Source organism: Podarcis vaucheri (genome assembly GCF_965113315.1).
Source record: "Podarcis vaucheri genome assembly, chromosome: 7".
Taxonomy (NCBI): domain Eukaryota; kingdom Metazoa; phylum Chordata; class Lepidosauria; order Squamata; family Lacertidae; genus Podarcis; species Podarcis vaucheri.
The window spans coordinates 26,195,427-26,310,294 of record NC_138765.1 but is presented as its reverse complement, the minus strand read 5'-3'; the positions used below and the strand labels follow the sequence as shown (position 1 = coordinate 26,310,294).

The window sequence follows — 114,868 nt, the reverse complement described above, 5'->3', positions numbered from 1 at the left end:
GGCAAGATCCACAGGTGCTGAGATGCTCCAGGTTTCATTAGCTATAGATATAATTTGAGCCACAATTGCATTAAACGGCTGCACTTGGCTTGAAGCCTGTTCACTGGGATCGGCTTCAATTGGGCTAAAATGAATCAGTTTGCAGGTCTTTCTGCTTTTTCCACAGAAATAAGCAATCCAAGCAGTCCGGGGATCTTCTCTGTGGCACCGTACCCCCTCGTCCTTTTCCTAAACCAATTTTAGTTATAATTTTACTTAGGTGGCATTGATATTTTGATATATTGTTAGTCACATGCACACACACCTGCCCAATCATCCCTTCATTAAGCAAATTGCTGGTTAGAAGCCCAACCTAACTGGGTGATGTTCTGTCATTGAAGGCCAATGGTATGAGATGTCTACTGATGACTGGGGAAATTTGTGTTTTTGACTGAGTTGCCAAGCAGGATTTGGGAAAGGTGACAACCTTCAGGTTGAGGAGAAGGGCAGGTAGGGTGTGTATTTGTGAAAAGTCACAGTTGGTAGTTAAAGAGATTTGAGTTGGCTGAAGGTGAAGACTCCTTCAGGGTCTCTCATTGGATCTGCTGACTTGAAGGGGTGTCTCTGTTAACCAAATTGAGTGGTTAATGTGCATAACCACCAGTCATTGTGCACATTCACCAGGCTTCATAGAGAATGTGTGCATGATCTATCATTGAGGAGGTGATTATGCACATTTCCCAGTCAATGTACATAATCTCCAATAGGACTATGGGAATGTGCATTTCTCAGTTGTGTTTTGTATATTCTCTGACCATTTCTGCTTTATGCCTGGTGGCCAGCTGTTCTGCACATTAACTGCTCATCTTACCCCCAACATCTCTTTGCTACCACTTGTGTTCTGCTTGCGTATTATCAATAAACATACATTACAGAAAGCTGTATATAGCTGCGCAGCCTGCATTCGCTCCATAAGACTCTGTGTCTTGGTTTTTGGGAAGAAAGAAAACAATGGCATGAAAACAGAAGAAAACAATGGCATGGCCCTCCTTCCTTATATCAAGGGCACTACAGACAAAATCAGCAAAATCCTCCATAAACACAATATCAAAACAGCCTTCTGCACCAACCAAAAAAATAGCCAATATCCTCCGAAACCCAAAAGACAAAATCCAGCTGGAAAACCAAGGGGTCTATGAAATACCCTGCAAAGTCTGCCCAGCCACTTACATTGGACAAACAAACAGACGAATAAATGCACGTATCGCAGAACACAAGAATGCCGTCAAAAAAGAAGAAAAAACTTCCTCTCTTTTCCAACACATGAAAGAAACAGGACACGAAATTAATTTTGCAGATTCCAAATTGCTCTTTAACATGGAACATCACCACAAGAGAATAATCATGGAAGCCATCGAGATAGAGAAACACCCTCACAACATGAACAAGCGTGACGACACGTCCCGCCTGCCAGACATCTAGAAATTAGCCCTCCCCACAAAAACCGACACCAGAACCAGAGGCACACAGAACGCCGTCACCAATCAACCACACCAGACCCAAACCCAGACCCTCTCCACAGACATATTACAGACTCCATCCAGTAGCCAAACTATAGTGGCACCTCCGGATGCTGCACCCCCCTGCAATCCCTACACAGATCTGGCTGGCACAAAGCACAAAACCACAGCTCGCCCCTATACACGAAGCCAAGCCAGAGCACAACTAAATGCAGCACAGCCATCTTCTCAGAAAAACTCTTCACAAGCTCAAGAGGTCAAGACACGAAAGCTTTAGCAACTAATCTACACTTAATGACCCACCCAGTGGTATTCAGAATATCACTCATGAAATCACTCAAGATATCCCTCAAGTAATTAAGGAACAAAAGAAGAAAAGGCACACTAATCTAGGAACTTCCTCTCTGCCCAGAACGTTGGAGGCTATACACCACACCCCTCAACAGTATTTATAGGAACTCAAACACCAGATTCTGCTCTGTTCCAGTAACAAGAAGCCGAAAGCACCAGCCTGAAGATGACGAGTGAGACCTCGTCGAAACGTCGCACAGACACCCCGACTCTTACACGGGAAGACACCCGAAGACACCAAAACCTGCATTCCTGTACCCGTGAAAATCTACGAAAGCAAATATATATATATATATATATATATATATATATATATATATATATATATATATATGGGGACCACATGGTTATTACAAAAAAGCGCCCCCACACGTAATATTACAAATCAGGAATTAAGTGCCACCCTCACTCCTCCGACAATTACACTCCCCTTGCTTCCATCACATAGTATCATCCACTCAATTCTCACTTTGGCAAAACACTCAAAACATTCCACAACCCATCATCATGTCCAAATCCAGCAGTTGCAAAGACAAAAAACCAACATCTCTCACTTGGGATAACACAAACACCTTTCCCCCATCTCTTATCAAGGGAGATTAAACCCTTCCCCACCAAGAGACCCTCACCCTGGGGGGTGGGGTTCAGGCCCAGCCACCAACGCCCTTGAGTCTTGACCCTCACAGAACAATAATGGCGGAAGAAGAATAAACTGAAAAGGACAAATCTGAGCAGGGATAGGAATGGCTAGCACCTTCTGAGATAGCAGTTACAGTGGATGCACCACTGAGTTGGATGGCTTTAAAAGAGGACTGGACAAATTCATGGAGGAGAAGGTCACAGGGGCCACTAGCCAGGATGCCTCTGCTCTGCCTCCATGGCTGGAAGCAGAAATGCTTCTGAGTGCCAGTTGCTGGAAACAGGAAGGGACAGTGCTCTTGCGCTCAGGTCCTGTGGTGAAGGTTTCTCACAGACTGGCCACTAGGAGAACGGGATGCTGGACTGAACCAGGCTCTTCTTGTGTCCTTAACTTGCTCTTTGACTTCTTTTGCTGACTTTCACCATGGCTATCACCAGTGCTTTTTTTCTGGGGGGATGCCAGGGCACGCATATCCCTAAACATTTTGTGAATCTAAGTTTGGCCTCATTGAGCGGCAGTTTTTCAATATGAGTGGGAAAATGAGAGTACCCCTGTAGTGGTTGGGAGTTACTCGTGCGTAATCCTGCTCCGTTTGAGCATTAGTTTGCCTGGTTAAACCCTCCGGACTGTACAGCCCATCTCAGCGTGGCTGCCCTTAGTCACTCGTAGAATCTGTCTGTGGGCGTTTCTTAAAGCGCTGCCAACATAAGAGTTGTTTGACGCCCAATCGTCTCTGCCTCTCACTGCGTGGGAGTCTCCTGCGCAGGGTGGGCGTGGGCAGCGGGGTGCCTGGGCTCTCCTCACTAACATCCAACAAAGAGTCGTGGAGCCCCTGCACCTCCCTGTCCCGTTGCTCTCCTGGATCCCTGGTGTTACACTTATTCCCTTCCCCTTCTTCCCAGCTGAGTCTCCCCCTAGCGCTGGGACCTTCTCCTGCAGAATCAGAGACCCTCTCCTTCTCCCGTGCCTCTGATGTCAGTTCCCTGACAACCCCTAAACATTTTTTTTAAAGAAAAAAAGCACTGGTTGCCATGGGCAAAAAGGACAATGGGAAAGCTACCTATTGCCACATTCTGAGCTGATTGACATGTGTTCTGGTATTGTTGGGGGGGGGACTGCTTGCCTCAGTGGTGGTCTGCTGGCTGAGCCCCTTTGGCTAACACCTCTGTGCAAGCAGGTATCAGGTAATAAGTACCTGAAGGGTGGGAAGAGCAGAAACATCCCAGATGTTTACTATCCAGCTCTACCCCACCAACCCCAGTTCCTTCCCACTCCCCACAGTTACCAATACCAGGAGGGGGAAATGTACAAAATGGTAATCACTTAGCAAATAAGCTATGTTTACAATTTAATTGATATGATTTCTACTGATTGCAGGATTCAGTCTTTTCTCCAGGGCAGAATTCATGCAGCCTTGCTGAGAAATCTTCCTTGTCAACAGTTTGGATGCTTTTCTCTCTCATGTTTTTCTCCAGGGACATCTGCTTTAGAGATGGCCTTGGGCCGCCTAATCTTCCTGGCTGTGCTAGCTCTAGTTCATCGCCCCCTGATGGTCAGTGACCACACAGACTCGGCCACACTGGACCGGCTCCAGGAGCATGAGAAGCTGATGAAAACAGAAATGGGACGCCTGCAGACAGAATTTGACTGGAACTGGGACCCAAGGCAGAGCCGGGAGGATTGGGTGACAACCAATCCGGCAGCAGAGGATGGAACCTGGGATGGGTGGCACTACGTAGGGCTGGTCATTCTCATCCTGTTTGGGTGCTGCGGACACGCCATAGAGAAGGAACCCAGTTATGACTCCAGCACAGACAGCTCCAGCACCACCACCAGTGAAGAAGACTATGACGACACTGACACGGAATCCGAAGACGACGAATCCAAGCAAAAAATGCTGGAGACCTTCTATGACCAGCACATTGACCTGGAAGCCAGTGATCTGACCAACATGTGTGACTTTGTGGAGACCTTTGTGAATGACTTGCTGGAGGCTTGTCGCGGAGCCCTTCCCTACCAGAACACCCTCCCTGTGCTGGAGAACTGCATCGGGGTGGACAGTGCCTTTGAAGGATGGCACACACAGAAGCCTTCCAAAGCTTTCCGCGTTCTCGTGCCCATACAACCACCCAAGGGGCACTCTTTCCACATTGAAACTAGTAAATCTGAGGGTGCCCCAAGCACACATGGACACATCTTGGTGGAGACAGAATGTGTGTGCAAGAGAGAGAGGTTCCTGGGGGATGTGGTGTGTTTCCTTCACCATCCAGAGAAAGAACTGAGCAGTGACAAGCAAGGAATCTTCCTTATCCACGTTTTGTGCACCAGCTTCCACTTGGATGTGGAGAAAACAATCCACTGGTTCCAAGGCCTGGTGGGCAATGCCTGGCCCAGTATCCAGCCCAAGTACGACCTTGACCTTGTGCCTCAGCCTTCTAGTTCAACATGTCGACTGAAACTGGCATTCTGGTCAGGCAAGTCGATCTCTGTTGACATCATACTCGGGGTGCAGCAAGGAGACTCCTTGGTCTTCCTGGCCACCCAACCTGCCATGATGGATCGTTTGACTGGCACCGTCTGGCAGAAGTCCTTTGCTGTCCAGGAGCTGCTCTTTTTTGAGTGGGTGAGCCAGCGAGTCCCAGAGAAGAGCTGCCACCTGAAATGTCTCCAGATCATAATCTATTTCAAAGAGTCCAGCCCATCAGAGGGGAAGAACATGGTGCTCACCAACTATCACTACAAGACTTGCCTGATGCATCTCTTGCTCTTTCAGCCCCCGTTGGACTGGGGCCCTGAGAGCTCTGCACGAAGACTTCAGGACATCCTCTTGTATATGCACACCGCCCTGCAGGAGATATATCTTCAGCATTTCCTTATTGGTAACATCTCCTTGCCTATCCGGATCCCTATGCCCAGGGTCCTCCGGTGTGCAACACCCGTAAATCTTTTCAGGCACTTGGCAGAGGACCCAAACCTTCATGCCAAGGCAATGAAGGAGTTTGCAGAGGTTGTACAACCAGTGAGGGCTCTGTTGACAGGGTACCGACAGTAGCAAAAGTCAGCTCTCTTAGAAAGACCAGCCTTTTGTGGCTCTTCATAGACCCACATACCCTAACAGGGTTGGAAAGGCAGAGGGCGGTGGCCAGCAATGAAACAAAGCTGGCTTAGATGTGTAGGAGCATCTCTGATCCTGGGATGGTGCCATGTGGGTATCTTTATATGCTCCAGTTCCAAAAGAATTTGCTATATTAAACTTGAAATAAAGGTTCCAGCAAACTGTGTTCTTAAATGCCTGCCAGGCCTCCAATGAAGCCACTGTGTTTCACTGCTTCTCTAGGTCTACCTTTAGAAAACCCATAAACTAACCACAGGCATCCGATGGCCACAGGGCTGCATTTGCAACTTCCCCAGCTGTTTTTTCAATGGAACATGAGATGGAAGGAGGGGTCACTAATCTATCTTGGTCTGAAAACAAAAGAAGTGTGTCAATCCCTAACTATGGCAGCACTGTCACACTGTGTGCAGGGGCCGTACCCAACACTCGTGGTGCCTATGGCAGAAAATCCAAAGAAATTAATTAACATGGGGCACAGCAAGCTGTTGGAACAGGGGTGGGTCGCTTCTGACCATCCATATACTGTTGGGCTCCCATCAGCCCCAACCAGCATGGCCAAGAGCTGATGGGAGTTGTAGTCCAGCAACACCTGGGGGACCACAGTCTTCCTACCACTGAGTTGGAAAGCTGTCCTGCACATGCCTCATTCAAATGAATGGGAACCACCAGAGCAGTTTTTATTCTCTTCAAAATAAGAACTGCACAATGTATCCCTGCAAAGGTTTCTGAGGACAGCAGTCTACCATGGATTCAAGGCTGGTTATGCATGCAATTTTTGAACAGCAGCCACACAATGCCCTCTTCAGAATGCCATCCTATATTATTTTCCCTTTTAGTTTCTGTGGAAAATCTAGCAAGTTAAAAAACAAAGAGCTGTGGAAATGGTAGATGTGGATATGGGGTGTGGTGGATACGAGGTGGCATTTGGATGAGGATGTGTAAAAGCTTGCATGCATGGAGAGCAGGGATTCCTAAATAAACTGTGCAGGAGCATCCAGGCACTTGTCCAGGCTTCATGTTTCCTTCAGAATGAGGCACAGGGGACGCAGGGATATGCATACCCCCAAACATTTTGTGAAGCTAAGAATGGCCTCATTGCGGGGCAGCATTTCAATATGAGTAGGTAAATGAGAGTACCAAAAAAAATATATAGAAAAAAACCACTGGGCCCAGCAAAGGCTGAGGTGTCTTTAGGATTTATGGTTTATTTACAAATATATACCACCTAAACCTACAACGGAGGAGTTCACAGCATTAGCACTCCAAGAGACCTTGCTTCTCCCATAGTTGCAATCTTCAAACAGAAATCAAGCATCGCTCTGTCTCTTTGGCTTCCCAGCCTGCCCCTTCCACTTCCAGCTTCTACCTCACATCACTCCACTCCACTCTCTGCTCTTGTCTTTGCCTTTCTAAGTACCAGCGAGTTTGAGGGAGGCCAAACCCATTTTCTGTCTAATCCACTTCCTTTGTTCCTTTGTACTTGTAGAGTGTGGAGTACCGTATTTTTCGCCCTATAGGACGCACCAGCCCATAGGACGCACCTAGCTTTTTTTTGGGGGGGGGGGGGAAATCAAGGAAAAAAAAATTATTTCCCCCCCAGGTTTGCGCAGCCATCCCCAAGCTAGAAGAGGGAGACCGAGCGCTCCGTCTCCCTCTTCTGCCTTCAGGGACAGCCTCTCTAGCCTCCGTGGGGCAGCGGCTTGCCCCACTGTCCCCCGAGCTTATGGGACTGGCGATGGGGAGAAGCAAGCTTGCTTCTCCCCCGCGGCAGCCTCCAGATCAGGTCGGGGAATAGCGGGGTGACGGCGCTCCGCCTCCCCACTACCCCCCGAGCTTGTGGGGCTGGCGATGGGGAGAAGCAAGCTTGCTTCTCCCTCCCCCCCCCCGCCAGCCTCCAGATCAGGTCGGTGAATAGCATGGTGGCGGTGCTCCGCCTCCCCACTATCCCCCGAGGTTGTGGGCTGCAGGCTGCTGCCCACAAGCTTTGCGAGCCAGCGGGACCTCCCGCCGGGCTTGCAAGGCTTGCGGATAGCTTCCTGAAGCCTGGAGAGCGAGAGGGGTCGGTGCGCACCGACCCCTCTCGCTCTCCAGGCTTCAGGGAAAGCCTGCATTCGCCCCATTGGACGCGCCCAGATTTCCCCTTCATTTTTGGAGGAGAAAAAGTGCGTCCTATAGGGCGAAAAATACGGTAAATTTGTAGTTTTTTAAAAAAAACACAATTTAAACAGTTAAAATCATTGGCAGCATTATAATGACATTTGTAATGTGAAATTGATTGTGATAAATTAGGAGTACATAATAGTTGGGAAAAGTGTAAGATGCAAAAAATTAATTTTTAAAATTTAAGAACCCATGGGAGGGAGGGAAGTCGGAAGGTTCAGAGAACCTTGTTATTGGATATATGTGTGAGAGATAAGATGTATAAAATTGGAAACTAATAAAAAAATCATTAAAAAAATATATGTGTTGGTGCTGACCTTGAAAGCCCTAAACGGCCTCCGCCCAGTATGCGTGAAGGAGCATCTCCACCCACATCATTGAGCCCGGACACTGAGGTCCAGCTCCGAGGGCCTCCTGGTGGTTCCCTCACTGCAAGAAACGAAGTTATAGGGAACAAGGCTGAGGGCCTTCTTGGTAGTGGCACCCGCCCTGTGGAAACAAGTGACTATCTGACTTTTAGAAGGTACTGAAAGCAGCCCTGTTTAGGGAAGTTTTAAACGTCTGATGTTTTATTGTAATTTTAATTACACTCATTAATACTCAGTGGATTTTCCACGGTCAACATTTGGTTTGGAATCCATTATTATTGGAAATTGGACTTGGTTGCCAGTAGTTCCTCATTCATATTAAAGTGGGGGTTTTTTTGCGGGGTGTGTTGTATGTTCACTAGGCATTCAGACACCTCTTTATTGTCAACAAATTTTCCATGGTGGTTTCTGACTAGGCAGAAACCAGATCCCTTTTGGGTTCCCCTTGGCAAGGCCTGCATCATACGAGGGCAGTGTAACATGGAGCCCTAGTTAGAAACCAGATCCCTTTTGGGTTCCCCTTGGCAAGGCCTGCATCATACGAGGGCAGTGTAACATGGAGCAGGGACTTCTGGGTGGCTGCCCCTGTTCTGTTCTGCGTTGCTAGGGGTTGGCCTTGTATGATGCAGGACTTGCCAAGGGAACCCGAAAGGGATCTGGTTTCTGCCTAGTCAGAAACCACCATGGAAAGTTTGCCAATATCTAAAGGTGTCCAAAAGCTTAGTGAACATCTTGACTTTAAGAAAGCCGACTTCATCAAACTTAGGGAAGTGCTGGGTGAGATCCCATGGACAGTAATACTAAAAGGAAAGGGAGTTCATGATGGCTAGGAGTTTGTTAAGAGGGAGATAGTAAAAGCACAACGTCAGGCAATACCAATGAGACGGAAACATGGAAGGTGCCTAAAGAAGCCAGGGTGGCTATCTAAAGAACTTTTAACTGAGTTAAGATTAAAAAAGGATGTGTACAAAAAATGAAAAAGGGGGAAACCACCAAAGAGGAATTCAAACAAATAGCCAGCACGTGTAGACACAAAGTCAGAAAAGCTAAAGCACAAAATGAACTCAGGCTTGCTAGAGAGGTTAAAAGCAACAAAAAAGGCTTTTATGGGTATGTCCGTAGCAAAAGGAAGAACAAAGAAACAGTGGGGTCACTCAGAGGAGAAGATGGTGAAATGCAAACAGGGGACACAGAAAGGGCTGAACTCCTCAATGCCTTCTTTGCCTCAGTCTTCTCCGATAAAGAAAACAATGCCCGACCTGAAGAATTTGGAGCAAATGATTCAGCAAAGGAAACACAGCCCAGAATAACTAAGGAGATAGTACAAGAATAGATGATACAAATATTACAGACGTAAGCTCCGAGATTCAAAGAGCAAAGAGACAGTCAACAAATACCTGAACTTGTTTCTGAGGTGTTTGCTTCTCATCTACCCTGCTGGTCACTGCCTGAACCCTTGTGGACTGGCACTGCACCAATTCAGGCAAGACGAGGGGCTGGGACTGAGTCTTGGCCTCCAAGTCCAGTTTCCAATAATAATAGATTGCAAACACCAAATGCGGACTATGGAAAATCCACTGAGTATTCATGAGAGTGAAATTCCATTATTACCCCCCTCTCTGCTGTGTGTTTGTGTGCCTCCACCTCAAATTTATAAAATCCCTTCTCCTTTTAGAACTAGCTCCTAGGCTAGATGAACAAGTAGCCTGCACTGGCAGAAATAAGCTTCCTGTGTTTCTATAGGCAGCTAAATCTCAAAGCAGATTTATGGAGGATGCTGTAAACTTATATTTGAAATATAAAAGGAGACAAAAAATTGCATCAGGAAACATAGGCAGACAGAAATATATTTTCCTTCCAGAGGAAGGGTCATGGGAGGAGCAAAGCCCTTAGAACAAATTCCAGGATTCTGTTCATAGCTACAGCAAAGGACTAATGCGAAACAGCAAGTTGCATGTGTTTATTAACAATCATGTGGCGTGTTTTTCAGATTTGTTGATGAAATGAGCACTGCACAACAGCATCCCTAGCCCCAAGAAAATCCCGCCAAATGTTGGATGAAACCCAGTCAATTGCCCATATCCTAACAACATAAATAAAGCTAAAAATCAACCTATGCAGCCCTATTTTGAGGGGAAAGAGTCTACAGGCAGAAAAAATATGCTGTAGAAAGGACATGTCTAAGTCTGAACAAGGCTTGTTGACTCCAACAGCCCCCTTGCTCTTGGAAGACTGACCTGCCAGTCCCACCCGAGAGATGCTGGGTCAAATCACAATCACCCTAAGGCATTCCAGTTGTAAAGTTGCTTATGTCTCCTGCCCAGACAAATTGCAGGGAACTAGTAAGTGCTCACCCAAATGCTACGACATGGGTCCAAGCACTTTTCACCCACAGAAAGATTGCTGAGCAACAATATGAAATGTCCCCCTTGGTCTGTATTCACCTAATACCTAGAGATACAACAGCCAGCAGTTTGGCTAATCCCAAGAGAGGGGAGACAGAAGGTTTGACAGAAGGTTTGGTCATGAGCCAATTGCCCAGGGCTATAAAGGAGACGTCTGACCAAGTTTCAGCTGGTCTGCTTCTTGCTGTGTAGGTCTCCAAGCTGTTCGCAAAAGAGATTCTCCTACTGCTCCTCCAAATCACTCATCCAGGGCGCAGTGTCCCAGCTGTGTCTCAGGAGGAGGAAGCTACAATGGCCAGTCCCACCTTGTGGCAGGGTTCAGCTAATTCCCTGCCCCTCTTAAAGGCTTCAAACCAACAGCTATGGGACATGTCCCACTGGCCCCTTCCCAGAAAGGGTTTCCCAGGTAAGCATTAGCAAACAGCACAGGCATCCAGACGAGTCCCTCAGCGCTTCACCCGCCGCTTCTCCAGCTCCTCCTGCACCTGCTGCCTCAGGGCCTCGTGCATAGCTGGTTCCAGCTGGTTCTGAGCACTGACCTTCTCAGCTACCTCATCAGGGTCATTGTCCCATGGGAAAGAAGGAAAGGCCCCATTAAAATGGCAGGTTCAAAACATCTACATTACCATGCTCAGGGAATGGGAAACAACTAGGGAGATTTCCGAAAGCAAAACCCTTTGCACTCCACCCCGTGGCTGAAAAGCCTGTAAGCTACGGCTGCCGTATGTCCGGATTTTGCTGGACATTACCAGGATTTCAAAGGCGGAATTGATGTCTGGGGGGCGTTTCTGAAAGGTGGCACTTTGTCCTGGATCTTAAGCAAGTCAATCGAAAAATTGTGTTTTTTGGCATTTTAGGGTTTTCCTTAAAAAAAGGTCAGTAATTTTGGTGGTTTCACAAAAAGAAGCCCAACAATTTTGGGCTGTCCTGGTTTTATGTAAGCCAGCCAGCTTCCTAAGTACTGTTGATTTTGTAAGCTTTCCTAGGCGGCTAAATAGGTTTCTGCCATATACATCCACTTTCTATGGTTCTGAAACTTCTCTTCCGTTGTTGGTTTTAACTGCTTTGGAACTATTTTTACCTGTTTTTATTATATTTCATAAATCACCTTTGGATATATGTGGCAGGTTATTAATACATAATAACTACAGGCATGCCTCCATTTACACAACTTGTGCACAACCGCACAGACACACAGTGCTGGGAAAGAAATAGAATCATACCAGAAAATGACAGAAGAGAGCTGGAGAGTCCTCATGACTCATGAGGAAACCCTCCTCAGACCTGAAGAAGACACTGTGGTGGAAGAAGCCCCAAACAGGCCTGGGGTGCAGAGGGGCTTTATTTAGGCTGCTCGGCTTCCCTGCCTAACAGCTGATGTGTGGGGTAGTGCAGCTGCTGCTTCTGCAGTTTTCCCACACATCCTTCAGCAAGCTCCAGAGCTTCAACTCTAGATATTTTTGTCTGGATTAGAGAGAACAGGGGAGAGGGAGGTGGAGAGCAGGGGAAAACAGGCATTTAAAGTCTTTATGGAGGGTTCTCCCTATGTTGTGCGATTTCACCTACATGCACGGGACCCGGAATGTAGCCCCATGTAAAAGGAGGGATGCCTGTACTCTTCAGTGGAATGGATGCATTTCCTGGGTGATTTGCAAACTTCTGTTTGAAGTGCACTATTTTGGCCTAACCTAGGGCTAAGCTTCTGCATGACAATCTATTTTTAGTAACTTGTAACTGTAGTTTATTTTTCATAAATGGAATTAACATATTTACTGAACTTAATCACCAATAATCTCGGGCGCCCCTCCAGCAGAGCGCCATCGCCGCCCCTCCCCCAGCCCAAAATGCACAGGGTCGGGCTGCATGCCTCCTGCCCTCCCTCCCGAGCAAAAGCTCCACCCAATTTCCTTCGGAGCTGATTAATAGGCGCAGCACGCTCTCCCCTATTCACTCACGAGGAGGCGGCGCCACTTTATCTGCATATTCATGAGCTTATTTATTATTCATGAGCTTTCGCGGGCTCCCCCAATGTTTTTTATAAGTCGGCGCCCCTGACCCGAGGTACCACTGTACGGACATTTTCAGTCCCTCCAAACTGACCCCTTCTTGACCTCCATTTTTTTGTCTCCCCCTGCAGAGCATTTCCTCTCAGAAGGCGGACAAGTGCCACCAATGCGACACAGCACACTGTCCTGAGAAAACCCCTTCATCCCAATTTTATTTTGTTTTATTCTTTGGTAGATTTACAAAAAGAAAAAACACACACCAATAAATCAACAAATTTTAGCAAGGGGCAAGATTAGATGCAGGAGCACAAAGCAATGTGGGGTTTTTTTTGTTATTTAAAAAAATCAAAACTCCTTGTGCTCTTTTTCATTCCCCCTCCCTTCCCACCCTGGGCGGCCCTGACTTCTGCCTGCCCCTCGGAGCCGATATGTCTCATGGGGCTGGGCCTTGGCGACCACAGCTTCTCCTGCTCCTCACCCAGTCTCCAGCAGCTGCTAGGAGCTGCCCAAGGGAGGAGGCTGGCAGCAGCAGCCATGGGGAGAGGCAACGGGGTGCTCCTTCATTTCCACCACTTGGGGAAAATGCTGGCTCAATCCTCCTCACCGAGCTCAGCTGCAGTTGTATAAGCAGGGAAATGGGGAAATTCCAGGATCAAATCAGAAACTGGGCGGCTTTCATAATTATGGGACCATCCCTGGAAAATAGGGATGCAACCTGTGTCCCCTCCAGATGTTGCCGCACCAGAGCTTCCATGCTAACTAGAGCTGATGGCAGTTGAGAAGTCACAGGAACATTAAAAAAGCCCTTCTGAAAGGCCAAAGACCCACTGAGTCTAACACTCTGCAGTCACTATGGCCAACCAGATGACAATGGGAAGCCCAAAAGCAGGACATGAGCGCAACAGCAGCTGCAACATCTGGGGGCTGCAGGATCCCCAGCAGGTGGCGCCGGCGGGACTTGCAGTCCACAGTTCTGAGCAAGGCATGGGAAATCATTTGTCTGAAGAGCGGGTGGCATGTGACTCGCTTTTATTGAGAGGAGACCCACTGGAATAGACAAACATGACTAAGGTCCATTCGTTTCAATGGCACAACAAATGCCCTTTAAAAACTAGCAAGCCCGGGGCTATTTACAGTTTGGAAAGTTACAGGGGAAATTCATTGAAAATTTACAGGGTGACCGCTCAGTAAACAGGTGGTTTGGAGGAGCCCCAAAGGCAATGGTAGCCCCATTGACCCAAAAGGGGGGGGGATCCAAACTCCACAATAGGGCCAATGGTTTTCTTAGGACTAACAAAAAGAAGCACAAAGTATGAGCTTTCAGGTTCACCAGAATTCTTCCTTGGGCTGAATGTTAAGCAGAGGGGAGATAGAGAGATGGATGGATGGATGGATGGATGGATGGAAAGAAAGAGAAAGAGAGAGAGAGAGAGAGAGAGAGAGAGAGAGAGAGAGAGAAGATTTCCTTGATACTAAAGGGTAGCAAATAGGTTTGTGTGTTTTTTAAAAACCGAAAGCTCTGGCTATTTCTGAGTATTGCAATTACAATCTACAGCTTCTTTCTATGTCACTGTGAAAATAATTATCTCTAAATACTTTAATAAGTCTTGGGAACTGACCCAGGTACTAAAATCCCAAGATACTAGAAGATTGGTAGGGTGGAGCGAAACTCGTACACGTTTCCTAGGATAGCGAGATGGTTATTAATTTACACAAATAGTTTCCATCCCATTAATTTCTAGATCAAAATGAGGCTTGCTTTGGGAATAAGGAATATTTCTGATGTCTGGACCTGTGCACTCCAAATCTCTCCACTAGGGACAACCCAAGTGAGTTCAGCTAAACATTTTAGGGTATTATTTATTTATATATTATATTTATTTACTTGATTTCTATACTGCCCATCAACCATGGATCACAGGGTGGCTTACAATAGAAAAACACAAATATATATATATATATATATATATATATATATATATATATATATATATGCAGGTTTTGGTGTCTTCGGGTGTCTTCCCGTGTAAGAGTCGGGGTGTCTGTGCGACGTTTCGACGAGGTCTCACTCGTCATCTTCAGGCTGGTGCTTTCGGCTTCTTGTTACTGGAACAGAGCAGAGTCTGGTGTTTGAGTTCCTATAAATACTGTTGAGGGGTGTGGTGTATAGCCTCCAACGTTCTGGGCAGAGAGGAAGTTCCTAGATTAGTGTGCCTTTTCTTCTTTTGTTCCTTAATTACTTGAGGGATATCTTGGGTGATTTCATGAGTGATATTCTGAATACCACTGGGTGGGTCATTAAGTCTGCCCAGCCACGTACATTGGACAAACAAACAGACGAATAAATGCACGTATCGCAGAACACAAGAATGCCGTCAAAAAAGAAGAAAAAACTTCCTCTCTTTTCCAACACATGAAAGAAACAGGACACGAAATTAATTTTGCAGATTCCAAATTGCTCTTTAACATGGAACATCACCACAAGAGAATAATCATGGAAGCCATCGAGATAGAGAAACACCCTCACAACATGAACAAGCGTGACGACACGTCCCGCCTGCCAGACATCTGGAAATTAGCCCTCCCCACAAAAACCGACACCAGAACCAGAGGCACACAGAACGCCGTCACCAATCAACCACACCAGACCCAAACCCAGACCCTCTCCACAGACATATTACAGACTCCATCCAGTAGCCAAACTATAGTGGCACCTCCGGATGCTGCACCCCCCTGCAATCCCTACACAGATCTGGCTGGCACAAGGCACAAAACCACAGCTCGCCCCTATACACGAAGCCAAGCCAGAGCACAACTAAATGCAGCACAGCCATCTTCTCAGAAAAACTCTTCACAAGCTCAAGAGGTCAAGACACGAAAGCTTTAGCAACTAATCTACACTTAATGACCCACCCAGTGGTATTCAGAATATCACTCATGAAATCACCCAAGATATCCCTCAAGTAATTAAGGAACAAAAGAAGAAAAGGCACACTAATCTAGGAACTTCCTCTCTGCCCAGAACGTTGGAGGCTATACACCACACCCCTCAACAGTATTTATAGGAACTCAAACACCAGACTCTGCTCTGTTCCAGTAACAAGAAGCCGAAAGCACCAGCCTGAAGATGACGAGTGAGACCTCGTCGAAACGTCGCACAGACACCCCGACTCTTACACGGGAAGACACCCGAAGACACCAAAACCTGCATTCCTGTACCCGTGAAAATCTACGAAAGCAAATATATATATGAAGCCTTGACAGCCATTCAAAACAAATACAACCCCCCCAAATACATCCTGGACCTGACCAACCACTGCCTAACCAACACGTACTTCATCCACAATGGACAAAGATACAAACAGATAGAAGGAGCACCTATGGGATCACCCCTCTCACCGGTCATCGCAAATTTGTACATGGAACACTTTGAAACCAATGCTTTAGACAAGTCAGAACACAAACCCAAACTTTGGCTCAGATATGTTGACGACACCTTTGTAATTTGGCCACACGGGAAAGAAAAACTAGATAGCTTCCTCACACATCTCAACAGCCTACACCCCAAAATACAATTCACTATGGAAATAGAAGACAACAACCAACTGCCCTTTCTTGACGTCCTAATCTACAAAAAACCTGATGGCTCCCTAGGACACACTATCTACCGGAAAAAAACACACACCAACCGCTACTTACATGCACAATCACACCACCACCCTGCACAAATAAACTCCGTAGCCAAGACTCTCATCTCCAGAACCAAATGCCTGGCTGACAAAGACCACTTGACAACTGAGTTACAGAATCTCTCAAATGTGTTAATCGCCAATGGATACCAGAAAAACAGGGTTACGAAGCTAATCCAAAAAGAAACACCCCCCAAAAACCAAGACACAGAAGAAAACAATGGCATGGCCCTCCTTCCTTATATCAAGGGCACTACAGACAAAATCAGCAAAATCCTCCATAAACACAATATCAAAACAGCCTTCTGCACCAACCAAAAAATAGCCAATATCCTCAGAAACCCAAAAGACAAAATCCAGCTGGAAAACCAAGGGGTCTATGAAATACCCTGCAAAGTCTGCCCAGCCACGTACATTGGACAAACAAATAGACGAATAAATGCACGTATCGCAGAACACAAGAATGCCGTCAAAAAAGAAGAAAAAACTTCCTCTCTTTTCCAACACATGAAAGAAACAGGACACGAAATTAATTTTGCAGATTCCAAATTGCTCTTTAACATGGAACATCACCACAAGAGAATAATCATGGAAGCCATCGAGATAGAGAAACACCCTCACAACATGAACAAGCGTGACGACACGTCCCGCCTGCCAGACATCTGGAAATTAGCCCTCCCCACAAAAACCGACACCAGAACCAGAGGCACACAGAACGCCGTCACCAATCAACCACACCAGACCCAAACCCAGACCCTCTCCACAGACATATTACAGACTCCATCCAGTAGCCAAACTATAGTGGCACCTCCGGATGCTGCACCCCCCTGCAATCCCTACACAGATCTGGCTGGCACAAGGCACAAAACCACAGCTCGCCCCTATACACGAAGCCAAGCCAGAGCACAACTAAATGCAGCACAGCCATCTTCTCAGAAAAACTCTTCACAAGCTCAAGAGGTCAAGACACAAAAGCTTTAGCAACTAATCTACACTTAATGACCCACCCAATGATATTCAGAATATCACTCATGAAATCACCCAAGATATCCCTCAAGTAATTAAGGAACAAAAGAAGAAAAGGCACACTAATCTAGGAACTTCCTCTCTGCCCAGAACGTTGGAGGCTATACACCACACCCCTCAACAGTATTTATAGGAACTCAAACACCAGATTCTGCTCTGTTCCAGTAACAAGAAGCCGAAAGCACCAGCCTGAAGATGACGAGTGAGACCTCGTCGAAACGTCGCACAGACACCCCGACTCTTACACGGGAAGACACCCGAAGACACCAAAACCTGCATATATATACACTGTATATATATATAATAAATAACAAACAAAAACAATACCACCACACACACAGTTTAAAAGGCCACAGATTAATTAGCCAAAGGCCTGAGAGAAGAGGGATGTTTTTGCCTGGCTTCTAACGATATGTAATGAAAGCACCAGGAGAGCTTATCTGGGGAGAGCATCCCCTAAATGGGGAGCCACCACAGAAAAGGCCCGTTCTCGTGTTGCCACCCTCCAAACCTCTCATGGAGGAAGCCCATAGAAAGCAAAGCAGAGGTCTAAGGATTTGCAGCAACTCTGGCAAACATACTGTTGCAAACCACACCAACCTCCAACGGTGCAAGATTCCAGGGGTTCAAGGTGTTTTCCCAGATAAGGTGTTTCCTTTTGGGAATGAGGCACAACAGAGACTGTGGTGTCTTTAGGATATATGGTTTATTCACACACACACACACACACACACACAATCTGAGCCTACGATGGAGGGGTTCACGAGCTGGGGGGTCTTGTTTCTCCCATAGTCACAGCCTTGGATTCAGGTAGAAATTGAACATTGTGCTCTGACTCTCTGGCTTTTCCATCCTGCAGCTTTTCTTGTAGGTGACATTACAGCCAACTCTCAGCTTTAAAACTCCGACTTGTGTCCCTCTGTCTATGGAGGAGGGAGCCCACCCATTTGCCATCTGGCACAGAGCCTCCTCTCCATTGCTTTCTTAATGCCTCCTCACATTTCCTTTGTTCTCTTAATGGCTCGTCACCCAGGCAATCATCTGAACACAGGAAGCTCGCCTGGCTTGATAAACTTTTAACACTTGCCAAGTCCAGGAGTTAAGTGTCTGGCACCCACTTAAACACCCCGAGCCTTGATTAAATTCTAACACTTACCAGATCCATGAATTTGGGTGGGCCTGACACCCACAAACTCATAAAGCAATGAATCCATGCAAACCTAGAAACTCCTTCTCCAGATACGGAAGATGCATACCAATCACACACTTGAAGCAAACGTCTCCAAGAATCCTGGGAATGATAGTTTGTTCAGGGTGCTGGGAATTGTAGCTCTGCAAGGGTTAACTACAGTTCCCAAGATTCTTTTGGGAAAGCCATGTGCTGTACTTTAAATCAACAGTGCAGATGTGTACTTCTTCCTCCCATTTGTGAGTGTGCTTGTGAAAATGTCAAAACGGAGAACAGTTGTAGGATTGCCCCACTGCCAGATCAGATTGGGTTTAAGTGATGTCCCTTGTTACTGCTGGCAGGAGACAGCCTCCTATTGTCCGCCCCTGCCCCCACCCCCACCCCGCTTTGTGCTTTTCTGGCTTGAGGTCTGAACCAGCGGCTTATGCCGATTATATAAGGTTAACTTTATTAGTGACTCGCTACCCGGAAACAGCCATCCGCAAGAAGACGAGAGAAAGTCCATGGGATTCTATTCTGCAAATTAGAAATCCCCAGAGTGGGGAGGGGTGGAATCTTGACTGGCAGCTGATGGCAGATGGCAGATGGCAATCGGTGGTGGGCAGAGTCATGTGGAATGGAGGAAAAGAGAGGAGGAGGTGGAAGAAGAAGAGGAAGGAGGAGGAGGAGGGACACCTACAGCTCAGCTGGTAGCCGCAGCCTGACTTATTCGTCATGAGCATACTTGGGTCCAGAAGGCTGCTTTCACACAAACATAAGCAACACGTGAGCAGGATTGCTAAGAACCATAAGCGCATTAGGAGAGTCCAACTGGGCCAGGTCACGGGCCTATTTAGTCCAGCATTCTGCTCTCACAGCGGCCAACCAAACTCCCCCAAGCAAGACCCAAGAGCATGGGTAGGCAAACTAAGGCCCAATCGCCTTCTAAATCTGGCCTGTGGAAGGTCCAGGAATCAGCGTGTTTTTACATGCGTAGAATGTGTGCTTTTATTTAAAATGCATCTCTGGGTTATTTGTGGGGCATAGGAATTCATTCATATTTTTTTTCCAAAATATAGTCGGGCCCTCCACAAGGTGTGAGGGACAGTGGACCGGCCCCCTGCTGAAAAAGTTTGCTGACCCCTGCCCAAGAGCAAGTGCAGCTCCCTCCTACTTAGTCATTATTATTATTTATTAGATTGATATACACTGTACCTCCCTGCATCAAAAGATCTCGGGCAGTTCACAATATACTGGTGGTTCCCAGCAACTGGGATTCAGAGGTAGTGGAGGCAGAACATAGCTGTTGCGGCTAATAGCCATCGGTAGCCTTAGCCTTCATGAGTTTACTATTCATTTATTGTTATACCGCCTCTACACTGCTTACTAGGTACCCTAAATAAAAACTGAGGCAAATTGCTTCCTCTGACGCACTTCCCCACTCGACACCTCTCAATAAACTTATGTTGCGTACTGCACTGAAATCTACGGATAATAATAATAATAATAATAATAATAATAATAATAATAATAATAAATTTTTATTTATATCCCGCCCTCCCCAGCCGAAGCCGGGCTCAGGGCGGCTAACAACACTAAAAAAGTGCAACAATATAAAAACATCATAAGAATTAATTAAAATCAAAATTAATGGCAACCATAAACTAAAGTATTGTAAAGATTGCTGAAGGAGGGAGTCAGGCTGTGCCCTAACCAAAGGCCTGGTGGAACAGCTCTGTCTTGCAGGCCCTGCGGAAAGATGTCAAGTCCTGCAGGGCCCTTGTCTCTTGTGACAGAGCGTTCCACCAGGTTGGAGCCGCAGCCGAAAAAGCCCTGGCTCTAGTTGAGGCCAGCCTAACCTCTCTGTGGCCTGGGACCTTCAAGATGTTTTTATTAGAGGACCGTAAGTTCCTCTGTGGGGCATACCAGGAGAGGCGGTCCCGTAGATACGAGGGTCCTAGGCCGTATAGGGCTTTAAAGGTTAAAACCAGCACCTTAAACCTGATCCTGTACTCCACTGGGAGCCAGTGCAGCTGGTATAGCACCGGATGAATGTGATCCCGCAGCGAAGACCCCGTAAGGAGTCTCGCTGCGGCATTCTGCACCCGCTGGAGTTTCTGGGTCAGTCTCAAGGGCAGCCCCACGTAGAGCGAGTTACAATAATCCAGTCTGGAGGTGACCGTCGCGTGGATCACAGTGGCTAGGTCAGGGCGAGAGAGGTAAGGGGCCAACTGCTTAGCTTGGCGGAGATGAAAAAATGCCGCCTTTGTTATAGCTGCAATCTGCGCCTCCATAGAGAGGGAGGTATCGAAGATTACACCCAAACTCTTAACGGACGGTGCTGGCAACTCCCATCTCTTGCACCCCCGCAAGAGATGGGAGTTGCCCCCTCAATCCCATATCGTCCCGTCCCAGCCAGAGGACCTCTGTCTTCGAAGGATTTAACTTCAACCGGCTCCCACGTAACCATCCAGCCACAGCTTCCAAGCATCTGATCAGTGTGTCTGGGGCCGAGTCAGGATGGCCATCCATCAACAGATAGAGTTGGGTGTCATCAGCATACTGATGGCAGCCCAGCCCAAAACTCCGGACAAGCTGGGCAAGGGGGCGCATAAAGATGTTAAAAAGCATCGGGGTGGTATGCAAATTTAATATATAAGAATAATAGCCTCCTGGCTCTCACCCTGGGTGCAAACAAACTCACAGATCACACCACAAAATTTGACCCCAAATAGGGAACCTGCTGCCATTGCCCTAGTCTCTCGCTCTGTGAACAGGAGTTGGTTGCTCAACTGCCCTGGGAATTATAACTCTGGCAAGGAGAATGGGGACACACTGCCAAATGACTCTCTGCATCCATGACAAACTACAGCTCCCAGAATTCTTTGGGGGAAAGCCATGACTGTTTAAAGTGGTGTCATCATGCTTCCCATGTATGGCAGGAGTGTGGCCTGATTTGTCCCCATCTTTGTCCCTGCTGGTGGCGTGCGGCAAAATTTTTCGTAGGGGTACAGTTAGGGCCAGAGGCACCAGCTTGCAAGGGCATTTGGGCGTGGGCAATGTTGCACATTGCGATGCCCCAACATTGCACACATGAGTATTGCATTTCCCTCCCTAAGCTGGGCAGAAGTTTGCTGGGCTTTGGGAAGAAGGTGCCAGGTCTCTGATGGGATGCTGGAGCCCTTCTGCGTCCATCCCAAATCTTGGGGGCTTTGGGCAGGTAGTGGGAGGGCTCTTGGACCAGTAGGAGCATCACACATCCCTCCCTAAACTGGACAGAAGCTTCATGGGCTTCGGGAAGGAGGCACCAGGGGAGTGTTTAGGGGACTAGCGTGGACCCCCTAGTCCACTGACTACACACCTCTGGTCTCTGCTGAGCCAGAGACAACTCCAAGGCTAAGGAAGAAGAAGAAGACAGCACCACCTCCCTGGACTGGATGTAAGTAAGAAGGCAGGTGGGGATTGCGGGGCAAACTGAGGATGGTGATCCAGTGCGCTACTCACCTGAGTAGACCAGCATCCACTGTCAGGCTGCAATATAGGGTTTTTCATGCTGGCTGGAAGTCCACCTCCCCACAACTCATTTTGAAAGCTCCTGAGCTAGGAATTGGGAGGATTCCAGGCTGTACAGTTTGGATTTTTGCTCTTTGTTTGGCGGTGGCCATTATTTGGGAAGATAAAATACCTCCCCCAAGATAACCGCGGAAAGTGTGCAAAAGATACATTATTAATAAGAGGCATAATTGAGTCATGCATTTCTCTCTAGGCAGCATAAAGCATTTCATTCTTATTTGGCTTTGGACCATTCCATTATTTATTTGTAGATAAATTTTTATGCTACGGCCAACAAGAGAGAAAGAAAGAGGGGGGTTGGGAGGGACTCCAAATGTCATCCAAATATCTGTGCCTTCCAAGGATGAGATTAAAATGATTTGCTCTTACAAGCTCCTTTTTTTCCTCCCCCCCCCCTTTTTGCAAGGCTGTTAATTTTCGGCTCCTCTCAATGCACCCAAGCATTTTCCCACACGGGCTTTCCAGGTGCAGACAGAAATATTCAGGTGGTCTCAGTACACCTGCACCCACCCCACCCCAGAGGGCACTCCTTCCACCCAGTGAGATCATAAAATTGTAGAGTTGAAAGGGACCCTGGGGGGTCATCTAGTCCAACCCCCTGCCTTGCAGGAAAATGCAGCTGTCCCATGTGGGGATCAAACCTGCAACCTTGGCATTATCAGCACCATGCTCTAACCAACGGAGCTACCTGGGTAGATGTTTAAAAAGACTGCAGCCTCAGGAGCCACCTCACTCTGCCTAATGGTAGAGTCAGGCCTGCTCTATAAAAACATAAGCAGGCCTTGCAGGATGAGGCCAGTGACCCAGCATCCTATCCTCACAGGGGCACCAACCAGATGCCATTTGAAAAGCCCCTAAGCAGGATCTGAGCACAAAATCACTCTTCCCTCCTAAGGCTTCCAGAGTTATACAATTTTAAGGTGTACACACATAATGGGCCGCACTCCACAGAAAACCAATCCTTCACCCTTCAGAATTAGGAAATATTTCCCTGATAAATAGACACTTTAGCACACAGGACCACACCAAAGCCATATTGCCTCTCCTAACGACCCCAGATATTTCCTCTGCAGAAGGAAATGGTTTCTTGGGGAAACCTTTCTCAATAGTTCTTTCCCTTACAAATCCCTCAAATCCTGTCTTAAGGACATATTTTGTGTTTGAATAGGGTAGGCCTGTGATCAGGAGTCTAGTACTAAGGTATTTACCATCTCAAAAGACTGGCCCAGCCTGGCCAGGTAATGCAATCAGTTAAACATTGCTACAGACAGGAGACAAGCCATACTCTCAAATTTCCATTGTAGACTGCCTCTTTCTGTGACACATGCCTTATGCTTTTGGGGTGGTCTTTGGCTGGGCAATTCCAAGTCTTTCAAAGTTCTTGCACACCTTTGTTCTGTGCCCTCAGCTCCTAGCAAAGAGGACAGGGGGACCTTCTGTTGCAGCAGGAAAATAAAGAGCTGCCTTGCTCTCACTGGATCCTGCCTCCATCCATCCTTCTCTGACCCATCATGGACTTAGAAGACATAGAATCCCTTGATGGAGAGTTGGCCTGTAAAAGCCAACCCCAATTGCTATAACACCAGCAATGGGAATTCAGAAGCACAGTGCCTCTGATCAGGTGTAGTCTAAAACATCTGGGGGCACCAGGTTGGGGGAAGCCAGGGTAGCTAAAGCAGAAGCAGGCATCTGTCACAGGGGCTTTCTCCTGCTTCTCTCTCCCCGGGATGCTGAGGCACTCAACAGTGCCTCATCCTTGCTCGAGGCTGCTCCACAGCCTTCTCTGAGACATCTGGGTCCTTGGTGCTGGGTGTCTTTGGCGGAGACAAATGAAGAGGCTGCTTATGATGACATCTCCATGATTCCAGTCCAAGGGGAGGCGAAAACATGAGCAAAGTGTTCTTAGCTAGCATTCACGCCTGTCACAAGACCTGGCGTGGCCACTTGACGAAGCTTACCCATAAGAAAAAGGAGCAAAAGTTCACTCTAATAGGGAACAGATGTCAGCAGTTGTTTGCGGTGCTAGAGAGCGATTTCTCTGAACGGCAGCCTTTCCCAGCCTTGTGCTCTTGGGAATACAACTCCCATCCTGTGGCCAGCCTTTGCCTGCTTTCTGACCCCAGCCCCTGCTGCAGGTCAATCTGCGTATTGGTTGGAATGACCCTGCTCCCATCAGCCCCAGCTAGTGCAGTCTCATGGTGGCTGGCGTGATGGGATTTGTAGTCCAAAACAGCAGAAGCCAGGCATGGAGTTGAAGAAGGCTGGCTTAGAGCCAGAGGGCATAAGCAGCAAGCAGATGGCCTTGGGGGAAGCTAAGATTCAGCAGGCCTCACCTCTGAGTAAACAGGTTGAGGGTTGCATTTACAGTTCAAACCTAGGCATGTTTACTCAGAATTAAGTCCCGCTATCACCAATGGGTCTTACTCTCAGATAAGTATAGAATCATAGAATTAGAGCAGGCATTCCCAAACTGTTTTGGGACAACAATTCCCATCATCCATAGCTAACAGGACCAGTGGTCAGGGTTGGTGGGAATTGTAGTCCCAAAACATCTGGAGGGCTGAGTTTGGGGATGCCTGAATTAGAGAGTTGGAAGGGACCCCAAGAGTCATCTAGATTGACCATCTGCAAAGCAGAAATGGATGGCAGATGGCCATCCAATATTCACTGATAAACCTCCAGTGAGGGGAAGAACGTAACCTTCCAAGGGAAGGTGTTTAGGATTATCATGTTCAGGATTGCAGCACTCCTTTAATTACAAAAAAAGTAGTCATGCCGGTCAACACCCACAGCAATGCTGTGGCTTCCTTAGGGCCAACTAAAATGCTGCTCACATTGGGCATCACATAACTTCATACCCTGAAACATCTCTCTCTGATGGAAATAGGGACGTCCTAAGGAAAAGCAAGGATGCGGGTGGCGCTGTGGTCTAAACACTGAGCCTCTTGGGCTTGCCAATCAGAAGGTTGGCAGTTCGAATCCCCGCAACGGGGTGAGCTCCTGTTGTTCGGTCCCAGCTCCTGCCAACCTAGCAGTTCGAAAGCACTCCAAAAATAGGGACCGCTCCGGCGGGAAGGTAAATGGCGCTTCCATGCACTGCTCTGGTTTTGCCAGAAGCAGCTTAGTCATGCTGGCTACATGACCCGGACAAACGCCGGCTCCCTCAGCCTGTAAAGCGAGATGAGTGTTGCAACCCCAGAGTCGTCTGCAACTGGACTTAACTGTCAGGGGTCCTTTACCTTTAAGGAAAAGCAGGATGTTCCAGGATCAAATTAGAAACTGGGATGGCTTCTGTAAATATGGGAACATCCCTGGGGCACTTGGAGGGTCTGCAATTAGAGATGGCAGGAATTGAACCAGGGGCATGCTTTATCACTGAGCTAATGCTCCCTCCCCAATTCTAGTAAGGTAAAGGTAAAGGGACCCCTGACCATTAGGTCCAGTTTGTGACCGACTCTGGGGTTGCGGCGCTCATCTCACTTTATTGGCCGAGGGAGCCGGCGTACAGCTGTGGCCAGCATGTGGCCAGCATAACTAAGCCACTTCTGGCGAACCAGAGCAGCGCACGGAAACGCCGTTTACCTTCCCGCTGGAGTGGTACCTATTTGTCTACTTGCACTTTGACGTGCTTTCAAACTGCTAGGTTGGCAGGAGCTGGGACCCAGCAACAGGAGCTCACCCCGTCCTGGGGATTCGAACCACCAACCTTCTGATCGGCAAGTCCTAGGCTCTGTGGTTTAACCCACAGCGCCACCCACGTCCCATTTCTAATAGCAGAGCCCAGATACCTCCTCCGCTACCACCAGGACAGCTTATGGCCGGAGGGGATTCCTGGCTTGATCGCTGCTGCTCTGCAGAAGCCTTGCTGTGTATATGGCCAGCAGAGCTCCTGCAGATTTCAAGCCCACCAGGATCTGAGAAGCCGGTAGAGCCCCAGCAGGGTGGACTCCCCTCACCCCACAAAAATAGTATTTCAAAAGATACAATTTATACACTTTATAAAACACAACGTTAGAGATCCCCTTGATTCTTATTCCCATCTGGCCATATGTAACTCCTGCTTCTGACTTGGCATCGTAATCGGAGTAGTTTGTTGCTCAATCTAAGCTGATGGAGGGAACGTCCGCCCACCCATTCCCCTCGATACTCGCAGAGTTATCAGTGTAGTATGTGCACCATCAACAGGGAAATGCCTTAACAAGGGGGAGCGCAGTCCTGGATGCAGGAAGGATGCCCAGGGGGCATGTCACATCACATCAGTGGCCCATGGCTTCTCAAGTGATATCTTGGGCTCCGCCGAGCAGAGACGGGTAAGTTGTCCAGAGTCGATTGCTTAAACTCAAGGTGCAGATTCTTAGCAAACGCTGCTGGTCCCCAAACATGCATCCTGCAACCAGAAAGCTCAAACCAGGGGTCAGCAAACTTTTTCAACAGGAGGTCAGTCCACTGTCCCTCAGACCTTATGGGGTGCCGGACTATATGGGGGGGGGGAGAAATGAATGAATTCCTATGCCCCACAAATAACCCAGAGATGCATTTTAAATAAAAGCACACATTCTATTCATGTAAAAACAGGCTGATTCACAGACCTTCCGCGGGCTGGATTTAGAAGGCGATTGGGCCGGATCCGGCCCCTGGGCCTTAGTTTGCCTACCCATGGCTTAAATGGTTCAATTAGCTAGCATAGTTTTAAGGAAACAGAATTTACTTCTTGTCACTGAGTAATTTGGGAGAGGGAGACAGATGCCTCTGGGGTGCAGCAAGACAAATGCTGGGGTACAGGAGGAAAGGAGCTGAGAAGCACCAGATGGGATGGGGAAAGGTGTGTCAGGAGCCTCACTCCCAGATTACTTCAATGGAATGCATAAATTGTGGAGATGACTCCAGATTACCACCCAAGATGGTGGCAACGTTGTTAGTTTCCTGTGAAATGGCTGTTGCTTGTGGCTTCTGGTAGCCCCTCTCAGCTGCTGTGTTTCTTGATGAAAAAAGCATTGTATACATTATTTGGCTAGATAATTGCATCGCAAAATTCAGAAAAGTCCAAATTTGGAAGGATGGCTGTGTTTCAGTTTGTGTATTGTGTTGGAAAGGGTGAATTAGGTAGGTCCACTTTTATGTGTGAATGGAATTGAGATTGTCACCCATCCCTACTACCCATTCTGAGTATGTGGTTCTATTGTCAAACTGCTCTTACCATCAATAAGTGTCTCCTAATGTCAGATCAAAAACTACCTTTCTGTCACCAAGCCCATTAAGCCCTGAGTCCTTTAGAAAGTTTACGCTCCAATAAATATGTTTGCCTTTAAGGTGCATATTGCCCTTCTCTCTCTCTCTCTCTCTCTCTCTCTCTCTCTCTCTCTCTCTCTCTCCTTATTAAAGTGGGTTGTTCTCCATGCTACGCAATTTCACTTATGTGCATAGGGACCGAAAATGTAAAGGGAGGGAACTGTAGTTTTAACCCCCCTTTTCCCCCCTGATAATTTTATTGTTTCATTTTTTGAGGTTTCATGACAATCAAGTAACATATAAATCTTGTGAAAAAATTAAATAAATATTTTTATTTAAGCATTCCTTTGTTTTGGCTTGTATATTCAGAAGTTCTGACATACTGAAAAGCCTTCTTTAACACAGGCCCTCGTCCGAAGGCGGCAAACCGAGAGGCGCTTCCTAGAGAGCAATTCCTGCTGAAATCAGTGCGACTTACTTCCGAGTGTGTAGCACCGTGCTTTTAAAAACCACGGTCAATTTCTCGGCCCTTTTGCTAGGTTAGGGGATTGATTCCGTTCGCTCCCCTTCTCCCATCTTAGCAGCGTGGCCTAGGGCATGCCGTTGTGTGACAGAGCAGATTCCTTCTCTGTGTTACTTCTGCTCAAATACATTTGTCGGGGCTTAAGCTGTCACTTCAGATTGGGAGAAGTCGAAGATGTGTGGAAGCAACCTCTGCTTCTGCCAGTTAATTAATTAAGCAGAAGGCACTCGCTTAAAGCAGAAACGCAGATCGCTGTGTCCACAGCAGCGCATGGCCGTCATGTCTCGCGGACAGAGCCTGAGTCAACGCTTTGGAAAATGAGCTGTGGGTCTGAGATGGCTTCAGCGCTAACATCAGAGGAGGCAGAACCCTGAGCAAGCCAGCCAGGGTGGGGTATCTTATTACATAACCAAAGGGGGCACCATTTCCCTTATAGGGTTTTGCAATAGGACTGGAAAGAGGATCTTACGTCTCTGGGCACTATTGCCACGTGTGCTGAGTTAGCAAGGCCACAAGTAGCAAAGCAGGGTTGGGAAACCTTTATCATTTTGAGCCCACATGCTCTCATGGACAATCTTCTGGGGGTGTGCATACCACTGGGGTACGTGGCAAAAGTAGCTGTGAGCGGACCCACACTGCTCTCCATCCCAGACAAGCGAGAGTTCAGTGACTCATTACAGCCTGGTGAAATCAAGAGGAGAGGGGCCACTGAGGGGTGTGATACAAGCAGGATCCTAAGGTCTGGATAGAGATGTGTGAGGGGCCACATTCAACCCTGTGTCTGAATGGTTCCTAGGTACTCAGACCCTCCAAGTGCCCCTATTTTCCCAGGACAGTCCTGGATTTACAGAAGATGTCCAGTTTCTGATTTCATCTCGGAATGCCCCAGTTTTCCTTAGAAGGTTCCTAATTTCATTGGAGAAATACTGAAGGGTATAGAGTTATCTGACACCCCCCCCCCCGAGCATCTGAAGGCAGTCCTGTATAGGGAAGTTTTTTAATGTTTGATGTTTTATTATGTTTTTATATGTATTGCAAGCAACCTGGGGCAACCCAGTCAGATGAACGGGATATCATCATCATCATTGAATAAGGTAAAGGTAAAGGGACCCCTAACCATTAGGTCCAGTTCGTGACCGACTCTGGGGTTGCGGCGCTCATCTCACTTTATTGGCTGAGGGAGCCAGCGTACAGCTTCCGGGTCATGTGGCCAGCATGACTAAGCCACTTCTGGCGAACCAGAGCAGCACACGGAAACACCATTTACCTTCCCGCCGGAGCGGTACCTATTTATCTACTTGCACTTTGACATGCTTTCAAACTGCTAGGTTGGCAGGAGCAGGGACCGAGCAACGGGAGCTCACCCCATCGTGGGGATTCGAACCGCTGACCTTCATGATCACCAAGTCCTAGGCTCTGTGCTTTAACCCACAGTGCCACCCGCGTCCCTTCATCATTGAATAGGATGTGCCTAATTTCATTGGAGAAATGTTGGAGGGTACGGGTACTGGGGTGACTCCACCCACTCATGGGTTCTCCTCAACATGAAAGGCTTTCGGACTGATCTGAGCCAGACAGATTCAATGTAAGCCACCTTCCTATGCACTGGTGTTCACGCAGAGCTATGAAGTGAGCTGCATCACATTTCACCCTTGCAGTTCTCCTTCCTCAGTCGTTGAAAGGGGCTCAGCCGGGGTGTGTGTGTGTGGCAAATGCATTTGCCTGTGTGCTTACCAAACCACCCCTGCCCATTCCTGCAGTCTACATCATGGAAAATGCTTCCAGGCTCCAGCAGAGCCTATTGGCTCGTCTCCACTACACACAGCAGATTCCATGATGCTCATGCCAGAGGGAGGCTGAGAACTGAACAGAGCGTTCCCTCTGCCCTTTCCTGCTCCACTGCTGGCCAGCAAGCCTCCTGGTCCCTCCCTTTTCTGGCTGATTCTTGACCCCTTTAAAGATGTTTGGGCATGCCCAGAAACTCCTGGAGACAATGGCCTGCTTCCCAGCATCAGGAGCCATGTGTTGTAAAAGCACCAGGGTACCAGGAAGAGAGAGAGAGAGAGAGAGAGAGAGAGAGAGAGAGAGAGAGAGAGAGATGCTAGAGTCTACAGAGGAATCTGTATGGTTCAGGGCTGCCTGGGGGCTTATTAATTCTGACACCAAACGCAGGCTGGAACTCAATCTTTAGCTTGATGTCTGTCATGCGTACACACGTTTTGTGCTTTCCATTCTTGTTTTGTTTCATATTGTTAGTAGGGTTGGGGGAGAAATTTGATTCAGTTCACATTTAAAGGTGGAAGTACCTAATTGGCGATTTCTGAAACAATACGCTTAGGGCTGCCGTGTTTCAAAAAGTGAAAATCCGGATACAAAAGCTGTTGAGCTTTTTAAGGAAAATTGCCAAAAATGAGAGTGTCAACGTGGCTTGCCATACATCCAAATTTTTGGACAATTTCTGCCTGGACACTGCTTCTGACTACAGTATTCCGGGCATGTCTGGTAAATTCCGTACGTATGGCGATCCTACAACATGCAAACCAAAACATAGCTATCCTTCGAAAGCAACCCACCCTGTCATGAACTGGCAGGACAACGGGGAGGAGGAAGAGAAACCTGGCAAGGGATGTAGCCTGGATGGGGACACACTGGGGCAAGCAGGGGATAGGGAAGGAGAGGTTGGTGTAGGAAGTACTCACGGGGTGAAAGAGGATGGCAAGGGGAGGGAGTCAGTGCAGAGGAACCAGAGCAGAGGACCCATCACCAGAGCCAGAGGGGGCCCTGTTTCCACAAACACAGCGGGCTCTGAGGCATAAGGAGCAGCAGGCAGGATGCTCTAGGAGGCTGAGGCAGGCAAGGGTCCACAGCCCAGCTCCCTAGCTGGCCAGGTGGGGCTCGCTAGCTCTGGGAAGAAAGATGTGATTCCTCAGATGGAGCAGGCTTAGAACAGGTGAGGGTCACCTGCCTCGTCAAGCCCAGATGCTGCAATCAGCATGCAAAGAACCAAAGGGAAGCAGAGCTGAGGTGCTGTGTCTGCTCAACTGCCCATGTTGATGGACCTCGGCTTGGTTGCTCCAGGATTTTTGCAGGGCTTTGAACACTCGGATTGACCCTGGACTGGGGAGTTGACATACTGACTTGCCACCAGGTAAACCAGGGGTTCAGGATTCAGTCAGATGGTCGGGGTATAAATAATGCAATTATTGTTATTATAAGCTGCTCCTCTTTGCAATGCAGTTCCTTAGCCAAGCGATGTGTGTTTTATGGGGGGGGGGGAGGTAGTAGGGTAGGGCAATGTGTGCACAAAATGTACATACTGATGAAAATAACATTTAAAAACACTTTCTATCAGGGGAAATTGCTTTGCAAAAATGTGTTTTTAAGGCAACATTGCATATAAACTCATGCATATTATGAGAAATTCATAATGAATTTTTAATATAAAAACCCCCAAGAAAGTGTTGTGGAAATGCAGAGAACCGAACTTAAGACTGGAAAACTGTGAGAAACTGGCAGATTCACCCATTCCTAATTGTTAAGGCTGGCGCAGGGCCAGTGAGGGGTCTTGTGGCATTGGGAGAGCTTTGAGGGCCAGTTAGAAAGCCCTGGAGGGCCACATTCACTCTGTCCCCCAGGCTGAGGTTCCCCAGCTCTGCTCTAACCTGTATGCATTTGACAACACTGCCCACTTTAAACACTATGAATTGCTGCTTGCTGAAGTCCGGCTCTTCATTCAATCCCAGGCCTCTGTTTTGAAAATTCCCTGCAGGATGCCAACAGCCTTTCACCCTGATGGCTAGCTGACAGCATCCAAACTTGTTTGGCTGGATTTAATCCACTTAGCAACAACCCTAAATTGATTGATTTCCTTCCTCAAGGGCCAGCCATGTAGCTGTAATTTTGCGCTGCCATATAACTGCAGAATTCAACAGCAGTAAACGTTTGGGTACTTCCACTCAAGCAGGACATTGTTAAATAAAATCAGGGTTTAAAAGTCCATGCAGTTCATTTTTTTATTCTGCGGAAATTGATTTATGTGGAAATTGTTGCATTTTGTTTTGTATTTTTAAATTCTTCATTTATTGCTTATGCGTACTTTTGTTATGAGTAATTTTTTATGTTCATTTTTTGATAATAATTTTTATTAATTTTCAATTGCAATCCAATAATAGCCTCATTATAAGGATACCAAATTATAATACAATTACTAATACCAATCATTCAAATACCGAATTGTATAATTTAGGTGGTCCTTCGTATGCTAGATTTGATGGTTGATTTTCTTTATTTCTGCATTCCAAAATCTTATTAATTTCAGTTACATTCTGGTCAAAATAATGATCCCTTATACAACAGCTGCAATATTAACATAACATTTTTTTTTCATGTTGTAAGCAGCCTTGGAGGATGGTTTGAACTGTGTGTATATATGTATGTATGATCCAGTAGGGCTTTGAATATGTTCTTAATGGATGGAGAAGATAAGGGGATTTGTGATTATGTACAGACTAACTAGGACGCAGGTGGCACTGTGGTCTAAACCACAGAGCCTAGGGCTTGCCGATCAGAAGGTCGGCAGTTCGAATCCCTGCGACGGGGTGAGCTCCCATTGCTCGGTCCCTACTCTTGCCAACCTAGCAGTTCAAAAGCAAATCAAAGTGCAAGTAAATAAATAGGTACCGCTCTGGCAGGAAGATAAATGGTGTTTCCGTGCACTGCTCGGGTTCGCCAGAAGCGGCTTAGTCATGCTGGCCACATGACCAGGAAGCTGTACGCTGGCTCGCTCGGCCAGTAAAGGAAGATGAGCGCCGCAAGCCCAGAGTCGGCCATGACTGGACCTAATGGTCAGGGGTCCCTTTACAGGCTAACTCAGCAGGTTGGACAGGCTAAGAACTGAAGTCTGAAACCCCATATGCAATGGCGATATGGTTCCATTTTACATCTTACAAATAGGAGCTGCAATGCAGTGTTAATGTGAAGTCTATCTTGCCTAGTGTACTCCAAGATAGTCCATTCTTTTCCTGGTCTCACACATTTTCCATAGGATTGCAGAGCAAATGGATAACTCTTTAATGCAAAAGGTGCTTTTTCATTGTGATGCAGCTGTTATTCCATTTTACCCTAATTCTGGAGGGAAGAAACCAGGCTGTGGTGAAGAGGGAGACAGAGACCCACACCTCCCTGAGCACATGTATGTTTTACTGGCTACCCCCCACTTGGATAAGTCTCCTGCCTGTTTCAGGCAAGGCAATCTCCTTGGGATAAATGGTCCCATATGGCAGCAATTATGGGTTGTTTGCACAGTCTGAAACTGCCTTTTATCATGCCCAGCACCTTGGGCAGCCAGTGGTTTATTTTATGGATAATGAGCTGCACATGCGGGAGTTAATGAATGGCTTTACAAATCCAAGTTGCCCACCACCTTGTTTTGCAGATTGCGTGCTGATGTCCTCCTTTCAAAATCACTGGGTTGTTTTTTTTATGGCGTTCTTGGAGTTTGCCATGAATAAAGTCATGCAAACAGAGGAACGAGGCGCTTCAACAACTGATCTCTCCAGATGGCTACTGAGTCATCTGGATCCATAGCAGAGCCAAAATGATCCAGTCTCCTTCAACTGAGCTATCCAAGAGGGCTTTCCCCCCCTTCTGTATTGACATTGGGTTGTCTCCAACATGAATCTTGCTCAGAGCAGACCCTCTGAAGTTAATAGACGTGATAAATTTGAGTCCATTAGTTTAAGTGGGTCTAGTAATGCTAGAGAAAACCCACTTTCTCTTGGCATGTCTGCCCGGTGATGGCACCATTGTCCGGTGATTTGTGGTTCTGGGTTCAACCCTGGCATCTCCAGTTAAAAGGATAAGGGAGCTGCTGGTGGGGCAACCCCTCTGCCTGTGATCTCCGATAAGCTGCTGCCAGTCAGAGTAGACCGCACTGGGGTAAATGGACACATGGTCTGACCTGGTATAAAAGGTAGCTTTGGACGAGGGATCATAACGATCTCTGCAAGAGAAGCCAATCAAACAGCTTATCTGGCCTCTGGACCTCTGTTGCTCTGTATTGATCAGAATATTGACCCATGGAAACAGACCGGTTTCAAGCACATTCTAGTCCTGTAAGCGATAAAGGAAGTGCAGGCACTACTTACACAAACGGTGCTGGATTTCAGCTGAGGCTGGGCAGCCGAAAGAGGGCAAGTTGCCAATATCCCAACAAAAGAAAGATGACGAGGGGGAATTTGGCAAACTAGGGCAAAACTAGGTTGACTCACTAAGTGAGTTGCAAAGAATATCACATGAGACAAAACAATAATGACAGCAGTGGTCTGGTCCTTTGCAGTGTTTTTACATAGTCATTTGGCCACTAACATGAGGATAGGTTGACAAGTGTTTGGTGTTGCCTATTTCTGTGGGTCAGTAGATGTTGCATGCAGAGGGGACCCAGGTTCAGTCTCTGACATTTCCAGGTATCTGGTGGTTGGTGATGGGGAAGACCCTGAGAAAGACCTTTGGGCCAGAGACCCCAGAGAGCTGCTGCCAGTTTGGGTAGACAATACTAGGCTAGATGGAAGGATGAACCTGTCAATTGGCATGAAAATTCATACATGTTCTCATGTGCATTTTCCCCTAAGATTTTTGTAAGCAAGTTTGCCCTATGTAGGCATTTCGGGAAGCAATTCTCTCCAATATCATACATATTTGCGTCTTATTTTCACGGAGTGTTTTTATACGTACTTTGCCATGATAAAGATGTTTTGGGTGGAGAGCTGCATCACAAAATGCAAAGAAGTGTGCATTTCGAAGGACAGCTGTGTTTCAGCTCATTGTATTGTTTTGGGAAGTAAGAACTGAAATGCAGACTAAATTACAACCACCCTGCAATCCCTGGCTTGTTGATGGAGAGTACAAGCATTTTCATACTTGGTCCTGGCCAGTTCAGAGAAGTATTCTGCCCTTTGCCAAGATCATGAGTCGTTTTAAACTCTCCAGAGCTTCAGGCAAGTTACTGCAACTCTGCCAGTTTGCGTCAACTTTGAACCTGGTGAGCCATAAATTTTGGAAAGGCTGGGAAATATGATTTTATCACTAACCAGTGCTCTCAGTTCTGGCTTGTGAAAACCAGAGACCTGGACAGCATACACATTGCACTGTCTGTATCTACTCCCAGGTTCAACCACGTTTAATTATATGCAAGTCACTCCTTTGCATATTTGTTAAATTTAAGTAGCAGTTGGTGGGGAGCAAGCAAGATTGGACCATAGGAAAGTCATGTTAACGCTTACCTTCACCACAATCTCCCCAAGCCAGGCACGGCCAAACTCAGCCCTCCACATGTTTTGGGACTACAACTCTCATCATCCCTAGCTAACAGGGACGATGGGAATTGTAGTCCCAAAACATCTGGAGGACCGAGTTTGGCCATGCCTGCCCCAAGCTGTTGTTAGTTCCAGGAGGGAAGCTGCTGCTGACACCAATGGGAGCATCACCTGGCCTAGGGGAACCTGCAGGTGTCCAGATGTTCTTTGAGTGGAACAGTGGGTCAGTGCATCTGGCTGATAACCAGAAGGTTAGTTGTTTGAGCCCACAGAGGGACAGAATTCCTGCATTGCGGGGGGGTTGGACTAGATGACCCTGGGGGTCCCTTCCAACTCTACAATTCTATGATTGTAAGACTCCAGATCCTACCAGCCCCAGGCTAACCCGGCACATGGCCAAGCTATTCATCTTTTATGGAACTCAGATGAATTTGGTGCCGGGGTGTGTAAGCTTTGTTGGGCACAATGGGGTCCACTGAAAGATCGCTTTCAGTAGTGTCAGCAAAGGGAAGGGCTGGGAAACTCTTGCCGGGGAACCATTTGACCAGACCTACTTGGATGTTTTCGAGAGGGAAGCAGATCTTGCTTTCCCTGGCGTGCTTTCAATTATATTATGACTTAGAGGAAAAAAGAGAAAAGAAAATAACATAATGTAATTATGTGTCAGCGTTGTGAAGCTATGGAAAATACAATAATGGGATTGTTTGCTCTGCATTCTTATGCAGAATATTTTATAACAAATGCAAATGGCTGGCCTGGGCCAGTCCAGCCCACGGCTGTATTTTACCTATCTGATGCTTCTGTGGTTTTTCTAAGTAATTTTGTATTAAAACAACCAGTCTTGCTGGGAATAAGGCTTTCGGCGTGATAAAGACCAAATGCCCCCCAGTCCATTGAGGAAGATCATCATGTGAAGGCAAACTTCCAGTCATGCATCATTTGCTAAATCGGGAACTGTGAGCATAAATGGAATGCATTAGTATCCATGCCTTTGTATGCACGTCTTACGGGACACAGTGCAGAGAAACCTGCATTCACATGCACATTTGAATTTGTTTCTGACTTGTACCCATCATTCTTGGTTTTTCTTGTGGAATCTCCTTCTGTGTGTTGTATGACTGACGTTGATGCAGCTGTGTGGGACAGTGGGTTTATGTAGCAAGGAAGTTCTCTGCAGTTGCCTATGAAGTCACTTGCGATGCTGAAGAGGCAGGCCATATTTTGCAGTGAAATCTGGCTCATCTCTTCAGCAGTGCAATGGAAATGTCAATGAAACCTCCAGCCAGTCTTGACTACCAAGATAACATTCAGCAACGGGTAACGTTGGGCGGTTTTCATGCGCGGTTGATTTCACACAAACATCTTACTGTGTGAAATTCAAGCAGTGGTCACCAGATGAGGGCTTTATCATACCAGAAATGAACGTGGGGATTTGCTTTGTGGGATAAGTGGAGTTAAGACTCTATCCAGTGTGGTGTAGTGGTTAAGAGCGGTAGACTCGTAATCTGGTGAACTGGGTTCGCGTCTCCGCTCCTCCACATGCAGCTGCTGGGTGACCTTGGGCCAGTCACACTTCTTTGAAGCCTCTCAGCCCCACTCACCTCACAGAGTGTTTGTTGTGGGGGAGGAAGGGAAAGGAGAATGTTAGCTGCATTGAGACTCCTGAAGGGGAGTGATAAAGCGGGATATCAAATCCAAACTCTTCATCCTGTATCATAATTTTGTGTCACAGTAATAAATGCAGGGTATATGGGATGCTTATGCATACTTCAGTGTAATATTTCTTCATAGTAATGGGCAGAGGTGATGTTCTCTTTACTGTCTAGGTCTCTTAGAATGATGCCATTTTCAAATGGTAGCCCAAGAAAGTCAGCATTTTGGGTTTCCAAGTGCCCCTTAGAGGACCAGGCAATCCTACAGTGCAATCCTATTAGTGTTTAGTTAGAATGCAGTCTCAATGTGTCCAAAGGGGGATTACTCCTAGGCGGTGAGTAACAGGATTGCTGCCTTAGACAACTAGTATTAATTGACCAGCACTATTTAGCAACTTCGTGTTTTTTGAGGATACCAGTATAATGCTCAAGAAGAACATCCCTTGAAACACAGGTCAGCCATATAGCCATGCATATTTCCTGGCTCGGGGCTGTGTTGAAAGCTTTAATTAAATTGAGGACAAAAAAATGAGAGATATATGAGAAACAGGCACTGCAAAGTTGAAAGAATGCTTGTGTTTTCTTTGAGTTTAGCATTCCAAGCTTGGGTAAGAGAGGATTCATAGAGCTGGCCTTACTGCCTTAGAAGGCCTGACACCAACCCTAGCCCCGTTCCCAGCTACCTTGATTTGTCAAGGAGATGGACTGATTTTTTAATATGCGGTTGGACTTCTAAATTGCTAGGAGAGACCTAAAAGAGGATGCCTCTCTCTTATACCATGCTTCAGCAAAGGATGCTGTGGTCCAGCCACCTGAGGGGCAATGGCAGAGCTTCATGCTCCGGCACTGGGGGCGGGGGGGGGGCGGAGAGCAGGTGGGGCGGGGCTGGCATGCGTCCTGGGGGCATGGTGTGCTGCCTGCACTCCTCTTCCTCCGCCAGTGCTGAGAGATATGGCCATCAGACAAAAAGAGAGGGAGAGAAAAGAGAGAGACCTGAGTTTGGCTTACATGGATAAGTAACTTAGGGTGCTGCTGACTAGAGAGATTCTGCTACGGAAGGAGTGGCGCTCTATCTGAGTGTGTACACTTGTCGTGTGAACCTGTGGCCCTTCAGATGTTTCCGGACTCCAGTTCCCATCATCCCCAGATAACATGACCAGTGGTCAGGGATGATGTGAATTGTAGTCCAGCAACTTCTGGAGGGCCATAGCTTCCCCAACTCTGTTTTAAGCCACACCTTCATCTATCCTCAACCATAACACAGAAATATTGCAAAAAGACAACAAGACTTCAGTAGCCTCCTTCCAAGGGGAACCAAACCTGGCATCCTCCTCACCACTTGGAGAAGTGGAGTGAATACAACAATATTTTTGCTTTCTATGCCGTCCTGTTGCACTACAGCACCCATCATCCGTGACCATTGGCCATGTTGGTTGTGGATGATGGGTGTTGATGTCCAGTAATATTGAGAAGGCCATCGGCTCCCCATCCCTGGTCAAGATGGGACCCAAAACCAGCTTACATAGCCACTATGAACCAGAGAGAGAGAGTTGCAGTACTCCCCATCCTCACTTTCCTAACCTCACTTTCTATCTCTTCAGCAAAGAAAGTAGATGTGTTGTTTATTTAATGAGAAATGAAATACCGGTATGTAAAGGCTGGTAATTAGCAATTTGTTCTATAACTAAGGTTTCACAAGCCATAAAAAGATAGAAGAAGCAGAACTTCTATTGAAACTTCCTTTGAGATAATAACACCGATGCAGTATTAAAATAAAATTAAAAGGGGGGGAAACAGCACCCAAGTCTGATTTCTTCTCCCTGCGCAAGCTATATAATGGTCTCATCTAAATTTTATATGGGAAATATAAAATCCCCTGTGTATAAAAATAATGTCTCACTATTAATCAGATAATGTCAAACTTTGCTTTCAGTTTGATCCCAAGCCAAGATGCTTTGCTTATTGGAAATGTAAATTAGCCTGCTAGCTAACACTGGTTCATGGGGAATTTACAGGCCTTTCCTTTTCGTTTTCAAACAGATCTCTTTTTAAAAACAAAAAACAAAAAACCTTCCATTGCCATCTTGCTCAATAAGCAAAAAGCTAGTAATTGGCAAACATTGACTCCCTCTCCCCCAGCCAGAGGAGCCACCTTGGAAAAAAATATTGGGGAACACTAGGTAAGCCCCACCCTGCATAGTCAATCACAAGACACTGCAGGCACACCATTTGAGTGACAATGTCCATTGACTTCAGGAGGGGACAGCCCCCTCCAATATTTTATTGGGGGGGGGGGCAAAAGAACCTTGAGCCCTAGAAGTAGGTTCCTATGCCCCCAGCCCTTAGTGGTACCATTTGCTAGGCTGGTGCGATGTTCCGAAATGCTTGCAGACCCCGTGGTCAGGGCAAACTCGTTTGTGGTAGAATATTGGCAAACAGAACCACTTCAGTGAGGGGAAAGGGTGAGATAATCAGCTTGGATAGGGACAATTTGACATGTCCTGGGAGCAATAAGTGCTGTGTACGGTTGTGGCTCAATTCTTTGGGATCAGTGGAGAAGAAGGCAGGGAGCCCAACAGTAGTTGGAGCTAGAGCCAGAACCAATGAGAAGCAAAGCCATCTGATTCTAGTTTTGTCCCCATTCTTCCACCGTATCAAGTTCTGTCGTGGCAACACCAAGACAGAAGGCAGGCTGTCCTACTTGACCTAATGGACCACCAGCCACCACTGGTGTGCTGGGCCCGGGGGTAACCCATGAAATGTGGTCCAGGACCAGTCCAGAATCCGAAGGTTCCACTAGGAGTCAGTCCAACAGGGCCAAGGCAGGACACGAGGCAGGATACCAGGCAAGGAGAGGTACAGGAACTCTGGCATACATCAATGTTGCTCCCGCAACCTGGGGCGGGGTCCGACAACCTTTTATCTTTGTCAGGGTAGCGGCCGGTCCTGATCCCCCGGCGACTCACCTCCCTGTTTCTCCCGAAGGCGAGCACTCCTCCTGCGAGTACTCAGGTCTCTCCTTCTCTCAGACCTTAGTCTTTGCAGCTTGGGAGACGTTGGTGGGTTACTAGACCCAGGGGCCACCTCAGCCACCCCTGACCCAACCGGTAGTGGAGCAGCTGTAAGTGATGGCCCAGCTGAAGGCAACGAGGTAATCCCCGCATCTGGAGCCAGGGCAGGCTCAGGCCCCTGACTTGGCCCAGCTGGTGTTTGTTGCAGGGGAACCTGTGCAGACTGGGACTCTTCAGGATCAGGCCCCAGACTTGGTTCAGATGATGCCTGAGGCAAAGGATCCGGTGCAGACTAAGACTCCTCTGGTTCCGAGTCCGAGCCCGAGTCCCAGGCCATCACAACTGGTGTACTAAAAAAAACAAAAAAGGTGACTGGCTTGCCAAAGTCTGTGTTAACTGAAATAATGGCATATTTGCATAGAATTGTAAGTTGGAAGCAACCCTGAGGGTCATCTAGTCAAACCCCCTGCAATACAGGAATTTCAGCTAAAACATCCATGACAGATGGCCATCTAACCTCTGCTTTAAAAACTCAGAGAGAGAGTCCATCACCTTTCCATGGCCAAACAGCTCTTACTGTCAGAAAGTTCTTCCTGATGTTTAGTCAGAATCTCCTTTCTTGTAACTTTGAAGCCATTGGTTCGGGTAAGAGCAGAAGAAAACAAGCTTGCTCCCTCTTCCCTGCATCTGCTTTTAGATTAAAAGCCTAATGGGGCAGAGAAACCTGTCAAACTTGTCAAACACCAAGTACATTGTAATGAATATAGGGGTTGCTCGTGCGTATGTTGCCGCCACTCCTGGCTATGTTGCCTTGTTAAACCTTTTCTGTCTGGACAGCCCTTCACTTCGTGGCTGCCTCAGTCGCTAGCAGAATCCGTCAGTGGGCGTTTCTTAAACCTTTTCCAGCATAAAAGCTGTTTGACGTCTCCTCCTACTCTCCCTGCACGGAAGTCTTCTGCGCAGGGAGGGCGTGGGTAGCGGAGGACCCGTGCTCTCCCCGCTGGTGTCTGGTGAAGAGTCCTGGAGCCCTCTCGCCGATTCCCCCATCTGCCCCCCTTTATCCCTGGTGTTGCGCTGATTTCCTTCCCCAGCTAACGAGCTGCCTCTCTCTCTGCTGGGTCCCTCTCCGGCATCACTTGGGAGCCTTCCCTCTGCCTCGGGCTCCGATGTCAGTTCCCTGACATACATATTAAAGTATGTAAAAGAGGTACGTGTCCACTGTTCTTTGGACTATAATCCCATATATTAAGCACACTGTGTTACAAAGAGCGAGTGTGGTGTAGTGGTTAGAGTGTTGGACTAAGACCTGGGAGACCAGGGTTCAAATCCCCACTGGGCCATGAAGCCCACTGAGTGATCTTGGGCCAGTTGCCACCTCTCAGCCGAAATTACCTCACAGGGTGGCTGCTGGGGATTAAATGATATGGGGGACAACCATGCAGGAGTGCCAGCTTAGTCTCACGATGGTGGGTGCCCGAGGCTGCAGGTGCCATGCAGCGGGCATGGCCGTGGCACTGAAATTTGTGGGTGCCCGGCCCCTTCATGGGGAATTTTGTGGGTGCTTGGGCACCCAGGGCCCCAGCACCTATGCAGCCATGTGTGCCACCTTGCACACTTTGAGGACTGGTACTATGTAAATGCGATAGATAGATGGCAGTCCAGAACTGAGATAGAAGGAGAAAGGAAAAGACCTGAAGAAAAGACCATGAGAACAAGTTGAAACGAGACCAAAACTTTAGAAGCCATGCTTGGTGTTTTGTCACAGAGACAATAATTGCCTTACTGAGGTTGTGAAGTGAAAATCACTTCAAAGTAAGCTCAAATGGTATCAGTGGGATTGAGTACATATATCCAGGGGTGGGATCCACCTTGCATTTTTATCCTGTTCTGTTTCCAAGGTGGTGCCATAGCCTGTTAATCAAAGATTATTTCGACAGTCTGGGGCTTCTTTCAATTCTGTAATACAGTGGTACCTCGGTTTAAAAACAGCCCTGTTTACAAACTATTCTGTTTACGAACTTCGCAAAACCGGAAGTAGTGTCCTGGCTTGCGAACTTTACCTTGGTTTAAGAACAGAATCCGAACAGTGGAAGGGCACCGGAGGCGGGAGACCTCATTAGGGGAAGCGCACCGGTTTAAGAACGGTTTCGGTTTCAGAACAGACTTCCGGAACGGATTAAGTTCGTAAACTGAGGTACCACTGTACAAGGTTTTTCCCTTGCTGGACTTTGCCCCAGGCAGTACATACAGACTGTCTCTTTACATAGAAGACAAAAGCCATTGTTGGCAGTTTGGAATTGGGCATGCTAAAAATTGATTCACAAAGAAATCGAAGCCCCCCCCCAGTCAGTTATAATCAGAACAAAATTAGAAACACCCACAGATTGAGCATATTTCAGTGAACTCTTAACCGAGAACTCCCACATGAGTTATCAAGGATGCAATGTCTAGACATATTTTTTTGGCGGGGGGTGGAATTGCTCCATTTTGGATAAAAGCCTAGCTTGCTGCAGGCCCAGCTCATAAAAGCCTATGGATGCAGATCATCTTTCAGAAAATAAGTTATGCTGCACACACTTTGCACTTTGGTGATGTCTCAGTATTTTATTTGTTCCAGAGTAGTGTAGATTTGATGCTGGGAGAATATGTGGGTCAGGAAAGGAAATGATAATCATAATCAACAACAACAAAAGAGAAACAAAACCACGCGACATATTTTTTTTTTGAAAGCTTTTTAGGGGTGTATTTTCACCATTTGGAAATGACATCCACCAGCTAGACTGCTGACTGGGAGTGGCCGCCGAGACCATAGAACACCAGTTCTGAAAGAGCTACGTTGGCTCCCAGTATGTTTCCGAGCATAATTCAAAGTGTTGGTGCTGACCCTTAAAGCCCCAAACGGCCTCGGCCCAGTATACCTGAAGGAGCGTCTCCACCCCTTACCACCTCTTTTTCTATCTTGGACTGCAGTTCCCTCCTTGCATTGTTTATTCTGTTAGTTGAGCCCACACCTGCAGAGGGCAGGTACAATAGGAAAAAATAGGAAGATACCCTCTTGTGGTACTGATCGGAAACAACTTAAAGAAACCAGAGGGCTATTTACAGTGGATGAGGTTCTGAAATATATATATATCCTAAAACAGGCATGTCCAAAGCCCGTTTTGGGGGCCTAATCCAGCCCGCTGCTCAGTTTAATCTGGCCCCTGTGGTAGCTCAAGAACTTCAATCCTAAAAAAAGCCCAACAACTCTGGGGTAAAATTGTAAAAAAAGCTGTGGTCGGCTCTTCGGTCGGCCCTCACACATGTTCACTTCATCAAATCTGGCCCTCTTTGAAAAACGTTTGGACACCCCTGTCCTAATATATACTTTTTTGCCTAATAGAAATATGTTTTTGCAAGCTATTTCCCCTAACATAATGCTGTTTTGCAATCTGGATCCAGACCTGATCTGGAAATCTGAATTTTTGACACACAAGCACTGGGAAGCCAAAACAGCTGTAACTTTGTTTTTTCACCCATGTGTATGACATTTGGAAACATGGTAACCTCTCAAGAGGGGATTAGCCTTGACAACTTTCAGATAGCTCCGGGGATTATTGTGCTAGCCACTTATAAAGTTTGGTTTAAAGTACAGAGGGGGTGGAGGTGGGGAAAGAGAGAAAAATAGGGGGGAGATGCAAAGGCAGAGAGGGAGAGAGGGGGGGGGGAGAGAAAGAAAGACAGAAAGACAGAAAGACAGAAAGAGAACAACTGCACTATTTGGTTCATGAACCTGAGGTTCCCCATAACCGTAACTGCTCTTGGTAAACAGAGTCATTTGGTGTGCCTTTGGTGTGCATGTGTGTTCCCTTTTAAATATTTACTTTGAGCTCCCCCTCCCTACCGTATTTCAAAATTAAAGATCTAAAATTTCTGGATACATCTTAATTGCAGGTGTAAAGGGACCCCTGACCATTAGGTCCAGTCATGACCGACTCTGGGGTTGCGGCGCTCATTTTGCTTTATTGGCCGAGGGAGCCGGTGTTTGTCAGCTTCTGGGTCATGTGGCCAGCATGACTAAGCCGTTTCTGACGAACCAGAGCTGCGCACGGAAACGCAGTTTACCTTCCCGCCGGAGTGGTACCTATTTATCTACTTGCACTTTGACGTGCTTTCGAACTGCTAGGTTGGCAGGAGCAGGGACCAAGCAATGGGAGCTCACCCCATCGCAGGGATTCGAACCGCCAACCTTCTGATCATCAAGTCCTAGGCTCTGTGGTTTAACCCACAGCACCACTCGCGTCCTTAATTGCACACATGGACACTAACAGGCCGTGCAGCGCACGGCCTGTAATTTCACACCCTGCTGTTGTAGAGGCGTAGTTGGAACCTTTGAATGTGTGTTGTTTGGTGACAGTCTAGTTCTAGAGAACCACAATGTTGCTTCTCAGGGTCAGGCTCCAGGGTTTGGGCAGCAGTGCAGAGGGGGGTGGGATGCTCAGCAAGATGCCCCTAGTGAGCTATCCCACTCCACAAGCCTGTCAAATCTTCACTGCTTCCACCAGATCACTGCTGCTACTCACTGCTTGGTGGCCTGAGAAGGTTGTGAGCAAGAGTTGGCAGGTGAGCAGTGATGCATGGTGCTAGTGAGTTGCAACTAAATTTTGGGGCCTCAGGAGCTACCTGGGGATACTGGCCCCCAGGGCTGGCCCTGCTTCTTGCATTTCCACTAGTACAAGGAGTGTAGATAATACTGATGCAGATAAGTGATGTCAGGTCACTCAAAATGTGACCCAGACCTGGAAAGAGAGACCAGAGAAGCCCATGGAACAAGTCCAAGTCAGAACAGGCATTTTGAATCAATGTGTTTTATTCACATCTTCAGAGCAATGCACAGATGAGGGGGAAATAGCAAACATTTCAAGGCCTTAAAAAAAGGAAAGATTTAAAATAGTGAAATAATTCTGAACACTGAAAATCAAAATTCCACCAAGAGCTTCCCTGCTTTTGCATGCATGTCTAATTCAAGTAATAGACTGTTTCAAAAATAAACTTGCTCATCATCACATGATGGAGAGAATGTCAAAAACTTTAAAGCTTTCTCTGGCATAAATCCCTTACCAAGGCATGGAAGCGGCACGCAAGAAGTCTCACAGCCAAACTCGCTTATCCCCTGGGCTGAATATTTTTCTTCCTTGCTTGTAACGTTTCGGCTATCACTGTCACTGAGCGCTTCTGTGCGGCTTCTGGTATGATTCATTACCCTGAGCTGAAATCTACTACTGTCGGATTATGAGGATGATAGTTTGTGATGGCATGGAAATTTTTTAGCTACAATTTCCTGCTGAGAGGGGAAAAGGGTGGTGGTGATAAAGGAAGAAACCAAGTTTGGTTTTCTAAAACAAAACTAGAATGGCAGAACATGACACATCAGTTACATAAATATTTAGAATTGAGACCTTCTGTCCTTGCTTTGCCAGTTCATGAAGAGCAATCCTTAAACCGTGTCACTTACGGAGTGACAGGTATCATAGTGAATGCATAGGGATTAATAAAAATCGCTGTTCTGTAAGACAAAGATCCAGTCTGACTGAAATGAAAACCTTTGAAACAAGAAGCAGCAGCAGCTTTTATCAAAAAGCTCTTTCAGGTCTCCCGACTTCTTCAAATGAGTTTTAAAAGTAGAGACATGCAATCTAAATATACACTTCCAGAGTACTTTCTTGCTGACAAGAAACCACCTTAGCATTTATATAGGATTAATAGCATGTAGGGAACGAAACCTTAATTCAAATGGTTGACAAAAAGAAAAAGATAAAAAGGAGAGGGAACCCTGGCTGATATGAGGACAGTGCCATCACTTCCTATCTCCTTGTGTGGCCATTGGGCTTAAGAATAATGTGGCAACTTATTCTCCGTGTTGTGTCTCCTGGGAGAAGATTTCTTTTATGCTATGCCAGAAGTGCATTGGCAGGACAGCTCCAGCCTAGAGGAATTATAGGCAAGATGTGGGTAAATTGAATTCTATACAGAAATGAGAAGAGCAACAACTAAATAACAGATTAAAAAGTCTGACTTTGCAAAACTATGGCTAGCAGCAGAGTAGAACAAAATCTTCTGGTTTATTCTCGCTTGGCTTTTCTTTTCATCTGCTGCTCACCATCCTGTCTTGTGATTTATTCTTCATAAAAGGGTTCATGTTTTCTCCTACCCTACTTGTCTAAGAGCCCCCCAACAATTCAGTTCCCTTCCTGTTTGGTGAAATTTTATACCTAGATTCTGGCTGCTGCATTCATCCCTCTTTAAAGATGTTGACGCCTTGATATTTGTTTTCTGTATAAGCTCAGTATATACTAGCTTTGGTGTGTGCTGACTGGAAAGCACACCCTTTTGCCAAAGAACCTGGATTTGGTTTTTGTGCCACGTGGTTGCACTGCTGCAATGACCACAGAAGTGAGACAGGAAGCATTCCTCAACCTAAAGCCCCCTTTTGGTGGATAAATTAGCACTTCGCTCCTGAGCCCTACAAAAATAAACAAACCTTCCTCACATCTATGCAGAGAAGTAACTTGCAGAACCTTGCTGAATCTTCTCAGTCATGGATATCAAGGGCTGTTTTCCTCTTGCATGACAAACACAGGAGTGCTCCATCTGATCACTGGGAGCGGCTAGGCAGTCCTCACATTTTTTCATTAATTGATACTTCCATGCTACATTTCCAATTGCGTGAGGGATCCATGGGAGTGTTCCTGCGCTTAGAAACTACAAGGTGTACACAGTTGCCCTGAGAGTCAGTTCAAGAACAAGAAAATAAAAAAGCAAGAAGCCTGTTTCCGTTTCTTGCTCACCAGTTAGACTGAGTGCTTCCCTCAAAAATTCTGCTTGCATTTAACCAATATCCTGAACTGTTTTACTGCATGAATGTGCAACTTGCAGTTATAATTTGCATATATGTGGCCTTAAGTTTGCCCTGCTAAAGGTGCCCATTGTTTCTTCACATCTGCCAGAAGTATACATAGAAAAAACTAAGATGAAAATGTCCTTTGGAAAATATACTCTCTTATAAAATAAGATTATGTATTTTTAAAAATGCCTCTCTTACCCAGCACCATAAAAGTTATGTGGAATATCTCTTTTACAGCAACAGTCATGTGGCATCCTGTCTTCTGTTGTCTCTCTCAAGTATTAATAGAGATTCTCTCTATCACACTCTTTCAATGATAGCTCTTCTACGTAGAAGGCTTAAACTCCTTAGCTTCTTATACAAAAATAGAAAGCTATGAGACATATTGCCTCTGCAGATTTATTAAATACTGTTCAGACTCAGCAGCCTGGATTGTGGACTATTTACAAGTCTTATGTCATCTTGACTTTAGGAAGGTTACAGAGACTCTTAAATAGTTGGGAGATCAAAAGTGGAGAGATGTATGTGAAGTGGATGTAACGGAAAGCTTGACACCATTCTTCACAGAAATGTCACACATTTGCTTATAAGGTAAGTTAAAAGGAGAGAAAGACATACCACCACTGACCAACAGGAAGAGCATCCTTTCCCAGCTCACATTCTTCATGTCAATGATGTAAGACACTAACAACAGAGCAGTATCCTTGCTATGCTATACAGAAGTTCCCTTTTACTCCCTCAAGTTTAAACAGTTATCAACCCTAAAAATGGCTTGACATTAAATAAATGTCTTGGCTTGCTTTAGATGAGACACTAGTCCAAGGAATTCTATTGTCTGCTAAACACCAGGGCAGCGAATGAGGGGTAACTTTGATGTGCATGCAAGAGAGAGAGAGAGGAGTTATATGAGAGGGTTCATAAGCTCTTCCACATCTGAAGGGAGGAACATTAGAGCATGTGCCCTTCCCAAGTTACACTGTATTTTGATGGGGCAGGGGTTGAAGAAGTGAGAATGACTGCCTACATTACCAAGATTATTGTACAGTGTGGGCTGCTAATTAGGGGACAGAAACAGAAATATGGACTACATGGCCATTACCTGCTGCAGGTGTAAAGGCAATGTCTCCATAAACTGAGCTCATTTTCAGAATCTGCCTTCCCCAGTGAAGATCTGTGTCAAATTGCTCTCTTTTAATATTCTTTTGGCACCTTGCATCCCCCCCACCCCGCTTATTTTTTCATCTACCCATATGGTCCTGTGCATTTCAGCAAAAGCTCCCAGAGATTGGCCTGCTGCACAGCAAAGCACGCAGATCTCATTCTAAAGTCTAAGACTACTACTGAACTGAATGGGGGATGCGAGGCAGCAGTCCTTAGTAGCTTGTACGTTTGGCTCCTTTGTGCTTAAGTGGTCCACACTAGATACTCCTGTTTATTAACCCGCTGTGCTTTCAAAACAAATGCTTCAGAGTGGGGATTCCAGATTCCTTTCAACAATTCTTGCCTCAGAAAGATCACTACAGAGAGGGATGTGCCATCCCTAAACATTCCTTGCACTGAACCACAGGGAGATGGAAACATTTAAAACATACTTTAGTAGTTTCGTTATGGCTCTCCAGAGGTTTTCCTACAGTTCAGTTAGGGGAGCCCTCCACCCAAGTGATTGACTTATCTTTTGTTGGAACAATCTCCCAATAGCCTTTATTAGACCTATCTTCATTTCATCTCATAACCTCTGCAATTGCACAGCTTGAAGTGCAGGTATAATAGCTTGATAATCAATGGTATGGAGTCAGACTTCATTCCTGGCACTCCTTACTCCCTGCCAAATCCTGCTAGACCAAAATAATAATTGCCAGTGCTTGAATAGCTGAAAGAGAATAAAAATTCAAAACTAGTTTGGAAAAAGCACAGGTGTTTGATGAGGATTTCAACAGCAGTGCTTTGAAGAATCTGTATCTTTCCTTGTTCCCTTAAAGCCTATCCCCAAGTTCTGCACACAAAGAAGTCGTCATGGACGTCAGTGATAACTTGGATTCTCTTTTAGGCACTATCAACAGGTTAGTCAGTTTGGCTCCCCACCAATAGCAATACCCGGGATTCCTCTTATAACTGGAGGCATCATCAAGATCTTCACAAAAGATCAATTTAACCATACCCATATTCAATTAGAAAAAAACACACAATTAATAATCTCTTCCTAGAAGGGAAGCCACTAAATCCATTCCAAGTGGCAGAAGGAATTGTACTTCTTTGGGATCCTTTCAGCAGGTTCCAGAGTCTGAAATGCAATTAGACCACTGCCTTTCCAAGGTCCCGACCTGCTCAATATTCAGTAACATGGATCTCTGCTGCTGAGTTGTTCTTTGAAGGCCTTTCCCAGCTCTGATCTCCTGGCTCAGACTGGTCCTGGAGGGGCTGCTTCAGTCTTCTTCCGCAGTCTTGAACATGAGGATGGCGTTGTATATTTTAAGTGCTGGCCCCAGCTTGATACTCAGAATTTTAACAATGTCTGACTGGTTCAGGAGAAGGAAGGCTTCACCATCGATCTGCTGGTGGGTGGAAAAATAAAAAGAAAGTCAATATTACAGCTGGGACAATCCAGCTTCCATATGCTTAAAATTAACACAGCATGGGAAGGGCACTAAGAACGACATTTGATAGGATAATCAATTACACCCTTGGTAAGCTTTTTCCAAGCAGTATCCTTTAGTGTACTTCAGATCTTTTGCAGGTGGCCGCTTTCTGTAAGGGAGGACAGGGTTATAGACTCTAAGCGCCTGAATAGAAATGGCTACTTTAAAAAGTTCTTGTGGTGGGGAAGTGTCCAAGCATCCTTCACACCATAGGTCTCACATTCAATTCCTGGCATCCCCAGTCAAAAGCAGCTGAAGCAGGAGCTGGGGAAGAACTCTATATATCGGAGACCCGAAAGCAGTTGTTAGTCAAAGCAGACAAGATTGGGCTGGATGCACCAATAGGTCCACCCTGTTTAAGGGAGCTTCATACATTGCTTGGTAAGAACAGAACCAATGTCTGAGAAGCTTTTGTACTTTACAATTCAACAGAGAAATGGTGCTTCATTATATGTATGGTATATGCTGAAACAGTCTCAAGGTCCTTCCCTTACTGCAAGGGGCAGTGAACTATTTTCAGCCTGAGGACTGCACAATGCTTTCTGGGCAACCTTCCAGGGGTGATATACCAGTGGTGGGCAAGCCAGAGGCTAAAGTGGGCAGAGCAACGAATAAGAAATTTACCTCTGTATAGTAGGCTAGCTTTAAACACACTCCTCTATCCTCCATCCAGGCAAGCCAGAAGCATGGGAAGAGACCTTGCATTTGGCCCCCAAGCCCAAGGTTCCCCATCCCTAAATTACTATGCTAACTTTAACGTGGTTGTACATGGGGTCACCCAACATTCTTTTTAGAGGTGCCTCACTACACACCCCACTTGGCTGTGTTGCACTGAGGTGACTGGGTGGTATGTCTGTTACTACTCCTAAACAATAACCCCCTTGCTTTCCTGACAGACCATGGTTGGACCTAGCAGGGGAAATAGGAGGGGGAATTGGGGGGGGGGGACTTCTATCCGCATTGAAAAGAAACAATAAGCAGAGTTCACCTCAAGCTCTGCCAGCATGCAGAAATGGAGAGGGCTGCTTTCTAGTAGAAGGGATAAAATCTTCTAATTTTCATGCCCCAGAGCAAGTGGGAGGAACAACCCACATGAGGAAACAATATTTCACAGATGAACAACCCTGTTCCAACCTTAGTACATGTGCTGCTAACGCTCTACATTTGTGATGCTGATTGGTGGTTTCTATGTAGAGTTGATGGGAACGTTATCCATGAGACATACAGCCGTACCTCCTCTTACGTAAACTTCGGGACACGTAAGTGGCAAACCCAGAAGTATATTTCCGGGTTTTTGCCACACGTGCTTGTGCAGAAGCGGTCCCTCCAGTAGCGGAAACCTCGGGGATTCGACCAGAGCTCTGGAACGGATCCCATCCGCAACCAGAAGTACTACTGTACAGTGGTACCTCGGGTTAAGTACTTAATTTGTTCCGGAGGTCTGTTCTTAACCTGAAACTGTTCTTAACCTGAAGCACCACTTTAGCTAATGGGGCCTCCTGCTGCCGCCGCACCGCCAGAGCCCAATTTCTGTTCTTATCCTGAAACAAAGTTCTTAACCTGAAGCACTATTTCTGGGTTAGCGGAGTGTGTAACCTGAAGCGTATGTAACCCGAGGTACCACTGTATTATGAATTGTCAGTGGTTGTACAATTGCTTAGGAGTCCAGGGAAATGGTTGCTGCTTTTGCTATATTTGTCCTTCTTGTAGTGTTATTTTTAAAAGTCTTCTCTCTCTCTTTTCAAATGCAAACTATGGAATCTTCAATTGTTAAGGCAGAAATGTGATGCGCCTTGTGCATGCAGTTGAGCTTTCTTTTCTTTTGCAAGATCTCAAAAAGAAGTTTTTGAGCTATTTTTAAGGAAACTCACCAAAATCTATACTTCCGACATGGGTTGCCATACATCAGGATTTTCCTGGACATTTAAATGATTTCTGGCCAGATACTGTTTCCAACAGCCAAATCCCGGATGTATGGCAACCCTACTTGTGAAGGAAATCTTTGCCCTTTTAGGCAGCAGCTACTGAGGAGCCCGTTCATGTATGGACTGTTTTGTTCCTAAATCACTCCTAGTAAGGAATTGCTGGATCCATTTTCTGGCCAGAATAATAGGCTGACCATTGGAGTGTTAAGTTTACATATTTGTTAAATGATGTAGACAAATGCATAATTTTCAAAGCAGCTTTGTTTGCGGTTTCAGTGGCTAAACTTAGAAGGAGCTTTGTAGATAGGAATGTAGTAGACAGTGGGGGTGATAGGAAGAATACCCAAGACCTGTCATTTTTCTTGTCCAGTGTGGTTAGTTTTTATCTGCTGTTACTAAATAATGCATGTTTTGTGTGTTTGATGCTATATTTTGAAGGCTATTGCTTACAATAAAACAAATGACTGGTTTATAATGTTAGAATCATAGAATTGTAGAGTTGAAAGGGACCATGAGGGTCATCTGGTGCAACTCCCTGGTAGAGTCTCATGCTCTACCAACTGAGCTATATAAGCCCAGCATGTTGCTAATGTGCTGTTGAAGTGTTGCTCAGGAAGCACAGAGCAGTGACTAGTCTTCCAGCAACGGAAGCACCAGCGTACTTTAACTACCATTGGGCTGCAGCTTGCCCTGGTGGAATGAGGACAGGTTAGATACCCAAAAGAGAATGATTAGAGAGGTACAACAGAATAACATCTTCAGCAATTCTTTCTTTTAATACACAGACTATGAATAGTTACATTCAAAGACTGCAAATTTAAAGTTGGTAGTGTGCGATTGGGGTTTAGTTGAGCAGGATCGAGTACGAATACATAGTTTATGTTGCCAGCTCAACTTTCCATCTATATGTGGGAAAGATGGGAAGATGCAAATGATACTGAGATTGTAAAAGACTTTGAAGAGTAGCAATGAAAATTCATTATATAAGAGCTTATATAAAACAGTAATATAAAAATAAGTATCCCTACAATCATTGCCTAACACACACAGTGAAATTCTACTGCAGCTCAATATGATGAAGGTCAAGAGCTTAATGCCCCCCAAATGATAGCTTATGCTAATTTATTTAAAGAGGATTAAAGCTTTGAACAGATCGATGAAAAAGTTTTGACTTGCATTTAAAAAGTTGGAAACCAGTAATCAGCTAAATAGGATGCTAATTTAATTGTACAGTACAGCTGGGCATCAAAGGCTTCAGCCCAGGAGTCAGAAAGTTCTCTGTCCACACTATCCTTTGGCAAGTCACTTAATAGTCCAGCTCCTTGGTTTCTAGAATTGTGGGCACCATGATTTATGAAGGATGTTGACAAGCTGGAACGCGTACAGAGGAGGGCAACCAAGATGATCAAGCGTATGGAAAGGCCGAAGGAGCTGGGTATGTTTAGCCTGGAAAAGAGGAGACTGAGAGGAGATATGATAGCCATGTTTAAATGTCTCAAGGAAGTGGGAACTCGCTTGTTTTCTCCTGCTCTGGAGGGTGGGACTTGAACCAATGGCTTCAAGTTACAAGAAAGGAGATTCCGACTAAACATACAGAAAAACTTTTTGACATTAAGAGCAGTTCAACAGTGAAATGGTCTCCCTCAGGGGGTTGTGGACTCTCCTCCCTTGGAGGTTTTTAAGCAGAGGTTGGATGGCTGTCTGTCATGGATGCTTTAGCTGAGATTCCTGCATTGCAGGGGGTTGGACTAGATGACCCCTGGGATCCCTTCCAACTTCACAATTCTATGATTCTATGAAAATGTGTGTGTTCAGAAACAAAGAATGAATGTTTGATCAAGTTCTATTCATACTGAGAAAACACTGCAAAAAGCTTTTGGATTCTTTCATTCTTTTCAGTTCTAACTACTACTAAGCTATTCAAGTTTCAGAAAGATCTCTTCAGACTGTTGGCCCCCATACCGGCATAATTCTCTGGCTGCAGATCGCTAGCAGCTTTACCCAATCTACTTGGCTACCTTTTTACATAGCTTGCACAATTTGTTCTCACATCAGCTATGGCCATTTAGTAAATAAAAATTAAAATAAAAGCACAACAGCCTACCATCTCTAGAATTATGTACCTAAATATGGTGTGTCTGGGCAGCTCAACTGCTGCTAATGGACTATTAAAGCAGATTTCAGCAATTCTGTCACCAACATCTTTTTCTTAGCCAAAGTCTCACAGAGAGGATATTTCTTCAATTTGGTTTCTTTTCAGCCTGATCAGAAAGCTGTCCACTACATGCCAAATGAGCAGTGCTTTTCTTCTAGAAAGAAAGGTGCCAGTACTCACCAACATGCTGTTGGACTCCAGATGCTGTTGGACTCCAACTCCCATTAGTCCCTGCTAGCATGGTTCAGGGATGGTGGGAGATATAGTCCCCCAGCTTTGGAATGGCATAAAGTTAGCTAGCCCTGCTCTATATCACATCTTCCTCCAATGAGTAAGAAAGCAGAATTACGTAGAAAGACCAGAATATGCCAATCTACTTAATTTCCACAATACAAAGCATTTGTGGAATGAGAATTTTATCAGAACTTGATGTGGCTAACTTTGGTGCATTGTTTTGATTTTTCTTCTTTTCAATATCCGCCTCCAAGTGCCACAAATTATCCAAATGGAACAGATAGCAAGATGACGTAGCCTGCCATTCACATTACATAGATAGCACTGGATTACCTCTTGTCGGAAGAGAGCAGCCTGATCCTTGCAACCAGGAAGACGCTGGACAAATCCAGCCACCTAATGAAGTGTGGGAAATAACAGACAGAATTATTAAAGGGCCATCCAGCAACCTAATAATAAAAGAAGTCCTGTCTGAAAAAAACAACTTTTCATTCATTCGAACAAAATATTGCAAACATTAAGATTTTTCTTTCTTTGTATCTAACCAAGAGATGGTAAGAATTAACTATTACATTATTTCCATTTTTTTATATAAAAAACAACACTGGAGTTGATATAAGGTTTGACGTAGATCTGCACAGTAATATAGCACAGACAAGATGTGTAGCAAGCACTAAGGAAAGAGAAGCCTTGAGGGTAGACAAACTTAGGGCCAACTCAATTGTGCATGGGTGCGCACTAGCAAAGCAGCATGCGGTCAAAGAGATGTGCTCCTGGATCCTTTGCTTTCTGGCACAGGATGCCGGGACACATATATTGGACTACAGATACCTATAGATGCAGATTAGCTGCAACACAAGGAGAAACACCATGAGGATGAGTTTAAAAACAAATAATGAATTTGAAGCAATGAAGCCTTATCAATCCAGGAATAATCAGCCTGCCTTACACATACAGCGGAATGAGGTAGGGTCCTGAGGTAGATGAATGGACTTAACCACTTCAAACTGCAGATGAGGGGGCATGGGATTCCATTTTTGAGTGCTCCCCATTGGGGAAAAACCTCCCTGTAGACAATATTTAAAATACTCAAGGACAAAGCTTTTAACCTAATCCACTCCCAGCTTTGCTAATTTTCTTTCTGAAAGCTTTTCATGGGGGGGGGGCATACAAAAGTGGCACCCCCCCACCTTTGGTGAGTAACAGTAGAATGTATTCTACCGGCTCATTCTGTTGCATGTGTAGGCCAGGCTATCTTCACAATGATCTGGGGCCTAAGAGACAGAAGATGGGAGAAAATGGAAGGAGTGTATAAATTTTACTACAACTCTCAACTTGCATAGCTCCCCCCAAAATAAAACATGCTCTGATCTGGCAATTTTTCAGTAACCTCATGTTCCCTGAAGGGATTAACTCTATTATACAGACCTTGAGCTGTTACAGATGTGACATTCCTATCACCAATACCAAAGGACAAATAGTTACAAGGGACACTGTCAGAAACAATTTCCTCCTTTATATACCATAGGTTATCTAACTCCTTGCCTCTCAGGCTTGCATAAGAAAAGTATACTGCCGATATGAATATAAATTCCTCTCTTATGTTTCTTTGCATAAGATCCTTCCTAGTTTATTATGAATATCCTTATGCTGGCATTACAAGAATTAGACCATGGCAGAAAGCAGGTCTCACCCTAAGAGATAGTAAAAACCTGCAACTCCGGCTGATACAGTAATGACAGCAATATGGGATTATTGAGCACAGGAAGCTGCCTTACACTAGGTCAGACTGTTTGTCCAGTAAGAACAGTACAGCTTACTGTGACTAACGAAGACTCTCGAGAGACTCCTGCAGGGGTCTCTCATACCACCTACAACCTGAACATTTTAAACTAGAAATGCCAGGGATTAAATATGGGATGTTCTGCATGCAAGGCATGTGCTCTGCCATTGAGTTACAGGATCTTCTCAAGGGCTGTATCAAAAGTTGCCCCAGCCTTCCTTGTATGAATGGCAACATGCACAAGAGAATAAAGAATGGTCCCAGGAGGAGGCCCATGTAGGGAAAAGAAGGGATAGAGATGAAAAGTTGCTCCTAGCTGGTAGGGGGCAAGATCAGATTAAATTCCAATGGATACTGCTAAGGGTAATTTCCATCATATGCTCCATTAAGGTATGGGGAGGCGAAACCTAGGAATTTGGACATTGTTAAACACATCCCATTGCACTGCAGATGGTGCCACTATTGTAAAAGACCCTCAGTTCACCCAGCAAACGCTTTAAACTGTGTTTGTTTGCAGTAAAAAAAATGCACAAAAGGAAGTAGGATTTGACACTGTCGTTTTGAAATTCTGCAAAGAGGAACCAGCCTTGCTAAGCTTTGGACAGGATTCCTATCCATGTATTAATTTCTTCTGCGGGATTAACTTAAAAGGGAGATAAAACTGTCACACATGATACAAAATCACCCTCCCAGCCAGTTACATTTAGAAAACATTTTAAGGAGCATTTGAGAAATAATCAACACTCAAATGATAAGTTCTCACTAGAGGGTAAAGATTATTCAGAACGAGCCTTTCCTTGAGATTTTGCAATGAAGGAGAAACACTCCTACTTCTGCAGCAATTTCCTAAAATTAAATTTAAAATGTCCTCTTTGGTTTCATTAGTATTACTACTTTAATGCTGGAGGCCTCCCCTTTTTTTAACAGAGGCTGTGGGTTCCTTGTTCCAATTTTAAGTTCATAAGCAAAGTTCAGTTCCGCCCATGTTACGATGAACGCAAGAAGAGACAGCTGGATCAGGCCAACAGCCAATCAAGTCTAGCATCCTGCTTACAGGTTTCCCACCAGATGCCTGTGGGAAACATGTAAGCAGGATTTGAACACACAGCACTCTGCCCCCTGTAGTTTCCAGCAACTGATATTCAGAAGCACTGCTGCTTCCACTACCACTATGACACATTCAGGATTCAAATACTAATGAGCACAGAACTGCAGCCTTTGCCTCTTACTTGGGAGAATGCCCCATTGAACCTAGTGAGGCTTTCATCTGAGAAAACATGCATAAGATCAAAATGCAAGTTGGGCAGTTCCCCAATGATTTCACAGTGCTGTTCCTTCTGAGCTTACAGAATTTGTGATAAGCAAATTAAGTGCCACATACCAATAAATTTCACTTCCTATCCTAGGGTGATGATTGGCTAGGGAATGTCTGTGCAGCCAGACCCACTAAGTAGGAGTTCTACAGCCAGGATTTTGAAATTGGAATGAGATGTTCTTCTCCAAAATACAGATAAACTCAAGGATATTTGAGGTGAAGAAAATAAATGAAGCATGATAGCGGGTTTAATATTCTCCCCCTGCAATTACAGAGTTTAACTGGATTAAAGGAGCATGGTGGGCAGAAAGAATATTATCGTTAAGAATTGTTTGATCAGCAATTTTAAAAAGAGCTCAACTATTTTATAGTGTTGTCTCAAGAGCTGTATTCTGAATAGATAGCTTTTCTCCTTCAGAAGTCAAACTAGTCGAAGAGGCTTTAAGTTGGACAAGCAAGTGTTCCCCCCTCATAACAACACAAGAAACTGCTGGATCAGGCCAATGGCCCTCTCTAGATTAGCATCCTACTCTCACAGTGGCCAACCAAATGCTTGGGGGAAACCTGCAGGCAGGGTCTGAGCCCAAGAGCACACTTGCCTCCTGTGGCTTCCAGCAACTGCTATTCCGAAACATTACTGCCTTGAACTGTAGAGGCAGAGCATAGCCATCATTGCTCATAGCCATCATTGCTAGCCTCATCCTCCATGAATCTGCCTTATCCTCTTTTAATGCCATCCAAGTACCATCACTGCCTCCTGCAGGAGTGAGTTCCCCAGTTTAACTATCACTGTACCCTATGCAAAGAAGTAATCTCCTCCTCCCAATCAAAATATTTCAAGCTCCAGTCACCTCACTCTTTCTCCAGGCCAGAATAGGGACCACTATGTAACTGTGAAGCAATCTGTATCTGGAGCTCTATATTTTTGCAATGCTTGACCGACTGATGTATTCTGGCTTAGGCCAGAATGAAAGCTACAGTTCTACTGTAGCTGCCTCTCTTTGGCTAAAAAGGACTGAGAGGGATAGTCACAACAATTGCTCTCTGGCCTAGGAAGGAGAACTATGGCAGTCAAGAGCATACTCATTTGGTTTGTTTTAATAAATCATAGTTAAAGCCCAGGGGTGACCAACATGGTGCCCTCTAGGCATTGGACTCAAATTCCCATCAGCCCCAGACAGCATGGCCAATAGTCAGGGATGATAAAAGGTGCAGCACAACAGCTTCTGGAGGGTATGGCATACTACTGAATGTGACACAATGGGTCAGTGCCTCTGGCTGTTAACCAGAAGTTTGGTGGTTCAAGCCCAGCCAGGGATGACATTGTGGGCAGGATTCCTGCATTGCAGGAGGTTGGTTTGGATGACCCTTGGGACCCCTTCAAACTCTGCAATTCTATGTTTCTATGAAAGCTTTATATCTCCTCCTCATGGCCTTGCGGGAGCAAGAAAGGTGAATGTGTGAGCTCGAGTCTCATTCATGTAATGGCAAATCATATTATTATATCAAAACCAGTATAAGATAGCTTCATATATTTGTATTAATCAAAATAATAATCATAACAACATGTTAATGATGAAGTAGTAACATTTGGCTCAAACTTTTGAAGTGTCAGTCTTTCATGATATCAAACATCTCCAAATTTTGAAGCATAAATGAATAAATTTTACAGGAACAACTACTGCAACTACTATGAAGCATAACCCTTGAAAAAAGTATAATTTATACATTTTCAAAATAGGGCAAAGTGATCGTCAAACCAAATGGACTTTCATCTACCCACTCACATCAGCTCAAACAAAACCACTCTTTGCCACTTTCAGCCTGTGGTATAGCGATTGCTAACTCCCAAGGCAACTGGTGCAAATGTACACGGCTCAGATATGCTGTGTCACTCAATCCCTGACTGCAGGGGAAACATATTGGCTTGCAGCAAAGCACAACGTTAGTTTTGACTGTAAACCCATAGTCTCAACAGAATGGGTCTGTCTGTCAGCAATCATGCAAACTGTGGGGGTATTCTGTGCCACAGTCATGCAAGCATGCGCAGGACAATTGCAATGTAAAGTGAGTCAGCAGCAGACAAGCACAGAAAAGGCCATTGTCGAAAGAGGCCCCAAAGGGGGCAGCTGGTAAAAGTGGCATGGCTGCACAAGGAAGGATCAGTGCAAATCTATGTGTCTTGATCGAAAGTTCTGAATTAGCCACAGCTGTAAAGCAGAGGAAGAAAAGAATCACTACCACTGTATTAAAAATGCTTTCCAATTAGACAGGGGGGGGGGGAATCAGGAAGCACAACTCACCTCTTCAACACTCCATTTGGCCACATTCTTGGCGGTGAGGCCAGAGACCTCCGGCAGCAGCTTGCAGTGTTGCTCCCAGCAGAGATGGAGGCGGTGGGTAGGGTTTGCAGAAAGGGAAGGCATGAAGACAGACTGGTGGAGGGCCTGCTGCAGAGCAAATGCTGTGTCTGGGAAGAGGGAGGGCAGGGAAGGAAAGAAGATGAGTCAGTCCTTGTTCAGGTGCAATTTAGAAGTGCAGGCTGGATGTGCTCAGAGCATCCCTCCCGAAAAAGGTAAAGAAGAAAGCCCTGTGCTGTTACAGATGCTCTCAGGGAAGAGATGCCCCGATGCTAACACAGGAGGGATTGCCAGGGAGGAGGAGGTTGGGTAACTGCATCTTCAGATGGAAATTAATGGCACCATTCCAGCTTACAGTTTGTATCCTGCCTGTTCAGAGCACTCTGCATACAAGATAATGACAAGCACTGGTCACATCCCTGGAGAGATGACTCCAAGGTCAGGAAGGTTGGCAGTTCCTTCCAGACTAACGTATCAGTCTCCATTTGTCAAACAATAGAGGCATTAAGAACAAGAAAACATCTCCCGCCTGCCTGCCTCTCTATCCCTCTCATATATAAAAGATCATCTGATTATTGCTGTGTCATGGTGCAGTAAAGATTTGTGGCTATCTATACAGCATATACTGGAGCCACTGATTAACATGGCATGGCACAATTTCTTTGATTAACAACATTAGCATGATTTATTGGGTTAACAACATTAGCTAATTATGTTTGCCGCTCCCCCTCCTCCACCGGGACACATACACAAAAAGAAAGGTATTTCAAAACACCAGGACCTTTTAAGTGATGGTTAATGTAAAGGTCTGTAGTGACATCTAGTGGCATTTTTGAATAACTAAAATATACTTTTTATAAGAGAGCAAGGACTGAACAGTCTGTGAAATGCTGTGTTCTTACTCCTCCCCTAGTTTAAAAATGATTGAGGAATACTAGGGCTCAAAGGGGCTGCTTATGATGAGATTGTACAACTCCCCTCCCTGCATTTTACAAGGAGGTTGTTAGGGAAACAACATGACTCCTCCCCCAAATACATAACAATAAAGCTGTTTGGTGCTGCTACAGCACAAGTGGTTGAAGTTTTTGGAAGAGTGAGAAAGGAGGGGGGGGAGCTACAACCTCTTCCTTTCCCACTTCCTGAAACCTCTCCTCTGTGCACTAGTGCTATAAGCTTGCTAGAAGATGAGCAATTATGGGCTGGGGATACACTACTTTTTTTGTTGTGGGCCCTCACTTTTTTATACGGATTGTAGATTTTTCTGAACTGAAGCAGGGAAATCTCTCTAGTGAAGAAAGCTCTCCCTGTGGATTGCACCTGTTATATTGATCAGTGGTCAGTGGAAAGAGATGGAACACTTATGGCTCTCCAATGAGTAATCCGATCTCTGCAGAAACAATTAACATTCATTTTAACAGGTTTGCCAGAGGAAAAGAGGTGGGAGAAATGTAAGCAGCAGCAAGCATCAAAACAAATAGTTTGACCTTATCATTGAAACCACCCATTTAGCAAAATATATAATTTTCATGACCAAATTTCCAGGAACTCCACAATTGTTTCAATGGTTTTAAAAAGCACAAACACAAAATTAACTAACCTCTTCCATCAGCCTCCTGCTTCACTAGCTGGAGCTGTATATAGCTACGTGAGCAACCAATCCTGAAAACACAGATTTGGGCAGTAAGGCAAACAATTATACAGAAGAGACAAAATTGCTTCTCCAAAGAACACTTGAATCACGGAGCTGAATAAAAGACTTTAAAATGTTTTTTTGTAGCATGTTTAGCCAGCATTTGATAAAATGAGCTCTGATTCACAAATGCTTATGTCACAATACATGCTACCCTTTAAAACTTTTTAAGTTTATGCTGACACAGGCCGCTAACCCCTTTGGAATAGAAATTGTTGGGTCCAGTGCCAGCTGAGGATCACTCAATTGTAATGTAAAAAAATGGTTTGGAAATTGACTCAGTGACTTTTAACTGATTTTCAAATTGTTCAGGTACATTTGTTGATACTCCATGAATTTGTTTAATTCTCCTTGAAAGCTACCCTTGCATCTGTAATCAGTATCCCAACATTTTCCCTTCACTTCAAAACTAAATGGTGCAGGTGGGAAACTTTATTAGGAGTAGGTTTGACAAGTTGAACAACTTTGCTTACCCTTTTGATTTGATTTTAGTAACAGCAGATGATTCCCCTTCCACTGAGTCCTTCTCTTGGCTGGTCTCAGACTGCTCAGAAAGACTGTGGACACTGCTCCGTCCTGATCTCTCCCCATCTTGTGTGGATGATTTTCTACTAAGAATACAATATTTATGTCTATAAAAACCACTTCCCAACTAGCCATGAATTAGAACTCAGGGCAAATCCTCACAAATTAAGGGTTGTGATTGTGCAGATAAAGCCTGGTAAAGTCCTCAGGATAGGATACGGTGATGCAGATAGGACTGGCTCAGCTGTCAGCAACTCTAATTAAGTTCTGTGGGGCAATTAAAAATACACAAAAATGTTCCCCACCAAAATCAGTCACAAAACAAGAATCTTTCCCCACCCAGCAGCAGGGTTAACAACAACTGCTGTCAGGAAAAGGCCACAAAACCAACACAGTATTATTGTTCAAGTGCCTGAGAGAACAGGGACATCTTTGCCTGGCACCAAAAAGATCACAATATTGGCACCAGGCAAGCTTTTCTGGAGAGTCTGGGGCAAGTGGAAAGCAAGACCAGTGCAAGAGTAGCTTAATAAATGTGCCCAATATTATAGTAGGCCTTAAGGTTTAGTTTAAAACTTCACCTGGACTGTGGAGAGTCTTCCTGAAGGTCTGTAAGTCTTGCAGAAGTCTCAGGTTTCTTGGGCTTCTGAACATTAGCACTGGGTGAAGGTTTTTCTCCACCAAGACGATCTTGTAAAGAACTCTCCCTGCTGCGATTGATTTCAGAATATGGGCAGCCAACTAATCTACATCAAAAGCAGAAAAATGTTTCCACAAGAAAAATATTATGCAACCCAATTGTTCCACCTTCTCCCTCTGAGGCCTATACTAACTAGCAAAGCAGGATAATACAGCAACTCTGCAAGAGCAACAAATGGCAGGCATGTAAGATAAAGGGTCCTGGGAAGTAAATGCTTAGCAGCCACAGGCTAAAACAGAAATTCTGCAGAGAGATGCAGTTTTCAGCGAAAGGAGGAGGGAAGGACATCAGCTGCCAAAATGACTGCTCTTCAACAACACCGAGTAGCTGAATGAGCTTGGGGCAACATGAATGAAAGTAAAATCTTGCCCAGAATTCAGGAAACAGGGCACATAAAAAGCTAGCCAGAGGCAGGGGGTATGGTGGGTCAGCTCAAGAGAAGAGTGAAGAGTGAAGAGAAGAACAAGTCCTTAAAAAAAAACAACACTCATCTTTTTATAACTGCCTTTTCCTAAAGGCTTTTGCTTTGGAGCTGTTTCAAAATGTAGCTCTGCATAGTTGTTTCTTAGCCTTTGTTTTAACCACCCTTGTATTAATTGTTAATGCTGCTGCCTTTGTCCATGTTTTCAGCCACTGTATTTAATCATCAGTTTATGATATTGTGAGCCACCTTTGATGGGCTGTGCCCCAAAAGGTGGAATATAAATAATTTTACAAATAAAGAAATAAAAATAAAAATAAGCACACACATTAAAGAAGGAAGCAAAAGGAGCAGGTGGGGATGTGAGCTGGCACAAACACAGAAAGGCAATTGCTACAAAACGCCTACATTTTGGCGGCCTTTTCAATGGCTAAGATTCTCAAGGCCAACCTAGTCTTCCAAAAGAATTGCATCACTTGTTCTGGACACTGGGACCATACTATACAGGTCTGAGAAAACTTAGGTTGGTTACTCTTCCCCACCCCAAATGGTTCTGACCTTTAAACACAAGTTTCTTTCTCCTTCCTGTAAATCAAGCTTTGCCTCCCTCAAAAATAAAATAATATAAACACAAGTTTTTGCCTATCTGAACAAACACCTCTTCCCATATCTGGAATCTCATCCACCTTAAGATTTGACAAACATTTATGTCAATGTTATTCTGATGCCAGCTTAAAACGTGTCTTTTCACAAAAGCATTTGGGGAAGTGTGATTGATTTTATGCCAATCTGGTTGTTTTACTGCTGGTTTATGTATTTTTATCCTGATTTTTATCGGTACCATTATTTATTGAAGCTTAATTGTCCCTCACTCTGAGATCTTTGGATTAAAGGACAGTAAATATGTATCAGCCATGAAACTATCTGTCCAAGAAAGTTCCTTACACCCTCCATTCTGGATTTCAGGTGACAGGTGAAAACTTTTTTTTTTTATTTCAAATGGTTTTTAATGTAATTCCACTCAGAGAGCTTTGCTGTGGAGGGGGATATACAAATTCAAAATAACTAAAAACAACAAAACAACAATATTGTCATTCCGCAAAATATATGAATCATGTTTGTTCCCCCACATAAAGAGCTTCCTCTAAACGGCCAGTTAGCACATCAAGGGAGAAGGCTGGAGGAAGGAAAAAACAATCTCCTTATCCCAATATGCTACCTTTTTACAATCTGGGAGTTTTTAACACGGGGGAACATTCTAATATGCAATCCTGCACCAGCTTAGTGGCACAAAACAGAAAGGAGCACTCTGGAGGTCTTTAAGAATTCCGAAATTCATGAGGAAGTAGGCTATGAATCTTCTCTTTTTTATGTAGGAAATATTATGCAGAAAGCAAGATGCAAAGCAGAGGAGTCCATGTAATCTTGCGCTTTTTTAGTGCTGCACCTGGGTTGTGTAACATGTATCCCGCCAGAGCCTATATCTGCAGTCAGCTATTTTAATGACAAGAATCCCATTGCACAGCTTGGTTTTAGTTTCATGTTTAGAAAGACTTATGAGAGTGTCAATGAGTCAAAGTAGTAGAAACAGCTCCTTGCTTAAAAGAGGGAGTCCTGCCTTTGCCTTACTGACTTTGCCTTATTAATTTTTAAATCTTACAGAGTTTATTGGGGGAAAGCAATTTAATGGATTTTTGCCTAACAAACACTGGAAATCCTAAACACACACACACACACACACACACAACCAACTATGAAACACAAATCCTTTCCCAAGCTAAGGAGCTGTTCTTTGCTCCTTTGTCTCAACTTTCTCCTGGGTGGGTTGAGAATGTTCAAGGACACCTCTTCAAGCCACTCCAACTTTCCCTTCTTGCTGGCAAAGTTTTGGGAATGAAACAATGAGATTCTAAACAGCTAGAGCTGCCTCTTTCATGTGAGTAGCTGTAATATGTATAGCCAGGTTCTGATGCTACTTTTCTGTGGTGTCAGTATAAAGCTTGTCAGTGAAGCCAAATACAAAGCACAAGAGGGAGCTAGAAGCACAGCATTTTATAACTGAGACACGCATTCATATTTGTAGTTCACTGAAGCTGCATTACTTGATAAACAGGTGCTGGGCAACTGATACATATTGCCCTACAATCTGCTGGCAATTACCCCATAACTCTTGGGCACACGTACGTGTAATGCGTTCCATATCTGGGTCCCCTGACATGACCCAATCCCTGACAACCAGGAGTAGGGCATCCCTGTCCTACTGCCCCTGATGGGTCCGCAGTCCCTAGAAAAACAAAACTTGTTCAGGAATAGATTTCAAAGTCTTGTTTTAAATAATTAGGTAAGGAGGGGAGAAAGAAACTACAACATTATTCTTTGTCTCACCTGGTGGGAGTTGCAAGGCATGTCCAGTTTTTGCACACCAGCCCATGGGGTGAATGTCTGGACTGTCAGCATCAACCCAAAAATCAAAACTGTGGTCCCAGCCATCAAAGTGTATCTAAAGAGGAGGAAACCCATATTGGAGGAAGAAAGAATGAAAGTTATAAGATGATGTTTCTTGTTTTCCTTTTAAAATTAATTTTAATTGCATTTTAAAATTTACAGATAGACATCATATTTTCTTCTACATTTACGTACATAGTCTATTTATTCTTCTATGCATGTTCATATCCATACCTCTTAACAGCTTCATCATCTCTCTTTATTTCATTTTCAGTATCATAAGATAATGTTTCTTGTAACAACTCTAAGAGCTTCTAACAGGAGCAGAATCTTTTTGGTTGTGGCTCTGGAGCTGTGGAATACATTCCCTGGAGAGTCTTTTGATCTTCCTTAGTTTTACTTTAGACAAAAGTGAAACTCTCCCCCAACCAGGGATTTACCTGGATGTGTGTTTTTTGAACATAAGAGCCCTGCTGAATCATACCTTTGGTACAGCTAGTCTACAATTATGTTTCCTACTGGAGCCTCTGGAAGTCTACAAGCAGAAAATGAAGGCAGAAGCCCTCTTTTGTTGTTGCTCCCCAGCAGCTGGTATTCAGCAGCATACTGCCTCTGAAATTGGAGGTTGCTATAACCATCAGGACTAGTAGCCACTGTGCTCCATGGATATAAGTCTGAATTGCTTTTGAATCATTTCTGAAACTGTTTTATCATTTCATGTACAGAATTTAAAACAGTATGTAAACTGCTTTGAGAAGATATGTGTAAAAAGGCAATATACACCTGTAGTTAATAAATACACGAACAAAGCCAGTAAATAAAATGTCACAGGCAGACTCGTTTAAAATGCATTGCAATAGTCCAATCCTGAGGTTACCAGAGCATAGATTACTGTGGCCATGTTATCCCTGTCCAGACAGGGTCATAGTTAGGCCACCAGCCTAAGCTGGAGGAAGGAACGCCATGCCACTGAGGCAACCTGTGTCTCAAGTGACAGCAATGCAACCAATACAACTTCCAAACTATGAATGTGCTCTTTCAGGAGTGTGATCCCATCTAGAGCAGGTTGCACACCACTCAGCCAGACAGAGGAAGCACCCGCTTAACAGCACCTGTCTTCCCTGGATTAAGTTTCAGTTTATTTGCTCTCATCCAGTCTTAACCAAGCACTGATTCAGCATGTCCACTGCCTCCCTTGCAGAAGATGAAAAGAAGAAATAGAGCTGTGCGTCATCAGCATACTGATTACACACTCCAAAACTATTTAGGACCCCACTTAGATGTTAAACAACATGAGGGACAGGACTGACCCCTGCAGGACTCCATACTGGAAAACTCATGGAGTCAAACAATGCTCCCCAAGAACTGCCTTCTGGAGCCAGTGAGCCAAGTGGGGGGGGGGACCACCCAAATTGCCCAGTAAAGCTAAGTTTCCTGGGTTAAAAATAATATTCTGGGTAAAATATTCTGTGTAATATTCTTAGGTAAATCTAAGTTGCTGGTTCCGATATCAGTTTATGGCATCACTTTTGACTTCTAATGAATGTTTACCCATAACACAAAATCTACAGCATTAGAACTAGAAGAACCTTATTGACACATAAACAGAATAGAATTACTGTGGATATCCAACAATGGAAAATTACAAATGTATAGTCAACAGGCATATCAATAGTTATTAATGAAACCACAGTAGGTGCTCAACTGGAGACTCTTAGTTTCTTAGTCTCTTATATGCTTCCTCTAGAGCATCTTGAATTAGGCACTTTCAGAGGCAGAATGCTGGTCTATAAGCATCATTGCTTTGACCTTGCAAGAGGGCTCTTATAGCCTAAATCCAATTCTGATAAATAAAAACTGAAGGAGCCCACTAAGGAGCACTTGAGAAAAATCTGCTGCTGCTTCACCTATTCTGTGAACTGAGGGAGATTTTCAATCTTTGTATCTGACAAACCTCCATTTTATACAATGAGTTGAATGCAAAGTTGATGTGTTTATGTACTCATTACAGGATGGTGAGTGGAGGCGTTCAGCATTAAAAAAAAATGAGGTTAACCTGATGTTGAGGTTCGTATTGCAAGTCACCCTCAAGGTATGAGAGCTCTAACATGGCAAATTTATGTTAGATTCATACAGAGAATTGCTCAAGGGGAAGAAAAATCAATTCAGAAATGTCATTCCAGAATAAGTGGCATTACAATAGCATCCAGCAATAGTGAGCAGGAGCATTGCAATTCATGGGGGGACTAAGATCAAGCTGTCATATTACTGCTGAATATGCTTTCTTTCTTGAAAGCTCAAATGCAATATTCTTTTCATAATCTTAGAGTACCACCATGGCTTATTTGAATGCACATACCTTGACACGATGGTCATCTTTTTCAGTTATGGTTGCCACTCTAATTAACATGGGATTTCTCTTGTCTACAGCTTCTAGTTTCATGTTAGGCTGGAATCCATGAGCTGGGCGCTGTAAAGGAACACATTGCAAATGCAGTCAAGCATTACTGAGAGTAAGGTGAGCCATATATAATTTAAAGGTGCAGTCTGGACGTAATGATAAACCACAGCCTAGCATTAAAAAAGTAAGATTGCTTGGGCAGCACCATCAGCAGCTTCCTCAGTGCATGCCAGAGTGTCTCTGGAAGAAGTTGCTTTCTGGTTTAACTAACCACAATTTCTTACATCTGAACTAACTTGTAGTTACAGTGGTACCTCGGGTTAAGTACTTAATTAGTTCTGGAGGTTCGTACTTAACCTGAAACTGTTCTTAACCCGAAGCACCACTTTAGCTAATGGGGCCTCTGCCTGCTGCTGCGCCACTAACCATGACGGCCCTGTTCTACCTCCACTATAATAAATAAATAATAATAATAAGAAGAAGAGTTTGGATTTGATATCCCGCCTTTCACTCCCCTTCAGGAGTCTCAAAGCGGCTAACATTCTCCTTTCCCTTCCTCCCCCACAACAAACACTCTGTGAGGTGAGTGGGGCTGAGAGACTTCAGAGAAGTGTGACTAGCCCAAGGTCACCCAGTAGCTGCATGTAGAGGAGCGGAGACTCTCAAATAAATAAATAAAAATATTTGTACCCCACCCTCCCTGGCCGGAGCTGGGCTCAGAGTGGCTAACATCATATAAGTAATACAATATCTGAATTCCCTGAATACCAGTTACTGGGAATCACAGGTAGGCAGAATGCTGTTGCAAACATGCTTCCCACAGGTATCTGATTTGTCACTGTGAAAACAGGATGTTGGACTAGATGGGCCAGTGGTCTGATCCTGCAGGCTCTTCTTATGCTCATAAAATTCAAAAAGCCAGTGCCATTTACCAGCTTTTTTAAAAAATACTGCTACCTTAAAGCATTTCATATAACCCACTTAGTTTATCTAGAACATGATTTCTAATTTGCCTTGCACCCAACATTCCATAAATACCATAATTATAACAAAATAGCAGCAACAGCAACCATCATCATCCTAATCATCCACCTATAACTAAGAGCTGTACAAAAGTAAAACCATAGCTTTTAATGTTGTGATTCACCAATATAAAACTAGATAAGATGTTGACCAACCAGTTTAAAAGCTCTTGCTGGGGCTGCCTGAGAACCAGTTTCCTCCAGGTATTTCTCCCATGAGAAGCTTTTGAAATCCTTGTATTCTGCAGAGAGGTTTAGAAATATTATCACTTTAACTACAACTGTAAGTGATAGGAAGTGTACATTAACCAAACAATACATTGTTATGCAAGGGAACTGAAATCAGAAATTAAATCACTTTTAAAAATGTTTATATATTGTAAGCTTCCACTTCAGGTTATGTGCCTAGGCTTGTTTTAGATCTATGCTGCTTCATCAGTTGGTGTACGAGCTGCTCTCTCCTTCATATGTGCACTGCAATACCTTCCCTTTCATGGAAAATCATAGCTTGTCATCATATCTGAAATGAACAAATGATAGCTTGTTCTTGCCCTCCCAAAACATTGCAAACTTTTATCCTGGCTTTTAATTCTGGTCTGGAGGATAAGCACAAACCAGAAGTTACCAGTGTTTGTGCAAAAGCAAACTATGGTTTGGCACAAAAGTAGTAGTTAGGGAAAGTGTGAGGGAAGGAGTAATTGTGCAAGCCTAAACAAGCTCAAAGATTTTGGTATGGAATCTATAATACGTAGAAACTAGTACAGCATTCATAACTCTTGCAATCTCAGAAAATTCACTAGATGGGTCCACATCATAATGATAACTACATTAGTTTTCATTTTCATTTTAAAGTTAATTTTACTGCATTTTCTGTATGTAAAGTGGCTTTTAAAGCACCTTTATTACCTCTAAAACTTCTAAGTTGAAATTCCACATCCTTAGAGATTGGCCAAAAATGGACTCGGTGATTTAAGTGAACGTTATGAGCTGCCCTCCAGACTTCATAGAATCATAGAACAGTAGAGTTGGAAGGGGTCCTGAGGGTCATCTAGTCCAACCCCCCGCAATGCAGGAATCTAAACTAAACCATCCACGACAAATGGCCCGAATCTACAGTTGTTCCTCCCTGAAGCAGTGTGTGACACACTTTTTTCAGCCACCTCAGTCAGCAGTAATAACACCAGCAAGATCCCCCAGCCCACTGTGGAGATCCTATGAGCTTTTAAGCAAGGCCTTTTTGCTCTCAATTCTCCTTTCCCATCCCAACTCCTATCTAGGGCTCCATCTGCACTTTATGTCTAAAGCCATATCATACCATGGCCTCCCACAAAAGACTCCTGGGAACTGTAGTCTGCCAAGGGTGCTGAGAGTTGTTAGGAACCCCCCTACTGTTAAGCCAGCATCAATACATCATGTTGTCAACAAAGACCCTATTTTGTGACCCAGCACCAGCATGCAGTTACCCTTATCATAATAGAATTGGGATATGACCATCCTCTCGGGCAGGGCGGGGGGTGTCTCCCATTCTACAAATCTAGCAGAATTAATTGGAGAGGAGAAACCAGAACAGACCTCATACACATCTGAATCATATAGAGCAGATCACATCTTGCAAATGTTTAGAATGCAACAGGGACTTGTGAACTTTCAACATACCAGCTGGTGTTGTAAGGGGAGTTCCAGTTTCTTGACAGTAACCAACAGGTCGAATATAAGGGCTACTAGCATCACACCTGGATCAAACAGAGAGAACTAGTTCCAGTCACAGCCAGTACATGAAAGAATGAATCTGATGTTTCCTTGCTGAATCTGATCATACATGGAAGCCACTTGCTTTAAAAGTCATAAAACTATGTCTTCAAGAAGACCAAAACACTGGAACTTACTGTGAAGGGTTTTTTTCTTATTCAACATAAGAAGGTATCAAGTGGGTTATAATCCCTCCTAGTGCTTGGAAGGCAGGAAAAATGTGGATTTCCGTTTGAAGATCCAGGTGAAAGACATTTCTAAAATAAGGTGATGCCTCCTACTGGAGGGATCAGTCAGACCCTATGCTTGCTTTCCATTGAGTCATCCCTCTAACCAGACTGACTCTGTCTGTGGTCAGTGAAGGCTTGGTTCTCAGACTTCATTCCGGGCCTTTTTAAATAGCTTTCCCCTGTATTCTTTTTCTTTTCTTTTTGCCTTCTCTCCTCTCTTGGTGTGACTGTTGTGTGAGCGGCCACTGTATATATTTGCATTGATCTACAAAGCATTTACACTTGTGCTGAGAACCTGCCTTGAGTTCCACTTGGAAGAAAGTCAGGATGTATTTTTTTTTTTTAAGGAACCTGGTATGTGCAGCATAATTTGATATGCTGGGATTCTCAGTGCTCTTTCTTTTTCTCCAAGCATGCTTCTAGTAATCAAGGTTGCAAAAGACTTAAAATTTGCATACAGTGAGAAAGAAGGTTCAGAAATGAGAATAGATTGGATGTCCTTCAGTGGGTAGCAGTTCACTGCATGGAACAATCAATCTATCCTTTTCACCTGTCAACTATTCCCTAATCTCCTAAACCTTGATGTGTAGTTCCACCCTAACTTGGAACATTCCCAACCCACAATTGCTAAAGTAATGTGAATGAAGGGGCATGAGGAACATGTGTAGTTAAGCATTGGTGAATGTGAGAAAAGAGTGCTTAACCTTTCACATACTTGTCAATTCTCCCCTCCTAATGTCTCCTGCAACCTTCTTTCCTCCATTTGGGTGTATTTCTGGTGTCAGAAACAAGGCAGAGAGAAACTGAGCTAAATACAGCTATGGTGTGGGATTTTATTTTCATGGAGAAATCAGCAGGCATGGGAAGGGATAAGCCAATGATTCTTATGCTGTAGGGCAGCCTGCCCTTTAGAGCAGTGTTCCCCAACCTTGGGCCTCCAGCTGTTTTTGGACTACAACTCCCATCATCCCTCGCTAGCAAGACCAGTGGTCAAGGATGATGGGAATTGTAGTCCAAAAACAGCTGGAGGCCCAAGGTTGGGGAACACTGCTTTAGAGGGTCTAGACTAGCACCTTCAGAAGTTCCCAGTATCTTTATTGCTTAATTTTTAATTTTATGTAATTGTTGCATGTCATATGCTCTAATGCTAACAAAGATATTTCTCGATGCAACCATGTTAAACAGTTTAAAGATGAAAATGAATGAAAATTGTGTTACAAAACAAAGAGAGAATGTTCCAGACATATGTAGATCCTAAGGCAGGTTGTATAATCCTTTTCTACTAGGTAAGACCTAGCTAGAAAAACTTAAATGTTAAATTTTATTCAGTTATTCAGTTATATTCTGGGTTTTGGTCCTTTACAGGACTCCCAGGGTGGCTCAAAATTGCAACAATATACCTATCTATAGTTATATATACATATACATACACATACCTCTAAAATAACTAATTAAATCATAATGACAAATGGTAAGCATGCATAAGTTTGCAAGTAAAAGAGTATTTCCCCCCTAGATTTTCCAAAAGATGTGAACTGTACACCGTTCTACAAGTTTTGACAATGTCACAAGCAAACAACTGGGCCCAAACATATTCACTTGGAGGTAAGGTAAGGTGCACTAAATGAAATTTAAGTGTGTTTAAGACAGCTTAAGAAATTCAGGAAGTGAGTAAGACCTGATGAATCTAAATTCAGAACTAGAGCCTGACTCAAAATGCAGAACTAGCGCCCCCCTCATCCGAACTCAAATTCATTCTCTACCTAGGCAATGTCAAGCAATACCATAGTTGCATGAACAGAGGAGATATTTCTTTACTTACCAGTAGTCATAACTTTCATCCCAGTTGTCAAAATGAATTAGCAGCCGATTATCCAACATGTCTGCAATGGTTGCTACACACATTAAAGAAGGATTCTTTTTGTCTACGGCCTCCAACTTCATTCCCACTCGAAAACCAGAAGGTGTGACTGGCTAAGGAACAGGAGGAAATTGAGAAAACATTGCAGTTTGCTAAATTATTGAAATTACAGCTTCATTAGTATAATGAATGCTAATAAAGCATTTTTTTTAAAACAGTCACACCTTCCAGTGGATATTAAAGACCAGAATTTGTTAGATATGGGAAAGTCTCATCAAAAAACAAACTATACCAGGTCAAACTAGCAGGTTAATCTAGCAGCTGAATAAATTTATCCTTCTAAAGAGGTTTCAGGTAGAAATCTTTCCCAGGCATGGTTCCTGAGTTTGTTCTAACTGGACATATTAAAGACCGAACTTGGCAATACATGTGTGGGAATGGTTTGCATTCTGAATTTTCCCTTTCTCCGATAGGATTCCTTCATCCAGAGGAGGAGAACCTTTAGATCCAAACCTCTTCTCCCTCCTCTAAACTATAATCCGCTATGACATCAAGACAGCAGAATGCAAATGCTATTTTCCACTTGGATCAAAATTCAGTGCTAGAGGCTGAATCCTATGACAATTCTACTATGGTAACAGCAAGTTCTGGCACATTACTGGACAAATCCTCTGACATACAGCAGATGTTCCCCATAAATAGAGGGGGATCACTCAGACTGAAACCTAAAGATCCTGACCTTGTTCAAATATATGAAACATTTCCAAATAGAGTGGCCCTGCAGACACAATCATGTGAAAGAAATAATGTCTGGGCTTGTTTATCCACAAATACAGTTACTGCTTCCTGGCACAATTCTTGGCTGAAAAATGGGTTGCTTGTTCTTTGACAGTGGAACGGACAATTTCGGAAGGTTGTGGACTCTCCAGTGGAGGTTTTTAAACAGAGCTTGAATGACCATCTGTCAGGGATTCTTTGGCTGTGATTCCTGCATTGTAGGGGTTGGACTAGATGACCCTTTGGATCCCTTCCAACCCTACAATTATATGACTATGTAAAATGCTGCTGGGAAGTGACTCTTGTATTCAAAGAAAAGCTGGAACAGATCTTACTTTCTCCACAAGGCTACTCTGCATGGAAGAGTTACAAAGGGCCTTCTCATTCATTGAAATCAACACAATTTGACAACCATTGCCAGGCTACAGATTGGACAAGGTGCTATGCAAATGTACAAGCAAGGATACTTGACAGAGTGGAACGGGAAGCAAACTAAAGCTATTTTAAAAATGCTGGAGATGGGGAAGATGAATGCATTTATTCAAATGAGCAGAAATGTGTTTGATGTAAGTACACGTATAACAAATATTTTCCCGTCAAGGACTGAGCAAGTTCTGGTATTCTGGTAAAATGTAGCCAATGCCAGAGAAATATGACAAAATACAATCTAGTCTGTGCCAAATCACCTAGTAAGTAGTCAGATAATAGAATTGTTTCTTTGCTTGGATAGTTGTCTGTCGTGTGCACATAAATAAAAAGCCAGACAATGAACTCTGTTTACTAAATGTAATGTGAGAAATTAAATAGGTTTCCCATTTGACATCTGATATTCCCCTGTTTCTTAGGAATTCAGCCTCTGTTCCAAGCATTTGAAAAAGGCACAATAATATCCTGCCTGAAGCTTTAGAAATGGCTGGAATTTAAAAGACTAAAACATCAGTACTGCCTCTTACTGTGCTCAGGGCTCTGAAAAGAGCTTTGGGGGCAGCTTGAGCTTTGCAGTTCTTCAAATATGATGTCCAATTAAATTCCCCTTCCTTGTAACCTAGAGAGAGAGAGAGGGAGGGATGGAGGGAGGGAGGGAGATAAAAGTATTGTTTTATACAGTGGCTGCTGCTACATTCAGATTGGTTTTTCAGAAATAGAAATGATGTGGGAGGAATGTGAACTTTGCATAATAGCTGCCCCTGTGAAATAGGCAGGAGTTACAGGCTTCAGTTAACATATCTCTCACTTTCTTCTGTCTTTTAAATACATTATTGCAGTTTTTAATCATTAATCTGAAACTTCAGAAGTCTCTAGAAAACACATTAATAGGGGGGGGGGAGTAGTGAATACATTTGCTACATTGCACATTACTGAAAGAAGTTCTCATTATTTTACGTTTTCCATTACTTGGCTCCAACAAAAAAAAGTTTGTCTTTTTTCTTATAAAAAAGCCTGCTTCATAAACTACAGCAAAAGTGAATGCACTCTCTTCTGTCCGGTAAAATTTCTGTCTTCTAAGGTTTACCACACATGATCCACTGCAAACAATACACTGCTTCAGCAGCTTATTTCCATGCTGTACACAGGGTGGGCAAACAGTGTCTCAACATCTCACATATTATTATTTATTCATTTTATTATTTATTGCACTTATGCACTGCCTTCCTGACAAGCTATTTACAAATATTAATATCTTTTACTCAAACAAGTAAAGGCAAGCAAGCAAAGGTAGGTGCAAATGTTATATTTAATATGTACCCATTTCTACTTTGTGAAGTGGCTACTTATTGGTTTAGATTTCAATTACTTCTTCCCATTTTTAACAATGTTAACTTTAGTGCTATCAGAATGAGCACAGGCGAGCCATGAGTTTGCAAGGTCCCTCCTCACTTCCCCCTCCTCTGGCAAGGAGACTGGAAGCATCCACATCCATGTTTGAACTAACTACAATTTATATGAAATGACACACAATAGTAAATTAAACAACCTAGGTTTGATTCAGCAAACCTACATTTAAACTAAGAAGAGTTCCAAGTGTGGATGTTACATCAAACTCAAATCAGGAACTGGATGCCTTTAACTTTCTGTTCAAACACCCCCACCCCAATTGAGATGGGAGCATAAAAGCTTGAAGCTTATCCATGTGTGTTCCCAAGGTGCTAAAATGTGGCTTAGCATTACATCCAAATGCACTTGTTTGAACAAAAAAATAAGTTCATGTACCTTTAGGAGGAAGCAGCTTGTGACCTGTTTTTTCACACCATCCAACAGGGTGGATTTCTGGAGAATCCGCATTAACCCAGATGTCATAACACTCAGAATAACCATCGAAATGCAATCTCACTCTGTACCCTTGCACCTGTAAGCATGAAGCAACTCAAAGTTATCCCTTTCACAAGTCAAATGAACCTTAGGGTTTTTTGTTTGTTTGGGTTTGTTTTTTAAACTTAACTCTGGATTGATTCCATCACCTTATAATCTTTGGCAAAAGATAGAAATGCTCTCTTTAAAAATTTACTATCTATAGTTGTAGGGACTCCTCCACGAAGTCTGTTTTATGCTTATTGTCACAGTGGAACTCAAGTCTCTACACTGCAGTGTCCAGTCACACTGATGTTGAGTCTCTCTCTCACTCACTCCCACCCACCTACCCACCTACCAGGAGATCCATTTTGCACATGTGTAGGCATTTATTCAGGCCTCAAAATTACCATATTTTTCTGTGTATAAAACCAGGTTTTTTCCTAAAAAATAATGTCAAAAATTACGGGGGCGTTTTATACACAGATAGTGCCGAGGGTGGACTAGCGATTGGTTGTTGCCACAAAAATAGCAGGCATCTTATACATGGGGACATCTTATAGACGGAAAAATACAGTAATTCAAGTAAACACCCAAGGAAACACACACACACACATTAAAGATTATCTTGTTTACCTGAAAATACCCTTTGAGTCTGGCAGGATCTGTTTCTGACTTTAAAACCATTAAAGTTGTTTAATTTAAAATAACAAAATCAAGGCAGAAGATATTTTTAATTAAATAGAATGTGAAGCATTATCTTTAGACATCGTTTTAACTCACTAATCCAGGGCATGCCTTAGAGACCTTCCCTCTGTCTGTCTATTCCCCCCTTATTATTCAGAAAATAAGTTAATACTGTTGATTTCAATACAAAGAAAGGCAAATACCTCTGCAACAGAAAGAACACAAAATAAGGATGGGTGTTCAGGATCTAGGCCCTCTAGCTTCATTCCAACTTTAAATCCGTTTTTGTTTTGTGGAAAGGACTGGGACTGCAGTGGAAATAATGGAGGAAAAACATTTTACATTTCAACGAAGACTTTCTTGTTGCAGTGTTAATACTCTATGGGGAAAATAAGGAAATGAACTCTAGTTATTTAGTGTAATCTGTTTCTCTAATGGAGGTAACTCTGTACTTGTTTTACACTGAAAGATGGAAGGTGAATAACATCTATATCAAAATTATATTCACAAATATATTGATTTGAAGACTGTGATTCATCAGAAATGGCTTGCCCAGTGGGACAGAGCAGCAATGCTAACTTTTGGCAGTAGCGTCACTGTCACTTACCATGATGGAGTGGGGTGAGGCAGTGGGGAGGTCAAGGCATAGTGGGTGCAACAGTGAGAACACTGGATTAGGTCTGCTGGTGCACCCACACGACCTTGACCTTCCCACCCCTTCATCTCCTGGCAACCGGCAGCACTGTCATTACTAGAAAGCTAATATTGTGTTTCTGCCACATCAGACAAGCAGCTTCTGTGCTCAGTTCAGACATCAGTTGGCTATAGTTAAGCTAACTCTGAAATGAAAAACCATGGCTTGTGATCAGTCAGCAAACAAGAATTGGAAACCATGGTTTGAAATTAATTTGCAAGCCATTTTTTGAGCTATAGTCAGAATGATATCAGAACTGACAAACCATGGTAATGGCCATCACTTCACCTCCAGAGGCTGCTGTTCTATGGAGAGAGAAATGAACTTAAGGAGCTAAGTGCTGAGCAGATGGGAAAACAAAAGCAGACAAAAACTGTCTGTAGACTAGGGTTGGGACTCTCTGGCCTGCGGGCCAAACCTGGCATGCCAGGCCTCCTCATTTGGCCCACAAAGCCACTTGGGGGAAGTCATGCCCTATACCTAATGTTAAGATGATGGGCAGTAGGAGCACACCTTGCTCAAGGAAGCAGAAGTGGCTTCCATTCAATAGACAGCCCCACCCACCAAAGGCATCCTGATAAGGGTCTGGCCCATGCAGTCAAAAAGGTTCCCCACCCTGATGTACACCATGGTTTGACTGTTAAACTTTTGGAAACTGAATCCATTGGTTTAGTTCTAAACTATCATGAGCACAAAACTGACTTGGTCTGACATCTGAATTGTGACTTGGTGTGATACCTGAACTGAGTAGCTTCTTCTGACTTTTGTAAGCATCAACCAAGAACAAAGTTTCAAGTTTTGATATAAAGAGAGTCGTAACTCTCAAACCCTGGCTAAAAACAGGTAGATAATTAAAAGGAAATCTGGTAATGGAACCTGAAACAACCTTTTATAACCAATGCATACTTCCATCAAGAAGTTGATCTTTATAGACATAACTGATCAAAGCTGAAAGGTGCCGTTAGAAAAAAAATGGATGACTGAACATTTCCCCAGTGTTACAAAGTGCTATTTTTTCATTTCAATGGAAATTGAGGGAATTCGGTATCAGACAGGATGCGTGCTATATTCACATTCTATAGAGGTCGGCTTCTTGCATAATTTTAGACATGCCAATTGGTTGCTACTTGTACCCTCACTTGTAATGATTATTTTTTAATCAGATAATCTACAACATGCTAAAAGTCAAGGATCCAATTAGTATAAGCACTATGCTAATTAGCAAAGCTAAAGCTAGCTTCACACAGTCACTGGCTAAGATATGATCCTAGCGCTGAGCAATTTCACATACTCAAGGCACAAATTAAAACAGGGGTTGGGTGCAAACTTAAAAAAAAATACAACTATTAAACTTTCTCTAGTGAGTGATTGACATATTCCCATTTCAACAGGGGAACAAGTACAAATAAAACCCTCCTCTGTCCATATTGGTTCATTTCTCTGGCATCCAGTAAAGGCAATAATTGAAGATTTTTTAGACTCATAGAGTTGGAAGGACCTAAGGGTCATCTAGTCCAACCCCGAGCAATGCAGGAATCTCAGCTAGATCATACTTGGCAGTTGGCCTTTGTCTTGCAGCACTTGCTCTCCCCTTTTCTTGTCTACTACTCCCTCACAGTGAGAAAGCCCAGGGCCACCTGTCTCCTCAGCAAGCTGTTTTGGGGAGCAGCACCTTGTTGCAACAGCTCTGGTCACTCTGTAGTGACAGCTCTTCCCTATCCAAATGGGCAAACTATTCCTGACTACACAGAGGAAACAATGAAAGGAGCAAGGGAGTTTGTCTGCATTCTTCCTAAATGGGGCTTGATTACACATTTCCCCTTTTAACAAGCAAACTTGCATACTGACCCAAAAGGCAGCTTTGGGTGTACATTTTTGTGCAGACTGCTTCTCAGTGCTTTGTTAACTTTTAGGATATTATTGGAAAGGCATCAGGAAGCACCCTTCAGACAAGATGTAACTACCCAGCCAGCCAGTCAGCTAGCCAACACAACACCACCAGTAAATCTAGCTCTTTAGTCTGTGTTGCAGCAGCACAAAATAAAGGAAGTCAACCCTGTCTGGTTCGTCTCTGTAGGAGAACTCTTTTGTGTGCAAGAACTCTAGGCTGGTTTGACAAGGTGAAAACTCTATTTCTCCTGTACGCACCACAGCACATGCCAAAACAACACCAGCCCCCCCCCCCAATTCTGTTAACCAAATGCACAAAGTCATTAAATATTCACACGAACAAAATAAATAAATTATCCAAGAGCTGTCAACCTCTTTGAAGAGTTTCAGTGGAGCAGGTGCCATTTTTTCTTCTTCTAAGTATGACAGCCAGTTCCACACATGCTTCTTTCCAGGAGTAACTGAGCAGAGACAGAATGAGAGGGAAATTATTTCTGCAGGGCAAAGCATTGAAGCAGAAATACACATGCATGTGCTTCTATTTGCCACATTGGGTATCCAAAGGTAAGCCAGTTACAGATAGGTAGCCGTGTTGGTCTGCCATAGTCAAAATAAAAAAATTCCTTCCAGTAGCACCTTAAAGACCAACTAAGTTAGTTCTTGGTATGAGCTTTCGTGTGCATGCACACTTCTTCAGATACACACAAAGGTAAGCCGTTTATTCTACAATAGATGGATAGCAGCTTTCAAGTACAGTCCAACAATTCTAATGCTATCAACTTCCCCTTAGTAGAATATATATTAGGGAACTAAAACAAGCAAAACTATCTACTATTTAAGAAATGAATAAAACTAATTGCAGGAAGGATCTGGTTTCTGGTGTTGCTTTTTTAGAAATTACAAACATACCACATACAATTAATTATTTACGCATTTACAGTTATTTATACAAAAACACAGCAAGAGAAAAAAATAACCATATATAATAGTTCTAAATGAAACAGGGGGCGGGAAATACTCAGAATTGGTGTGTTTTTTGTAATGTCTGTTCATAAATTTCAAAATATTTTCTGTGTTGTAAATATCTGAGGCAGACTTTTAATGCTATTTAAATATGGTTTTCTTGTTTCTAGATAGCTGTAAATGGTGCACTCGTCAAACAGACCCTTACTGACCAGTACAAAACAACAAGTTCCCATAGTCCTTCAAAATATATTGTGTACAGGAAAAGATGAGCAACCATTAGCAGCAATAAAGCAAATCTAAAAGAAATTAAATGGCCAGCCGACAGATCGTGAGGAATATGAACAGGCTGCAATCTTATACATATTTACCAAGTTCCACTTAATTAAGTGTGCTGTAAATGTCTCCAGCTCTGACTTTAGTAAAAGCGTTCAACAAATTAATGCAAAAGATGAACAATATTTGAGGATGTAATTTAATTTAAGATGATCCTTAAGAGCCCATCAATCATTATCAGTTTCATTTCAATTTTATCTTCCAGTGTTTATTTTAACAGGATTTATCATATTCAGCTTGCTGTTCATAGGAGGGGCTCTAGTTTGATGACGCCAGAATGAATGATCCAGATGCTTTGCAAGTTGGTATACTGTTACTCGCAACCCTTAATTCTACTATTCTAGATATATTATGGGTTCTACAGCCCCAGCCTTCTGGGCTGCAAAATTATCCACTATACAGCAGCTTTTCAGCATTAAGCCTTCCGCTTACCTTGCTTTACTGGTTTAGCATTCTTGCGGTTTTTCAAATTCAATTTATTCTTTTCCTAGAAATAGACATATTTTTTAAATGATAAGAAAATACACCGAGATGTTCATACATCTGATTGACATTTTCATTCTTTTATAAAAATAAAAAGGTTTAGTATTTTAAATTGTAACTCACCTTGGGTACCTTGGTAAAAAGGTAGAATTGCAAAAAACAAACAAGAATGCATAACCTGCCATATAGTGTATCCCCCCCCCATGATACACACACACACACACAATAAAAATATATATTTATAAACTTTCCAGAGTGATATTTTCTGAATGTAAAATGTAAACATTTGCTTCTAATTCAAAAAAGTTTTTGAGATTTACATACATCACTGCCCAACTCAAGTGTAGTCGCTTGGTTATGATTCCAACTAAACCTGTAATACCTCATCATCATCTGCATTTTCTTCTTCATCTTCAGAATCCAAAAGCAACTTCCTCTTTTTTCGTAGGCGCTTGGAAGGTCTGTCTGTTTCATACATCTGGCTGCTACTTGTCTGTTTCCCAAAGTCAGCTGGGATGTCCTTAGAGACTCTACAAGAGACAAAACCTAACATAAGTGCAAGGTATCCATGTGAAGTTACAAAAAGTTACCCTTCCCGTTAACAGTGGTGAAGCATCTGGACTGGCAGATTTAAAAGGCAATATAGTATAAATGGTCTGGGGCAAGGATACTTCAAAGACCAGCTTCTTCAATGAAAACCGACCTGCTTGTATAGATAATCTTCTGAGGTCCTGGGTCTAGGTTCCCCGCTCCATCTGATGTTCAGTGGGTAGCTACGCAAGACATGGCTTTTTCAGCAGCAATGTCTATTTTGCGGAATTCTACATACTACATACTAGAGTCTACATACTAGATTAAAAGACTGTTGTTATAAAGGGCACTTGGGACAAGGGATAATTAATGGGCTCTGTTATATTCCTTTTACTGATGCTAATTCTGCAATATTGCTCTTTAACTATATTTTCATTATTTGCTTGTATATTATTATTAAGGTACCTTGTGGATCCAAACAAAAAGAAAGGCAAAATACAAATGTTTAAATGAATAAATTAAAAAACAATAATGAAAAGAAATTAAATAGTTGAATAGCATGAGGCAAATATTTATTTAACTTCCTGAGCTGGTTCTGCATAGATAGATTACAAGTGCCCCTGCAGCAGTATGTCTTACAGCATAATCGTGTGCATGTTTACTCAGACACGTCTCACTATGACCAATGAGGCTTACTCCCTAGGAAGTATGTTCAGGACTTAAGCTTTAATAGCTAGTACTAACTGGCATTTAATTAGCAATTAATCAAATTTCATGAAACCAAAATCATGTACAATAGTGACCTCTCTTGAAGCGCAGGTCAACTGCACAACCATGCAGGTTTTCTTGATGTTGAACTTCATTCATATTAGCACTGAATATTTCACATCAAGGAAAACAAGCACTGCAAAGTTGAAATAATGCTTACATTTTCATTCAATATGATCCAATGAAAGCATCAGAGCTAATTTCCTTTAAGAAAGACTCTTGTACACTTTTATACTGCAATGTGGCCTTCTTATGCTTCAAACATACCACCAACTGTTTTCCTATCACAGCTTGCTTGATAAGTTTTCATTTCATTTTGTATTTTATAAGGAAACTGGATATGTATTCATTTTTCTGCTGTGGCAGTCTTGTGAGGTAAACAGGAATAGAACTTCCCCATCTGAATGACAGGTTTGCTACCATCCTAACAATTTTTATGGGCTACTTCAATGTTTAGCATTACTAAAAATGCAAAACTGTATGAAAGTTATGGTGGGAAACAACTGAGGTGGCAAAACATAATTTATCTAAAGTTAGAAGTTACTCAAATTAATGAAACTTTTGAGTATTATAACTCATCTATTTAAAGCAATCACAACATAAAATGAATTTCAGACAAACTCGAATATTCTTTATACATAGTTACAGTGTTTTGAAATTAGATGGGGATGCAGAGGGCAGTTAAATGATCAGAGGTTGAATACGTTTTTTTCCACCTTTCTGAATAAAGTATTGAGAATTAACTTTCAGTCATGGTGAAATAAATGTTTTGAAAGATAATTAGACATTTTAAATTTAATCAAAGAATACTGTTTAGAGAAAACAACAGCTGCATTTCTCTCTCTTTTGAATAATGTTAGCTGATAAAGAGAAAACCACTACCTCCCTTAATCTGTCTTGGTCAGTGCCTCATCAATACATGGGGCCAGTCTCCACCTTGAATGCTATCATTCTTTCATAAGGTGATTTACCCTGCAATCCTACACTCAGAAGTAAACCTCATTCAGTTCAATGGTATTGACTCCCAGCTCAGTGTGTAGGATTGCAGCCTTACTATTTAGTTACTGCATCAGCAGCCAGCCATCCTGTTTTCCAACATCTTTTTTAAAAAACCTGAAATTGATACTTGCTCTTTTAATACAGAGATAAATATAGATTAATCGAGATTCCACTTGTGTTTCATGAAACAAAAGAGGAGACCAAAGACATTACCTTTCTCTAGGTTCCTGACGGGAATTCTCAAAGCAGTCCATTTTCCCAGGGTGTCTGTTATTTTCACAGGTTTGGAGTTCAGATCTGGGAATATTGTCCTTGGGCACTGCAAAAAGAAAAAAGGGGGATGATAGGCACTGATTAATTCAAAATAAAAAAGTAAAAATATTTGGGACTTCTAACAACTTTCATGGAGCTCTTTCAATGCTTTTTACATTCCTGAACACCATGGACCAGGTATTTAAAGAGTCTGTGAAGTCATTTAAGCCAAAGCAACAAACAAATGAAGACTCTGTGGGTATTTTAACTGTGGGTGAACTTTAGAGATGAGAAGAATAGTGTTTTGAATTTTGTCAAATGTATAAAGCCTCTAGGCACCTACCCCATGAAATGACAAATTCAAAACTTCATCTATATTGACAAATTCCAGAGGGGGAAGCTGTGTTAGCTGCAGCAAAAACAGCAAGAAGAGTCTTAACACCATAGGCTAATAAAATGTATTGTGGCAAAAAAGGATGAGTTATAGGCACCTCATTAAACATATACCTTAAGGCCACATTCAATAAAAGAAAGTGATTTAAAGATATGGTGATGTAATTAAAATAATGTATTTTCTGTCTGAAAGAAATAGGTTACATTTAAGCCAGATTTGCTGTAACTAAACAGAAACAAAAATTAACAGCTAAAAATGTCATTAACTATGCGTATTGAAATGACATTTTAATATATAGATTGTTTATATGCACCCTGTTGTTACTGGTTTTGGCTTTGGGGACAATTTTATATTTTATCAATTGATAATGATGTTGGTCTTATAATAATCTACTTACTTAAACAAAAAAGATTGGTCTAACTATATGATGAATACAATATAAATTACCGTATTTTTCCATGTATAAGACTAGGTTATTTTCCTGAAAAATTAAGCTTAAAAATTGGGTTGTCTTATACATGGGGGCAATTCCCCCCATTTCCTCAATTTGGAGTCCCAAAAAAGAGTCTTATAGATGGGAAAATACGGTAACTCTCTACATGTGTCAGATAAAGGTGTATCTGTTTTGAAATTTTAATAAACTTGTGTAGACATAGTAAATATATGCAAGCAACTATGACTTTATAACGAAATTATGTGTATGTTTAAAGAAAATAACAAAAAATTATTGATATAAATAAATAAATAAATAAATAAATAAATAAAGCCTATATCTAAGCATATTTTCATGTGTACTTTAGTTGGATTCATTCTTCTGTTCTGGATCAAAAATCTTCAGCAATAGCATGTGGACAAAACAGAAAATTGTACCCAACTGTACAAAGTTTGCTTAGGAGGAAATGTGTAGCATTACACAGTTAGTAATCATACAGCATGAGTTCATTTTTGTTCATAAATCCTTGCTTAAAATCACAAAACTTGGCAGTATATTCAATAATCTCCATAGAGACAATACAACCAGGTTAACTTAGATGGTGCCAATCTAAGTATCAGGAATGGCCAGAGAAGTCCAGCAATGTCACCTTCCTGACATCAGTGTCACGTAGCAGCAATATCAGTGTCAGGAAGGTGAATTGCAGAAATTTAGATAAGCTTAAATGGTTTTCAAACAGTGCACTTATTCCTCTTGTGTGAATTTAATAGCAGTAAGTAGTCCTAGCAATGTCTTACAAATGTAAAAGTAACAAGAATTAGTAATAAGAAACTGCATCTGACCACCAGAAACAACAGAAAGTTGCTAGCTAATGTTCTCCCCTTTTCCAGTGAAAATTCAAGATTGCTAACATGAATTGTTAATGCATTCCATAATTACCGATACATTACCAGCAAACCTGTTCCAGAAACAATGTCTTGCCCACAATATTGCTCTTGGACAATAGACATAATTTGGAAAATTGTGCACTCCAGTTCCCGCCCCCCTGTGTGGTAGAACAGGAGTCCTGGTGGTTGAAACCACAATGTTTCAAAGTTCAAAGTGGCGCCCTTTTTTTACTGTTTCTGTTCCTAAGGACAAATATAAACTGTGACTGTAAATAATGCTAAATGAATAAAAATTACAAGCAGTTCAAATGTTTCGCCAGATTGCAAGCTACTACAAAGACCCATTCTTCCTACACGTAACTGAAGCATTTTAATTTTTTTATGTCGGCTTCATGCTCTTGTTCCATTATATAGTCTACTAGTCTAAGGCTCACCTTCAGTACCACAAGCAGTTATGGTGTTGGGCACAGAAGAGGTAGACAAGTTAAGGGCTGAACTGGTATTGATTGATGATGCAGAGAGAGCTTTTGTAGCCTTTGCTTCAACTTCTGTAATTATTTCCAGTGTCCCAAACTCAGTTAAACGAAACTGACGGGAAGAAAAAGTGAATGAAGTAAACATTTTACAAAAGAGACTTTTGAAGGAAAGGAAACAATATATGAGAGTCAACAAGGAAACAAGGTAGATAGGAGTAAAAAGGAACTAATAGCAAAGAAAATGAATTAAATACTGCATTGACAATAATCTCTAGGACATCATTAGTAAAGCACAGACACAGATTAAATGAGTACTCATTTCTTTCAATGTACATACAGAAAGACATCATCGGTAAACATGATTCAGACCTATGAAACATATAAAAATATAATGAGGAATGATTACATACATAGTCGAAGATCTTCAAAACTATAGTGCTGTTTGAGGGAGAGTAAGCACTCCTTCATAAGGTTATCTGCTTAGAATCAAAATCTAAAAAGTGAAAACCATGGTTGCCAGTATCTGCTGCTTTAGAGGGGTGTCTCAGCACATCAAGCTGGTACTGGTATACACCTACTTTCCTATAGTGCTAGAGCACCAACCCCCTAAATGGTTCATGCAATTATAACCTAGAAGGAGAATGTCTCTAAACAGTTTGGGAAGTGATGTGTACATTATTTGAATTTCAAAATGAGGAAGGTACATGGGTACTAGTAAACATTTCTGCTGTATCATCCAGTTTATGTTTATTCGTTCCCCGTAAGCACTTAACCAATATCTGCCACAATTCACCAAAATACTCAACAGACAGGGTACATCCAGTTAGTGGTAAACACCAAGATTGATATCCGCTAGTAGAGTAGACCCAATAAAATCAATGGACTTAAGCAATTTCAATGGGTCTACTCAAAGTATGACTTCGCTGGTAAAGGTAAAGGGACCCCTGAACATTAGGTCCAGTCGTGGACGACTCTGGGGTTGTGGCACTCATCTCCCTTTACTGGTCGAGGGAGCCAGCGTACAGCTTCCGGGTCATGTGGCCAGCATGACTAAGCCACTTCTGGTGAACCAGAGCGGTACCTATTTATCTACTTGCACTCTGATGTGCTTTCGAATTGCTAGGTTGGCAGGAACAGGGACCAAGCAACAGGAGCTCACCCCATCGAACTGCCGACCTTCAGATCAGCAAGCCCTGGGCTCTGTGGTTTAACCCACAGCACCACCCGCACCCTTATGACTTAGCTGGATATCACCCTAAATCCCAATGAATTCAGTGTGAAATATTTAAGCATGTACCTAACTATCCAACTGAAATCACTGATGTCAGAAGGGCTGCTTTTTGACTGGATGTTGCTCACAGTACACTTCCATCTCCATGTATTTAGAGATTCGCCCATTACAGAGGGCAGAACAATATTTTAAAACACATAAACAGGACTATAATGCAAGACCCTTGAAAAACAAGTGAAGATTTGTTAAGCATTCTTAAGCATTTTATAAATAAAATATTTTATCACTTGTTTTGTAATCAAATTGAGCCATTCTTACAAATCCGAGGATAATACAGCATTGTTTTTACTTGACTGAGAGAAAATGCAAACCAGCCAACATGCTGATCAATAATTAGAGATTGTCACAACTATGTTGTTGCTTTTTAAATGGAAGAGCAAGAAAAGAATGATCCAAGTGTTTTTAGACACAATGTAGGTGGTTACAATGGGAAGTTCACTACAGTTATTATGTGTCATTAAAGGCAAGATGATATGACTACGGCTGGGCGATATCGGCTTTTTTACATTGTGGTGTATCACCAGCCAAACATCATGGTTTGGTGATATACCACATTGTTGGAAAAACAAGCTGCATTGGCCTCTGCCAGCGAGGCACCTGGTGAAACTGCCCCAGCTATTACCTCGGGAACTGAGGCAGTTTCACCCAGGCGCTCATGGGCTGGGGCAATGCAGTTTTCTTGCGCAGCTCAGCCGGGGAAGGGAAAGGTTCCCTCTCCCCAGCTGAAACAGCCCGGTGCACACTCCTCAGTCGAGCAGTTTAAAGATGGAGAGGGAAGGAAAGTTTCTCCCTCTGCATTGTATGAGGGCAGAGTGTGATGGCGGTCTCACTCAGCGATATATCGCTGGTGAAACTGCCACCACTCCTGAGTCCCTCTGCTAGCAGTGCCATTGGAGGCAGGAACTCTAGTGGACACTGGTAGCAGAGAGACTCAGGAGCAGTGGCAGTGCCACCAGCGATATACCACTGACTGAAGCTCCTCATACCAGTCCTGGGAGATATATTGATATATCACCCAGGCCTAGATTTGACATACTGGGCAGACTTTCATATTGATGCTGAAGTAGTGGTTATTTTATTAGAACATTACTCTTGGGGGGCATGTAATTTGTATCTTTAAAAATCATACCAACAATGAATGACAAATTTTCTGATTGCAATGTTGCCCATTCTCAATTTCTGAAAAGAGAGAATTCAAACCATCTTTAAAATCAATCACACTACAGTCCACTAGTGTGGACTACATGCCCACACTAGAACCCAAGAGAGGAAAAGAGAATAAAAGATCAGGGGTAAGGAAAATGCCCTCTGCGCATGATGCAACACAGTTATTACTTCACATAAAGCTATTTATGATATTAAATCCTTCAATAGTTTATAGCACTTTGAGATTTTTTAAAAGACAGCTAACACATTTAATTAAAAAATAAATAAATAACATTATGGAGATCAGTTAAGCAGGTGGGATGGGGATAAATCTGTAATGAAAAAGTCTATATATAAGAGGTATTCCATATTTGCCTAAAACTCTCAAATTAGATGCAGATTAACTGCAAAGTTGAGCTATTCTCTCCTCCCAAAAGCTGGAGCTAAGGCCCTGTTCCTCAACAGGTGGCCCACAAGCCAAACCAGTCTTCAGACCAGCCTCTCTGATCAGCACAACCAGCCACAGTTTCTTCTGCTCTCCTTTCTATTGTCACCATGAAATTCTCTGTTGTTCTTGTTGGCTGCCAGCAACCAGCTTTGGGTTCCAAGTTTTCTTATAACGCACAGGTGTGTAAGGAAACATCTTGGTAGAGGCTTAGATGTCACCAGGTCCAGACAAGGTAGCACAATTCTTTTTCCCCCTGCTGCAGTTTTGTTCTACTACAGTTATTATTCTGCAGTCTAATACTGGTACCCAAGGAGTCCCAGCTAAGAAGAGAGCTTTCCTCTGTCTCACAAATTAGTTAAAACAGGGTATTATCTTTAGTAAGTGTACTAATGTGGCTGAAAATATATTAAATTAGTTCTCTGTTTTGGTGCATAAACAGTGAGTTATACTTCTTCACTGACATTTTGCTTCCAGAAACTCCAGATTCACTGCATAGCAGGAAAAACAAATAGCTAAATCAGCAGGCAAGCAGAAATCTCAGCAAAATTTAACTCAGTTTGGTGATGGCATCTCAAGTTTGCTTTTGCCACCAGAGCTCCAATTAATGCCAGAGGGCAATACATTTCACAGCACGTCTTTTCTCTACCCTGACAAAAGAACATTTGGTAACTCTTACTAAGTTAGGGCCTTTGCTTACCCTATCCCTTATTTTTTTTCCTTACTTGTATGTTGCTACCCGGCAAGGTGGCAATGCCGTCTTTCCAGTCTAAGGCACCCATTACATCGAAGTCTGCAGTCTGGGCGATGGCTGGTTTTTTCTCCGATATATTCTGTTCCATCTTTCAGCTTAGTCTTTGGTTTTTTTAAAAAAAATTAAGAAACAAAACTAGGCTTGAAAACAAAACAAAAAGGCACAGAATCAACAGGCCAGTTGTGTACATTTTATGAACAATTTTAGGGAGGGGGGAGGCTTTGAAACATGAAAAAATGTCATCCTTCAATAAGGTGCATCTTCACACTGAAGCAATTGGTGTAAAAGAAACAGAGTGTTTTGTGACTTAACGGTGTGCTGCCTACCTGCGTATCTGTACAGTTCTTACCTTATTGTGAGAGAAGAGGTCTCTATACTTAATTTTTTTAAGAAATAGCCATGACTTAAAGAAAAATCATAGGCTTTGCCGAGAGAAGGCCTGTGACATCTCAGAGGAAGTATCAGAACCCAGGAAGGTGCCTTATACTAGTCAGACTATTTGTTCATTGAGCCTAGCACTGTCTGCTCTGACTAGCTGCAGAGTTCTAGGCAGACGACTATCACATCACCTGCTATTTCATCTTTCTAAATGGAGACTTGTGGATAGTACCAGGGACCTTGTGCTCTGCCACTGTACTATGGTCCCTCCCAAATCTCTAGTTAAAAGGCTCTCAAGCAGCAGGCCTGAAAAAATCACTGCCTGTTATCTAGATAAGGAATTGTTGTCAGGGTGACAGTGCTGGGATAGTTGAACAGTTGGTCTGACTTGGTATAAGCAGATCCTTATACCTGTACTACTATTACTGTTGTTGTTAAGTCATTTCTATACCACAAACACATATAAAAACATATGCATGTGGTGTAGAGAATATCAATTAAAACCAAAACAAAATAACAAAATCAAGCAGAATGCATTAAAGAAATGGGTTTACAAAAATGGTTCATCTGACTATAAATCATGACATGAAAACTATATATCTTTTTCATAAGAAGGCTTGCTGAAATAACCAAGACTTAAGCTGACACTCAAAGTTCATTACTGACTATGCTGACTTCATTATGTTAGGTAGAGTGTTCTATAATGCTGGTGCTCCCATGCTAAATGCATAATTTGTTGAGGACAGCTAGGCACCACCAAATGATTGTAGATTGGGCAGAAGTATAAGGAAATATTTTAAGTACACTAGCCCCAAGTGTACTTTAGGAGGCAGTGGAAGACAGGAGTGCCTGGCGTGCTCTGGTCCATGGGGTCACGAAGAGTCGGACACGACTAAACAACAACAGCCCCAAGTTACTTAGGGCTTCATATACTATTAGTAAGATTTGAATATAGTTGGTAGCAAATGCCTTGAAACAGCTGGGCCTCAGAATTCTGTATCATCTGCAGCTTCTAAACTAATCTCATGGGTAGCCCCTTACACCAAGTGGATTATAATAGTCTAGGTTATCAGTGCTTGAATTCCCATAGTCAAACTACCCTGTAATTGGAAAGTAAAATAATAAAATACATTTTTTTTATTGCTGATTCAGGAAGGTCATATTGCTCACAGTGGCCAAAACAGCATCACTGACCATATTATATGTGTGGGAAACAAAATAGCTTTGACCATACTATTGCAGAAGTGTTTTTCACACAATAAAATGAACAAGGGTTCCGAGACGTATTTTGTTTTTATTAAATAATTAATAAAACTTTTTTTTTAGTATTTTATAACCACAGATAAACACCCTTCTTGTTTTTAAAACATAACAAGTTCATGATTAGCCCATTCTACAAAAAAAAAGTATGATACATGTGTTAGTTGTGGTTTGCGTGCTATGGCTTATCAAACCTACCAAGGTACGAAATGACTAAAGTTCACTTTGAATGGTCGGTGACCCTTTTCTGTGGCCCTTAATACCATTTTATACCTTAGTTTGAAAGAGACAAAAATTACTTTATTTTGATGCCAAAATAAGCCCAATTGGTTTAAAAATAAGCGAAACGGGAGGTTTTTTTCCTAAACTGACACAGAAATTGCATTAGCCTAAATCACATGGGGGGGAAATTAAAATTTCTCCAATTTTGGACCAAAAAATATTTTAAAAATAAAAAAGGTTATCTCATAGATATCTACACATTAAATTTTTTTGAAGAAAATCTGAGTCGTCAGAGCACATGGCACCAGGTGATTTGGCATGGAATGACCCCCTACTGAACATCTTCCAATATCACAGTGAACACTCACATTATAGAGAGCTTATAACCCAGATACGCTCAGTAGCCAGAAGCCTCACAGTCAGACACTGGAGAGACCTGTCAGGGGTGAACAAGGACCAGTGGGAAACAGCCTTACTAGAAAAGCTAACCAATAATCTGAAACTGACACAGGGACAAATAGAAAAGGATGTCTTCACCCCAGTATGGCTCCCCTGTTTCATGTACAAAACCAAACAAGAACCCACCAACAGCATGCGAATCAATTTGGCTTACTTGACCCAACAAGCCCATCCTGCCTCACAAAGGCAAACAAACCCCATTGCAGCCAACTAACCATACCCTGGGCCCCCAACCTCTCTCACTACCAAGGAAACGTAACAAGCGAACAGAAAGAGAAGCTATCTAGAAAACACTAATATCCCATAACAAATGTAACTGATCTGTAGAAAAGACTGTACAGCTTGAGAAAAGAGGCATGTACTTCTGTAAACCAAGAAAAACTTTAATAAAAATAGATAAACTTCAGTAAGTCTACTTTGAGTAAAAGTGAACACTACTCTTAGATTCTTTTCAGATATGCCTCCAACTGTAAATAGAGATGGGAAGAGTATGGGAATAATGGATACACTGGTCTATATTTCATATTTTTGAATAAACAAAGCAAGAACTTCTGCATATTTGCACAAACTTCAATTTTATAGCTCATGGATAATTGTGTTATGTGGGGAGCCAACAGGAGTTCCAGCTATATTTTTATTCACTTCCCCCTAACAGCTGTTTCATGCTGCAGAATAAAGGCCCTCCAATTCTATAACATAATGGGAAATTTTGCTGGATTACTTTAATAATTACATAGCTGTTCCACAAAAAATACATTAAATTATGTAATACTTCTAACATTTAACAATGAAGGTTACAAAAAAACATATACCTTTGCAGAGAATTTTTAACCATTTTGCTCCTCAAAACTATGCTAGACTAATCTAGGCAGGAAAATATTGACAGTCAATTCAGTTCAACCCATAACCAGTGAAAACAAATTGCTCTGGGGAAATCACACTGCCATTTCATTTGTATGGTTCTTTTAAAAAAACAATACAAGACAAAACAATCCATTGGCAGAACTTCATGCCATTTGATTTAATAAAGGAAACCTTTTGAGAGGCAATAAGTCTGTTGCCTCGAAGAATCATTTATGATTCAAGCTGCTATAGTGAACTCTCTGATTAAGTCCTTTGTGGACACACAGTTAAAACAGTCACAGCAAACAACTCCTTAATAAGTCTAAAGCTTCTAGCAAGTACCACCTCCAGCAATGGCATCTGAAGGCATCACACTCCATCCTGAGGCAGTTTTAGGGTCACTTCCAGACTATCTTTTTATTACACATTCATCCTAGTTTGTTTGCACTAAGCTAGCAAATAGATTATATGATGTCTGCTGTTTATTGAGCTTTGGTTTGTGTGGAGGTTATACTGCTTCTTGTCAATGGATTGTCATCCTGTATTTTCTAGTCCAGCTTGTTGTGCCAGAGTGCTTTAATCCACTTCAAGAGTGCAAACCTAAATGTTTTCTTTAATGTACATGAAAACATGTTATAGTCTGTAGGGTTTTTTTTTAATTTCGCACTAACTTGAGATGTGAATTCATTTGTACATTATTAGAAAAGTAAAATAAACACTTTAGACTTGTAATTATAGACCAAGTCATATGAACAGTCAATGCCATCACCAAGCAAACCCTTCCTCACAAGTTATTTACAAAGATTCCAGCACTTGAGTAATTGCTGTTGCTTTTAAACTTAGAAAACTACAAAATTTTAGAACTCAAATTCTGCTCTTAACTGTTACCTAATTTAAGTTTATAGCTCATAAAACACTGCATAAATAAATACTGTTACAGCTGTTAAATGCTTCCTAGTCCCTTGTCTCTCCAAAAAAGTCACTTACAAGGTACAGCTTATAAACTATTCCTCACTCTGCCTCATTCTTGTCCTTTGCCTTGTGTCTCAGCCTTGCTATTCACTTCTGTGTCCACATCAGCATAACCTATGGGCTGCATTTGGAGAAATTGTATTATCTAACTTCCCTAGATGCTGTCATTTTTTTTGAATGGTCAGGTATACAGTCAGGGTCAGGGAATGCTCCTAGACCCAGCACTGTCTAGGGAGATGCAAGTGATGGAGGTTGCTTGGGCTGGTTTTGCAACCATGGCCTTACCTAGGGAAGACTGACATAGCCACAGATTTAAATCTTTTAAATAAATGAATGAAACACTAGCCTTTGATTTACAACAGCAATACCATTATATTGTGCTATTATAAAACAACATTTATACAATAAACCTAGTTCTATGGGTAGGGGAAGCATAAGCATCTCTCACATTAAAATACAGTACTGTACAAGTTGTCAACACTTTGAAGGTCTTTCCTGTAAGTTAACAGTTAGCCATCTGTTCAGTGGTGTACCATATGATATGTGAACTCCTCATGTACATCAATTCTGATCTGAAATGGCAATTCACATGCAGAACTCTGTTTCTGACTGCCCTTGATGGGCATAGTGTATCTTTATATTCAACAAAACAACAGGAAAACACCTGTGGTGACAGTTTCATGCAGGGGTTCTGTTCCTGGCCATCGCACACATTAGTGAAGCACAAATAAGCCTACCTTGCCCCACTGTGCTCCATCCCCACTTCACAACTCCCGTTATGCCCCCATTATGCCCTCTTCCAAAAGGAGCCACGCATCAGGGATTGGGCATCAACTGGAAGCGAGCAAAATTGTTGCCACCTGTATTACTAACTGCTCATTTTACAACATAATCCAAACTGACAAAACAGTTGGCATACTTAGTCAAACCACTAGCCCATCTAATGGCCAATATTATCTTCCTCCTATGTGCTGATAGTATCTAAGGATATATCTTAATGCATAATCTGTCAAACAGATATTCCCGGCTATGAGAATGGCATCGGAGAGTGCCAGCTGTACCGTGCTCTGCAACCCAGTGTCCTGCCACTTGCACCTTGATGCAAGTCGGCATTCTCGGACAATCTGCAGGTCTACGAAACAGTCCTCCCCCAACCTGGGGAGTCTGCCAGGGCTAATTACCCCCGTATCAGCCCTGAATTATCGGCATGGCTGGGGTCCAGTCATATGGGAGTCAGCCATTTCCCACTGCCAGAAACAGAAAGCTCTCCTTTTACATTATTCTTAACATTACATGCACAAATTGTTAGAAGCAGATCAAACATGAAGGCTTCCTATCAACTCTCTTGCGGTAGCTCTATGCCAGCTCAGTGGGCAAAGTTTTCCTAGGATCAGTACTGTACAATGTTGCCAGCTCATGCTACATACATTGATAAAAAGAGACTTAGTGGCATCACCGTCAATTTAGGAACTTCCTGTACTGTCAAAAGTGGTGCTGAAGAGGAACTTTTGAAGAAACATGCAAAGCAATGCTGGAGTGATTTCCCCCTTTTATTTGTAGTATCTTAACTAATAATAGGAAAATCTGGGGGTGGGGGGGAATTCTTATGGCAGAAGGCTTTGATGATCTGGGCCATGGGTAGGCAAACTAAGGCCCAGGGGCTGGATCCAGCCCAATCGCCTTCTAAATCTGGCCCGCGGATGGTCCAGGAATCAGCGTGTTTTTACATGAGTAGAATGTGCCCTTTTATTTAAAATGCATCTCTGGGTTATTTGTGGGGCCTGCCTGGTGTTTTTACATGAGTAGAATGTGTGCTTTTATTTAAAATGCATCTCTGGGTTATTTGTGGGGCATAGGAATTCGTTCATTTCCCCCCAAAAAAATATAGTCCGGCCCCCCACAATGTCTGAGGGACAGTGGACTGGCCCCCTGCTGAAAACGTTTGCTGACCCCTGATCTGGGCTAACAGCCAAGGTGGCATATAAGGGGATACTGCAATGTAATATAATAATAGTAAACATACGTTTTCCACATTGACAAGCCATATCTCTAACTATGGTAATGTATCATTTTTATGCAATGGTAGCCACTGAATATAGTCAAGGTCACGACCTCTCCATGTTTTACAGAAAAAGTTATCATGGAGTTTTTGTCAAGGACAATATATGTATTGAAATGAAGCCTGCAACAACTATAACAGAATATTGTGAAGGAACAATCTTTCTTTAGAGACAACAGCCTGCTGCTTGAAAGATAAAATATATATTTAATGAGATTTAATGGGTCTATTCTCCTTTTTTAAAAACTATAAAATGCTCTCTGTATGAACTACATTCTACAGAATTTCCAGATTATCACAATTAATCTTGTTTCTTTTATTTTCCTTTTGTACCCTTCTCTTCCACAAAGATAGGGATCAACATTTTGCTCCAATGCAAACAGCAGGCATTTTAAAATCAGCTGCCCCTATCCAGAATAAAGAGTTTGCCTCAAGCCAGAAATAAACATTTCCTTTGTAGAAACCTTTGATGGCTACCTTGCTTGCAAACAACATGCTTTCTTCTCAAATGCCTCAGTAGGGTTGTGTATATTGTTTATCTAGTAGCAGACTGCCTGTTTGAACTTATGATCTGAAAATACCTTTCTTTTCAATAAACACCTGCATAAATTCTTTTTCTGTTCTATTCTAGTCATCCCTTTTTTTCTGTTCCCCACAACCTCCACTTCCTAAAAATGGGAATATCAGTGAAGAAAAATATACTCGGTGACCAGGGCACAGTGCAGAGATAAAAGAAGAACTGATATTGCAGCCAATGTTTTCAATTTGCCACTAGAAAGGCAACACATCATAACCTTATTTTCACTGCTGAAAAAGGAGATAATACCTACAATACTCAGTTTGCTAACAGAATGACTCACAACCCTTTCCATTATGATAGTCATACTCACACTTATACTAAACGTTATAAACATGTTATATAAACTGCATGTTATAAACACATGCAGAAGTAGTTGTTTGGACACAAACTGCATCTGACCAACCCTGTAAAACAGAGGTGGGGAACCTCAGTCCTGGGGGTCAATTGCAGTCTTCCAGGCCTATCTGGCCCTCAAGACTATACCTAGGCCATGCACCCACCCACCCCTTCCAGTCCTGCTATGCACCTTCTTAAATGTTTTTATCTGGCCTGTAATGTGTTTGAACTGTTATAATGAATGAAGAATGGAGAGATGTGTGTTGTATGGGTGTAAAACTTTGACTTTGACATGGCTGGAATGTAGCCAAACGGTACAAAAGTAAAAGTGATAGACCACTTTTGCTTCTACCTGTGCCCACCACTGGCATGTGACCCCAGAAGCTTTCATACAAATGAATATGCCCCTCAGACTGAAAAGAGTTCCCCATTTCTGATGTAAGCATTGGCTTTTTGTATACAGATCTACATGGGACCTTTCAAGCCCTTACAGTCAATGCATACAGAACTGTACATTGGATGGCACACAATTAATATGACAAAGGTGGTTGTGGGAATCAGATGTGAATGAGAAGCCTAGTCATATGCATTACGGAAATTTAATCAGTGGTATCGGGAAGAAGTAATCAAGTAATCCACCATTAACCAGCTTCACACAAGCATTATTTCACTCTAGTCACAATCATTTCATCTTTGACAATTGCAGGTTAAAATGTAAGTTAAGAGAATGGCCAGTTGGTTATGATGATCAGTGTTTCAATCAACAGTAATTCCCTTAACATTGTTTTATTACCACAAAAAGTATTACAAAAGTATTGGCTTATTCCTGAACTTGTGTTTTAAGCAGCTGTCACAACCAGGTAATATTTGCAAGGCACCTGAATGAACGGACACTTCCTGATTTTAGTGAAAACTACAAATGCCAATAGAAAATACCCTAACAAACCTGCCATCTCCAATTTACCGTATTTTTCGCTCTATAGGACGCACTTTTTCCCCTCCAAAAATGAAGGGGAAATCTGGGTGCGTCCTATGGGGCGAATGCAGGCTTTCGCTGAAGCCTGGAGAGCGAGAGGGGTCCGTGCGCACCCACCCCTCTCGCTCTCCAGGCTTCAGGAAGCTATCCCAAGTCTTGCAAGCCCGGCGGGATGTCCCGCGGGCTCGCAAGGCTTGCGGGCAGCAGCCTGCACCCAAAAGCTGGGGACAGCGGGGAGGCGCAGCGCCACCATCCCGCTATTCCCCGACCTGATCTGGAGGCTGGCGGGGGGAGAAGGAAGCCTGCTTCTCCCCCCCCCCCGCCAGCCCCACAAGCTCGGGGGATAGGGGGATGGCGAAGCGCTGCCATCCCGCTATTCCCCGACCTGATCGGGAGGCTGGCGGGGGGGGAGAAGCAAGCCTGCTTTCCCCCCCCCCCGCCAGCCCCACAAGCTCGGGGGATAGGGGGATGGCGAAGCGCTGCCATCCCGCTTTTCCCCGACCTGATCGGGAGGCTGGGGGGGGAGAAGCAAGCCTGCTTTCCCCCCCCAGCCCCACAAGCTCGGGGGATAGGGGGATGGCGAAGCGCTGCCATCCCGCTTTTCCCCGACCTGATCGGGAGGCTGGCGGGGGGGGGGAGAAGCAAGCCTGCTTTCCCCCCCCCGCCAGCCCCACAAGCTCGGGGGATAGGGGGATGGCGAAGCGCCGCCATCCCGCTATTCCCCAACCTGATCGGGAGGCTGGCGGGGGGGGGGGGAGAAGCAAGCCTGCTTCTCCCCCCCCCGCCAGCCCCACAAGCTCGGGGGATAGGGGGATGGCGAAGCGCTGCCATCCCGCTTTTCCCCGACCTGATCGGGAGGCTGGGGGGGGGAGAAGCAAGCCTGCTTCTCCCCCCCCGCCAGCCCCACAAGCTCGGGGGATAGGGGGATGGCAGAGCGCCGCCACCCCGCTATTCCCCGACCTGATCGGGAGGCTGGGGGGGGGAGAAGCAAGCCTGCTTCTCCCCCCCCCGCCAGCCCCACAAGCTCGGGGGATAGGGGGATGGCGAAGCGCTGCCATCCCGCTTTTCCCCGACCTGATCGGGAGGCTGGGGGGGGGAGAAGCAAGCCTGCTTCTCCCCCCCCGCCAGCCCCACAAGCTCGGGGGATAGGGGGATGGCAGAGCGCCGCCACCCCGCTATTCCCCGACCTGATCGGGAGGCTGGGGGGGGGAGAAGCAAGCCTGCTTCTCCCCCCCCCGCCAGCCCCACAAGCTCGGGGGATAGGGGGATGGCAGAGCGCCGCCACCCCGCTATTCCCCGACCTGATCTGGAGGCTGGCGGGGGGAGAAGCAAGCCTGCTTCTCCCCCCGCCAGCCCCACAAGCTTGCGGGATAGCGGGCCAAGCTGTCCCTGAAGGAAGAGGGAGACGGAGCACTCCGTCTCCCTCTTCTAGCTTGGGATGGTTGCGCTGCCCCACAGAGGCTTGGGAGGCTGTCCCTGAAGGCAGAAGAGGGAGACGAAGTGCTCCGTCTCCCTCTTCTAGCTTGAGGATGGCTGCGCAAACCTGGGGGGAAATCAATTTTTTTCCCTTGATTTCCCCCCCCAAAAAATAGGTGCGTCCTATGGGCCGGTGCGTCCTATAGGGCGAAAAATACGGTAGATATTAACACTTTTATCATGGCTAAAAGATTATTGGGATACAATTCAGCCAGATAAAAACCATCATCCTGTAGCATAAGGATGTAAAGACTAGAAAGGCTAAACAGAAAGTATGTGTGTAAGGAGCTAAAAGATTCCATGGCAGCTGATCAGTAGTTAAGGATAGAAGTTAACCAACTTTTAATGGTTTGGATAGAAGTGGAACAGAGTTTGGGAATTTTAAGAACAAAATGTGAGCAGTGTATAAACATAGTTTGCGATAGGAGGCAGTGTGATTAAGTTGCAAACCTAAGAGCAATTGTTATTTTGGAAATATTACAGGACTTCTGTTGGTAGAAGTATATGTATTACTATGCATATTTCACTGCCCTTGACATTTTAATATCACATAATTAAAATGCTGAAATTTAATAGTATTCTTTGGTGCGCACCAAACTTGTTTGTCTACCTTATCAGAAGTGATCAAACATTAAGGTTAAGGGATGACTTTCACTTACTAACATACTTCAGAAACAGACAGATTTTAATTTGAAAGCAAGTTAGTAACACAAAAGTATGTTTCTTTCCAGACAATAAGAACGTAAGAGTGCAGAATTAGGCATGTCATAGCCCACTAAAATAAATGAGATTAGGTGCACAAAACTCAGTTATAGGATTGGGCTATGCTACACCAAAAACTAAAACCATGAGTTAATACATAGTTGAACACCACATTCTCTTATTATTTCATCTAACTGATGTGCTAACATAACCTTATATTCAGTACACTTAAAATAATTCTAAGCTTGGAAGGTCATTATAACTCTTTATCCAAAGCTCAATTGTACTATTTTGAGTAAGGGAACAAAGTTCTTTGCTCTACCCCTAGGTCTGAAGGTCTTTCTGACCCAATATAACTACTGACAATCATGTCGCTTATGATAGGTTGAGCTACTTCAGGCTACCTGGAAGCCCTTTCTGAGTCTGCTGAACCAAAAACAAACTTCCCAGCCACCAGTAATGACAATATCTTTATCTCGTCATAGAGAAATGAGTAAAATAACCAGCTACTACAGTAGCCTTAATAATGTAACCTGGTAAAATACATTTAAGTGAGAAATATGCTTATTGTCCATGATAACAACTGAATGTAATGTGCTCTCATGTACATCCCATTAAAATTAACACTGTCATTTACTTCGGCAATAAAAGATAATATCATTCATAAAGCAAGAGATTCCTGCTAATCAGAGCAAATGAAAAGCAATATGCACTTTGACAATTTATACTGGAATTCTTTGGAGCTTCAAATATAGAAACCATATGTATATTTTACAAAAATCATATTTTACAAGTAGTCAGTTTTGGAAGGAAACATTTGTAGATTGAGAAATTACTCAGTTCAATGATGTCCACATATATATGTTGGTTGTTCATCCAATTCATTTCTGAGGGAAAACTGGCACTCCTTTACTGGCAATAACTGTTAGTTTCACCCATATACCCATCTCTTTTGAGTTATACATGTAATTATTTTGCTAGAACTCTCTCACTAGGTTCCAAGGCCATTCTTTTGATAATTTATGATTTGTACATATTAAACATTCCATTGCCCATCAACAGATGAAACATGGTTTTCCTAGTCACATCATCAGAAAAAGCATAAAAGATAGATAAGAGAAAAAAGTTAACCTGACAGGAAGTATGAGTTGTTTATCACAAATGCCCATTATCATGTAACAGTTTCCACCACTGTATACTTTTCCATTTTTGATTATGAATAACTTGAAGGTGCTGATACAATAGCAGTATAATGTTACATTAGAAATTGAACACAAAGGACTTCCGGGGTTGACGCGATCTGGGAATGGCGGATTCCCTCCGAGCTCCGGAGGGAATCGGCTCAGCAGGGGACGGGTCTTTGCCGTGCCGGCGACACGGGGACCCTTAAAACCGCAGGCGCGGAATGCCTGCGGACTGAAGACTCGGCGGGTGCCTTAAGCGCCCCCCCTGATTCGCGAAGAGCCTTTTTAAAGGCTGCGGAGGGGATACGGGGGGTGGCGCGGCACTGAGAGTCCATCGCTACCTCTGCTGAGCGAAGCCGCGAGCCATGACCGGAGAGCGCTGACTTCCTTCCTTGAAATTCGGCTGAAAAAACAACCCGTGAGTAATTTGGACTTGGCTTTTAAGAAATTTATCCACTGAATTTGAGACGATCGGGGGATGTGCTAAAAGGAAGTCCGCACCCCCTACCTTGCAGACGATCTAGAGCAACGAAAAAAGAACTAAGCTGGAGTGCCTACCCTGTAAAGGGTGAGTTTTAAAAAAGACAGTAACTTCCAAGATTTGGAAATTTTGAGCAGGAGAGAGGAGTGTTGGATGTTTTATGTTCTGTTGTAAACAACCCCCCCTCCCGGGCCCGGGAGCGTCCTGCTTTGGAGCTGGTTTAAGAAGTGCAGAGTTTGACAGCTGTCAAAGCTGTCAAACGGACTGTTAATAGTGGAAAATTGCTACCTAAGTTACCTCTGGATTAAAAAGAGTTACAATTGATCTAAAATTGTTGGAAATAAAGAAACAATAACAAGACAGAGGACTGTTGGGGAAAAGAATACTAAGTAACCAGATTCCCTCTAGAGGGAATTCTGTGGAATTACAATGGCTGTGGATGGAAAGATACTGGGAGAAATCGAAAGGATGTTTTATTTGGTTGGAATCTTACAAGAGCAGACTACGGCTATGAGTGAACAATTGATGACCTTGACTTCTGAAACAAGTAGTCCTGCTGAATGTAAAGAGGACCTCAATGAGAAAGAATCCACAGCTGAACCAGAAATGATAATAAAAGCAGAGGAGAAGACAAAACAAGAAAGAGAAGAAGTGATGTGGGAAAATACTGAGCAGAAGCTGACGCCTGTGGAATACAAACAAGGAGATTATTGGAGTAAATCTACTATAAATCCACGAAAGATGCAGAAGACGAAAGTGGAGGCCCTGGGAGTCTATGAAATTAAGGAATTTAAAATAAAGAAATATAATTGGGGCCTCCACATAGACTCTGACTTTGATTACCTTCAAGATTCATGCCTTGTGGAAACTCTTCAGCAGCTGTTTGCAAATATGGGAAGAGACTTTGGATTGATGGTGAAAGAACTCTTTCGAGATGTGACGACTGGCATAAAGGGTTACCAACAAGACCGGCGGAGAGGGACTGAAAGAGACTGGAGGGCCTCGGACGTGAGGAACCCGGGCTAAGAACTGTTATTTTGGACATGCTTTGGGAAGGGACGCAAACCGGGGATGGGAGGGAGGGAAAAATTAAGTTCTAACAACACTCATGATTATGCGATTTGGCTAAAAAGATCATTATTCAAGACAAAATGGGAAATCGATGGAAGGGAATTGAGGTCCAACTTAGAAAAAATTAATTTTGTTTGCTTTTATAAAAGGACTAATATTAGGACAGGGAAATGCCAATTTGCTGACATAAATTTGGAAATGGGGATGCAAGGGAGGGGGTAGGGGGAAGTCAATGACCAGGGTTAGGAAATAATATCTTCGGGAAAGTATATATGTTTGTTGTTGTTTTCTTTTTTTTTCTTTGTTTATGTGTTTATTTGTTTTTTGTGTTTTTGTTTTTGTCTATATAAAATGTGAAAACCCAATAAAAATTTTATAAAAAAAAAAAGAAATTGAACACAAAGCCTCATCTCTCTTTCCTTTCCATTCTATCCTATGCATGTTAACTGGGAAATAAGTTTAACTGCTGCTCAATGGAGCTTATTTCCAGATAAGCACATAAAGGGTCAAAGTCATACAGCACAATCCAAAGTAAGTCTACTCAGAAGTTACATGAGACCTCCTCCCAGGTAATGTGTATAAGGATTGCAGCCTCTGTCTTTCAGCTTTTGCAGTGGGGGTAGGAAGGAAACCTGTGGCCCCCTATACACTGTTGGACTCACATCAACCCCAGCCAACATGGCTAATGTCAGAAATAATGGAGGATGCAGGCTCCCCATCCCTGTACTACACAGTCCAGTAGTCCATTCTTCTAATGTTTGACAAATATGCTACAAAATAAAAAAATCCATTATTCTCAAGAATAATTCACTGACAAAAGAAACAACTAACACTGAAACTATACTTCTAACGTCTCCAAAATAACTGTATAGGTGGGAAATAATCTGAAATGATGAAATTATCATACAGCATACTATGTGAGGGATATGAACAAAGGATGACCACATTACGATGTGCTGACTGAACACGCAGATACATAGTAACTTGTTTCAGACAGAATGCTAAACTATTATTTGTTTAGCTTAATTCTGACTTGTTTGTACATTCAAACCCAACTAAGCTCATCAACTATGATCTGAAACCATGGTCAGAAGGTAACTTGCGTATTTCACTATGAACATGGATTCTAGGAACATGCTTCCTACCATCAATATGTGGGGGAGGGGGGGACTTAACAAAGCTATAGTTAAATAACCAAACTTTTTATCAGACTAGTGTCTAATCAATCCATGGCCCCATCCAGAGAACTCTGCAACTAACTTTTCTAAATTGTAGCTACCTGCACAAACTTGCAACACAAGCTCCTCCTACACATGTACTATTGAGCCCATCCTACAAGTAAAAAAGTTTTTATCTTAATTCTGAAATCAAATTTTCTACAGTATGCCCCGGAATATCAGTAGCTGGGCATGACAAAAAGAGAGCGTTGTCACACTTAGGTCCTGTTTATGGGCTTCTCACAGACATCTGGTTGGCCAGTGTGAACAGAATTCTGGACTAGATGGACCTTTGGCCTGATCCAGCAGGGCTGTTCTTATATTCTTTCAATGAAAGTCTCAGGGGGAACCTCTGCACAGCTCTTTGTGCCATAGGCCACAAGGAACACTGTATTCCCCCACCCCACCCCTTCCCACAGAATCAGGAAATACACAAACAAACAGGCAATTCTACCAGCAAAATCAATTTACTGTACTGATTCTATTAGCACAGGCCATTCACATGGGCAGAAACAATAGAGATTGAAGGGTGGGAATAATGTCCTGCTAGAATGGCCTTTGCTCCTTGCTAATTCCCTGTCTCTACCTGCTATTATCCCTTGCAACTCTAATTCTTATACAATTATTTCACCACACTAGAACTTCTGCATGCATGTAAACCCATTCATTGCAAGAATGATTTCTACAGGATGAGAGTGAAGTTCAAGAAAAGTTTAGTTACACCTGATTTTTGTCATAGCCCTGTAACTACTTGCCAAAGAGTGCCAATTGAGGCTCCTTAAGAGGAAATGGCCACAATGCAAATGCACATGTATAAGCATTTAAGCCCCATGGAAATTAAGGGCTTGATTTCACAGAAGCTCTATACTGGAACATGGTCAACTATTTCAAAACATAGTATGATTTTGGCTGAAAACATATAGTTCTATAATTCTTATTAAAGATCTTTGCAAGCAAGAAAACAGCTTTCCCGGCCTATCTCCTGCTTTAAAGTAATTCATTTTGAATGTACACTTAGGGAGTGTAAAGGTACAATTAGAGGTTTTATTCTGCTATATATTAACTCCCAAAGGGACTACAATGGTTTCAGCAGAGCCTGCTGAAGATTATTGACTTCTTCCACCAAAAGTCAATAATCCTGCCAAGACAGGATTAAGCACTCAAAGCGCTTAGAATATATTTTCTCAGTAATCTTTACAATAGCCTTGTAAAGTACACCAGTCATATAATCATATTGCAGGAAGGGGGCTAAGAGATAGTGACTTGTATAGGACTACATATTAAGTTAGTTGGTGAAATTTGCACCCATTACTTCAGATCCTGCGTTAATGCAACCTTTCTGTGGAATTATCTGGCCTATCAGCAGAGGAGATGGGGATGAGGAATGCATTGCTTATTCTTTCCTGAAATTCAGAAGTGCACAGTGGCATTAGTACAGACTGTTGCAGCTGGCCAGCCAGGATCCACATCTGAGACATCTTCAAGGACAAATTATATATTATATTTTTTGCTGTAAATCTAAAATTCTTTAAGGGTACATATAATGTAATATGTGAAAAAGACAACCCCTTCTTTAAAACCATGTTTCATAGTACTGTACACTAATCAAAGAGCCATGCAGAATTGGCTACAGCTCCCTAGAGAGTATACACTTTGTTGTGAACAATGGGGAGTCCTGTGACACTTTAAAGACCAACAGGTTTATTATGACATAAGCTTTTGTGGCCCAGAACTTATTTCATCAATTGCCATTCTCAGCTAGCAGACATACATATATACAGGTGTAAAGAAAAAAAAAGTAAACAATAGGACCATTAAATGCCAGAGGTACAATCTGTGACATGTATACTTTTGAGCTCTGCAGTTTGGCCCCACTGTTTACATTTTTTCTGTACACCTCTGCACTAGTCAGATCCCATCTGAAGAACTGTATTCAGTCCTGGACATTGCACTGGAGAAAACAACTCCTGTGAGGAAAGGTTGAAGAAACTGGATATGTTGAGCCTAAAAAAGAGAAGATGGAGGGAGAAAATGATAGCACTTTTCAAATACTTAAAAGGCTGTCATGTAAAGGAGGACAAAGACTTGTTCTCTGCTCTTCAGAAGGAGTAGTTCTAATGGGCTTAAGTTACAGAAGGATAGATTTCAATTACCCATTAGGAGAAACTTCTTAATGGTAAAAGTAGTCGGATAATGGAACTAATTACATAGAGGAGCAGGCAGCTCTCCTCACTGGAGATCTTCAAGACTGGATTGCCCTCTGATTGGGATGCTCTAACTCTGGATTTCCTACAGCGAGCAGCAATTTGGTCTAGAGGGCATGTAAGACTCCCTTCCTAACAGCCCTGTGGCTGTTTGTGCCATATATGCATTATTATCCGTGCAAGTAGGAGGAGATGGAGCACTGCTCAGCGAAAGCACAAGAGCTGCGTGTAGAAGGCCCCAGGTTTCAATTCAATATCAACAGACAGTATAATCTGACCAGGAATATAGGCAGCTCCCTGGGGTCACAGTTTGCAACAGTTCCATACAACAGGAATAGCCAGGAATAAGACACTCTCTCTCAACCCCCCCCCCCACATAATAGTTTTCTCTCCATATTTTTTTACACATCAGGCAAATACGGGGGGGTGGGGGTGGAGGGGTAAACAAAACCTCCTGTCACAATAAGTCTTTGAAGATGCCACCGGGCATTTGCTGTTGCCTGACTGTGAAACATTAGACACCTCTCAACTTTAAATAAACAAAAACAACCTCCGGGGACTCCAAGGGGACTTACTCGCAGGTAAGCAAGGGTAAGCCTAACACAGCCACCCATCAAGACCTTTGTTTTTGTTTTTGGGTGGTTGTGGGGTGGGGCGGCGGAGGTGGTGGGGAGGGGAGAGAGGGGAAACCTCACCCACCCTCCCAAGCACAAAGCAGAAATTATGGGATGGGGAAGAAGGAAGATGCGGCGGGTGGCCGGGAGGGGGGGTGGCGAGCTGAAAGGAAAGACAACTTGGCATCCTCTTCAAACTTCCCCACAGGACTTGGGGAGCGCGGCGGTGTCCGAGGCGGCCACAGAGTTAAATGAGGGGAAGGGGCAGTTTCCGAGTCCCGGGTCGAGGTGGGGGGTTGGGAGCCCCCACTCCGTCGCTCGCTCATTTACCTACCAACTCACTCCGATTTGGGGGGGGCGGGTGTTGAGCGCACTTAATAGGACAGACCCCCCCTTCCTCCTCACTTTCTTCTCAAAATGGCGGGAGGAAGCGCCGCCTAACGGTGTGTGCAGCGCACGCGAAGCGGCGACGGCGACGGGGGGGGACGGACGACGACGACAAAAGACGAGGGCCCCCCCGGCCCCCCCCCATGCACAAAGTAATCCTCTTTTCCTCCCATCCCCCCCCCAAACTGAATTCGAAGTACAAAGAGGGGCTGAGAGCCTCCGCTCTTTCCTCCCTGGCCGACCCCCCCCCCCCGCGCACTCCCCATCTCTTTTCCCTACTCACCTCCTCCCCTCGCTGGACTCTTCTCCTTTAAACTCCCACAACAATTCTTCACCCGCCCCCCCTCCCTCCCTCCTTCCACTCTTCCCTTACCGGAGCGGTGCTCGGAGCGGCCAAGGCGCATGCGCGCAATAACTGGGGCGGCGCGGGCCGTTCCGGCCGGTTTGTGAGGGAACCCGAGGGATTGAGGCCCGGAGTGGAGGCGGCGGGGCGCGCGAGCGAGAGGATGAGGGTGGGAGGGGCGCGAGGCTCAGGCGGGAGCGCGCGCATCGGCCGGCTCCTGGGGGGCGGCAGGGGGATGTTTTGGGCAGGCGACTTGGGAGGGGATTTTTTTTTTTGGGTGACACAAGTTGCGACACAAGCACACCCACCCACCCCTGAATCTTGTGGGTATGGGGATTCTGGCCCATAGGATGTTGCTGACCTACAGCTCCCATCCTTCCTGCCCCATGGTCCTGCTGGCTGGGGCTCATGGGAGTTGGGAGTCCAACAGCATCTTGTGTTGAGAGGGGGGGAAGTGTCCCACACAGGGGTGGCTCGTTCTGTTTGGCCGCCTGAGGCAAAACGGGAAGGTGCCATCGCCCCGTCCTGCCTAAGCCTCACTTACTGGGGTCATGAGGCGGCAGCTTTCAGGGGTGGTCTGGCAGAGATCTGGTGAGATCTCATGCAAGCTACATGAAATCTTGCAAGAGATCAGGAGTGCCGGCTTGGCCCCGCGACCGTGGGTGCCTGGGGTCGTGGGTGCCATGCAGCGTGCATGGCCCTGGCACTGAAATTGTGAGTGCCCAGCTCCTTCATGGGGAATTTTGTGGCACCCAGGGCCCCAAGGAATGGGCACCTATGCAAGAGATCCGCAAGATCTCACGGAAGCCGCCTCTGTGTGACCCCAGCCCATGGGATTCTGCCTTCACGAGCAGGCCGGCTCTGGTTGCAGGTTTGACATCCCTGCAAGAACAGCAGCTCCTTTTTCAGTTTTTTTAATGTGGCAACAGGATTGGTTTAGACCGCTTTCCCCTGGTATTGTATCCACATGCATGTCATACAGTTATGCTTGTGAGTTCTGATGTATTACTTGTCTTTAAAAAGGGTTGGGATTTGATAATGAAGAAAATAACTTGCAGGGTTTATGTGTTCACATCCAACGCCCCTTACCAAATTTGCACCCAAGGCTGTTTTTGCATCTACAGCAGCTTTTATGATTCAATAAGTCTTGTCATGCGGTCATGATTGTCTTGCCACTTTTAATGCATAGTATTTTTGTTATCTTGCCATTTGTTCAAGTTGTTTACCTCCATAATTGGGAACACTTTATTGCTCAGTTATGTCTGAATGCTAAAACAATAACAATATTTTCCCCCAATAAAAAGATTTTTCTCCCATTGGAGTTGTAAGACACATCTATAATGCAGGGAAAAATAAAGCCTCAAGCAGGCCTGAAACTGTTACAATTTAAATGAAAATGGGATCGAAGGAAGATGATACATGAGAAGCTAAATGGCTCACATGAAGTACATGTTAAACTAGTCTTGATTGCTAGAGTGAGATACTTTTAAAACCTGCTATTAAAATTCACTAAACGGGAGCACATATTTTGCCTAATCTGCATATCTGATTTGATGTTAGAATCATAATTCTGCTGATGGTTAGGCAGCATGCTGGTACATTTTAGTTGCAATCCTATACATGGGGGGAAATTCCATCAAATTTAATAGGAATTACTGGCAAGTAAAAGACTAAACAACAACAAAACATGCATAGCACCACACTGGTGTAACTCATACAACACACAGACACACACATCTGCATGCGCGCACACACGTTTATGGTGTCTTCTGCTCTTAAGGCTGCAATCCTGTATCCGTTTATCTGGGGTCTGTGGGATTGCGCTGTAACATTTATTAATTTAAATATACCCACAATGGATTTATTAGTGGCAGTTATCATCAGCCTCCTTCGGTCAAGTTCATCAAACTGAGTTAGTCTTATCCATGTCAAAGTTGCTAATTTGTCATTGAACCAGACAGAGATCTCACCAATGTAGGGCAGTTTATACCATTTTTCTGTTTGTGTGTGTTTTGTTCGTTTGTGCCACTTCCCACCACAGGGCTCTTGAGTCAGATGAAAACAAAAGCATATGCTTCATACCTGGCCAACGACATTGTGGTTGGGCACATGCGGAGATCACAATCACCACTTCCTTCTTCATTCACCTGTGTGCAGGCATGGATAACATAATAAAGAGAAGGGATTTCAAGTGTGTATCAAGTAACCACACCCACCCCTGTGGACAGCAGGATCTAGAATCAATCTAGATTGAAAGCAGTATGTTGAGGACTAGCACGAATGATTGCAGATTGAGAAAACCTTCATTTTTGTGCTACAAACAGGTTAGTGTATACACAGTCCGAGTCAAACCATTGGTCCATCCAGCTCAGTATTGTCTACACTGACTGGTAGTGGCTCTCCAGGATTTAAGATAGGTTCTCCCCCAGCCGTACCTGGAGATGCTCCCTACCTGGAGATAGGACTGTGACCTGCATTTACAGCAGATGCTCTACCACTGAATTATGGCCCTTCCCCATATTCCATCCTGCCTGCTCCACAGAACCACTTAGCTGCATTTTCCTATACTAGATAACCCTTAGGGGTCCCTTCCAACTCTGTGATTCTGTGGTTCAGACCTTCAGATTATGGTCAGTACAATCCTTCTAACCAGGTTTGCAAAGCCATTTCAAAGTGCGTAACAGCGGCCACTCTAACGAGGAAGTTCACAACGTGTGGAACTTTGGCACAGCTTTGATAGGTTTTCAAAGTGGCTTATGTTAATACAATACGAAAAATTTAATTTGGGTGGTGTGTGTGTGTGTGTGTCTTGTAATGATTTTGTCCAAAATAGCTCATTCTAGATCTTCTGGAAAGTGACAGCTTTATGGATAGTAGAAAGCAATGTGCTTGCTGAGGTTTTATACAGTGGTGTAGCAACAATGTCATAACGGCTGTTCGAAATAATTGCTCACATACGTCTTCAGGCTTCATCTTTTTAAAGCTGTGGCGCGGTGATAAGAGTTTAGCATAATGCATCCAATTTGATGGACAAGTCGGTGTCGCTCACCTCAGCTGGTGCTACCGCAAAAAACCTTTACTTTGGTATCACTGAATTAAAAGAAGCAGCTTCCTTTTAGAGTCCAAACTTCTGTTTGCCCATTTCTCCCCCAGCCAATGGATTCCCAAATGAGCCCTGTTTTGATTGGAGTGACCGGAGTTGATCTTCCTTTATCTTTTGTGCTGAAAGTGAAAGGATTGATTGTAACTGAAATAGTACAACAGGCTTGCCATGAGTATATCTAGTATGCATAATCTACCGAAGTCTGTCAGATAATTTAGCATTCCTGTTGCTTTCCAGTTTGTACAGCTGCAGATAGATTGTATTTGTTTATATGTTTTGAAAGATTTGTATCCTGCCTTTTTGTCCTGTTATGAGACAATCAAGGGGGATAATTTTTTTGGGAGGGGGGACATGGAAGAAGATACAAGATGGGTAGGGATAGAATACTCAGGTATACACTTCTATCTTTAAATGTTTCAATGGCAGACATCACAGTTCTTCAGGAACATTCTCCAAGCTAATCTAATATATATTTATTTATGGAAGCTGTTCCGGGAGCCTTTCCAGCTGAAGAGCAGGATAAAAATGCTTTCAATAAAATTACTGAATAGACAACAAGAAATGCATGTATTTATTATGATTTGTATACAGTGCAGTGCTAAGTAACTGTCCTATTAGTGCAACAGGACTTAATCCTGCAAAAGGACTTATTCCTGCACCTTCCCCTTCCCTAAATCTGCTCCAAAGGTTTTGGGGGAACCTCAGAACAAATATAGGGGCACACAGGGGGAGGAGAGGGGGGAATGTCCCATCTCACACACTTAAATTCTTGCGATGACAACATACTTAACACTGCATTGGATACAAGTCACAGTATATATGCATAGCCCAGTTTCTACAAAGGGTCAAGATGGATATACAGTGGTACCTCTGGTTACATACGCTTCAGGTTACATATGCTTCAGGTTACAGACTCCGCTAACCCAGAAATAGTGCTTCAGGTTAAGAATTTTGCTTCAGGATAAGAACAGAAATCTGGCTCCCGCGGCGCGGCAGCTGCAGGAGGCCCCATTAGCTAAAGTGGTCCTTCAGGTTAAGAACAGTTTCAGGTTAAGTACGGACCTCCGGAATGAATTAAGTACTTAACCCGAGGTACCACTGTAAAAGAATACCACGATATGTTACAATGAAATGACATAATAAAACAGCAAAACACACCAGAATCTATATAGAACAAATCAAATGCCAGTTAAACCCTCAAACTGCCCAAAAGGTTGATATGAACATATATGCTAAAGGAGGGAATTTAGGTGCCACTACTGGAAAGGACTTCTATTCATGTTCCCACCTATCTAACCCTGGGCATGGGCTGCACCTAGAGAAGGATCTCCCATTAATTGCAGGAAGGTTCATGTGAATGTTATGGCACAGTCCTGGAAAATAATCACGATTTTTAGAGAGATGTGTCTCATTTCATGGTAATTGTGATGCAGAGATGATTTTATAATCATTTAGGGATGTCTGGTGTGCTGTGTAAGTTAGGCAGAATCTAAGAATGAGGACCATTCAGCACCAGAACACAATATGCACAGTTAGGACCATCAAACACTGCAAATTTGATTCAATATATAATTGCGCACACAAAAAAGTAACAAAGTAAACCATCTTCTATATACAATGATAAAATGCAAGGTATATTAAAAGACAGAAGTGAATACAACAGGCAAACTATTTCAGATTATTCAAATGAGGCAAACTACTCTTTCAGTTGCTCAACAGCAAGATAAAACAGCGTCTGAACACAGTGACAAATTACAGCATGTATTGAAAGACAAATGAAAACACACTCTCCCAGACAAGCAAGCTTTCAGTTGGTTGCAATATATTTGGCAACTGAAAGTTTTGTTTATCTGCAACAGGTTGTTAAGTCACTTTTTCTTGTGCCTTTCAATATCCTGTCATGCACATCTCAGTCTCCAAACTGAAGAAGACTTCCAGGGTGTCAACACATGCCTCAGGTTCCGTTTCCTTAGAATGAAGGTCACTGGAGCCTCTTTATGATATATGGTTTTATTCATATGTGTGTATATATATGTATATGTATATGTATAACCTAAGCATAGGGTGGAGTGGCTCAAAGCATGAACACTTCATCAGATCTTGCGTCCCCATCAGGTTTCTAGAGGAGTCCCAGCTTAGGTTCAGCGCATAGCAAGCCATGCCTCTGTGTCTTCAGCTTCTAGGGCATGTTGAATTTTTCAACTTTCAAATTCAAAAAATGAGGAGTGCTAACAAATTGTAACATGACTTGGGAATTCAAAAGATGTATTGGTTAAATTAACATATTTTAGTTTGGTTTGGTAAATAACTACCGGTACATTAAAATATTCGCTTTTAGAGCGGTTTTTTGTGGAATTTCCATTAATTTAAACTTGTGTTACTAATTTATGTGTGAAAAAATGTGTGAAAAAATTGCATAAAAATCATTAAAAATGATTGCCAAGTACGTGCAGTTATATTACTTGTCCATTTGTTGTTGTTGTTGTTGTTGTTGTTGTTGTTCTTCTTCTTCTTCTTCTTCTTCTTCTTCTTCTTCTTCTTCTTCTTCTTCTTCTTCTTCTTCTTCTTCTTTGGCTACCACTACTTCCATCCTAACCAGTGTGGATTGACCTACAATGGCTCCTAATCAGAGAACAGGACTGAGGACATTCACACATGAGCAAATTAATTGGAACTGGCAGAGAGTTGTTGCTCTCTGAAGTCCCAACTCAGATCTTTCTGTACATCCAAGAAGGACACCTTCCATCAGCTCCAGTGTTTCATCCCTGTTGTTGCTGATAGACTGTTCTGACAGGGTCTGTGAACCTCCTTTGACATGTAAACTTACAACAGCGGAAGTAAATAAGTTAACTGATGGCCCTGCCAGGCTCAGTCCATAGAGAGTTGTGCAAAACAAGGAAGCAGGTAGGTATATACACATAAGGTGTGTAATGTTTGTTGTACATTTTGTTGCTATAAACTTTCTTGTGCATAGTAATATAGAAAGCTGGCATACAAATTAAAAGTCAAATGAAATGAAATGAAATGAGAAATGTGAGGGCTACATCAGAGGCCAAGAAACAAGACAGTGAATCAAAGCAAGACTTGATGAAAGTTGCTTAAATTTCTTTTACATTTGGTTTAAATTAACTGGTGCCATTGCTTTCTAATGTTGTTTTATGATTACAAGGTAATGTTGCATGCTTAGTAGGATATGCTTTATGCAGAAAAACAAAACAAAAAATTCTGCACTACCTGAAATTTTCAGAAGGTAAAATTATTTTTTTTATTGTTTTCCGAGAGCAATTTAGGTGCTTTTTAATCAAACATAGATTAGCCAAGCTAAATGTTGACCAGTCAAAATATAATACCAGATTTGACTTCCTCACACCCAAAAACACATTCTCAAGACCCCTCCCCTCCCTGAAGAAATTTTGAAAAATAAAGTTTAGCCCCCTAAGATGACATGCCTTACCAGTGGAACAGGGCTTGCACAGCTTCTCCTGGTTCAGATGTTATGGAGTAGAGCTGTCTGTCATCAGTATTCTGATGGGAACAGCCCAAGGCTCATTCAGATTAACTGACTAGAAGATTTCTGCTGCAGGTTCCCAAGTGCTGTTGTCACTTAAACATTAAAGCTGCATGCTGTGATTTTTTTATTTTTTTGCAGTAGGACACCCCCATTGGAAATCAAGAACTCCAAGGATCAGAACTCCCTGTGTGTTTTCGAAAATGTTTGCTCAACTAGTTTGCCTAAGGCCTTGAATTAAACGGATGGCAATGGCAAACCCTCTTCCCACATACAGAAATGTTTCAAACTAGCCAAGAGAAACAGCTCTTTCAATACACCAAATTATGTCAGGTTTGTTGAAAAAATAGAACCCATAGCAAAATATTTCCTGGTGTTTTTTGAAGGCACAGCGAGCATAAAATACATATTTATATAGTCTTTTAAGTGCAGATTAGGTACCCAGTAGAGGGATACATGAGCACAATTATGATTATTTTGCTTTCCCTACCTCCTCCCAGATTTGCTCTGTTTTGCCAAGGGTGGGGGGGCATCCTTTTATTTTTGCCCATTGCTGTATTGCTGCACCTTCCCAGCGCTATCAAGAAAGTACTTTCTCAAGCAATATTTTTTCAAAGAGGGATTTTTGGAGCCAAGAGATAAGGGGTGAGCTTTGCATCTGTCTGTACAGAAGCTATTAAATCCTTATCACAGGTCGTTTATAGGCCTGGGGATTTGGAGTACATAAACAGGCAGATGCAAATGTCCTCCAGTGTTCTTGCTCCTCAGGAGGCACTGGGGAGAGCACAATCGCTTCAATTTGCAGCCCGTTCTCTGTTGTTCCATTAATTTCCAGCGAAAACAGATACACCTGTTTTATCCAATATAGATTTGGGAAAGTGGCTTGTCTGTCTGTCCATTTGTTCTCTATGTAAAAGGGAGTCCTTGGAGCACCCTAAAAGGTAAAGGTAAAGGGACCCCTGACCGTTAAGTCCAGTCTCTGGGGTTGCGCCACTCATCTCGCTTTACTGGCCAAGGGAGTCAGCGTTTGTCCGCAGACAGCTTCCGGGTCATGTGGCCAGCATAACTAAGCTGCTTCTGGTGAAACCAGAACAGCGCACGGAAACACTGTTTACCTTCCCGCCGGAGCGGTACCTATTTATCTACTTGCACTTTGATGTGCTTTCAAACTGCTAGGTTGGCAGGAGCTGGGACCAAGCAACGGGAGTTCACCCCATCACGGGGATTTGAACCGCTGACCTTCTGATCGGCAAGTCCTAGGCTCAGTGGTTTAGACCACACTGCCACCCACGTCCTACAATTGCCTAACCTTGACTCCCACAGGTTCAAGTCGGGGGTCACAAGCAAGAGACTTCAGCCAGGAGATTGAAGCAAAACAGCGGCTAGTCGGCCTAATCTTTATTGTTGCAACAAGACTTCAAACTACCACAAAGACGAAGCAGCCAGAAGCCTTGATCAATTGTTACATCAGTTTTTTAAAAAAGTTTCCCATAATACATTTCCAGAAGCATCATCAAGACATCATAGATATGTCACAGAAATGGTGTGGTCTCCAGGCATGGCCCTGTCAATCAAATATAGTCTTTCACGTGTACATCACAGTACAAAGGAAAGTATTTACAGTTCCCTGGTTCCTGAGTCAAGTCAAACAAACCCTTTTGTCTTGTTCCACTATGGGGTGGGTAGGCTTTGTAATTGAGATGTTTATCTGTCTGACGCTAGGTCATGACTCCTTTCGAAGGCCCTGCTGACATGACTGTACATCTCAGGGATTATGGTGGGCTCACTAACCTCTCCCCTTGTACCTCACTTCCCTGGGTCCTAAGTGCCATTGGAACTGAGAAGATTGATATGAGTGATATCTTATGAATTTCTAAAGTTTTCCCATTGAGCCAGTACATGGATACATTTATCAGTGAATTGCTACATTTGGTA

The 114,868-nt window shown here is 43.5% G+C and overlaps 1 protein-coding gene and 1 pseudogene across 14 annotated transcripts; one reads left to right on the top strand and one right to left on the bottom strand.

The window, feature by feature from the left end:
- The first annotated feature begins 3,859 nt into the window (after window positions 1-3,859).
- Window positions 3,860-5,700, top strand: LOC309537764 (inositol 1,4,5-trisphosphate receptor-interacting protein-like 1 pseudogene; annotated as a pseudogene). Its single transcript has one exon. The product of its transcript is annotated as an inositol 1,4,5-trisphosphate receptor-interacting protein-like 1 pseudogene (transcript).
- Window positions 5,701-44,559: 38,859 nt separating this feature from the next.
- On the bottom strand, window positions 44,560-106,492 carry LOC309537091 (lethal(3)malignant brain tumor-like protein 4). Of its 13 annotated transcripts, none has more exons than XM_082231566.1 (21): window positions 88,530-89,418; window positions 84,881-85,034; window positions 82,694-82,799; window positions 80,565-80,712; window positions 80,132-80,186; window positions 78,773-78,861; window positions 76,020-76,124; window positions 75,052-75,187; window positions 73,794-73,885; window positions 72,025-72,176; window positions 69,880-69,956; window positions 68,380-68,465; window positions 67,160-67,270; window positions 64,741-64,855; window positions 64,540-64,639; window positions 61,816-61,980; window positions 61,183-61,317; window positions 60,617-60,678; window positions 58,963-59,129; window positions 53,895-53,957; window positions 44,560-49,163 (listed from the first exon to the last, which is right to left on the bottom strand). In XM_082231566.1, the coding sequence occupies exons 1-21, from the start codon at window positions 88,644-88,646 to the stop codon at window positions 49,035-49,037; spliced, it is 2,364 nt and encodes a 787-aa protein (XP_082087692.1). In that variant the 5' UTR covers window positions 88,647-89,418; the 3' UTR covers window positions 44,560-49,034. The 13 variants fall into 13 exon arrangements, with proteins under 13 accessions (XP_082087692.1, XP_082087691.1, XP_082087683.1 ...); XM_082231565.1 differs by having other exon boundaries at window positions 61,183-61,320; window positions 88,530-89,416; XM_082231556.1 differs by lacking the exon at window positions 44,560-49,163 and adding an exon at window positions 106,353-106,485 and having other exon boundaries at window positions 53,432-53,957; window positions 61,183-61,320; window positions 88,530-88,698.
- Between the last annotated feature and the right edge of the window lie 8,376 nt (window positions 106,493-114,868).

Bases quoted from the DNA above. Each gene is read 5' to 3' on its own strand.
- LOC309537091 (XM_082231556.1), bottom strand. From the start codon at position 88,646: ATGGAACAGAATATATCGGAGAAAAAACCAGCCATCGCCCAGACTGCA. The intron at 80,713-82,693 runs GTAATGTCTTTG...TGTCTCTTGTAG, and splicing joins CGTCAGGAACCTAGAGAAAG to AGTCTCTAAGGACATCCCAG. The intron at 69,957-72,024 runs GTAAGTAAAGAA...TGTTTGATCCAG, and splicing joins GATGAAAGTTATGACTACTG to GTGTGATGCTAGTAGCCCTT.